A 103,810-nucleotide genomic window follows, 5' to 3' on the forward strand; every position below is an offset into this window, starting at 1 on the left:
TCCATCACATTCATTATGATCACAAAATCCTGGCCTGTTAATGGTTCCTAGAATATCAAAATCCACAAAAGGAAGTAGATCCTTTTCATATTTGGCTCCTAAGCTATGGAATAGTCTCCCTAACACTCTTTGAGATGCCGACACACTCCCTCAGTTTAAGTCTAGACTAAAGACTCATCTATTTAGCCAGGCATACACCTAATTTATCCTCCAACCCACAATTAGGCTGCTTTAGTTGGGTCTGCCGGAACCAGAAACCAGAAACATTGATCATGATTTATAACTCTGCAATAAATTGAATGGCATCTATGCTTATATTATTTTATTTGTTTCCCTGTCTCTACCTCGGGACTCCTATCCTGAGGTCACCAGAACAGGCTGGATCCAGCACCATTCCTGCTTCATGTTGGACTCCACTGCTACGTGTCGCTGAATGATGATGACTAAATGCAGCCGGTGCCAGCCAAACATCACTTTAGTCTATTATGATGGACTTCAGAGGATGAACTGATGCCAACTCCAACAATAAGACATGGGATACTTCATATGCCATTGTCTGAACCTTGGATTTAGAATGGACCACACCGAACCTCACCGAAATTACCGGCCAGGTTGAACTGCGTTTCACATCCCTGATCTCTGCCTGCATCACCTCAGTCTATTGATGGGCTACAATCTTGAAATGGAATGCATAGACTAACAATTGCCAACAAAAGCCTTCATTAGCCAATTAACAAGGACAATTGCATCTATGTGAACTTCTGCAGTTAATCCATGATGGACTTCAAAGACTGTGGTCATTAATCTTACAGTTCACACAAAAACGATGTTTAAACTCTGACCCTTAACACTTACTTAGTTTAATCATTTTAAACCATGACTTTAACAATACATAAGAAATATTTACATTATATTCATGTTAGCCAGAGGGGAACTGGCCCCCTCAGTGAGTCTGGTTTCTCCCAAAGTTATTTTGCCACAGTTGCCTTCAGCTTGCTCACTGGGGTTATTAATTCAATTATTATTTAATTACTTATTTTTAAACACAATTAACTATCATATTTTATCTAATTACACAATGATGATTCATCAACATTTGTCACCCGACACACACACACACACACAAGATGAGACAGTCACAATGTCGGAGGAAACTGCTTTTATTTAATAGCAGTGCAGGCAAAAGTACAAACAGGGGCAAATCCAGTGAAGAGGCGTCAAAGGGGAGCGTGATGTCGGAGCCGGGGAATCAAGAGGAAGGAAGGGGCAAATCCGGGAGAGAGTGGTCAACGAGAGCGGGAGGTCGAAGCCGGGAAAACAGTTAACAACTATAGCGTAGAACAAGACGGGACTAGCGGGATCAACGACAGGGGAACAAGGGGAGCTGGCAAGCTAAGGGGTAAACAAGAGGAGTATCAGAACTAGGCGAGACTAGCGGGGGGCAAGGACACGGGAAAATAAATACAATAACCAACCCTGGAGAAACGAATGCGTGTGGAATATATAGTGACGAGTGCAGGTGTAAACAATGAACAGGAGTGCAGATGACGCGAGTGCAGGTGTAAACAATGACGTGGTGATTGGGACTAGTGCAGGTGGTCATAATGTTCTGGATGAGAGCGGGGAAGCGAGCGAGTACGCTCGCGGAGTGCATGTGTGCCCGGGGGGGGGGGGATAGTCTACGAGCATGTGAGCTCGTAGGAGCAAAAACGAGCGTGCAAGCTCGAACGAGCAAAACGGGCGTGGAAGCCCGAGGGAGGAAAAAGAGTGTACAAGCTCAAGGGGGCGGAGCGAGGGAGCGAGGTTCGTGACAACATTATAGACGTTACAGTTTTATCGTCTGTTAATGCCTGATCTTCTGTATAGCTGCTTTGAAACGATGTGTGTTGTTAAAGGCATTATACAAATAAATGTATATTTCTCAAATTAGATACTCTGATGTACTTATCCTCTTGTTTGGTTGTACATCTGGCCTTCCACATCTCTTTCTGTCCTTGTTAGAGCCAGCTGTCTTTTGTCTTTGAAGACTGTAGTGTACAACTTTGTATGAAATCTTCAGTTTTTTGGCAATTTCAAGATATCCTTAATTCCTCAAAACAATATTTGACTAACAAGTTCTAGAGAAAGCAGTTTATTTTTTGAAATTGTTGCCCTAATATTGATCTTCAGACATGCCAGTCTGTTGCATACTGTGGCAACTCAAAACAAACACAAAGACAATGTTAAACTTCATTTAATGAATCAAATATCTTTCAACTGTGTTTGATATAGTGATTTTCTAGAACCAAATTAGCAATTTAGCATTATTACTCAAGGATAAGGTGTTGGAGTGATGGCTGCTGGAAATGGGGCCTGTCTAGATTTGATCAAAAATGACTTTCTTCAAATATTGATGGTGCTGTTTTTTACATCAGTAATGTATTGACTATACTTTGATCAGTTGAATGCCACTTTGGTGAATTTAAGTACTAATTTCCTTCTGAAATAACAAAATCTGTTCATTATTCCACATTTTGGCCACCAGTGTATATTTTTACCACTTTTTATGTCTTCTTGTCTTCTTGGTGGTGGAGATGCTGTTCCCGAGTCAGTCCGGATCGGGAACAGCATCTCCACCACCACCACACTGAGCACTGGGGCCCCCCAGGGCTGTGTGCTCAGTCCACTGCTGTTCACTCTGCTGACTCACGACTGTGCAGCAATGCACAGCTCGAATCACATCATCAAGTTCGCCGATGACACGACCGTGGTGGGTCTCATCAGCAAGAACGACGAGTCAGCATACAGAGAGGAGGTGCAGCGGCTGAAGAACTGGTGTAGAGCCAACAACCTGTCCCTGAATGTCGACAAAACAAAAGAGATGGTTGTTGACTTTAGGAGAGCACAAGGTGAACACACTCCGCTGAACATCGACGGCTCCTCTGTGGAGATCGTCAAAAGCACCAAATTCCTTGGTGTTCACTTGGCGGAGAACCTCACCTGGTCCCTCAACACCAGCTCTATCACCAAGAAAGCCCAGCAGCGTCTCTACTTTCTTCGAAGGCTGAGGAAAGCACATCTCCCAACCCCCATCCTCACTACATACTATAGAGGGACTATTGAGAGCATCCTGAGCAGCTGCATCACTGCCTGGTTTGGGACTTGCACCGTTTCGGACCGCAAAGCCCTGCAGAGGATAGTGAGGACAGCTGAGAAGATCATTGGGGTCTCTCTTCCCTCCATCAAAGACATTTACAAAAACACTGTATCCACAAAGCAACCAGCATTGTGGACGACCCCACACACCCCTCACACAAACTCTTTACCCTCCTCCCGTCTGGCAAGAGGTACCGAAGCATTCGGGCCCTCACGGCCAGACTGTGTAACAGCTTCTTCCCCAAGCCATCAGACTCCTCAATACTCAGAGACTGGTTTGACACACACGTGTCCTGAGTTGCACTTTAATTACTGTCGCTTTATAACTGTCTGCTACCTCAATAACTGCTATGTGTATAGAACACTATCTCATAGTATGTTATGTTTACATTTTTAGAAACTGTCATCTTTTTGCACTACTGAGTACTGGTCGGCGCTGCACTGTCTATTGTCCTGTTCATTGTCAGAAATTTGTTGTACTGTCCCGTACTTTTTGCACATGTTTGCACATGCACTTTATATAGGTATATATAGGTTTTTTATATAGGTATTTTATTTCGTTGTGTTGTCTCATGTGGTCCTGTGTTGGTCCTTTGTTGTTTTTATGTAGCACCATGGTCCTGGAGGAACGTTGTCTCCTTTTGCTGTGTACTGTACTAACTGTATATGGTTGAAACGACAATAAAAACCACTTGACTTGACTTGACTTGACTTCTTCTAAACATCCAAAAGGATTTATAATGTGGTCATAATAATTTGAAGTGGTCTTGTCTGCTTTAAAAAGTAATAAAAGCAAAAGTTGGTCTTCTTTTAAACAGCCATAAGATTATTATTAAGTGGTTATAAGATACATTTGCTTTGAACATTTATATTGTAATACTTAGAAAATAAAATATTTAATAAAATAAAATAACACATAACTTTGTTTCAGATGTATAATAGTTATCAGCTTAAGCTTGTTTACTGTCAGAAGGATGAGACCAGAGATCCAAGTGCGGAGGCAAAGAAACAGATTTTATTGATAATTTAACACAGCAGAGCTGGCAAAGCGTGAGGGAACCCAGCACCGACTACAGTGTGAAGATGGAGAGTGTGTTCTGTAGGCTTGTGTGCATTGTGGTAGTGTAGAGCGCAGATCTGTGAGGAATCCTCTGGAGATAGTGTGTTCATAGGTTTGTGTGCATCGTGATAGTGTGAAGAGCAGATCTAGTGCAGAGAGGTAACCGATGAGGAATACTCATCAAAATGTCAAGGCGAGTGAAGCAACCAACAGGATGGTAACCACAATCCACTGCAAAGAAAGGCAACCAATATAGAAAACATGCAACAGGACCGACTAGGGCAGAGAGAGAGTAGTGAGTAACACACAACAACAATCTAGCAAAGAACACAAAACAGAGTGGGGTAAATATAAGCAGAAAACAAATCACGATGTGATTGTTGTATTTTGAAATTAAAATTTCTTATGTGACATTTATAAGTCACATGTGACTTTTATATATTAGATATATTGCCATATATCAGATTTTTGCATTGGTATAAGGTTTGATACCTACTGTAATTGATTTAATATATCTTTGTGTGTGTGTGTGTGTGTGTGTGTGTGTGTGAGCGTGTATTTATCACTTTGTGGGGACCAAATGTCCCCATAAGGATAGTAAAACCCGAAATTTTTGACCTTGTGGGGACATTTTGTCGGTCCCCATGAGGAAAGCAGCTTATAAACCATGTGTTCTTAATTATGTTTTTTGAAAATGTAAAAATGCAGAAAGCTTTCTGTGAGGGTTAGGTTTAGGGGATAGAATATAAAGTTTGTACAGTATAAAAACCATTATGTCTATGGAAAGTCCCCATAAACATAAAAAACCAAACGCGTGTGTGTGTGTGTGTGGGCATGTTTATGTGATTTACGAAGACAATTTTTTAAGTTACAAACTGGTAATTACAAGGGTATTATGCTATAAATATGATTTATGAGGAAATTTCTAGTGTCCCCATAATTTAAATCGCTTAAAAATCATACTAAACAATGTTTTATTCAAAATGTAAAAAATGCAGAAAGTTTTCTGTGAGGGTTAGGATTAGGGGTTGTGTTAGGTTTAGAATATATAGTTTGTACAGTATAAAAATAATTATGTCTATGGAGAGTCCTCATAATGATAGGTAGACCAACATGTCTGGCAACTGTAATTATTGTGTAAAATATTGCTTCTTTAATACCAAGGAGTCTTTTTTTAAAAGTTAATGGATATTTACAGATCTCAAGAGCACACATATTTGAAAATAATCTGATGATTGTATTCTGTTTAATCTCAAATCAGCGGGGGCCTGGGTAGCTCAGTGTGTATTGATGCTGACTACCACCTATGAATCACAAGTTCGAATCCAGGGTGTGCTGAGTGACTCCAGCCAGGTCTCCTAAGCAACCAAATTGACCAGGTTGACCAGGTTGCTAGGGAGGGTAGAGTCACATGGGGTAAACTTCTCGTGGTCGCAATTAGTGGTTCTTGCTCTCAATGGGGAGTGTGGTAAGTTGTGAGAGTAGCATGAGCCTCCACATGCTGGGAGTCTCCGTGGAGTAATGCACAAAGAACCATGTGATAATATGCACGGATTGACTGTCTAAGAAGTGGAGGCAACTGAGACTTGTCCTCCACCACCCAGATTAAGGTGAGTAACCGCACCACCACATGGGCCTACTAAGTAGTGGGAATTGGGCATTCAATATTGGAGGAAAAGGGGATTTAAAAAAGAAAAATAGAACTCAAATCAGCTAATCTCAATGAGATGAAATAAAATGTTAGGACTTGAAAGTTTCAGCTAATGGAGCTCTGTGTAAAGATTCCCATTATGTTTTGACTATTTGACTACACTTCCCATGATGCACCTTGTTGATCACACACCTACTCCCAATCCTCTCTGATCTTTGTTGCCGGCTGTTCCTTGTTATGTCTTTAGTATCCATTTGTATATATAGCCCTTAGTCTTAGGTTTCCCTTAGTCTTGGTCGGTTCTTGTTAGTTTGCTTGTTTGTTAGCCTGTTAATGTATTATTTTAATGTATTTTAGCCAGCAATCTGCTGTTATGTTTGATTTCTCTTTTGCTCCAGTGTTTTAATTTCATCTTAATGAAAGCCAAATGAGCCAATGCCCACGCCTGCCATGGCCAACGAGCTAGTTCAGCAAACCTCGCTCGTCACAGAGCCAGCGTTGCAAGCCTCGCCCGTCCCAGAGGTCATCCAACATATCTTGTCCCACCACAGCTCAAGATCCTGCACACCGTCTGCTCGCCGAGGGCATCCCCCTATGGTGGTGAAATCCCAGGCAGCTCTGCCCCAGCCCGGGCCCAGCTCTCAGCCCCAGCGGAAGGCTCCCAAGTGCTCCTGAGACGGGCAACCCAGGGAGAGAGACGTCTGCCATGGAGCTGGTGTCCAGACCACTCCATCCCCCGGTGGAGGGCCGGGTGGAGAATCTTTTGTTTCTTTTCTTTTGGCCGCCCCCCAACGATTCCCGTTCAAGATGCTGACGCAGAAATGTATTCTGACATGCGTCCGGCATCAAGATTGGTTTGCAGTGGTAGACCTGAAGGACGCATACTTTTACGTTTCAATACTATCTGGTCACAGACCCTGTCTACGGTTCGCTTTCGACGGCCAGGCATATCAGTTCAAGGTCTTCCCCTTCTGTCTGTCCCTGTCCCCTCGCGTCTTCTTGAAAGTCGCAGAGGCAGCTCTTGCCCCGTTAAGGGAAGTGGGCATTCGCATACTCAATTACCTCGACGACTGGTTAATCTTAGCGCACTCTCTACAGTTGCTCTGTGCACACAAGGTCCTGGTGCTCACACACCTCAGCCGTTTAGGTCTTCGGGTCAACTGGGAAAAGAGCAAGCTCTCCCCGGTTCAGAGCATCTCTTTTCTCGCCTCACAAGCGAGCGCAACTAGTCGGTGCTGAACTGACTGAGTACATTCAGACCGGGCACAGCGGTTCCACCGAAAAAATTTCAGAGGCTCCTGGGGCATATGGCATCATCAGTGATGGTCGCGCTGCTCGGGTTGATGCATATGAGACTGCTTCAGCACTGGCTACAGACTCGAGTCCCGAGATGGTCATGGCGCCACGGCACATACCGTGTGACCCTCACCCCTTTCCTGCCATCACTTATTCAGCCCTCGGACAGACATCTGTTTTCTACGGGCAGGAGTCCCCCTACAGCAGGTGATCAGATGTGTCGTAGTTACTACGGATGCCTCCCAGTTGGGCTTGGGTGCCGTGTGCAATGGGCACACAGCCGCTGGCTCCTGGATGGGGCCCGGCAGGGTTGGCCCATCAACTGCCTAGAGATTCTGGCTGTATTTCTTGCCCTGTGCAGATTTCTGCCTTTGATCCACAGCAAGCACATGTTGATTCGCTCAGACAACACAGTGACAGAAGCATATATAAATAGCCAGGGTGGTGTTATCTCGTTGCGTGTTGCAAGTCGCCCGCCATCTCCTCCTTTGGAGTCAGCAGCGGTTGAGGTCACTGCACACCACTCATATCCCGGGCAACCTAAACACCACTGCGGACGCGCTGTCATGACAGGTAACGCTCAGCGGAGAGTGGAGACTCCACCCATATGTGGTCCAGCTGATTTGCGCTCGGTTCGGCACAGCACAGGTAGATATGTTTGCCTCCCTAGATTCCACCCACTGCCCACTCTGGTACTCTCTGAAGGAAGCCCCCCCCCCGGCACAGACGCGTTGGCACACAGCTGGCCCCGGGGGCTGTGCAAGTACGCATTTCCCCCAGTGAGCCTACTTGCACAAGTCATTTGCAAGGTCAGGGAGGACAAGGAACAAGTCATTCTCGTAGCCCCCTACGGGCCCTCTCAGTCTTGGTTCTCGGATCTCACGCTCATCACAACAGTTCCTCTCTGGCAAATTCCCCTGTTGAAGGACCTTCTTTCTCAGGTACGGGATACCCTCTTGGCATCCGTGCCTAGACCTCTGGAACCTCCACGTCTGGCCCTTGGAGGGAATGCGGAAGATCTAAATGGTCTACCACCAGCTGTCGTAGACACGATCACTCAAGCCAGAGCTTCCTCTACCAGGCAGCTTTATGCCCTAATGTGGCCCTTATTCGCAAATTGGTGTTCTTCCCGATCTGAAGACCCACAGAGGTGCGCAGTCGGGTTAGTGCTCTCTTTCCTGCCGGTTGAGGCCGGAGGTCGGCTGTTCCCTTCCACCTTGAATGTTTATGTAGCCGCCATAGTGGCTCACAACGATGCAGTGGACCGTAAGTTGTTTTGGAAAGCACAACCTGATTATTAAGTTCCTGAGAGGCGCTTGGGGCTGAACCCTCCTAGGCCATGCCTGTTTCCCTCATGGAATATCTCTGTTGTCCTCTCGGACCTTCAGGGAGCCCCATTTGAGCCGTTAGAATCAGTCGAACTAAAGGCCTTCTCCTTGAAGACGGCCCTCCTGATCACGCTCTCTTCCATCAAGAGGGTTGGGGACCAGTAAGCGTTTTCTGTCAGCAACACTTGCATGGAGATCAGTCCGGCAGACTCTCACGTCATCCTGAATAGGATTGGAAAAGGACGCCTTCCCTGATGCGTGTTATAGCATTAGATGGCCCCAGCCGCATCTCTCTATGGAGAGAAAACATAGAGAGAGAAAAGGCTGCGGCTGGCATGGCCTGATCCATGCTAGATACGTCACTTTCCTTCCTCAGGGATGTGGGGAAATATATGACGTCTTTTGGGGTGTTGGGGAAGCTTACGTGCATTCTGATACTGCTATTTTTGCATGCAGCAGCTTGCTTGCACCTGCATCAGCAGTCCACGTAACACGGTTCAGTGTTGTGCCGTTTTTAGATAGGGAACCCTGGTGTCACTACATCGACACTAAGTCGAGTGAGTGACTGAAGGGGAATGGCACGGTTACTGTCGTATCCTCCGTTCCGTGATGGGGGGAACGAGACGTGTCCTTCTTGCCACAACACTTTACTAAGCAGCTGAAATGGCTGGGACCTTACTCTTGGCTCCACAGCTCAAAACCTGTCTGAACAGATGCACGCTTCCCTCCTTATATACCCGTATGTCCGGGGGAGGGGCATCCAAATCTCATTGGCCTTTTCTCAAAGATAGAGGTAATCAAGGCTCTCAAGAGAGACCCCTAGTGTCACTACATCGACACAATGTCTTGTTCCCTGATGGAGGTTATGACAGTAACTGAGACGTTTCCCTTAGTCTTGGTCAGTTCTTGTTAGTTTGCTTGTTTGTTAGCCTGTTAGTGTATTATGTTATTTAGTTATTTTAGTTGTTATGTTTAATTTCCCTTTTGCTCCAGTGTTTTAGTATCATCTTAGTTCCCTCTTCTTCCTCTGAGTTCCTTAATAAAAATAGTTCTGTAATTGGATCCACACTCTCTCGTCTTTCCCAGTTCCGTAACACTCTGTGGAAGTGAGAGAAATTCAAAAGTGAGAAATTTACATTTCTCTTGTGATCATAACATATTAAGTCCTTAGGGAAGGTTTATTCAGCAAAAAAGAGCACTTGAGGAAGGATGCATTAGTATTAGAAGCTGTCAAGACCATATTTACAAGTAGTGACACACAAAGACCTGCTTTTAATTCAGTTTATTGAACAAAATATCGTACAATGTCTTGGATATACATATGTACAAATAATACATTATGATAAAACTTCACTCTGCATCCTCAGTCCCGACAACAAATGTTTTTTCAAACCACCCTACACACTTTCCTTGAGTACTCTACGGAAATATCAAGTACACATTACTGATTTCCAAAACACAGCATACAAATCTGAATATAGAAAGCACAAAACATTATTTCACCAGGAAAGATGTACTTACTATACCTCTCAGCACAAGAAAACTTCATTATAAAAAACTATAAAATTTTTGCAGTTTAAGCAGGTATGAAATATACCTGAATTGACCTCCCTCAAAAGGTAATATATTGTGCTGTTCTATGCATGAGCGGGAAACACCCTTTCAAACACAGAACAAATATATGAAGCAGTGGCTCTCAGCATGGTGACTTCCTGTCATCAGCAGTGCTCTCAGATAACATAGACATCTGTCTTCTCCCCTTGAAGCCAATATGTTCTCATTTTGCCTTTACCCTGAAAGAAAACAGTGCAGATCAATACCACACATCAATGAGCACTCAGCAAGCCTGCTGGAGGAACTAATCAACAATGGCCAATATGCGCTAAAAGACAATGACATAGAGGCAACATAGGCAGTAGCAATCTACTATACTACACTTCATTCAGAATTGACATTTTGAAATCCCATATTTAGAGATTTTTATTTAATTATATATATATTAATTATATTTAATATAACAGCCGGCTAGATGGTGGGAGATGGAGCTTGGATTATCGTCTACCAGAGGGAGGACATAAAGATATAGTTCACCCCAAAATGAAAATGTTCTCATCATTTTCTCACCAATTTTATGTTGCCTTTATATGCTTTCTTGAGCTTCAAAGTTTTGTTAACCATTCACTTGCATTGTATGGACCTACAGAGCTTAGATATTCTTGTAAAAATAATTTGTGTTCATCAGAAGTAAGAAAGTCATACACATCTGGGAAGGCATGAGGGTGAGTAATTGATGAGAGACTTTTCATTTTTGGGTGAAATATCCTATATTTAATTGTATTCTATATTATATATAACAATATAATTGACCGTTTTGACTACCTGCTGAGTTCATGGCTCTGAAAACAAGTCTGTCCCTGGGCCGGTCTCATGCGGTCTCATCACGGGACCAATTAGTTTCTTTTACTGAAGAACTAACAAGAGGTCAAGCTGATCTGAATGTTTTCATCAGCGATCGCACTCACAGCCGCATATCATCACAAACGGTGATTGTAATCCAAAGAGATTCTGTCACCAAGCATTTTTCCTGTGTTTTTCCTGTGCCAATGCCCAACTGCCCAACAAAATTCACAGATTCCACAGCATTTAATCGTTATTTTTACAAGAGCGTTCAGTTCCTCTGAAATTGATTGATGGGAACAGAACAAATTATATCTATATACAGTATAATTATTTAATATTCTGCTCCCTCGGGGAACGGAGGTTACATACGTAACCAAACGTTCCCCTTCTGTCGCTCTCTCCACGTTGTGTCGGAGAAGCGACACTAGGGGACCCATTCCAATCTTGCCATGCGCTGAACCGTGTACGTGAACCGCCGATACAGAGGCGGGCAGGGATTTCATCCAGTGCCATGCATCGTCTGTACCTGGCTGCACGTACCCTTCCCCAATGCCCCATAAGAACATCGGGATCCTACTAGTTACCCTGGGAGGGGAACGAGGCGATGTTTGCCAACATGGGAACGGGCAAGCCTGGCTGGGCCTCTTTTCTCTCTATGTTTCTCGCATAGAGCAATCACGGCCGGGCCCTTACACGCATATAGGGAAGGGGGTCTTACCCAGACCCTGCGGAGACCACACCTGCCCTTTTTCTTGGGGAGGAAAAGTGGTAGACTCGTCACACGTCCGTCTTAGGGCTCGTGTGGAAAGTATGGTGCGGTGGTAGATCCAGCCTCGAAAGGGGGGAGTTGCTACAGCACGGCGACCGGGGCAGCTGTAACTGCCTAAGGGAGACACGGGGGTCCGCTCGTAAGGGGACAGAACCGTGGAATTACACACAGGGGGAGTCCGAACAGGAGGCCTTCTTATTTTACCTGTGGAGCACCTATACCAGTACAGGGTAGCCATCAGGATACCCGCAGTGGCTTGGGTCGGCGGGTTCCTCCGCTGAACCGCGGACCCGGAGGGCTGGGGAGGAATCGACCAGGGTCCCGACTCGGGGTGGGACGCCCTGGGAAGAAGGCGCACTACTTTACCTTGACGTCAGGAAAAGGGCGCTGGGCGCAAGCGATCCATCTACGTGTTACCGAGTTCTACGGGCTCGGACCTGAGAAAACACGAGACGCAACCAACTCAACGCGGAGGTTGTAAAACCTCGCAAAGGTGTTGGGTGTTGCCCAACCCGCGGCTCTACAGATGTCTGCTAGGGAGGTGCCCTTGGCAGTGCCCACGAGGATGCAACACCCCTTGTTGAGTGAGCTCGGACCCGCAAGGGTTGGGGCACGGCCTGGGTGTGATAAGCCAGTGTGATGGCATCGACAACCCAGTTGGCGAGCCTCTGTTTGGAGACGGCATTCCCTTTCTGCCGTCCCCCAAAGCAGACAAAGAGCTGCTCAGAGCGTCTGGTGCTCTGTGTGCGGTCCAGGTAAATGCGCAGGGTGCGCACTGGACACAGCAACGAAAGGGCTGGGTCTGCCTCCTCCCGGGGCAGCGCTTGCAGGTTCACTACCTGATCTCGGAATGGTGTGGTAGGAACCTTGGGCACATAGCCCGGTCGCGGTCTTAGGATCACAGACGTATCCGCCGGACCGAACTCCAGGAAAGTGTCGCTGACAGAGAACGCTTGCAGGTCCCCGACCCTCTTGATAGAGGCGAGCGCGATCAGCAGGGCCGTCTTAAGAGAGAGGGCCCTGAGTCCAATTGATTCAAGCGGCTCGAAGGGAGGTCTCTGGAGTCCTGCCAAGACTACCGAGAGATCCCAGGAGGGAACTAGGCCTGGCCAGGAGGGATTCAACCTCCGGGTGCCTCTCAGGAACCTGAGGATCAGGTCGTGCTTACCCAAAGACTTGCCATCTACAGGATCGTGGTGGGCGGCAATGGCTGCAACATACACCTTGAGGGTGGACGGGGACAGCCTCCTGTCCAGCCTCTCCTGTAGGAACAGGAGCACTGACTTGATCGCGCATCTCTGCGGGTCTTCAGTTCGGGAAGAACACCAATCTGCGACAAGCGCCACTTTAGGGCGTAAAGGTGCCTGGTAGAGGGGGCTCTGGCTTGGTTGATTGTATTCACAACGGTCGCCAGTAAGCCGGCTAGCTCTTCCGCATCCCGTCCAGGGACCAGACGTGGAGGTTCCAGAGGTCTGGGTGCGGGTGCCAGAGCATGCCCCGTCCCTGAGAGAGGAGGTCCTTTCTCAGGGGAATTCGCCAGGGAGGAGTTGTCGCGAGAAGCCTGAGTTCCGAGAACCAAGTCCGATTGGGCCAGTAGGGGGCCACTAGCGTGACTTGCTCCTCATCCTCCCTGACCTTGCACAGCACCGGTGCAAGAAGGCTCACTGGGGGAAATGCGTACTTGCGCAGCCCCGAGGGCCAGCTGTGTGCCAGCGCGTCTGTCCCGAGGGGAGCCTCTGTTAGGGCGTACCAGAGCAGGCAGTGGGAGGTTTCCTGGGAGGCGAACCTGGGCCTTGCCAAGCCGTTCCCAAATCAGCTGGACCGACTGGGGGTGAAGCCTCCACTCCCCGCCGGGCAGGCGTTGTCGTGATAGCGCGTCCGCTACGACGTTGAGCTTGCCGGGGATGTGAGTGGTTGGCTCCATAGGAGGAGACAGCGGGCGAGTTGTGACATGTGGCGGGAGCGTACGCCGCCTTGCCGATTTATGTACGCCACCACCGTGGTGCTGTCCGATCTCATGAGGACGTGTTTGTCCCGAACTAACGGGAGGAACTTCCTGAGGGCGAGAAGGACGGTCAGCAACTCCAGGCAGTTGATGTGCCAACGCAGCGGGGCCCCTTTCCAACGGCCCGCTGCTGCGTGCCCGCTGCACACGGCACCCCACCCGGACCGGGAGGCGTCGGATGTGACCAGAACGCATCGGGACACCTGCTACAGGGGCACTCCTGCCCGTAAAAAGCAGAGGTCTGTCCAGGGTCGGAGTGTTTTGAGGCAGGCGGGGGTGATCCTTACCCGATGCCTGCCGTGGTGCCATGCTTGTCTCGGAACTCGAGTCTGGAGCCAGTGCTGGAGTGGTCTCATATGCATCAACCCCAGCAGCGCGACTGCCGCGGAGGACACCATATGCCCCAGGAGCCTCTGGATAAGTTTTAGAGGGACCACTGTGCCTGGCTTGAAGGAAGCGAGGCAGTCCAGCACCGACTGAGCACGCTCGCTCGTGAGAAGTGCTGTCATTGAGACTGAGTCTAACTCCAACCCGAGAAAAGAGATGCTCTGAACCGGAGTGAGCTTGCTCTTTTCCCAGTTGACCTGAAGCCCCAAGCGGCTGAGGTGCCGGAGCACCTGGTCTCTGTGTGTGCATAGTAAAAAGGGCCGCCTCTGCGACCTTCGTGAAGACGCGAGGGGACAGAGACAGGCCGAAGGGGAGGACTTTGTACTGAAATGCCTGGCCGTCGAACGCGAACCGTAAGAAGGGTCCGTGTCGCGGCAGAATTGAGACGTGGAAGTACGCGTCCTTCAGGTCTACCGCTGCGAACCAATCTAGATGCTGAACGCCAGCCAGAATATTTCTCTGCGTGAGCATTTTGAACGGGAGTTTTAACAAGGCCCGATTGAAAACTCGCAGGTCCAGGATTGGTCGTAAGCCGCCTTTCTTGGGTACAATGAAGTAAGGGCTGTAGAAACCCTTCCTCATTTCGGTTGGAGGGATGGGCTCTACCGCGCCCTTGGCTAAGAGGGTCACAATCTCCGTGCGCAGGGAACTGGCATGCTCGCCGTGTACTGAGGAAAAGCGGACGCCCCTGAAGGGGGGCGGGAGCCGGGCAAACTGAATTGCGTAACCGAGTCGAATGGTCCAGTGCAGCCAGCGTGACGCATTGGGACGCGAAAGCCACGCTTCCCAGCTCTGCGCTAGGGGCACCAAAGGGACAAGTATTTTGGATGTACCCGGCGGGGCCTCGCAGCGGGGCGGAACAGGTAATGCAGCGTCGGGCGGCTTCATTGCGGCCTGAGGCTGAGGTGCTGAGAATAGACTCAAAGCACTTACCTTGCTCCGCACGCCCGGCAGGTGGCAGGTGCGTGACTGAGGAGGAGGTCCGACGTCGGCGTCCTCTGGACTCATCTGAACCGGCCGGCCGGGGGACAGTCGTGGGCAGGCGGAAGGCGGGATCGCCGCGTCTGGTGTACTGGGACTGTCATAATCTGAAAGCACATTGCCATGAGAACGGCATTTGCGGGCCAGGTGACCCAGAGGCAAAGGAAATAGCTCTTTTATTGAGAATGTGGGTACCACAGCCCCCGTCAGGGGGTGTGGCAAATGAAAAAACAAAGGATTCTCCACCCGGCCCTCCACCGGGGGACGGAGCGGTCTTACCGCCTCCGGAGCTAACGTCTTCGGCTCTGGGTCAACTGTCTCAGGAACGCTTGGGAGCCTTCCGGGTCCTAGAGGGGGTCCATGAGACAGGGGGCGTGTGCCGCCTGCGGGGTGCTCGACGGTGGGGCTGAGAGCTGGGCCCGGGTTTAGGTGGAGCAGGAGCTGGTTTCCTCGCCGCAGGGGGACGCCCTCGGCGAGCAGACGGGGCAGGGCCCGTAGCGGCAGGTGTGCGGCAAGGCATGATGTGAGATATGGCCTCCGCCTGCTTCTTCACCGCGGAGAACTGTTGGGCGAAGTCCTCGACAGTGTCGCCGAAAAGGCCAATCTGGGAGACAGGTGCGTCTAGGAAGCGGTTCTTGTCGGCCTCATGCATCTCGACCAGGTTGAGCCAGAGATGGCGTTTCTGGACCACTAGGGTGGCCATCGCCTGTCCGAGTGCCTGCGCTGTGGCCTTCGTCGCTCTCAGAGCGAGGTCGGTCGCTGAGCGCAGTTCCTGCAGCACATCAGGAACAGGTCCACCCCCGTGCATGTTTCTGAGTGCTTTGGCCTGGTGGACTTGCAGGAGGGCCATCGCATCAACAGGGCCTTCGTGTTGAGCGAGGATGTTGTCCTACAGGGCTTGGATGGGAGTACGGGGCGGCCACGCCAGGAGGTAGGGCTACCGGGGCATAGATGTTACGCAACTGCCCTATCGACCTGGGGAATCGCCCCGTATCCGTGGCGCTCTCCGCCGTTGAGGGTGGTGAGAGTGGAGCGGGTGGCACCTAGACGAGCGGAGAGCGGGGCTCTCCACGTAGACGTCAGCTCGTCATGCACCTCCGGGAAAAACGGGACCGGGGGGATGCGTGGCCACGAATGGCGCGCTGTCCCCAGGAACCAGTCATCCAACCGTGAAGGCTGTGGGGAGGATGGAGTGTTCCAATCCAACCCCACGCTCACGGCGGCCCGGGAAAGCATGTCAGACATCTGAGCGTCGGGCGGCTTCATTGCGGCCTGAGGCTGAGGTGCTGAAAATAGACTCAAAGCACTTACCTTGCTCCGCACGCCCGGCAGGTGGCAGGTTCGTGACTGAGGAGGAGGTCCGACGTCAGCCTGGGCCTGCTGGCCCGAAGTCCAGGGGAGTCCTCGGCATCAGACATCACACTCTCCGATGCGGCGGCGAGCTCATCTGCTTCGGGCTCAGGAGGATAGACAGCCAGGCCGTGAGGCGAGCCGCTATCGCCGCGAGCGTGGACGGGGACCAGCGAGCGTGTCGGGGAACGGGAGGTTCGCGGGGGGCTACCCGGCGAAACTGCACCCGCTGCCGCCCCCAAATTGCCCCCAGCGCCAACCGCATCGTCCTCAATCCCGTGGGAAGAAGGAACAATGCGGGGTGCAGCTGGGGTAGCTTGCTTCCTGTTGAAAGCAAGCCGCGACCGCAACGTGGTCATGGTCATGTTCTCGCAGTGAGAACATGAACCATCCACAAACGCTGCCTCGGTGTGATCGTGGCCCAAACACACGAGACAGCGCCTGTGGCCGTCTGAAGCAGAGAGGCTTCTACCGCATCCAGGAACAACACAGGGGTGGAAGGGCATCTTGAAAAAGACGCGTCCTGAAAAGGACGTTCAACGCCGCTGTGTTTTGCTCTTTTAGAGAAATTCACTCTTTTAAGGGAAATAACTCTTTTAATACACAGTATGTGTGTGTGTGTGTCTGCGCTGTCGAAGCGCTCAGGGGCAACAATGCACGCCGTGCAAAGTAGGAGAAAGCCGCTGTTGTGCGCCGTCAAATCCAACAGCATGCAGATCGTCAGAGGAAACAGGAACGTAGTGGTGTGTAAACTCGCAGCAAACTGCAGACAGACCATCGGCTCCGAAGAAATTTTCTGAATGAACTCCCGTATTTGCGCCGCTTAAATACCCTTATGTCCAGGGGCGGGACATGCAAATACTGGCTGCCAACTCTCATTGGCCTTTTTTCATAGATCAGAGGTGGATATTGGCGCTCAAGAGAGACCCCTAGTGTCGCTTCTCCAACACAACGTGGAGAGAGCGACAGAAGGGGAAAGAAAAATTCCCCATTAGGATCCTTTAAAATTGGTTCTATGGAACTATTGATTATGACATATTCCTACAGGAATTTTTGAATAGGGGTGGAAGAATTACACCAGCTTACACATTATGTATTCAAAAAATAATTAAAATTTCATTATAAATATTGTTAATCATTTCTCAAACATGTGTAATTTGAACTCCATACCTTCATTTCCACGTCTCCTCGCAGCTGTAGTTCGAAGTAGCCAAACTCGTCCAGCACCTCTTTGGTAGCTGAAGACACATGTATCTTCAGAGCTGTGGAGAAAAAATATTGTTTAAAGGGATAGTTCACCAAAAACTAAAATTCTGTCATCATTTACCCACCCTCATACTGTTACAAATCCTTAAGACTTTCTTTCATCTGTGCAACACACAATTAAATATGTTGCAGGTTGTTCATGTGAATATGGATTGGTGCTGTAAAGCTCCAAAAAAGGGCAAAAAAGCACCATAAAACTGACCGAAATTGACATTTTATTCACAATATAGCTTCCCCTCTACTGTAGATCTCAAATGTCATGCACAATTGCACATGCATCGTGACAAGACAAAAAGATCGGTTACAAAACCTGGTGCAACACATCTTGACACAGCAAGTTTGAATATGTGTAAGCAGGAATGAAACTGGGAATATAGCGCACAAGTCACATGACCCACTTTTATGATACTACTAAGGTGTTTTTTTGTTGTTGTTTTTTTTCTATTTTGGAGTTTAACAGCCCCTGGTCACCATATACTGTACTTTCGTAGTGTGGAAAAGAGCAGCATGCACATTTCCACAAATAAGATGAAATGCAGCTGCAGCTGCATTTTTCAGTGAACTATTTCTTTAAGAGCCACAGCCAATCACTGTAAGTGCACAGTGACATAAGACACCATGCTTGATGAAAGATTTATGATTCACCGTACATAAGAATGACAGACACTACACATATGGAGCCCACGTAATGGGCAATCTGTCCCCTTTATAACAACAACATTATGCTGTCAAATCGAAGGAACTCAGTCTGTAAACAAGCTCCATAAGGTTTAGTCCCTGATCTTTACAGCTTAGTGTGCACTAGGATCCATTATTATCCAAATTATTGCATGCTATATATCACAAAGTATACTGTTTGAGTGTCACTGTCATAAATGATTGATTATTAATGAGTACATAAAGCAAAGCTCAGGAAGTGGAATTTAAGCCGATACATGGGGTAAGTCTGATAAACAGCTTTTACTTGTGGATGGGTCAAATGCATATAAATCTCAATACAAGTGAAAAGTAGCTTGAAATCTAATATGACCCTTTTTATTTTCTTAATACAGTACATGTTCCTGGTCTTTCCGTGAAGGGATCATTAGTGCATGTTATTCCAAAGTAAAAACAAAATCTTCTTTTGATGTTATCTTCCATCAAAATACAATAACTTCCTCCACCTCTAAAATGACTTTCCTTTTCAGACAGTAGATAAACACAATTTTCAGCCTGATCTCATGAAAATTACGTGACCGTGGCAACATTTTTGCAAAACGAACGTACATGTTTCATTAGACGTTTCGCTGCAGCTTCCCAGTGGAATGTCCAGCAGGGGTGTGCCAAAAACGAGTGAAATTGAACCTATACTTAACCAATCTAAAAATCACATGAGAGTTGAAAAAAGAGATACTAACAACTAACCAATGGCTAAACCAAACGATAGTGTCCTAAAAGCATTGCTCGGACTTGCGCTTACCCTATAGTGAGCTGCTTCGCTGTTTACTATGTACATACCTGTAGGTAGCTACCTTCTAATGTATACTTCGGTCAGAAGTGAATATTGAGCATCTGTGTTCAGGATGTGTGAAACAAATTTCGTCATCAGCAGAGTGCTCGAGCACTGAATGCAGCCAGATTTTTCAAACCTAGTGATCGCCAAGCGTGTAGAATGCGCAGGCGCCTGGAATTTTTTACACTAATTAGTGGGTCCACAAGGTGGCAACACCCAGAACTGAGCCGTTGCTGTCACGAAGAAGCATTAGAAGAATATGTAATCACAGCTAAACATCAGGAGACGAAGGTGGAAACAACAACAGTGGATGTGTACGTCAAGAGCACATGTGTGAATTGGTCAGGAGATCCCTGCATTTGTATTATTGAGTCTGAAGGAATATAAAGACATCTTTATGGGTCTTAACTCCTAAAGAGAAATAGTCAAGTATCTCATAGCAGCTGTAGAGCACATGCACCAACCACACAGTCAAATAAAGTATACTTTGAAAGGCATTTGACTGTGTACACATGCTAATCGTTTGCGCCAAAACCAAAGTATATCATAAGTACCTTAAAAGTCACCCACGTGTTTCTTGCTAATAGCCCTCAGCGCATGAAGCACACTAAAGACTTGAACTAACACACAAAGTTGATTCCAATAGAGTTTCGTGTTAGCCTGTTGCTAATCCCTCGATCCCTTAATAAACATAAAAATATGTAGCACACGTAATATTGGGTGAAATAATCTATTTTCATTAGATGGTACAATTTTTATCTATCCTGTTCAGTACTGAATAAAACATAAGTATAATTGGCATTCCGGTTGACTCCCTCAACCATCTATAATGATGAATTTTTCTCAATTATTTTGCATTCCATTCATTGACATTGACTTTCACTTCAATTCAACGCAATAGAACGCCACTTCCACCTTGGAAACGTCAGACTTCCAGCTCACAGACTTCCAAAATCAAATACTCTTGGATTTTGCAGAGATTCATGTCATGCTAACATAGCGTTACCCAAGGAGATGTACACAGCTAATGATAATGATTCACTTTTAATTAAAGATGAATTCATTATCAATGACTCAGTCACAATATTATATAAAAATTAAAACTGTTAAAGCTGAAGTGTGTCAATTCTGTTCACACTTCAGTTCTAAGCAAACTTTTCCATAAACAGCATGGTAAATGATCTTCCCTGTTCATAATCATACACCTGCAAAACGAATGCCATCATTGCATAGCATCATTTATTCTCCACAATTTGGTTGCTAGGAAACTTCTTGTTTGACAACGAAAACATGCAGAGCTATGCTTTTTTTTCCTTATACATCATCTTCTGAGCACCGGGCAATGGAAAGCCTTCATGCCTTTAAAGTCAGAAGTCACAGATATCAGGAATAAATATCCCACATTAGTCTGCACATCAAGGACACACAAAAGTGATGCTCTAAATTTCTGTCTAGGTAGGTAGATCACTAGGTTTTGGAACAGAATATGGCATTTATCACATTTAATGGAAACTGTATATGCTACATGAACTCAAGCTTTCAAAGCAAGATATCGGGATATTTATAACATGCCATAGCAATCAATGTATTACACAATCAGCATACCATAAAAAAACAGCAAGTTGAGCATACCATAAAAAAAACAATCAATGAAATCAATGAACCTAATTATCTACTAAAGACCCCTATATGTTATTAACCTTAAATATCACATGGAGATTTTGTCACCTTTGTCTCATGCTGCATTTGTGGGGGGAAAACATACTGGCATCTTAAAGAATGATCCAAAAAAAAAAATCTGTTACCCACCTTCCCCTGTAGACTCCATACGGGATGCTGTGTTGACAGTGTCACCAAATAAACAGTACCGAGGCATCTTAAGACCCACTACACCAGCACAGACAGGCCCTGCACACATGTGGCAGAGAAGGGTATTAATTCACTGCAGGACACCGCGTGTTCCTACTTATATACAGTCCTAATGCATCTTAACAGGTAGAAACATCAACAGAATCAGAACAACTGGCTGTGATCAGATCATATCTGGCTTAGCTCCTCATAATCCTCTCAATTGCACATCTATTTGTGTACACAGAGACTGAGAAAATGTATACAGATCCTGCGGTGGAAACCTGCTGGAGCAATATAACAACGTGAAAAGGATTAGTGTTTGACCGAGAGCAAGGGAGAAGTTTTCCAGAGACAGAAAATATGAATTCTATAAATCTCAGCCTTGAATGGAGAAATCTGCTTCACACAGTAGCTTGTATACCCCATTGAAAAGAAAATCACAACTGAGACCTCTTTAATAGCTTAATTAATTTTCCTAGATAGTAAATTATATGGAGAACAAATGGAGACTCCTGCTTCTCGGATTGTACTTTTGAGAAAAATGTACTCTTAAATGTTACATAAAAGGCTTGATATTAACAGCGGTCTACCTGTCAAATGTGGATAGACCATGGTTGTGGCGTTTACCCCTGCCACTCTTACTTGGCACTTTGGCATGTGCCGTTTCTTTAGGTAGCATTAGTTTCTGCGCAATGAACAGTGTGCGACAAGTTCTCGCTTTGATCCGCAATTTAAATTAAGAAGGTGTTTAATTAGTTTATTGTGCACCTGATGTTTGCTCATATAAAGTTGTAACCCGCACACACACACCCAAGATGAGACAGTCACAATGTCGGAGGAAACTGCTTTTATTAATAGCAGTGCAGGCAAAAGTACAAACAGGGTAAATCCAGAGAAGAGTTGTCGAGGGAAGCGTAGGGTCAAAAGCCGGGGAATCAAAGTGGAGTAAAGGGGCAAATCCGGGAGAGAGTGGTCAACGAGAGTGGGGGGGTCGAAGCCGGGAAACAGGATCAGAGTAACTAGACGGGACTAGTGGGGAGCAAAAGACAGGGGAACAAGGGGAGCTGGCAAGCTAAGAGGAGGACAAGAGGAGTTCAAAACTAGACGAGACTAGCGGGGGCAAAGACACGGAAACTAAATACAATAACCAACCGGTGTGAAACGAATGTGCTGTGATATAAATAGGGGAACTAACGAGCGGTGCAGGTGTAACGAATAAAGGGGTGATAAGACGAGTACAGGTGAAACTAATGATCTAGTGATTGGGACGAGTGCGGGTGAAACTAATACTGGTGATAGGAGAGCGGGCATGCGAGCCCGAGGAGGGAGACCTGCTAACGAGCATGAGAGCTCGTAGGAGCAAAACGAGCGTGGAAGCTCGAGGGAGCAAAACGAGCGTGCGAGCTCGAGGGAGCAAAACGAGCGTGCGAGCTCGAGGGGGCGGAACGAGCGTGCGAGCTCGAGGGGGCGGAACGAGCGTGGAAGCTCGAGGGGGCAGAGCGAGGGAGCGGGGTTCGTGACAGTACTCCCCCCTCTAAAACGGACGGCTCCTGACGGCCACGCTCTGTTGCGAGGAGCGCGACCTCTGGGAAGTGGTGCTGGACGATCCCAACAAACAAAAAACCCTGAACAGACAACCCACAAAACACACAAACAAAACTGAGGGCAGTCCAAGGGGCACAGAGGGAAATGAGACAGTCCATGGGGTCAATGGGCAGGTTCAAGGCAAGGTCAGGGGGAACATAGCGGACAGGCGGGTGGTCGGGAGATCTAGGGGGCATCCAAAGGGCAGAGACTGGGTCAGGGGGTCTGGAAGGCGACTGGAGGACAAGGACTGGGTCTGGGGGTCTGGAAGGTGACCACCGGACAGGAATAGGGTCCGGAGGCCAGGGAAGCGGCCACAGGACAGGAAGGGGGTCAGGAAGTTCGGGCTGAGCCGTGAAAGGCGGTGCCGTCAGAGGTGGCACTGTAGGCGGCTCTGGAGGTGGGGTTCTGGAAGGCTCTGGAGGTGGAGCCGAAGGAGGCTTTAGGGGCGAAGGCCTGGAAGGCTCTGGAGGTGGAGCCGAAGGAGGCTTTAGGAGCGAAGGCCTGGAAGGCTCTGGAGGTGGAGCCAAGGGAGGCTTTAGGGGGGTAGGTCTAGAAGGCTCTGGAGGTGGAGCCGAAGGAGGTTTTAGGGGCGAAGGCCTGGAAGGCTCAGGAGGTGGAGCCCATGACGGTGGCGCCATGGGAGGCTCTAGCGAGGTAGGCCTGGAAGGCTCTGGAGGTGGAGCCAAGGGAGGTGGCACCGTGGGAGGTCCCCGAGGCGACGACCTGGCAGGCTCTGTAGTCTCGGGGGGTAGAGCCATAGGAGGCCCGAGAGGCGGAGCCGTAGAAGGCTCAAGAGGCGGAGCCATAGAAAGCTCTGGAGTCTTTGGGAGCAGAGCCGTGAGAGGCTCAGGAGGTGGAGCCGTGGGAGGCTCTGGAGGGGGAGCCGTAGGAGGCCCGAGAGGCGGAGCCGTAGGAGGCTCTAGTGGCAGAGTCCTGGAAGGCTCGAGAGGCTTCGGGGCGGAGCCCTGAGAGGCTTGAGAGGAGGAGGAGCCCTGAGAGACTCGAGAGACGAAGCCGTGAGAGGCTTGAGGGGTGGAGCCATGAAAGACTCGAGGGGCGGAGCCCTGAGAGGCTCGAGGGGAGGAGGAGCCCTGAGAGGCTCGAGAGGGGAAGCCCTGAGAGGCTTGAGAGGGGGAGGAGCCCTGAGAGACTCGAGAGGCAAAGCCGTGAGAGGCTTGAGGGGTGGAGCCCTTAAAGACTCGAGAGGAGAAGCCCTGAGAGGCTTGGAAGGAGGGGGAGCCCTGAAAGACTCAAGAGGTGAAGCCCTGGGAGGCTTGAGAGGCGGAGCTCTGGGAGGCTCGAGGGGTAGAGCTCTGGGAGGCTCGAGAGACTTGAAAGGCAGAACCCTGGGGGGCTTGGGAGGTAGAGCTCTGGGAGGCCTGGGAGGAGGAGCCTTGAAACACTTGGGAGGAGAAGCCCTGAGAGGCTTGGAAGGAGGGGGAGCCCTGAAAGACTCGAGAGGAGAAGCCCTGGGAGGCTTGAGAGGCAGAGCTCTGGGAGGCTCGAGGGGTAGAGCTCTGGGAGGCTCGAGAGACTTGAAAGGCAGAACCCTGGGGGGCTTGGGAGGTAGAGCTCTGGGAGGCTTGAGAAACGGAGCCCTAGGAGGCTCGAGAGGAGGAGCCCTGGGAGGCTCGAGAGGAGGAGACTTGGGAGGCTCATGAGGCGGAGGCCGCGAGGGCTCTGAGGGGCGAGCAGAGGCTGGCAGAGCCGTGGAAGACTCTGAGGGCCGAGCAGAGGCTGGCAGAGTCGTGGAAGACTCTGAGGGCGGAGCAGAGCCCGGCAGAGCCGTGGAAGACTCTGAGGGCGGAGCAGAGCCCGGCAGAGCCGTGGAAGACTCTGAGGGCGGAGCAGAGCCTGGCAGAGCCATGGAAGATTCTGAGGGAACCTCTGCGGTCTTGAGTACAAGATGAGACTGGGGAGAAGGGGCCCTCTTCCTTCTCTGACGTCTTCGGCCAACAGGGGATGTGGCCATGGGGACGGTCAAGGCTACAGGGAGCAAAACGAGCGTGCGAGCTCGAGGGAGCAAAACGAGCGTGCGAGCTCGAGGGGGCGGAACGAGCGTGGAAGCTCGAGGGGGCGGAGCGAGGGAGCGGGGTTCGTGACAAAAGTTCTGAACCGTTGACAGTGTTGCGCTTAATATAATAATTATTTGACAGGTAGGGTGGTCATTTTTTAAGTCATGGAAGGAAGGATTCTTCTTATTTTTATATTATAATTTTGCCTGTGGTCTAAGCCCCAGATGACACTGAAGTCTAGTGACAACCCTGAAAAGCATATGAAATAATCAAATCAAGTCAATGTGATCATTCACCAATATGATCTAGACAAACAACTAATGTATTGCATCGATTGTCAGACTTATGGCGCCAACATGGGATAACTGGAATATTTTGTGAGGCTATAATGAAATGGCTAGACACAACCAAACGCCACAGTGGCCAGTGAGTCAAAAAGTTAATGTCAAGCCCTGTATATGACTCCTCTAGACTTTCAGAAAAATCTCAACAATGGGTGTGTTTACATGCACAATTGAACCTTTGCTAAGCCCCACCCACCTTAGTTACAGTTGCTCGCTCTGGCAAGCTCTGCAGAACCCCCAATTGGACTGAATGGGAGACTGCCATGAACGATGCATCATGGGCACTCTGACCGGTCTGCAGCTAGGCAGCCCCACACGCAGCAGGGTGCGATGCACTGTGTTTTGTGACACATTCCTCCTGTAACCATCATTAAAATTTTCTGTGACTTGTGCCACAGTAGACCTTCTGTCGATTCGGACCAGACAGTATAGCCTTCCTTGCCCTCGCGCATCGATGAGCCTTGGGTGCCCAACACCCTGTCGCCAGTTTGTGGTTTGTCCCTCCTCGGACCACTGTTGGTTTTACATTTTTGTGATTATTTTGATAAAATCCCACTTAAAAGTACTGTCATTGGAAAATAGAAAACGCGTGCCAGCGTAATGGCGGCAGGGCAACAGTTGCTAAGACAGTATTGGTCAGAGTCACTTTTAAGGCGGGGCTTTGCAAAGGGTTGATTCTAAACTGGTTATCCTTAATCTGATAACATAAAAGATCATGTAAATGCCTTGTAATGGCATCATAAAGATTATGTAAAGGCCCTAAATGTGATAACATTTGGTCATAAATCTAATTACGTTTAGGTAAAATGTAAATAGGATCTAATTGCAAGAATGTTTGGTCCTAAATACCATTAAAGGGTCTAAATGTAGTGACTTTTATAAACACCCTGCTGGTTTCACATGTAATAAAGGCTCAAACCACTTTTTGGTTCTAAATTTAAATAAGGGGTACTTTTGTTTCTAAATGTAAAAAATATTATATACTAAATGTAATAAACCCAAAACAAATATAACTTTTGTTCTTTATTACAATTAAGGGTCAAAAGGTTATTAATTCTTATTAATAATTATAATATAAGGTAATAATGAAGATATTGAATTATAATTATTGAAAAGGTTATTAGATTTAGGGTCTTTGTTACATTTAGAACCATTTATTTCATTTGTACTCATAACGAAAGGTTATAAACTGTTTAAGCAAAAAATGACCAGCACTCTTAGCATTACCCTGGTTTTGATCTACATATAAACACATTTACCATTTACACATTTAGTTTCATTGGCTTATCAGTGTGCATATCTTGTGTGCATGTCCATTTAGATTTTTAATCAAAAATATTTTAAAAAAACTCATTAGAAATCTCAAGTAAACACAATGTTCTTCCATTATCAGGTTTTTACAGTGGGATAATTTTTTATAGTTATCAGCATATTGTTGTGCATGCAAACAAAAGATTTTAAAATGAACTCAAACATTTCTAATCAAATCATAAGTAAAACTAAGCCTAAAATTAAAGAGTTACTAATAAGCACAGCATTAAATATTAGACAAAAAAGTTTTTAGACAAAAGTTGGCAGGCATAGACAGTACAGTACCTGTGTGGATTCCTATCCGCAGCCATAGTTGATCGTTGGGTCTGTGTCTGATTTTGAAGGTTTTAACTTGTTCCAGTAAAGCCAATGACATGCCAGCTATCTCTCGTGCATGTAGTTTCCCATTCCGCACAGGCAGACCTGAGACCACCATATATGCATCACCTATAGTCTCCACCTAAAACAGAAGATATGTCATCTGCAAAATCAAACAAGCACATTTAACTTTGAAAGAAAGCTGTCTGAAAGTTTCAGTGACAATTTCTATGAAGCCTGTGTATATCGTGAATCACAATGTACTTATAAGTAAGGCTTTCAACTTGTCATTATCACAAAATAAACCCTGCCAGGAAGATCTTATCTCTTATCATCCTAAAGGTGTTTATTATCTGACCGGTCATTAATGCAGTCAGTCAGTCATTATCACAGAATAAACCCCTACAGGGTGATACGTGACCTGTCTGTGTTAATTTTGGAATAATTACCAACTGACTGTACATTTTACCACTTATTATTTATCTACTAACCAAATAATACAAAAATGAACATGAACTATTGATTTGAGTTGTAATTATTTTATTAAGTGAGAAGATAGATACAAGAGACATAAAACTTGTACAATAAAGTAATATTTATAACTTGTGTAATAAAGCATTATTCTCTTGGGAATATCCATGAATATGTAAGAACTCTTAAGTATTGTATCAGTGGTTAGAATTGTTTATTACCTTATAGCTACTAAAGCACATTGCAGAGTCTACTCACCTTATAAACATCAAAATTATCAATGATGGCATCAAAACAGGTGTAGAGATCATTGAGCAATGTCACCACCTGTACATAGGCAAAAGAGACCAGTAAGAACACATTCTTCTGTAAACGAATAAAGCAATACAATGATCAAGCTGTATATTGCCTTTTAAAATGGGTCATCCAGTTAGAGCTGGAAATGGATGAAATTCCTCATCATTTACTCACACTATTGCCATCGCAGATGTGCATGACTTTCTTTTTTCTGCTGAACACAAAAGAAGATTTTTAAGAAGAATATCCAGTGATTAAATCCATGTATTCAGAAGGGATATGATAGGTGTCGGTGAGAAACAGATCAATATTTAAGTCCTTTTTTTTACTATAAATCTTTCTCTTTCACATTCTGAAAGTGAAAGGGAATGTGTTTGTGTTCAGCAGAAGAAAGAAAGTCATATGCATCTGGGATGGCATGAGGTGAGTAAATGATGAGAGAATTGTAATTTTTGGGTGATCTGTCCCTATAAACCTGCAAAAGGATTTAAAAAACAATCAAAATGAAAAACCTGCTGTCTGTAATTAAAATTTTAAGTACTTTGATTGAAAGTGTTGGCAGAGTGATGTATGTGTCATCCAATGGAGGATTTCTTTGCAATCAGCCGAGATACAAAACGTTTCTCTGTTTAGTTCATTCACTCAGGAATTTTCGACTTCTTCTGATTCCCCAGATGTGTGTGATGAAAACCTGTCTGAAATAGTTCTGCAACTGTGCCCCCAAAACTCAAAGCTCAAAAAGAATGTATAATAATACTCTATTTTGTCTGGAGCTTTGGCATTTCCCATAGAGCTTCAGTGAGAAATCATTGCTGTGATTTGTTTCTGCATGAACTCCTAATGAATCCCTCAAATTAAAATACTTTCTGTCCCCCCCATCCCATCCCTTTGGATGTACGCCCAGAAAAAGGCCTGATACAGAAATACTTTTGCATACATAGAGCAGAAAAGATGATTAATTAAACATGGAAGCCAACTTCACTAAGAAGTTGTCATACTAAAAACGTAATCACTGAAAAACTGCTGGAGTTTAGATTTATGTATTTGAACAGCAGTTGAACTGTGTGATCCAAACATCAGTGAACGCCACATGACAATTTACTTTTGTTGTCCACTTATGGTCTTATTTCAGAGTATTTTGCAAACTCAGCTGCTTTCAGTTCAAATGAGAACTTTCAGCAACACTGGCCTTTTGAATAATTTAAAGTTGTCAAAAACTTTTGCCTGGTCTCATGATTATTTTGTGACCATGGCAAGATTTTGGCAAAACGAAATTACGTGCCTTATTACACATTTGGCTGCAGTTTCCCTGTGAAATGTCCACCGGAGGGCGTCAAAAGCGAGTGAAATGGTGTTGTAATCAGACAAACGTTTTTAAGGTGAATATTAGAAGGAGGTTTTAATGAGTAAAACTTGCCTCCCTCACCATGAACTTTAACCTAAGCCTATCTAATAGTGATCTAAAATCAAATGAGAGGTAGACACAACATCCCTACCCTCAACCAAAGTCTAAACAGATAGTGTCCAAAAACAAAATGAAAAATGAAAAATGAAAAATATTTTCACACTCTCGTCTCACATGTCAGCTTGCGTGCTTGACTAGTCTCAAATTGTGGACTTCAGAAATATGTAGTTATAGGAACGTTCATTCTATGAGACTAGGTTAAAAGTTTTTCACCTGAAGAAATTAACAGTGCTGTTGAAAAAATAAGTTTCATATGATGGTAAACACTAGAAAATTAAAATGCATTGCTCATTGATTATCTGATTATGTGATTTCTCATTGATTATTTGATTATGTGTTATCTGATTACAAATCTGATTATGGAGTAATAGAAATCTAATATGACCCAATCTGTATCCCCCAACCCCAAGGTTAAGAACCTCTGACCTAAATGAAAATCTTGATTTTGTTCTCTACATAAGAACAGGAATGACAGCAAACTATTTGTGTTAGATGTACTGTAGTCCTGAAAGGGCATAAGAGAGATGCACAATTGTTCTGTTGGCTGAGCATTGAGTTTGCCCATCACCTTCAATGCTGTGTTTACCAAAGAACAGGATTAATTGCATGAGAATTTAAGGTTGTAGGTCTTTACACATACAAACAAAACTAAAACCATCTTTCCTTCATTAAACCTTGTGGAATTTTGTGTAGGGATTTTATAGTGCATGAGCATCAGTGTGAATACAAGACCATTTAAGAAGAAACGCACTCATCATGTCCAAATACACATATTTATCTTTTTCTGCAGCTCAGAACAAATACGAATTCTGTGTTCCCTGTATGTCGCTCACTTCGACGTTGTGTCGAAGAAGCGAAACTAGGGGTCTCTCTTGAGAGCTTTTTGCATCTCTGATCTATGAGAAAAGGCCAATGAGAAATTGGCAGACAGAATTTGCATGTTCTGTCCTCGGACATTCGGGTATAAAGGGAGGGAAATACGTCTGTTTCATTCCGAAATTTTCTTCGGAGCCGACTGGTTGTGTATGCAGCGAGCTGCAAGTCACACACTGTTCCTCCTGAGTACGATTGCTGTTGGATCTACAGCGCATATCAGCGGCTTTTTCCCTTCTCTGCACGGCAGTGCAGTTTTTCCCCTTCCCAGTTATTTTCTCTAAAAGAGCAATATACTGGCATTGAAACGTCCTTTTCAGGATGCATCTTTATAAAGATGCCCTTCCACCCCGTGTAGTTCCTGGATGCGGTAAAGTGCTCTCCGCTCCTGACGGCCACAGGTGCTGTCTCATGTGTCTGTTTGTGGATGGCTCATGTTCTCACTGGCAACGTTGCGGTTGCGGCTTTCCTTCCTCAGAAGAAACGCCACTCAAGCCCCCCCCCCCCCCCCATGTCGCTCCTTTCCACGGGATTGAGGACGACCCAGCTGGCGATGGAGGTGATTTGGGGATGGCAGCGGGCTTGGTTTCGCCGGGTACATCCCCGTGAACCACGGCCAGCCTGCCTATCCTCTTGAGCCCACCGAGCCGGATGAGCTCGCCGCTGCATCGGAGAGTGGTCCGGCATCTGACGCGGATGACTCGACTGGGCTGCCGCCTTCCCCTAGCCCTCTGGTCTGTGAATTCAGAGGAGGAATTCAATTTACTACTCAATTTACCCTGTACTGGAATAGGTGCTCCACAGGACGGGCTCCCACGTGGACTTTTCCCCCTGTGTGTATTTTCCGCGGTACAGTCCCCTTGTGAGCGGACCCGCATCTCCCTTGGGCAGTCCTCACGGTCCCCTGGTCGCTGTGTTTCTAGCAACTCCTCCCTCCCAATGAGGAGGCGCCATTCTCCACATGTGACCTAAAAGCCCATGTGATGTATTTCACAACTGTTTACCTCCCTCAGTCTGGGCAGGGCTCCGCAGGGTCTTTCCCCCCTGAAAGAATAGGAAAACTGGGAAAGATCGCCTTCCCCGATGCATACGATAGCATTAAGATGGCCCCAGCCGCTTTAACTCTATGCGAGAAATAGAGAGAGAGAAAAGGTGCGGCTGGCGTGGCCTCCTCCCATGCTTGGCACGTCACCCTTGTTCCCCCTGTCAGGGGTAAAGAACCAGAAGGCTTTGATGATTTTATGGGGCGTTGGGGAAGGGTACGTCCAGCCTGGCAAAACTGGTCACTTTGGCACGTAAAATACCTGCCTGCTCCTGTGTCAGTAAAAACATGTACACGGCTCAGTGCATGGCGTGATTTAAATTGGACCCCTAGTGTCGCTTCTTTGACACAACATCGAAGTGTGCGACAGACGGGGAGCGTCTAGGTTACGGATGTAACCTCCGTTCCCTGATGGAGGGAATAAGATGTTGTGTCCTCCCGGCCACGTCGCTGAACCGAGCCACTTTTGTGGCCGAACCTCATTGTCGACTCAGAAAAATCCTGAATGGACAGATGCATTTCCCTCCCTTTATACCCGTATGTCCGGGGGCGGAACATGCAAATTCTGTCTCAAATTCTCATAGATCAGAGATGCAAAAAGCTCTCAAGAGAGACCCCTAGTGTCGCTTCTTCGACACAATGTCTCGTTCCCTCCATCAGGGAACGGAGGTTACATCCGTAACCTAGACGGTCTATATCTTTCTCTGGCGTGATGAAATCTGGTCAAATATGATGCTTACAATAAAAATCATGCATAATGCTAGCATTACCTTCTGCAATTAGAGATGTAGGTTAGCTGCGTACTAAATATGATTATGTTCACTCCAACCACAGATAACAAAATCTGAATTTCAACATATGTTCAGCTGAATTCATCATTCACTGATTGTTCTTAATCAGTATCCTTGTCTTGTTTTCCAGTAAATATATTTAAACAACCTTGAGGCAAGCTAAATTCAACTGAATTTGCATTAGATATTGAGGGGTGAATTCATTAAACCATTGCACCACTTTTGCACACTAATACATTTGCGATTCAGGTCCAAAAACAATGCAGACAGCAGTACAAATGAACAATGCAATGGTTACACTTTACAATAAGGTTCTAAATATTATATTTTGAACTAACAATGAACAACAATTTTTGACTCCAATTATTAATCTTGGTTAATGATCATTTATAAATACACAATTATTCATTGTTAGTTTATATAATTTCAAAAAGCTAATAATAACATATACTTTAACTTTTTTTACTTTTAACCTTGTGCGTCCCCTTGTCCACATGTGTGGAAGTTGTATTTTGGCTTTACTTTACGCAACACATAATTTAAACAAATTAAAACCGACTGAATACTGCACAACAGCTTGACGTTAATTTACAGAAAGCATTGCTACTGGCGCAGCACCAACAAAAGTGCCTCTGGTAGAAAATCTCATTACGTTTTTTGATTGAAACCTGTTTGGTTGTAAAGATTTTGTTTGTTATGTTGCTTTAAAAAATGCATTAATTTTTTGCACATCAGCGTGCTGATAAACAGGATGTCCACATATATTGAAATTAGGATCGCGTTCCCTTAAAAGTTGAAAAACCATTGTTAGTCATTTAGAATATTTTTCATCATTAACACATCTGTGGGTCAATTCGCTTCATTTTAATGTACATTTTGATATTTTTTAATTTTGTCATCACTGTACACTATGGTTCTATTCATTAACATTAGTTAATGCCTTCCTATATTTTTATTATGCATTTTTACATTGAGAATAAATGTAGTCATACAAAAGCTAAAAAGATTTGCTTTCAGAGGCTATGGAATTAAGATAAAAAAAATAAGGTGCATTTCTAACTGTTTTGAGACCAGTGCAGACAGACAGCACACTGGAGGTTAAGTAATTCACTAAATAGGAATAAAGGGAGAAGGGTGCATCCTATAGCTTTCTATGCAGCTACTGTAAGTGCATTCACTCCTAAAATCTAACCATAAATTCAGTTTTAGGCTGCAGATGATGTTTGGACCACTCACCCTGTTTGGCAGACATGGAGCAATGATAATCAGTACATAGATTCAGAATGTTATCATGCAAAAGTTTATTTTAACATGGTTGGCAGTGATTTGATGTTTAATTATTAAGTCAGCTTTATAGAAAATCAGCTGTAGTGTTTATAATATCTCAAAAACATGAATATCCAACACTCCTGGACACATAATAAACTATTTGATGAAAAAAATAAAACTGACTTTCTATAGCATGGTATTACTTAAAATTGCACAATTAGTTCCGCTGTCCACATATGTGGACATACTGTACATTTTTAGGGAAGCTATTTGCTCTAGAATTATTATCATTTATTTTTTAAATTTTCTTTGTTTGTTTATAAGGTGCTACTAGTTTACAAATCAAAAAGGGAAATGAAAAATGCACACAGCAGAAACACGGGGGTCATCAGAGGGTTAATGTAAAAAATTTAGTTTGTGCACTAAAATAATATTATTTATGTAGAATACATTTTAAACATTAACTGTGTTCATATAGCTGTGTGTATGTGGATAAGTGTATTTTTCTTGTTCCACTGGTCGACTTTATTTCACTTGTATTAATCATAAACCTCCCCAAATGTATAATTTAATTCCTTATTTTCTGACAGCCATTTTCTGCAGTGTATATATTTAATCACATTACAAATATTCACACAGATCTTTGTTTTTTTAAATCATGTGCAAACCTGTAACGGTGTGCTCTCAGCAGACATTGATGTAAAGCCCACTATGTCACTGAAATAGATGGTGACGCTGTCAAAGGCTTCAGCCTGTACGGTCTCCCCTCGCTTGAGCTGCTCTGCCACTGAACTGCAGAGAGAATTAGGTTACAGTGAGCTGAACCGTGAAATGATTTTCCATGCACAAGTACAAACACAATAGCAGACGTGCAGTTGCAAACAATCAGTTAGTTTAACAATGCATGGATGATAAAAGAAAATAATTTAATTTAATAAATCCATATCTAAAAAAAAAGGTACAAACAGAGCGGAAATTTAAAGCATGTGGAAATATGGGAGCTCCCCTCTGCTAACACTCCCACACTTTTCGTTATTAAAATTGGTGATTAATTTAATTAAAGAACGAAAGAGCTAGTTTCAGTACTCGATAATTAGTCAGCTTGTCTGTTTCATCTTAAGCCGCATTTAAAAGTTCTTACCGGTTAAATATTTATCTAAAAACAAAAACAGGCGATGCTCAAAAACAATTGCAATGTTTGCAGGAACAAGGCGAGAGAATGAGGATTTATGGACAGGCAGGGGGCAGAGCCATGGGAGGTGGAGGATCCAGAGATGGAGCAATAGGAGGCAAGGGTTCAGGGGGAGGAGAACAGGAGGTTCAAGAGGCAAAGCAGCAGGAAGTACAAGCAAGGCAGTGGCCACTTAGAACAGGATAGTGACAGCTGTGGAGGGGCCATACTGGAAGTGGGAAGTCACTTGACACTGAACAGATTGTGTCAGCTGTCTGACATGTGCTGTTTAATGAACTGAGCAAAAGGCTGGTGGTTTGTGTCTGACAGGTGCTGCAACTGGACTGAGCAAAGGGCTGGTCGAGGGCCGCTATGGACTGGAAAGGATTACTGATGGTGACTGAACAGACTTGTTGACTGTCTCAGGGAACTGGACAGACTCATCGACAGCCTCTGGGAACTGTACAAGCTCGTTGACAGCCTCAGGGATCTGGACAGGCTCAGGGAACTGGACAGATTCAGGGAACTGGACAGACTCATCCACAGCCTCTGGGATCTGTACAAGCTCGTCGGCAGCCTCTGGGAACTGGACAGGCTCGTCGACAGCCTCAGGGAACTGGACAGGCTTGTCGACAGCCTTAGGGAACTGGACAGGCTCAGGGAACTGGACAGATTCAGGGAAGGACAGACTTGTCGGCAGCCTCAGGGAACTGGACAGGCTCTGGGAACTGGACAGATTTGTAGACAGCCTCAGAGAACTGGACAGGCTTGTCGACAGCCTCAGGGAACTGGACAGGCTCAGGGAACTGGACAGGTTCAGGGAACTCAACAGACTTGTCGACAGCCTCAGGGAACTGGACAGGCTCGTCAACTGTCTCAGGGAACTGGAAAGGCTCGGGAACTGGACAGATTCGTTGACAGCCTCAGGGAACTGGACAGGCTCGTCAACTGTCTCAGGGAACTGGACAGGCTTGGGGAACTGGACAGGCTCGTCAACTGTCTCAGGGAACTGGAAAGGCTCGGGAACTGGACAGATTCGTTGACAGCCTCAGGGAACTGGACAGGCTCGTCAACTGTCTCAGGGAACTGGACAGGCTCGGGGAACTGGACAGATTCGTTGACAGCCTCAGAGAACTGGACAGGCTCATCGACAGCCTCAGGGAACTGGACAGGCTTGTCGACAGTCACAGGGAACTAGACAGGTTCATTGACAGCCTCAGGGAACTGGACAGATTCAGGAAACTGGATGGGCTCTGGGAACTGGACATTTTCAGGGAATTTGACAGACTCGTCGACAACCTCAGGGAACTGGACAGGCTCGTCAACAGCCTCAGGGAACTGGACAGGCTCAGGGAACTGGACAGATTCTGGGAACTGGATGGGCTCGGGGAACTCGACAGACTCGTCGACAGCCTCAGGGAACTGGACAGACTCATCGACATCCTCAGAGAACTGGACAGGCTCAGGGAACTAGACAGATTCTGGGAACTGGATGGGCTCTGGGAAATGGACAGATTCAGGGAATTTAATAGACTCGTCGACAGCCTCAAGGAACTGGACAGGCTCGTCGAAAGCCTCAGGGAACTGGACAGGCTCTGGGAACTGGACAGATTCAGGGAATTCGATAGGCTTATCAACATCCTCAGGGAACTGTGGCCATGAACACTGGCAGTGACAGGAGAACGGCCTCCGTGGCTGTGAGCACTGGAAGTGACAGGGGAACGGCCTCCATGAGCACAGGCAGTGACAGGGAAATTACCTCCTAGGACGTGAGTGTTGGCAGCGGCAGGGGAATGGCCTCTGTGGCCTTGCACACTGGCAGAAACTTGGTAATGGCCTCCACGCTCGCAGTGGCAGGGGAATGGCCTCCGTGGCCATGATTGCTGTTAGCGACTGGTGAGCAGGGATCATTCTACTCCTCCTCTTCCTGATGGCCAAGTCTTCAGGCACTGACTCTGGTACAATCGAGACTTCAGGTGCTGTCTCTGGGATGGTCAAGGCTTAAAGTGTTATCTCTGGGATGGTTGAGGCTTCAGACACTAGCTCTGGGATGCGCAGGCTCGATGACCATGGCAGACGTGGGCGCTGGCTCGTTGATCGTGGCTGATGTGGACGCTGGCTTGTTGACCGTGGCAGGCGTGGGCACTGGCTCATTGACCTTGGCAGGTGTGGGCACTGGCTCATTGACCCTGGCAGGTGTGGGTGCTGGCAGCATCATGGGATTACTGCCATACCCCACAGTGTAAAGACAGAATGTGAGTTTCAAACCATAGTCAATGAAGTCCACTAAAAAAAGCTCACATCTGCATCCTGGCAGACAGGAATTCACAGGCTCATTATGTCCGAACCGATAGCCATCCTTGAGTTCAATATCTCCTTTGGGCGAGACTGCAGACCTGCTCAGTATATTGCTCGATTGTCCCCTCTACTTTTTTGAGCACAAACAGTTGAAAAGCCGCCAGATCCATAGTCTTGGTCCTTCTAGTGACCTCTAGTGGCTGCTAGGGCAAATGACCCAAGTGTTACAACAATAAGCAATTTTTAGATAAGAAGTTACATCATAATGAAGAAAAAGTTAGCAAGTTATAAGAGTACTGTTGAACCAGCTAAGTTATAAGAGAACTGTTGTCCTCAAACTCCAATTAAAAGTTTGGAAACTTCTTGCAGGGTGACAGAAAACATTATGCAACATGGTCCTTACTGTGGAAGGATTTGGTAAAGAAGATTTTCAGCTTTTCGCTTTTCCTCAAGGTATGCCTGAGTCCTATCCTCTACCAAGTTCTCCAGGTTATTAGCATACTGTTCCATTCTGGACAGCAGGTTATTGAGAATACTGGTGCTGCCTTCCCTGCAATACAAACCAAAAGACATTAGACACCTGCTTACATATCTGATGTTTAATTGGGTAGTTAACATATAACATGTCCATTAACTTTTTTAAATTCAATTTTAAGATTGTAGGTTCAAATTGAAATACAATAGGGTCCAAAAGTACTATTTGTATTTTTCTAATTTCATACCACTTTAATCATTGCAAATGAGATTATCAGCATAACGATTTGAGCGAAAAGTTCAATTGAAAAGTTTACATGCATTACAGAAATCCCCTGCACAAATCTGTTCAAAACCTGATAATTTGTGTTATTCAGCATGATTTGAGAGTATTCCAAAGATCATCTTGTGTGCATTAATGGAAGCAAGGCAATAAGATATTTTGTAGAAAGAGGTTAACATGGTCAATGCCTCAAATTTGCATTTTATTTAAAAAAAAAAAAATGTAATTTAAGTTTAACTTGCTTTCTGTTTATTTATCAGATTTGTGGACTTTTGAACCCCATTGTATGTACAGGATAAGGAAAAAATTATATACTACGTCATGTAACTGCTTCCATTTTTATTGACCTTTTTGCCTGAATTAGGTCATTTTAAATGGTCCTGCGGAGTAACAAATTATTTGGTTACACACTACAACAAGGTTCTATTTGTTAAATAATTTAGTAAGTAAGTAAGTAAGTTAGTTAGTTAGTTAGTTAGTTAGTTAGTTAGTTAGTTAAACAACTTAATTAAAAAAAAAATTACCAGTATATGTTGAAATTAATATTAACAAAGATTAATTTGTTGTAAAAGTATTGTTCATTGTTTGTTTGTTAACTAATTGTAACAAATGGAACCTTATTGTGAAGTGTTCCCAAGCATTTTATAAAGATACAAATATTCCATCAATTTAATAAAGGTAATAAAAACTTAAAGAAGAATAGGAAAAAAATGGTGTTAAATATCATAAAATGAATTACAGCATGTCACACAGCAGGACACTGCTTGAAATGTTATGTTAGCTACCCAGTGACACTTGACACACCCAATTGTGAAAAATTACAGTTATCTGAGACAACATTAATTGCCAATGTATTTTTAAACAAGCTGAACTGTCCGGAAAGATTGCAGTGTTATATTTGATATTTCTTTGATTGACAGATTGAGTGAGTTATAACCCCATGTAACAGATTATGGAGTAATGAGAATAGAAAACAGTACCTTTATTTGAATATATCAGTTTATCAGTCATGTGCTACAATGCAGTTTCCTTCGCAGAGAGTATGGAAGGGTCTCATCTTACGAGGTGGTGAAAATTTTCTGATGAAGTGTGGTAGATTCTGGTTGAAACGCACGCGTATGGCTGATGTGTGGTTTGCTGAATCATTTTGGTTTATAAAGATGTCAGATCTCACTCTTACATACAGTGCACCATGCATACTGGCAGCATTGCAGTTATCTAATGAGCCAGATGTATCACTGTAAATGTTTCAAGTTGGAATCATACAAAATGATTCGGATGATGACAACGGCTTTTGAAGTACTAATTTCTTACTGCAATGTAACGACTGGTAATGATGACAATGGGGGAAAACATAATTGCCAATAAGCAAAATAATAAGCAGACAGAAATAGATTTTTAAAGGTATAGTTCACTCAAAAATGAAAAGTATTATTTACTCACCCTCATGCCATCCCAGTTTGACATTCTTTCTTCTGCAGAACACAAACGAAGATTTTTAGAAGAATATTTCAGCTCCGTGGGTCCATAAAATGCAGGTGAATGGTGGCCAGAATGTTGAAGCTCCATAAAGCACATAAAGGCAGCATAAAAGTAATCCACACAACTCCAGTGGTTTAATCCAAGTCGTCCTGCCCAGTAGATGGCAATATGCACAAAGAACTCAAAATGGCAATATCAAAAGAAGAAGAATGTGGAAGTGAGTGATATTTGTGGTTTGTTATTTTATGTATGTTTATGCACATGTTTATGAATTTTATGAACATTTATAGTATGTTGCTTTTATGCTGCCTGTGCTGATTTATGTGCTTTTTGGAGCGTCAAAGTTTTGATCACCATTTACATTGTATGGACCTACAGAGCTGAAATATTCTCCTAAAAATCTTAATTTGTGTTCTGCTGAAGAAACAAAGTCATACACATCTGGGATGTCATGGGGGTGAGTAAATCATTCGAGCATTTTCATTTTGGGGTGAACTAATTCTTTAACCAATGAGTTTTCATGACTTTATACTCTTTTCCTCTTGATTACGGGAAAAAACAAAATTATGTTTTAAAGAGGTTGAATTCATAAATTAAATATTAAAGCTGATGAAATAAGTTAGCACTGAGCATAACTAGAGGCCTGAAAATCTTCATTTTAAATCCCAAACTCTGTTGCTCCATACTTGAGGTTATGGATAATGGAATAAAAGAATCAATGAACCAATCAATGAATCTATTTGAAACCCAGATCTATCTATACTTGGCCCAATCACATACAAGTGTACAAATGTCAACAAAATGCATTTATGTAATGAAGACTGGGCTTTAAGGTCCCCTTTGGATGAAACATCCCAGGCATTTTAGCTTGTCTTTGTCAACATACTGTATGTCAAATCTGACTTGAGTGCCCCTTAGGGGAATTAATCATTAAGCTTTCACCAACATCAATACGAGATGTTTATCAATGAGCTGTCAACTCCAGGACACATACAGCATTCTGTTGTTCGCAGATAAGACACTGCTTTAAAAGCTGCTTGTAGACCACAATCTGTGTGATTTATTTGATCAAAAATCATTTGCATTTACAAGAGTGTCATTGGCCGAATTTTGAAATGTCCAGATGGATCATCAACCATTAATTTGCTTGAATCATTCAGCTCATAATTTTGCGTGATGAGGAGAAATCCATATGAGGTTCACAGGTCTTCAAATACAGCGAACATGTCTTCAGCTTTCACTGATAAAGTGAATGAAAATTCATGCAGAAAAAATATCAATGAAACAAAAGTGAATGGCATTTGTTTGAGTGCTATTGTTGTAATGAAGTTTTATTTCGATATAAAAATGCAGTTATGTAAATTTAGAGAGCTGGAGATATTGTACAAGACAAACAATAGCAATTCTGATATAAGGTTAAAGTCAACATGAAGTCCAACGTGACCATCATTTATACTATTCTTCGAATTAAAAATTATAATAACTTGCTTTGTTATGTGCTGACTAGCCCTCTTATGTTTGAACCTTCTGTCATATAGAGAGAACACTTTTCACCATCCAATCAATTAATAAATAAAATCAAGTACCAACATTACATTTGTTTCTCATTATCCTGTTTCGCTCTGAAATGTAGCAGTACAGAACTATAATGGGTTGTAAGCATAATTTCATGTTGACTTTAAGTTCATTTGCATACATATACAAAAAGCATTGCAAAGACAACATATGTGAATTCTGCAAGTGAAAACATCAAAGCGTAATACTGAGTAACGGGGGGGTACTTACTTGTTAAGTTTAGCAATGAAGATCTTGATGTGGCTGAAGTCTGGCCGATCTGCTGGGTCTTCAGCCCAACAGCCTTCCATTAAGATGGTCAGCTCCTCGCAGTGCTGAGTGTTATCTGTGGTGGGTCTGAAGTATGGTTTCTGACCATTGCGCACCTTCTGGATTATCTCTGGAACACACATAAACCCATAGTATGTCACATTTTGCCATCTCCCTGACATTTCCCTTTTTGTTTTAAATTGTATAGCATCTACATAAGGAGAATTTTATAAGTTTGGCTCTGTACAATAAAATAAAAATAAAATAGAACAATGGACCTTAAAACCATATTTAATTCATTAAAAGGAGGGTGTGAAGGATGAAACTACAGAAGTACTGTTTATTAGCTTTTAATATCGTAAGGTCATAAGTCACCAATGTTTTGATGATATTTTCATCAATGTTTTCTTGGCTGAACGATTGACACTAAGGTACACAACAGTAACCCACACTGTAAAAAATGTTTCGTCAGGTAACCTTAAAAATGTGCAACCAAAATAAGTGGTTCCCCTTCTGTCGCTCTCTCCACGTTGTGTCAGAGAAGCGAAACTAGGGGTCTCTCTTGAGCGCTGATATTCACCTCTGAACTATGAAAAAAGGCCAATGAGAGTTGGCAACCAGTATTTGCATGTCCCGCCCCCGGACATACGGGTATTTAAGCGGCGCAAATACTTCGAAAATTTCTTCGGAGCCGATGGTCGTGTCTGCAACTGCTGCGTGTACACCGAGTTCCTGCTATCCCTCTGCTGCATGCTGTTGGATTCTACGGCGCACAACAGCGGCTTTCTCCTGTTGCACGGCTGTGCACTTCCTGCCCCTGGGCGCTTCGACAGCGCAGATTAAAGAACTCTCACGTTGAACGTCCTTTTAAGGACGCGTCTTTATAAAGATGCCTTTCCGCCCCTGTGTTGTTTCTGGATGCGGTAGAGTGCTCTCCGCTTCCGACGGCCACAGGCGTTGTCTCGTGTGTCTGGGTAGCAATCACACCGAGGCTGCGTTTGTGGATGGTTCATGTTCTCACTGTGAGAACATGACCATGACAACGTTGCGGTCGCGGCTTGCTTACAACCGTGAGCAAGCCACTCCAGCCACCCCCCGTGTTGCTCCTTCTTCCCACGGGATTGAGGACGATGCGGCTGGCGATGGAGGTGATTTGGGGATGGCAGCGGGTGCAGCTCCGCCGGGTACGCCCCCTCGTACCACCCGCACCCCAGCACGCTCGTTGATTCCCGTCCGTGCTCGAGGCAGCGGCGACTCGCCTCACAGCCAGTCTGCCGACCCTCTTGCGATGGAAGCAGATGAGCTCGCCGCGGCATCGGAGGGCGTGGTATCTGATGCTGAGGACTCCCCTGGGCTGCCGCTTTCAGGCCTGCACGCCCAGGCTGAGGCCGACACACAGATGACCAACATGCTTTCCCGGGCAGCCAACAGCGTGGGCTTGGATTGGAACCCTCCATCCTCCCCACAACCATCACGGCTGGATGACTGGTTCCTGGGGACTGGGCGCCGCTCACAGCCCCCCAGTTCCGTTTTTCCCGGAAGTGCATGACGAGCTGACGTCTTCGTGGAGAGCACCCCTCTCCACTCGTCACACCGCCACAGGCTCGTCCGCCCTCGCCACCCTCGACGGCGGAGCGCGCCACGGGTACGAGGCGATTCCCCAGGTGGATAGGGCGGTTGCGATCCATCTATACCCCCAGAACCCCTATCACCTGGCGAGGTTGCCCCGTACTCCCTTCCCGGACCTGTAGAGCAACCTCCTCGCTGACAGCGAAGGCCTACAGCGCCACCGGACGCGCCGCTTCTGCCCTGCATGCCATGGCTCTCCTGCAGGTCCACCAAGCCAAGGCACTACGCGACATGCACGGGGATGGCCCTGATCCCGACACGCTGCAGGAACTGCGCTCAGCGACCGACCTCGCCCTGAGAGCGACGAAGATCACAGCGCAAGCGCTCGGGCAGGCGATGGCAACGCTAGTGGTCCAGGAATGTCAACTGTGGCTGAACATGGTCGAGATGCATGAAGCCGACAAGACTCGCTTCCTCAATGCCCCTGTCTCCCAGTTCGGCCTCTTCTGCGACACCGTCGAGGACTTTGCCCAGCAGTTCTCCACGGTAAAGAAGCAGACGGAGGCCATCTCTCACATCATGCCTCGCCGCAAGCCTGCCGCCACGGCCCATGCCCCGTCTGCTCGCCGAGGGCGTCCACCCGTTGCCAGAAGACAAGCTCCTGCTCCGCCTCAACCCGGGCCCAGCTCTCAGCCCCAGCGTCGAGCAAACCGCGGGAAGCGCACGCCCCCTGTCTCACGGACCCCCTCGAGGACCCAGAAGGCTCCCAGGCGCTCCTGAGACAACGCACCCAGAGCCCAAGACGTTAGCTCCGGAGGTGGTAAGACCGCTCCGTCCCCCGGTGGAGGGCCGGGAGGAGAATCCTTTGTTTTTTCATTTGCCCGTACCCAAATTCTCAATAAAAGAGCTATTTCCTTTGTCTCTGGGGCACATGGCCCGCAAATGCTGTTCTCACGGCACTCTGCTTTCAGGCCTCAACAGTCCCGGCTCCATGGACCCCGCCTTCAGCCCCACGACTGTTCCCCGGCCGGCCGGTTCAGTCGAGTCCAGAGGACGCCAGCATCAGACCTCCTCCTCAGTCACGAACCCGCCCCCTGCCGGATGCGCGGAGCAAGGTAAGTGCTTTGAGTTTAATCTCAGCACCAGAGCCTCGGGACGCCACGTTGCCTCCCGACGTCGCGTTACCTGTTCCGCATCGCTGCGAAGCCCTGCCGGGTACGTCCAAAAAACTCGTCCCCTTGAGTTTAGAGGCGTGGCTTTCACTGCCCAACCCGTCACGCTGGCTGCACCGGACCATTCGACTCAGTTACACAATTCAGTTTGCCAGGTCTCCGCCCCCCTTCGTGGGCTTACATTTTTCCGCAGTACACGGCCAACATGCCCATTCCCTGTGCGAAGAAATCACCTCCCTTCTCTTAAAGGACGCGATAGAGCCTGTCCCTCCAACCGAAACGAAGAAGGGTTTCTACAGCCCTTACTTTGTTGTACCCAAGAAAGGACGCGGCTTACGACCGACCGATCTTGGACCTGCGAGTTTTCAATCGGACCTTGTCCAAACTCCCGTTCAAAATGCTCACCCAGAAACAAATTCTATCTGGCGTCGGGCATCTAGATTGGTTCGCAGCGGTAGACCTGAAGGACGCGTACTTCCACGTCTCAATTCGCCCTTGACATCGACCCTTCCTACGGTTCGCGTTCGACGGCCAGGCGTATCAGTACAAAGTCCTCCCCTTCGGCCTGTCTCTGTCCCCTCGCGTCTTCACGAAAGTCGCAGAGGCAGCTCTTGCCCCGCTCCGAGAAGCCGGCATATGCATACTCAATTACCTCGACGACTGGCTCATACTGGCCCACTCCCGAGAGTTACTATGCGCACACAGAGACCAGGTGCTCAGCCACCTCAGCCATTTGGGGCTTCAGGTCAACTGGGAAAAGAGCAAGCTCTCCCCGGTCCAGAGCATCTCTTTTCTCGGTCTGGAGTTAGACTCAGTCTCAATGACAGCACATCTCTCCAATGAGCGTGCTCAGTCAGTGCTGAAATGCCTCGCTTCCTTCAAGCCAGGTGCCGTGGTCCTGCTAAAACGTTTCCAACAGCTCCTGGGGCATATGGCATCCTCCACCGTGGCCGCGCCGCTGGGGTTGATGCATATGAGACCACTTCAGCACTGGCTTCGGACTCGAGTCCCGAGACGAGTATGCACTGGCACATCAACTGCCTAGAGCTGCTGGCTGTTTTTCTCGTCCTTTGGAGTCAGCAGCGACTCAAGTCACTGCGCGCCACTCACATCCCCGGCAACCTCAATGTGATAGCGGACGCGCTGTCAAGACAAAGCTTGCCTGGCAGAGATTGGAGGCTCCACCCCCAGTCGGTCCAGCTGATTTGGGACCGGTTCGGCAAGGCTCAGGTAGACCTGTTTGCCTCCCAAGAAACCTCCCACTGCCCGCTCTGGTATGCCCGGACAGAGGCTCCCCTCGGGGCAGATGCGTTGGCACACAGCTATCGCGGCCCACCACGACACGATAGACGGCAAGTCTCTTGGTAAGCACGACTTAATCATCAGGTTCCTAAAAGGTGCCCGGAGGATAACTCCCTCCCGGCCTAACCTGTTCCCCTCCTGGGATCTCTCGGTCGTCCTTACGGACTACAGAGACCCCCCTTCGAGCCGCTTGACTCAGTTGGACTCAGGGCCCTCTCTCTCAAGACCGCCCTGCTGATCGCGCTCGCCTCCATCAAGAGGGTCGGGGACCTGCATGCGTTCTCTGTTAGCGACGCTTGCCTGGAGTTCGGTCCGGCAGACACTTTCGTGATCCTAAGACCGCGACCGGGCTACATGCCCAAGGTTCCTACCATACCTTTCAGGGATCAGGTGGTGAACCTGCAAGCGCTGCCCCGGGAGGAGGCAGACCCAGCCCTTTCACTGCTGTGTCCAGTACGCGCTTTGCGTATTTATCTGGACCGCACACAGAGCACCAGACACTCTGAGCAGCTCTTCGTCTGCTTGGGGGACAGCAGAAAGGGAACGCTGTCTCCAAACAGAGACTCGCCCACTGGGTTGTCGACGCCATTTCCCTGGCTTATCACACCCAGGCCGTGCCCCTCCTTGCGGGTCCGAGCCCACTCAACCAGGAGTGTTGCGTCCTCATGGGCACTGGCTAGGGGCACTGCCCTAGCAGATATTTGTAGAGCAGCGGGCTGGGCAACACCTAACACTTTTGCGAAATTCTACAATCTCCGAGTTGAGTCAGTATCGTCCGGTGTTTTCTCATGTGCCGAGCCCGTAGAACTTGGTAGCACGCCCACGATCTGACCGGGTGAATCGCTTGCACCTAGCGCCCTTCCCCCTAACCAGGGGAAACAGTGCGCCTTCATTCCCAGGAGATCCCAGGTTTGGGACACTGGTTGATTCCTCCCTAGCCCTCGTGGGTCGCAGTTCAGCGGAGGAACTCGCCAACCCAAGCCACTGCGGGTACCGCAAGCTACCCTGTACTGGTATAGGTTCTCCACAGGTAAGGCCTCCTTCGGTTCCCCCCTCTATGAGGCTGGATCCACCACCGCACCAACTTTTCCACATAGGCCCTAAATCAGGCCTCTGATGGTTTTGCCACTTAAACTTGCCTCCCCTCTCGGGTAGGCGTGGCCTCCACAGGGTCTTCTCCGCCCTGAATAAGGGCTAAGACCCCCTTCCCTCAATGCGTGTAAGGGCCCCGGCCTTAGTTGCTCTATGCGAGAAACATAGAGAGAAAAGAGGCCCGGCCAGGCTTGGCCCATTCCCAGGTTGGCGGCCAGCACCTTGTTCCCCCTCCAGGGTAACGATAAGGAATCCTGATGGCTTAAATGGGGCATTGGGGAAGGGTACGTGCAGCCTGATACAGTTGGTCGTCCTGCACGTAAGAATACCTGCTCGCTCCTGCATCAGCAGTTCACGTACACGGCTCAGCGCATGGCACTTTTATAAGTGGACCCCTAGTGTCGCTTCTCTGTCACAACGTGGAGAGAGCGACAGAAGGGGAACGTCTAGGTTACGTATGTAACCTCCGTTCCCCGATGGAGGGAACGAGACGTTGTGTCTCCCCTGCCACGTCGCTGAGCCGAGCCACTGTTGTGGCTGGACCATTTCCGGCTCCTCAGAAAAATCCTGAATTAACTCCCGTATTTGCGCCGCTTAAATACTCGTATGTCCGGGGGTGGGACATGCAAATACTGGTTGCCAACTCTCATTGGCCTTTTTTCATTCAGAGGTGAATATCGGCGCTCAAGAGAGACCCCTAGTGTCGCTTCTCTGACACACGTCTCGTTCCCTCCATCGGGGAACGGAGGTTACATACGTAACCTAGATGTTTTATTTCAAGACCAAAATATTATTTCACATGATTTAATCCAAATGAAAACATCAGGGTACACCAACAAATGTTTTCATTTTTAAAGTAACATTTGCACGTTAACATTTTTAATAGTGCTTTGAACACTAAAACAAAAAACTAAACAAAAAAACAAAACAAAACAAAACAAAAAAGTAAATAACTAAACAAAAAACGAAACTAAAAAAACAAACGAAACTACAAAAAACTAAATAACTAAACAAAAAATGAAACTAAACAAAAAACGAAACTAAACAAAACTAAACAAAGCAAAAAATGAAATAACTAAACAAAAAACTAAACTAAACAAAACAAAAAAACTAAACAAAAAACTAATAAAATAAAAAAAAACTAAACTAAACAAAACAAAAAAAAAACAAAACAAAAAACTAAACAAAACAAAAAAAACTAAACAAAATAAAAAAACTAAACTAAACAAAACAAAAAAAAAACAAAACAAAAAACTAAACAAAACAAAAAAAACTAAACAAAACAAAACAAAAAACTAAATAACTAAACAAAAAGCAAACTCTTACCTTTAGGACTGAGGTCCATGCCTTCAACATAAAATGGGCCATTCCTGAGTGCTATCTCCTGTAGAATGATCCCAAAGCTGTAAACATCTCCATTCAGGGTTCCTTGGGGCGGATACCTGTCATATATCAGCAACTCTGGTGCTGTCCATACCTTTTCTAAAAAATACAAAAAAAGTATCGAAGACAGTCACAAGATCTTGATACCTTTTGGGGGACTTAATATGCACTTATAAAGAAGTCTATACAAAACAGTAAATGTATTTTTGATCAAATTCAATGCATCAAGACCATCTTAAAATGATAAATGGTACTGTGATCAGCATATTCTTACTTGCATACAGCGCATGTGAGTCTTCATTTTCACAAGACGAACGGAAGCTTGCCAGACCATAGTCAGTGATTTTCAAAACGAAGCGGCTATCCACCACACAATTAGAGGACTTCAGATTACCATGGGAGCCAATGTAACTGTTGTGCAGATAATTCATTCCCTGGCGGCACACGTATTAAACAGAACATTATGTCTTTGCCCACAGTTTATGGGGTAAATAGAGCAAAATACACACAAATCACTGGAAAACACTGTTCTGAAAAAAGAACTTGTAAAATGTAGCATATAATGAATACATTTGGTAGCTCTGTATAACAATGAATGTTAAATTTGTGTCTTTCATTATTAACTTGGTATTAAGTTGATAGACATTCTTAAAGGGATAGTTTGCCGACAATTTAAAATAATAATAATAATACATTATTCACCCTCACACTGTTCCAAACCCAAATGGCATTCTTTATTCCACAGTACACAAAAGTTTGTTAAGCTGTTAAGCTGTATGTAAGGGGCAACCTCTGTCTCCATTCACTTTCAATGCATCTTTTTTCCATACAACGAAAGGGAATGGTGACTGATACTAACATACTGCTTACTATAATGTAACATCTTTTGATATAACAACTACTTGATATTTTGTTTGGAGCATCAATTCAAGTCTCTCCATCATAAATTCAGGTGGCCTTCGCCTACTAAATTCTTTCAGACTGATAAGCAATTTTCAACAAACATTTGAAATCAAAAAATATGTTTTGTGCATTTAAAGGAGATTTCACTTTGTTGTCGTTGCAGGCCAATGTTCCCAGCAAAAGCCAAATGACTTTATGTGCCTGGACTCTCAAGTACTTTTGACAAAGAACAGAAGTTTGGTTTAAATTAATGGAAGGTGGATTTAGAGTGAAAGTATTTTCATGCATCTTTTCCAAAAATCAATGTTGTGCTATCTTTGAGGCAGGTTAATTTTCTTTTACTAATGGGGCTCCACAAAAAAAATAAAAATAATAATAATTTATTATTAAGTCCCATATTAAGTCCCCTAAACAAATTGTGAGTTTCATAAATAAAAAATAAAAATTGATCTCTAATTGAATCAACTTTACACACTTATATACACAGGAACAAAACTGCAGTGAAAAGTAACTCATGCTAACATTCTGCCTGAAATCTCCTTTTGTGCTCAACGGAAGAAAAAGTCACAAAATTGAATTGCATAAAATTATAATACATTGAGCCAAGTGGCATTTGCACATAAATGATGCTTGACCTTTCCTCAAGACTAACTTTACTTTTAAGAGCCATTTCTGCAATTACTTTTAACCGACTGATCCCAAGGTGATTTTAGTGCATTTATGCACTCAAGTTCACACAGGTGTCTTAGCAGAGTAAGTAACCACAGGTGTCGTTCATCACATTAACCATGGACATGTTCCACTGACGTTTGACAACCAGAAAGTGTCAGATACAATATTCCTTTTGAATAGTATTCTTTGTTTCAAAACCACACATTTATTGTGAAATATTTAGTCAAACTTTTTTTTCAGAAATGCACGCTACTTGGTTTGATATTTTATTATGTAATGCAATGACATTAGTTTATTTTTAAGTGTGGCTTAAGTGTCCACATACTTTCTTGAAGACACATTTATAAAAGTTATCCGTTTTCTCACAAACCTTCACAATGTCATTGATCAGAGAGTAACGGAACATCCAGTCCAGGTTGATGCTCTCATTTTCAAGGATGTCCTGAAAAAGAGCAAACTGGAATTTTACACTCTGAAACCTCTGAAATTGTTTACAGAATAAAAAAGTGACCCTGTTGTACTGTTGCAGAACACATTGCAAAAAAGACATTATCTCAAACAAGGTTAACTTGAACAAACAAGGTTATTAACACAGAAATTACAGAATTGCAATAGCAATGTAATCCAGACTCAGTTACTACAATTTCTACAGTTGCCAATTTCTTCCTAGAAATGATCAGAACAGCATGCATTGCAACATTAGCAATAACAATGTCATCCTTTCATAAATCATTTGCTAACCCACCTGTAGACTGCCCCTGGGGCAATACTCTGTCACAATGCAGATGTTTGGTGGGTCAATACAAGCACCAATAAACCTTGTCAGATGGTTGAATTGAACATCTCTCATCTATAAAGAACAAAAAACAACAAAATGATGAGTTCTAAAGTACAACCTGTATGATGGTGAAGATATTAGTTTGAGGTATTATATTTTATTTTATTTATTTATTATTATTTTCATTTTTTATAACCGCACATATCTTATCTATAATAACAGCATGATGAGTTTTGAATTATAACTTGTTTGATGGCGCAGATTAGTTTGATTTCTAATTATTAAAAAACTCTGTGACTATGGCAAATAATATAATATAATATAATATTCTTTGTGAAATAAAGAAAAAACAATTATGAACCAAAAACCCATTCCGAATTGTTACATCCACATTATAAAAATTAGCTGTGTTTAATGTCATTGTAAAATTACTAAACACACATTCTATAATAATGCACAATGTTGCTATTTTCTTGACAAGCACAGACTTGTGTAGTTATGATAACAGACAATAGTTTTTTATTATTAATAATACTATAATAACACTCAGTAACCACTTTATTAGGTACACATATACACCTACTTATTCAGCCAATCGTGTTGCATCAGTGCAATTCATAAAATCATACAAATGCGGGTCAGGAGCTTCAGTTAATGTTCACATCAACCATCAGAATGGGGAAAAACAGAAAGGTGAGGCTGCATTGGGACTACCATCTGTGTACCTCAGCAAAAATAGAGATTCATCAGACCAGGCTGTGTTTTTTCAGTCTTTAACTGTTCAGTTTTGTTGAGCCTGTGCTCACTGCAGCATCAGCTTTCTGATCTTTGCTGACAGAAGTGGTACCCAAAGTGGTCTTCTGCTGTTGTAGCCCATCCACCTCAAGGTTCCACGTGTTGTACATTATGAGATGCTATTCTGCTCGCATCAAATGTACAGAACAGTTTTCTGAGTTGCCGTAGCCTTTCTGCCAGCTCAAACCAGTCTGGCCATTCTCTGTTGACCTCTCTCATCAACAAGGCATTTCCTTCCACAGAACTGCCACTCACTGTGTGAAAATCCCAGGAGATCAGCAGTTACAGAAATAGTCAAACCAGCCCATCTGGCACCAACAATCATGCCATGCTCCAAATCACAGAGATCACATTTTTCCCCATTCTGATGGTTGATGTGAACTTTAACTGAAGCTTCTGTCCCGTATCTGAGTGATGTTATGCTTTGCACTGCTGCCACATGATGGGCTGATTAGATAATTGTATGAATATGTAGGTGTGCAGGTGTACCTAATAAAGTGGTCACTGAGTGTATATGTTTATTGAACATTGGTATTTATCATATTGATGGATGCCGCTATTTTATCAAATAAATAAGCCACTCAAGTCTGTGCGTTATAGTGATTTTACAAAGGGTAAAATACCCTCACACACAGTCTCACATACAGTAGCTTACTGATTTAATAAGCATAAAGCAAAATCAGTGACCTTTCTCTAAAGGTATCCCAACCCTATTTCTTCAGATCATGTCAATGGGAGTGTACCATCATCACTCACAGAGGTGTTGTGAGACCACCTAAACTTAGCACAACCTTTTACCTACATAACTGTGGGGGCAAAGTCATTGGGAAAGAAGAAGTTAAGTTTCCACAGGCATTCTAACCCCCATCTGTCTGGCCCTTTAATGTGTTCTGGCATGACAGCTAATCAGACCCCCTGAGGCCACTGTCTGCAGACCGGCCACTTCCGACTGCTGCTGTGCGGCCCCTCACGTTTCCTATCAAAGCTGGGCAAGTAAGCACTGGCCTTAAGTCTGCTGGTGTTATGTGCTTTCCCCCAGGATAAAGCCATCAAAACAAACTCGGGCTTCAGATAAGACTGCTGTGAGAAGCTTATGAAGTTCTTGAGGATGTAAGGGGTTTTCAGGATAACACTGAATCGCATTGGGCTCAGATGATAGACAGAAAAGAGCTCACTACAATACTACTCTTACTAGTTCTGCGGTATTGTGCATACATAGTACATTTTCTGTGTGCATGAAATACCCGGATGACCTACTGCACTTGCCAAAATGTGCAAAACTCATAATGTGCAAATATATTGCCAAAGTTTTCAAACAGAAAATATTTTGGACTTGTACCATGTTTATCTAAAACAAAAAACATAAAAATTGTGAATGGGGCCTGTCCATAAACATTAAAATACACAATGTTTAAAAAGTACAGTCATAAGTCTTAAACATCATACATGTTAACATGATTTAATGTGATAAAATCGCTTACAGAGTTTACTGGCATTGCGATTGTAATATTGGGTATAACAGATAAGGACTGGGTTTCCCGAAGCACTAAGTAGAAAATTAGTAGCACTTAAGTAGTACTTAATCTCTAAGGCGCACTTCACAAAAGTATTTTTATCGAAGTAGTTCATAAGATTTTCGTAAATTAACGAGAGGTTTGAACCTATCTTAAGTCCATTAAGTGCAACTTACAGTGAACGTATCTTTCTCGCATCTTTCACAGTTTATCAAAGACAATGGAAAAAGTTATAAATTGTATTATTTTGATCACTGGAAAGCCATTGTAAATGATTTCAGAAGATAAAAAAGTGTTGAAAAATGCTATAAAATCAATAGGCAGTCTGAGCATGCAACGTGATAGGTCGAAATTTACATGACACATAATACAGTGTATCGTTATATTAACCTTCTTTGATAAGCATAATTGTTATGGCAATAGAAAGACAATATGTTCTTATTAAACAGATTATTTAAGACATACACTCACCTAAAGGATTATTAGGAACACCTGTTCAATTTCTCATTAATGCAATTATCTAATCAACCAATCACATGGCAGTTGCTTCAATGCATTTAGGGGTGTGGTCCTGGTCAAGACAATCTCCTGAACTCCAAACTGAATGTCAGAATGGGAAAGAAATGTGATTTAAGCAATTTTGAGCGTGGCATGGTTGTTGGTGCCAGACGGGCCGGTTTGAGTATTTCACAATCTGCTCAGTTATTGGGATTTTCACGCACAACCATTTCTAGGGTTTACAAAGAATGGTGTGAAAAGGGAAAAACATCCAGTATGCGGCAGTCCTGTGGGCGAAAATGCCTTGTTGATGCTAGAGGTCAGAGGAGAATGGGCCGACTGATTCAAGCTGATAGAAGAGCAACTTTGCCTGAAATAACCACTCGTTACAACCGAGGTTGTGAAGCCACAACACGCACAACCTTGAGGCGGATGGGCTACAACAGCAGAAGACCCCACCGGGTACCACTCATCTCCACTACAAATAGGAAAAAGAGGCTACAATTTGCAAGAGCTCACCAAAATTGGACAGTTGAAGACTGGAAAAATGTAGCCTGGTCTGATGAGTCTCGATTTCTGTTGAGACATTCAGATGGTAGAGTCAGAATTTGGCATAAACAGAATGAGAACATGGATCCATCATGCCTTGTTACCACTGTGCAGGCTGGTGGTGGTGGTGGTGTAATGGTGTGGGGGATGTTTTCTTGGCATACTTTAGGCCCCTTAGTGCCAATTGGGCATCGTTTAAATGCCACGGCCTACCTGAGCATTGTTTCTGACCATGTCCATCCCTTTATGGCCACCATGTACCCATCCTCTGATGGCTACTTCCAGCAGGATAATGCACCATGTCACAAAGCTCGAATCATTTCAAATTGGTTACTTGAACATGACAATGAGTTCACTGTACTAAAATGGCCCCCAAAGTCACCAGATCTCAACCCAATAGAGCATCTTTGGGATGTGGTGGAACGGGAGCTTCGTGCCCTGGATGTGCATCCCACAAATCTCCATCAACTGCAAGATGCTATCCTATCAATATGGGCCAACATTTCTAAAGAATGCTTTCAGCACGTAGAATTAAGGCAGTTCTGAAGGCGAAAGGGGGTCAAACACAGTATTAGTATGGTGTTCCTAATAATCCTTTAGGTGAGTGTATATGAGTAATGTGACCGTGCAGTTTAAAACTTAAATAAATATGCCTAAATAAATCATTAAAATATGGTTAACAAAGAAGATTAGAGTAAGAGTGTGCAATGAGAGATTTCCTCTCTCTTTCTCTTCATCCTCCTCTTCTTCTTTCCACCCATGGCTGGTTCAAATCGGCTCGCCTATAGTCTTTTTACAAGGCAGTAACAAAGAGCATGTTGCATAATGGCAGTAAGGCTACAAGCCCATACAGTGCCTTGAACTCTTAACCAGACAATCTATTCATATTTAGATTAATATGATGGTCAATGCTGATGCCCATCATTTAAATCTTGTTCTGTGAGCATTTGTTCAGTTTCCAGCTGAAGTAACAAAACTTTAGGCTACATGAGAGCCCCTTACGACTCACATTGCATTTTTTGCATCACTTTCATGAAACTCTGATTTAGTATCAATACATCTGAAACGTCATCTTGCTATAGCTACCATCGTATCTTCAATTCAATTCTGCAATAGTTATTACATTTCGGCACCTCAGCAAAGTTACAAACAACTGTTGTGTTTGTTAGTATTTCCACATTATTTCCATGTTGAGAAGACAAACTCCCAGACATACTGGCCAAAGCGATCAGCACCTTTGGACCGTCAGCTCCCATAATGAAGCACTTAAGTTCTACTTTATAGTGAGCGATATACCTGCTGGTTTGGTGTTAGTCAGGTGTTACTCCATCAAAAATATATAACGAGGATAGTTACAGTAAGATGATCCTAAAGGCTTAAGTTGCAACGTTATTGTGAATCTCCCATAGTAGTGATAGTATCACTTTTAAATCATGTTAACACATTCTTCATAATGTGCATTTTTCACTTCCAATGTAAATGCTTTACTGTAACCATTTGTTTTACTTTTTACTTTAAGTAATGTTTTGTGGTAATCAACATTATTCCACAAAGGCTATCAATTGAGCTTAACTTGAATTGAACTTGGAACATTCCTTTAAGACATTTTATGCAAACATGGCTTTAAAATGCTAAATAGTTTTTAAATTTATTTCTGAGATGATTTCTGGACGCAACTCGCTGAAATAAACATGCAATGTCATGAGGCAGAGCCGTTTGTGAGCATATGGGGGCCCTAAACAAAATCCAACTTGGAGGCCCCCCAGTTAACACAAAAATGAACATTAAATTAACAGAGCATTAAAAATAAAACAACAATAAATAATTATACAAATGAACACTAAATGACTATAAATAACAATAAAAAACCATATACAACAGGACACAAATGCAAAAAGTTAGCTAACTAATTGTTCCAGTTTAATGCATTACAACAAACAAACACAATCTAACCAGGTAGCTGGCTAACGTTCATTTCTTACCAGTGGTCTGGCTGCATTTCTCCTCCTCTTCCCTTTTCTTTTTCGTTTCAGACTTGTAGGTGTGCGTGCCTGCACATCTAGCTACAACTCTCTCTATGCAGTTATATTTTCCCTTCCCTCTCAGGCCACAAGGGGGTCCCCTATAACCGTCTAATTAAGCCATAACAGCTGCCTGAGTCTTACTCTCAGCTTTTAGTATACTTAATAATAATAATAAAAAATACATTAAAAAATGACCTTGCTTTGCGGGGGCCACTTATACCTAGAAATGGCCAAGTCAAGAGGTAATGTGAAAACAATGTAGCATATCACAGTTTGAAATGCTTATCCTTGCATAAGGCATACTGTTAAAAGATTTATATACAGTGCAGAATGCAGTAAGAAATAGCTTTAAAATGGATCTATAACGTCAACATGAAAGTCAACATTCACAATCCAATGTTACCACCATAATGAGACATATTTGAGAAAGAAACATTACATTCAATGCATAAAATATTTAGGATTGGACTTATTCATCGGAAATGATTGGATCTTAAAAATAAAGTGGGCTACACATACCAAAATGGAGCAAGATGATTAGAGAAGAGAGGTTAAAGATAAAAGGGATTGGTGATGTCCGCCAAAAAGGGAAGTAGTTTCAGAATTACATTTTGATGAAAAATTACAAAGACACGTATCTTTTCTTATGAGTAATATACACACAATAAGACCAGAAACATGTATCAAAAAGGTAAGTAGGGTCAATTTTGATAACATGTTGACTTTGTGCATCTCTGAAATGCTTTTTCTGTTGCCACATCATAAATTCACAAGGTATCATTCTTGATTCCCCCTTCCACTCTATATCTTTAACATCCCTTCAAAAGATTACATGAAAATATCTCTTAAGTCAGAGCTCCCTTTTAGAAATACCTTGTAAAATTCAGTCACACTGCCCCCCTTTTTTCCAAAGCCTAATATTGACATCCCACCCCCACTTAAGAATGTTTGTATGTTTTATGTGTAAAAGTGTGCAAGAAGAGGGGGAGGTTGTGTTTTAACCACCTTAGGCAGTGAGGCTGTCCATTGGGGTCATAAACAATGGTCTAAACACACACATAACACACATACCTTGTCTTCTACTCCCAGACACATGCACACAAATGTAAAAACACCCCCCCCCCCACCCCCCGTCCTCTCTTACATGCTTTAGTTCAAACAGCACTTGTCTTGTCAGCTCGATCCGTTTCTTGTTCACATGTTTGATTGCCACCAGGTTGCCCTGTTGTGAATAAAAACATGTTAAAGTGAATCAGAACTGAAAAGAAATCTGAGACGTTGTTCAAACTAAAGCAAAACGTAACTCCAATAAGTCTCCTGAGCAGTAAAAAAAGTCGGAGCAATAACATTTCCCACTGTTCCAATGTGTGGATGTGAGGTAAACAAACTGTAATTCTCTCTTTGTGCTGATGGTCTAAAGTAACTGGCACTGAAAAAATGGCACTCAAAACATGAAAACTGATTTGTCCTTGTCTGCAACCACAATGACAGCAGAAACATTCAGCTGCCTCAGTGGACATTTGATGCCTTAGTGTTCTTTTCAGCTTACAATGAGGGACAATGAGGTGACACTGAATGTTTATCCACTGAACATACTCAACAGTTCCTCATGCTTAAAGTCCTCTTAGAGTTGATCCAACAAATACATATTTTTTGCTTAAGAAATATAGGCTGTGTTACAAACCAAGTGAGCTACCAAGCTAGACAGCATTTTTAGGCATCATAGACCGTTCCAAATAGTAATCAGCTAAATTACACTGCCTTATTTCACAGCTCTCTTGAATACTTGTTCCTGATTGGTCAATCCAGGTATTCTGCAGTGAAATGTTTTGTATAACGATTGCTAAACCAAGCTCTGTGACAAGCTGTTTAAACAGCGCCATATAATCACATAATATTAGAGCAAAAAAGTAACCTCAAAATTGTTTATGTGAACACAATTACTTCCTGGTTTCCATGGGAAGCAGCATTTCCTGTGTGATATACCAAACCCTTATCGAGGGTAAGTTTAGATCAGGGGTCTGCAACCTACGTTGAGGGGTAATCACTAGCATGCAAGCAACAGTGAGAGAGGAGTAGACTATTCTATTTATATGAAGTCCCTAACCGTAAACCTAACATAAACACATATTGTGGGGTTAAAAATCTGAGTCTGATTCAAAATATAAATTAAACCCGATCAAGAGGAAAGATTTCATCAAGATGTAGAAACCAGGAAGTAGTTGCGTTCAATTGTTCATAAACAATAGTGAGCATGACTTGGAGGTTGTATTTTAGTTTTAAAATTAAAAGTTTTCTTCACTCATGTTTAGGTTTAGGGTTTGTGTTAGGATGTAACATAATAAATGTATAACATAATTTACAACTAAACCTACAACTCGCTTTTTAGCCACCCTGTGGATGTTTCACCTAAAATCTGGTCAACGACATTTCCGGCTTCGGCCACTGGGGCAGTGGTTTGAATTTCCGTAAATAGAGACCGATATCAGCAGCAGAACTTTCGACCTCTTGTCACCGAATTGCCATAGTATGTCTAACAGTGGACAACGAAGCAGCTCATATGGTTTGAAACAGATCAACACATCAACAAAGGTGTCATAAAGCTAAATTAGACAAAAAAGTAGCAATAAATTCAACTGTTTAAAGAATACAAAACATGCACACGACAAAATCTCTTCAGCTTATACGTTTGGCACATTGAGATCTGTGATCCAATTATCGTAGCGTAGCACACATAGCAATGCCGACTGACTTGAGGAGCCACAGTGCTGATCTATAAGCAACACACTGGATTGGTAGTGCACCCACTCTCTCTGCGTTTCTCCAGTGAATAAACGTGTGTGGGTGTGCAGCGGCGGGAGGGATAATTTCACAAGAACTCACCTTAAAATAGCCTGTTTTTGCAAATAACTGATATTTTCCATGAGCTGTTATCAAGGAGCCATAGCTGGAACCTCTCTGGAAACAGAAGGCAGAGATACTAACAACCATTCAAGACAAAATAGCTTGTGTACATTTAAAAGGAACAGATTCATATACAGTGGCATTCTTTATGGGAAAATTCCACTAGCTAAACTTAACAAACTTGTGTCATCAGTGCCCAAATGCTTACGAAGTGTTATTACAAGAAATGGTGATGTTACACTGTGGTAAACACTCGACTGTTCCATCGATTTGGAGCGTGTTGCAATCATCTGATTTGAAATTAGTGTATTTAAAACAAAATTATAAAAAAAATACATTACAAGGTAAAACATCAAATAATGTGTTTTTGAAGTGCTTTCAATATAGCACAGGGTGAATAGAATTGATAAATCACTCCTTTTTGTTTTTATTAGCATTTTCCATGCTGTCAAAACTTTTTCGGAATTGGGGTTGTAGCATATAGATGACCTCAAAGCTAATAGACATGAACAAAATGCCCGGACATCATTTAAGAATGTTTTTGTATTTGGTGTGCCATTCTATTGCTTTGAAAACAGCATACACTTAAACTGGCATGTCTGTGCAAAATCAGTGTTTATTTAAAGGTTTAATCTGAGATTTTTAATGTGGTCTGACTTAAGGAACCCATTGCATTTTTAGATTACTAAATGATACCAAAAAGATTTGATATATGAAGTTGCATTTGAATCATTGAATAAATAGTTGTAAGAGGAGTAGAAAGCATTAAAAGCTTTGTTTCAATAACATGAGAGGAGTAGAATGAATCATACAATCAACATAGTGACGTGGAACACTTTGGAAAGCGATTTCAAAGTGTGCAATAATATATGCTGCAGCCTGGAAAATTCACTGGCCTTAAATATGTATGTTCCATGTATGAGGCCAAAAAAGTAATAACAACCACTGTTTATGTCTATGCATTTGTGTGTGTTTACAAGGAAAAGAATAAGTCTGCTAATCCAGAGCAGAACATGATACACAAGAGGTCGGCACGAGGTAGAAGGCCAGGCAGCCAGGCTTGAGGTTATTTGAACAATAGTTAGTCATCTAAAAATGCAGTGGGTTCCTTAAACAATCGGTTTGAAATATATATATATATATATATATATATATATATATATATATATATATATACCCAGACTGAGCCATCATTGTAATTCCCAAGGAATGCCTTTTTAATTGGACATGGCCATGGCCAAAAGTGCCAGGTATTACAGCCAAGTCAGAGAAGGCATTTTAATGAGATAAATCAAAACCATATGAACATGGTTTGACACAGGAAGAACCCTCATTTATTCTACGTTGTTTATACGCAAAGAGACACCCAGAGACAGTTTGTCTTTAAAATACATGATCCCTGCCATTTTTAAATTCAGATCAGGTTTCAATGTAGCCAACTGGAAAACACATCATTTTTATGCAGCTTGATCCCAGATATGAGAATACCAAAATTATTTTTACCTGTGAGAGAGTGAGACGGCTGCCTGCGCATTTGTGATATTTGTTGGGGCTTTCAAACTGCAGCTCCTCCCACCGTATCCTCCAAAGCATTCCAGCTAACTCCTTCTCCAACTTCAGTTTCCTAGAAAAGAGCATGTGATCCAATTAAAGCCACTGACAACAATGCAAAGAGAAAAATACTGTTTTAGCAACACTTTTTTTCTGAGAAAAAAAAAAATGTGTGTGTGGTACATGCACATGCAAAACTCTATGTTCTGAGTGGTTGCTATGTGGTTACTAGGGTGTTATGAGTACTTTCTAGGTGATTGCCCACTCTCAATGTAAGAGTAAGCGTACTTCTAGGGAGACTCGCAGCTGTACATCCTCACACCAATATTTAGTTAGCTCCTAGCCAATCATACATCAGCCATTGCTTTAAAAGTCTGCCTACAATATACCACTTGCATTTCAGTGTGTCAACACGGCAACCTCCACCTCCCCACCGCCACCAGTTGAGTCCTGTCCTACACGGCGTTTGTCTCCTCGTCCCCTGCCACTGGGGGACGAGGAGACAAACTGATGGTTTGAGTGGCAATCTCATCGGAATCTGATGGTTTGAGTGGCGAGGCGGGGCTGGCGCCAAAAGAGACATTATAATACTAATTCATAGAATTTTAATAATATAATCAAATAACGGTCATGTCAATTTTACTAAGTCTGTATGGAAATTTACTAAGAATAAATTCAGAGACTATTTAGCAGTGACGGGCCACTTCTATTAAAATGAATGGGAGTAACTGGAACACCCAACCAAGGATCTCTTCTACCCAACATTAAACGGATGTAGAAAGGAAGTCGCACCTTACAGGTAAAAGAGCCAATCACCTTTTAGATACAGACATCACCTGTCAATCAGCTCGAGAACACACATAAGCATTAGCTATACAAGCCGGGAAAATTGTGTTTTTAGTGTAATATGAGGTAAAGAAGTCCAATTTAGGATTCCAGTATTGCTTTAGATTTCGGTCTTCCCCCATTCAAGAAGATAGGAGCTGCAATGTTATGACTGGAAACAGCCTTCCGAGAGTATTCCAAAGATGGCGAAAGTGGACTGACTTGCAAGAAAGTCTGATTATTAGCACTTGTGCTGGTTTAGCACCCGGTTCACTAAATTAATTATGCAGATCAGGCAACAGCATAAACGTGCCCACAAAATTGCTGCTAAACACAATTTGTATGTGCAATTCTGATCTTGTGGGCAGATCATGAGCACTATATAGTGGAGGATACTGCAGACAACCACGACCTGATATGCCTGTCACAGTACAGCATCATCTTACTAATTTGATCGAGACACCTGAATCAACGCATCTGGATACAGTATATGCCAGTTTATAATGCTCTTCTCCATCATTGGATCATCATATTGCCCTGAGTGGTTGTTAATGCATTTCTATGTGTTTGCTAGGTTGTTCTGGGTGGTCGCTTACTGACCAAAGTCAAAAGGCCCACCACCAAGACTCTATTAGGTCCTTAGATATGGCTTTTTCTTCTCTTTCTTCATCCGCCAGGCAAAATGCGTACATCTGATCGCTTAGAAAAATAATAGCACACTTCTCCTCAACCAGTCGTATGATCGTGGGATGAATTAGCTCCAACGTTTAAAGGGTTAGAGGTCTTAATATGAGCAAAAGTAACAGTGCTGCTTGCCTTAGCAAACACCTCTAAAATGTTTTGGCAATGCTGTTTAATTTTGCACAGTTAGTTTAAATAACCCTTACACAATAAGTGCATCTACATGTAAGATTAAACTAAGGTGGAAACAATTTTTGCAGCAGACTGAGTTAAAGTCGGATGGGGCGATAAAATGTGAGCAATCTCAGGGTCACTGATGTTGTGCCCTTTCCAGCATATTATTTTTACACGTAAGTAAACCGAGCAGTGCAGCCAACCATGTGGATAAATACATGGGTAGCGTCCAAGTTAATCAACACATCTGGACGAGCTCTCTGAGGACCTGCTATTTCTCAACAGCTTCCATTTGCAGAAAACGATTGCTTATGTTTTGTACACATCAGAAACTCCACATGTTTCAGGGATGTTAAAGGAGAGTTGCAAAAGGAGTATATCAATGAAGAGATTCAAATATTTCAAAGGGATATTTCACTCAAAATTTTAATTCTGCCATCATTCTGTTGTTCCAAACTGAATTACTAGCTTTTATTCTGTGGAACACAAAAAGAGATGTTAGTCAGAATGGGAAAAAAATGCATTGCAAGTGAATGGGCATATAGGCTGACATACTGCCTTACATCTCCTTTTGTGCTCTATGGTGAATGAAGGAAAGTCCTACAGGTTTGGAATGACATATAGGTCAGCAAATTTTAAATTTTTACAGAATTTTTATTTTTGGATGAACAAACCTTTTAGTTTTCAATGCTGTTAAAAAGAATGCGAAACCCCCACACATTCCGCTACAATGTAAAAGGTGTAAAATACTTCCAGATGGCAGTGTTACTACTGCAGCATCTGCATTTCAACAGGGTTTTTCACTCGACTTTAGAGTCACTCTGGTAAGCCCCAAAACAAGCACCATTATTTGTTTTTGTAGACCAGATTTTGGACCCAGAGAGGTGGAAAAAACCTCAGCAGGGTCTTTATATTAAAGAGCCAGCATCAAAAATGTATGCTCAGCTGTTTGCCAAAGGGTGCCTCGGGGTTCAGTGCTTGGACCGCTCCTCTTCTCCATATGCATGTTATCACTCGGAACTGTCATCCAGGCGCATGGCTTTTTCTATCACTGCTATGCTGATAACACATAACTCTACCTCTCATTCCAGCCTGATGATCCGACGGTAGTCGCCCGGATCTCAGCCTGCCTAGTAGACATTTTGTGTTGGATGAAAGATTACCACCACTGTCCAGGACAGCCAGAAATCTTGGAGTTGTGTTTGACGATCAGGCTTCACAGACCACATCGCAAGGACTGCCCGATCATGCAGATTTGCCTTGTACAACATTAGGAAGATCACCACTCCTCGTCCAAGCTCTTGTTCTATCCAGGCTGGACTACTGCAATGTTCTTCTGGCAGGCCTTCCAGCATGCACTGTCAAACTTCTGCAATTGATCCAGAATGCGGCAGCGAGAATGGTCTTCAACAAGCCCAAGAGAGCGCACGTCATGCCTCTCCTCTTCAAATTGCACTGGCTGCCAATGTTTGCTCGTTTTAAGTTCAAGGTACTGATTCTTGCTTACAGAACAACCACTAGTTCCACACCCCACGCTAAACTTTTAGACTTGTTTGCCCTCCAGAAGCCTGCGTTCTGCAGAAGAATGCTGCCTCGTGGTGCCATCTCATAGAGGCACAAAATCACTGTCCTGGACCTTTATCTTAACTGTTCCCTGCTGGTGGAATGACTTGCCTAATTCCACACGAGCGGCTGTGTCTTTAGGTTCTTTCAAAAAACAGCTAATGATGTGAATTTCATGAACACCTAACCCATTCATACCAATGGATTTTCTGTAAAAACAAAAATTACATTTAAAAAAACTTTCCTTACTATGTGTACTGCTCTAAGCTATGTGAGACTTGTATTACAGCACTTATAATATTGTTGTCCCCTCTGTTGGATGAATCACTTCTATTGTTCTCCTCATTTGTAAGTCGCTTTGGATAAAAGAGGCTGCTAAATGAATAAATGGAAATGGAAATGGAAAATCCTTGTTCTAAAATGCTGAAATTCCATGACAAGTCGACTTAAGGGAATGTGGTTGATTAGAAAGTGGTTGGATGAGTTGTGAGGAAGCATTTAGTAAACTAAAGAACAATAGACTAAACTGCGTATTTCTCTTTTGAAAGCTTGCTGGCATTGCTCCTTATTTGATGTGGTCAGAGTGTGCAGTGTTAGCACTTATAAATATAAATATTTTCCATAGAACTTCTTGGGAGATGCTTTCTATCCAAAGTGGCTTACTACAAGTGCATATATTGTATTGTTAGCTTTTTTTAAAGGCCCTCAGTAAGGGATTAACCACAAGATCTATTTATATAGCCTTTGTGAGAAAGCCTCCTGAAGGTTTTATCTAACACATAAAAAGTATAGTATGTATATAAAGCACCCTGTGCTTCATAATCTAAGTGATACAAATACAGTTTTGTTTTCATTTAAACCTGGAACTTTAAAGATTAAAAAGTTCTGAACAAAAATGTTCTAAAATAAATATTTAAGATTTCTAGGTCATTAATAATATAGAAGGACTTTAGTGACATTCACTTCTTTGGACAAAAGATAATTTCCTTTCTTCCACTGAAACCCACAAGATTCTCTTTGGAAAATTGACAGATCTGGATAACATGGATCATTGGGTTGTGCTGCTTGGAGCTTGAGTGCATGCTATTATTAAAGCAAAGAATGGGCAAAGGGCCTACCAAATACTAAAACATTTTGAAATTCATGCCAATTTTGTATGTTTTTATTATAATTTGTAATGAAAATTTTTACCTATCTATGCCTATCCTAAAGGTCAAAATGCCCCCCTAAAGACTACATTGTAGTACCGGACTTGTCTCATGACACATCATAATTATAATAATATGAGATGGCAAAATCATATGAAATTGTACGTGTTTTCTGTGCAAATAAAAATCATATTTTTAATGTAAATAAACAATGTTTCATAAGTTTAACCCCTAAACTTAAATCTAAGCATAAGGTCTAACCCCTTTTCAAACCCTAAATGAAAGTAACTGTTCCTTCCAAACATTTTACATGAAAGTGAAAGTGAGAAAATTATAACAGAATTTTCAATTTTGGATAAACTTTCCCCATTGCTGATCAGCTTGAATTCTTGCTATTACTTTATTTTGTATCTACTGGGATATTAGGATTATTTAAATGATTCCTAAAGTGTTTTTTATTTTTTTTTTTATTTTTTTCAAAAATTTCATTTTAGGGACAAATTTATAAACCAATGAGAGAGAAATATAAGTGCAGCATAGATCTAGCGGGAAGACTAGCAGCTGTACATCATCAAGCCATAAGCTAGGTAACTCTTAGCCAATCACATGTAAGCCATCGCTTTATAAGTCTGCTCACAATCTATCACATTGCTGTTTCAGTGTGCTAACACGGCAACCTCCACCACCCCACCACCACCAGTAGAGTCCCATCCTGCACGAGGGTAGGCTCCTTGCCCCTGTCTCCTATCTTCGGCAGGATATGACAGTTCAGAGTACAACTTCTTTGGACCGCCAGACGGGGCTTACGCCAAAGAGAGACATTCATTTTCTGTTTTATATTCATCAAATAAATGTCACTCAACTCTTCCTGATAGAATGACAAGTCCAAGAATAAGTCAACCTACACTGCAACTGCAATATTTATTCTAGTAGGCACGAGGAGCTAACATAAATGTTTGTCTCAAAGTGTTGACTATACTGGTCATAAGTCCATTTATATAACCTGTGAGCCAGCTTCTACTATTCCTTTTTCCACGAGACTATTCAGTAGTATTTTCTCCGATTTTATATAAAAAAGATGAAAATTTTAAAAAATATATATAGACTGTGTTTTACCAGACTTGCAAGACTCGAGTTAATTATTTTTACACATATTTCGATTATTATCTTATTTATTATTCAGGGTTCAACAGTGAGGAAGGGCTGGTGGCCCCGGCCCAGTGTGAAAGAGTTTGGGGCTAGTTGATTGTCCTGTTAAAATCAGGCCCTGTCTTATGTTTGTCGATCATGTAGATGTGTTTTAATACTTTGCAAATGTAAATATTTATTTATTGGCAAAAAACAGAACTTTGTTGTTGCAATTGTGTTGATTTTTCATCATGGTAAATTTATTTAGCTAGCTAACATAGATAAGGTTTAATCAGAATTGTGAGAGTGACTTCTGACAAAATCTTAAAAGTATCTAAAAACTAAAAGAAAAGAAAATAACTAATGAATAACGTTTAAGGTAAAATACGATTTTTACACATACTGTATAAAAATATGTTGCCTAAAAGAATTAATTTATCATCCATCAACTATTTAATAATAAAAACATATTTGTGTCAGGGCTGCTGAAAATGTTGAAAAATGTTGAAAGAATTTTGGAGAAGTAGAAATCTGAAAAACAAAACCTGATGCACTGAACAAATAAATATAAAAATCCTTATTGTTTAGCCCAATTATTTATTTATTTTCTATCTTAGTTGTGTTTATATTTTATCATGACATAAAAATAAACATTTTTTGTACTTGCATTACACATATACAATTGTTTAATAATAATAGTTTGTATATTGCAATATAGAATTATTATATTAATAATAGGCATTAGTGTCTTATACATCACCATTTAATACTTTAGCATTCTGATAATAATACTACTATCTAGCTGATCAAGCGAAATGAACAGTGTGATATTTAGAAAATCCACACTTGCCTTGAAAACAGAAACATTTTCTTGATTTCACAGGAATGCCTGCTTAGTGGTTGCTCTGGCAACAATCATGTAAATTCTACTCTGATACCTATAGAAGCTTTTCTTGTAAGTCTTGAGGGGGAAAAAAAACCCAGAGCTGCAGGTTCCAGCAGGTCTTCTTATGATGAACTCTTGGGTATTCCACACATTTCCTTTTATATGAAAGACTAAATGTAATGTTTGTAATGTTTATAAGCTTACCTGTAGATCAGAAAACTGGATATTCCGAAAATAATGAGGGCCAGTCCAGATCCGACTGCTACTATTCCAAGCACAGGAAGGTGATCTGTAAAATTAAAGTAACATTTATACAAAACTGATTTGAATTACTGAACAGCTTTTGCACCCAAAGTCCACAGAAGAAAAGAACAACACTAGCTGCAAATTAATATTTAAATTTCATGGCTAAATTAAAGCCAGAAAGCCTTGGTATAGAATTATGTTCTAGGCTTGTTATTTGTTTACAATGGTTTTAGTGCCACTGCAGACACAGAAATGACCAGTAGCTGTCAGATATCTGTATTCACTGTCAAAGATGACAGTTTTGTTGAATATGGAGCTAATATGAAGTTGACTTTGATTCAAATAAATAAATACTACAATCAGAAATATAATAAATAATAAATGATCTACTATGACAAGAGAGGGCAGTGAGCTGTAAATCTAACCATGAGATGAGCCAATTATTTAAATGTATTTTGCAACGTGTTTATAGAGTTGTGATATTTTGTGCCGTTATTTACAGCTAATTCTTGTAATTTTTATGTGATTTTATTAGAAACAGACCTTATTATTCAGACTGATAATTGTCTAAAATTCATTAATTAAATTGAAGCATTTAAATATAAAGATAAAAATCACCCTGGAAATCCATTACTGACCCTTAATGGAAAAGTTAATTTCTTTCACTGGATGAAATGTCCATTTGACAAATGAAAACCAACAAATTGAATTTGTAAGGTTACACTAACAAGAAAGAAACGTCCCTACCTTCCTTGCATGGTGAGAATCCACATGGAGGGTAGTCCAGAGGTGGGAAACCCTTGGGCCAATGAATCTTCTCTGTTGGTGACCACAAGATTTCTTTACTTGTCCCATTGTAGTGACCAACAATCTGTAATGAGAAATTTTGATTTAAGGGGAAAAAAACAATGTGTTGCCGTTAGCTTGAGTGCATTAGCCAAACTCAATTCAACACTTTTATCTCAAATAATGTAAAAGAAATCATGTAAAGTATTAGAAAGCTTAGATAAGCAAGACAAATAAATGAATGAATAAATTGGTAGAAAGTCAATTAGATACAGATATACTGTACATTATACATAGGGACACACTGATGTATTAGTACTGACACATATACAAACATTGGAAATATTTAAAAACGATAACGGAGAGTAAAATGTGTCACTATATTGCACTTAGTGCCTTATTTAGCACATGACAAATGAGTGTTACAACAGTGCTCGGCATGAAGACAGTTGTAACAAATGTGCTCCTTGTCTTCACACAATTGTGGAAAATGGGAACAATGTATGCAGACAGACAGAAAAAGGCATCTCATGTGAAAAAAACTGCATGTTTATTTTGGTTAGTATTTGTGCTGTATAGAAAAAGGCAAAAAGTGTTACAACTGTACTTGGTCTTCCCTATTAATGCATGAAATCCTGAGAAGGTATTGGGTATTCATGAGGGGGATGAACTATACTTACTGCATATTGTCCAGTTTTCAGGTTAGTCATTCCCCAAAGCCTGAAGTCTGTGTATCTGGCATTGTTCCAGTCTGTGCTAACAAGGCCGGTCACCCCTGAGATGAACAAACATCAACAGGAATCAAATAAACTGTTTAATCTGAGGATTGCTTTCAAAGCTATAAAATAAAAAGCACAAAAAAAAAAAGTATGACCCAGGAGAAAACAGAATAGCTCAGGGCAGGGCTAGACTATGTTAGCACCCTAGGCAAGAAACATACTGACAACACTTTTCAGTTGAACTCGTATTATCTGCTAAGCTTTTTAATAAATGTGATGTGATAACATATTTGACAAACAACCTGTTCCATATTACCTTCTGATCATTTAAACGAAAATTACACCCAAGAATTAATCAAATACAAACAGGCAAAAAATAATTGCAATAAACTATAGGTACCTACTGGCAACCTAAAGCGCAACATTGTGATGTTAGTGCTATCCATGTTTTGGCAAATCTTTTGCGGTCAATTTTTGTGCCAAAAAATCAAGGATCTGTGGTTTAAAAAAGTTTAAAAGTTAAAAAGTTTATTCTGGGCACAAATGTAAGCTTTGGGGAGAGGGCAAGATCATAAAAGCCTATCCTATGGATTCAGAAGACATGAAATATAACGTCTCCGTTACTCTCATAACCTCCGTTCCCTGATGGAGCGAATGAGACGTATGTGTCGATGTAGTGACATTAGGAGTCGCTCTTGAGAGCCCCGAAACACTTCATTCTTTGAAAAAAGGTCAATGTGAATTGGCGAGTGGAATTTGCATGCCACTCCTCTGGACATACGGGTATAAAATGAGAAGGAATGCCCACTCTCATTCAGGTTTTGTGCTGAAGAGTCGAGACAAGGTCCCAGGCATTTCTGCGGCTAGTACAGCGTTGTGGCAAGAGGGACACAATGTCTCGTTTCCTCCATCAGAGAACGGAGGTTACGACAATAACCGAGACTTTCCCCTTCTGTCATTCACTCAATGTTGTGTCGATGTTGTGACACTAGGGGTCCCTATAGAAAAACGCCACAACAGCTGAACCGTGTTATGTGAACTGCTGATTCAGGTGCAAGCAAGCTGCTGAGTGCTTAATAGCAGGTGCATCAGACTGCACGTATCCTCCCCCAACGCCCCAAAAGACATCATGTAGTTCCCTACATCCCCCTTATTTTGTGCAATCTGGCAACCAATGACTCTTTTAGCATGTAAATGTGTAAAGTTTTAGAAAAAAAACAAGCAAACTCGCCCGCTTTGCGACAAACATTAAAAGTTCTATAAATTTCTCTTTTTTATTATTATTATTAAAACTGAATAATAAATTAACAGGGAAGTAGAGATGGCAAAATAAATGTATAATCTCTGCCTTTATTCAGTTTTTTAATGCCTGACAGAAACGTATCCATCTTTGTAGAGCAATATAATACTTTTGTTAATTGCAGAATAGTCCCATTAGTCACAGATACACTTCAGAAAATTGAGTACATAACTATTTCTGGGCTTAAAAGCTACAGAAACCAAATCAATGCAGAACATTGTATCGCAAAAGCAATACAATGTGCACCACCTCCCATGCACTACTTACAGCCCGATGTGGCCCCTTTACCGAAATAGTTTAAAGTATTCATAATTACTAGAGCCGGGACTATAACGCGTTAATTAAGATTAATTAATTACAGACTTTAACGCGTTAATTAAGATTAATTAATTACACAAAAAATAACACGTTAAACATTTTTTACGCATTTTAATCACACTTATTTTTGCACCGCGGAACGTTTCTCACTGAGTTTCGGTGGACCGATTATACTGGAGCACCAACTACCGTTCATGACTTCAGACAACAACAAACCACAGTGAACATGAACGAAGAAGCTGACGAGACCGCTTTGGTTGGCCCCATGGATGGGAAATTTTGTTACAAAAACGAACGGATGGAAGCGTCGATAAGAGCATGGTTGTGTGCAAGCTATGCAACAAGGAATTCGCATATCACCCCAGCACATCGAGCCTCAAGTATCACCTCAACGCAAAACATATAGCAGCTAGCGTGGACGTTAGCCCAACTCCTATGAACTATATATTATGTTGTTGGTGCAACTGGCACTTTATGTTGAACTCTTTATTGTTTTGGCCAAGGTTATTGAGAGTTGGACTTAGTCTGTTATGGCCTCTGAAGTAACAGAGAGATGTTTTCTAATAGTCAGGGTTTCCAATGTTCTGAATGTACTTGAAAGTATTGTGTTTTACTTAAAAAAAACATAGTTTACAGAAGGTCTACCTACCTATAGGCTACCTGAATTTCTGAAATGTACTATATTTCTAAATATGCTATTGCTACACTTAATGGCAAAAATTGCACTGGTCTGCTGGACTTGGTTGAACAAAAATAAACAATATTTTGTTGCTTAAGCTTATGTATTCAGTCATTATTCAATGGTATACTAAAAATCCATGTGAAAAAAATTACTTCTCACTGTTCTCAGGTCAAATATTTCTGCAATTAAAATGCGATTCATTTCGATTAATTAATTACAAAGCCTCTAATTAATTAGATAAATTTTTGTAATCGAGTCCCGGCCCTAATAATTACACACATCACCTTTACAAATTTGTTTCAGGATTTTACACGAGTAAAAGAAACTGTTATATTTTGACAAAGGTATAGCCTCAGTGGAGGGGAAAGGCGCTAGATGCAAGCGGTACACCTGGTCAGTTGTTACCACGTTGCAGAGTTCTACCGGCTCGGACCTGAGAGAACACAGGATGAAACCGACTCGACCCGGTATTGGGTGTTTCCCAACCCGCTGCTCTGCATATGTCTGATAGGGAGGTGCCTTTGGCACGTGCCCACGAGGATGACACACTTCTTGTCAAGTGTGCTCGGACCCGCAAGGGGGCGGGCACAGCCTGGGTGTGATAGGCCAATGCTATGGCATTAACTACCCAGTGAGAAAGCCTCTGTTTGGAGACAGCGTTCCCTTTCCGCTGTCCACCAAAGCAGACAAAGAGCTGCTCAGAACGTCTAAAGCTCTGCGTGCGGTCCACATAAGTACGCAGGGCACGCACTGGACACAGCAACGAAGGGGATGGGTCTGCCTCCTCCCGGGGCAGCGCTTGCAGGTTCACTACCTGGTCTCTGAAGGGAGTCGTAGGAACCTTGGGCACGTAGCCCGGTCACGGTCTTAAGAGGACGCGAGTGTCTGCCGGACCGAAATCCAGGCAAGTGTCGCTGACAGAGAACGCTTGCAGGCCCCCGACCCTCTTGATGGAAGCGAGCGCAATCAGGAGGGCAGTCTTCAGGGAGAGGGCCTTGAGCTCAACTGATTCTAACAGCTCGAAGGTTGATCTCTGAGAGATCCCATGAGGGGAACAGGCTTGGCCGGGAAAGGTTCAACCTCCGGGGCATCTAAGGAACATGATAATCAAGTCGTGCTCATTCTAAGACTTGCCATCTACTGCGTTGTGATGGGCTGTGATAGCGGCGACATACACCTTCAAGGTGGAGGGGGACAGCCTCCCCTCCAGCCTCTCCTGCAGGAATGAGCGCACTGCGCATCTCTGTAGGTCTTCAGACCGGGAAGAACACCAATTCCCGAACAAGCGCCACTTTAGGGTGTAAAGTTGCCTGTTAGAGGGAGCTCTGGCTTGGATGATTGTGTCTACGACAGCAGGTGGTTAGATCACTTAGATCTTCCACATCCCATCCAGGGGCCAGACGTGGAGGTTCCAGAGGTCTGGGCGCGGATGCCAGAGGGTGCCCCGTCCCTGAGAAAGACGGTCCTTCCTCAGGGGAATTCGCCAGGGAGGGGCTGTCATGAGGAGCACAAGATCCGAGAACCAAGTCTGAGTCGGCCAATTGGGGGCCACCAGAATGACTTGTTCCTCATCCTCCCTGACCTTGCACAGCACCCGTGCAAGAAGGCTAACTGGGGGAAATGCGTACCTGCGCAGCCCGACTGGGGGTGAAGCCTCCACTCTCTGGGCATGAGATGTGAGTGGCGTACAGCAACTTGAGTCACTGGGACCAGAGTCTTGAGTCACTGCTGGCTCCAAAGGAGGAGATGGCGGGAATCTAAGAAGGACAAGAAATACAGCAAGCAACTCTAGGCAGTTGATGTGCCAATGCAGCGGGGGCCCTTTCCAGCGGCTGCATGCCCGTTGCACACGGTGCTCCAACTCCATCTGTGGTGAACATATGCGTTGGGACACCTGCTGTAAAGGGACTCCTGTCCGTAGAAAACCTGTCTGTTCAGGGTTTGAAAGTCTTGTGGCAGGCGGGGGTGATGAACACACGGTGGCAGGCGGGGGAGCATGCCCATCTCAGGACTTGAGACTGGAGCCAGTGCTGAAGCGGTCTCATATGCATCAACCCCAGCGGCATGACCGTCGTGGAGGACGCCATATGCCACAGGAGCCTCTGGAAATGTTTTAGAGGAACTGGCTTGAACAAGATGAAGCATTTCAACACTGACTGCGCATGCTCATTGGTGAGATGGTGAAGCCCTAGGCGGCTGTGGTGCCTGAGCTCCCTGTCCCTAGGGATGCATAGTAACTCTCGGGAGTGGGCCAGGATGAGCCAGTCATTGAGGTAGTTGAGTATGGGCTGCCTCTGCGACCTTCGTATAGATGCGAGGGGACAGGGACATGCCGAAGGGGAGGACCTTGTACCGATACGCCTGGCCATCGAACGCGATCCGTAGAAAGAGTTGCTGTCGAGGCAAGATCGAGACGTGGAAGTACGCATCCTTCAGGTCTACCGGTGAGAACCAATCTTGATGCTGGACGCAAGTTAAGATGTGACTTTGCGTGAGCATTTTGAACGGGAGTTTGTGCAAGGCCCGGTTGAAAATATTGGTCGTAAGCCACCACCTTTCTTGGGTACGATGACGTAAGGGCTGTAGAAACCCTTCTTCATCTCGGCTGGAGGGACAAACTCTATCGTGTCTGAGTAAAAGGGTCACGATCTCCACACGCAAAGTGTTGGCATCTTCGCCGTGCAACGCGGTAAAGCAGATGCCGTCAGGCCTGGCGAACTGGATCGCATAACCGAGTTGTATGGTTCTGGCCAGCCAGCGTGACGGGTTGTGAAGTGAAAGCCACGCATCCAAGCTCCATGCTAGGGGCACTAAGGGGGTGATCGTTTTTGACGTGACCGGCGGGGCTTCACAGCAGGGCGGAACAGGCAATACGGCATCAGGAGGTAAAAGCGCGTCCCGAGGCTCGGGTGCTGAGGGAAGACTCGAAGCACTAACCTTGCTCCGAACACCCGGAAGTGGGGGGTTAGTGACTGAGGAGGAGGTCCTATGAAGGCATCCTCTGGACTCATCAGAACCGGCTGGCCCAGTGAAAGAGGAAATTGCTCTGGTATTGAGTATGTGGGTACCGCAGCCCGAAGGGGGTGCAGCAAAGAAAACAACCTGAACTGAAGATTCTCCTCCCGGTCCTCCTCCGGGGGACGGAGTGGACTGCTTACCAGCTCCAGAGCAAACATCTCGATCTCTGGGTCGTCCGTCTCAGGAATGTTTGGGAGGCTTCGGGGTCCTGTAGGATGTTCGTGAGACACGGGGGGCGTGCGCTTCCTGCGGGGCGCTCGACGCTGGGGCTAAGAGCTGGGCCCGGGTTGAGGCGGAGCTGCACATTATCTGGAAGCCGCAGGAGGATGCCTTCGGCAGGCAGACGGAGCATGGCCCGTGCTGGTGGTGTGACGGGGGTATGATGTGAGAAATGGCCTCCGTCTGCTTCTTCACCACTGAGAACTGCTGGGCGAAGTCCTCGACGGTGTCACTGAAGAGACTGAACTGGGAGATGGGCTTTGTCCATGTCCCACGTTTCGACCAGGTTCAGCCACAGATGTCGTTCCTGAAACACGAGGGTGGCCATCGCCTGCCCGAATATCTGCGCTGTAACCATCATGGCCCTGAGGGTGAGGTCGGTCGCTGAGCTCAGTTCCTGCAGTTCCTGGGGTCAGAACTATCCAAGTTCAGATCTTTAAGTGCCTTGGCCTGGTGAACTTGCAGGAGGGCCACGGCGGGCAAGGCTGAAGCGGCCTGTCCGGCGGCGCTTTAGGCTTTGGAGGTCAGTGAGGCCTTATCCTAAAGGCATTAGAGGGAAGCACTGGGCGTTCCCGCCAGGTGGAGGCGTTCTCGGGACACAGGTGGATCGCAACCGCTCTGTCCACCTGGGGGACCTCGGAGTACCCGTAGACCGCTCCACCGTTGAGGGTACTGAGAGCGAATGAGCGAGGGGGTCAGTTACGGGCAGTAAAAGGTGCCCTCCACGACCTCGTCAGCTCATCATGCACTTCCGGGAAGAAAGGAACTGGGGGGGGGACTGTGAGCGGCGCCCCAGACCCGAGGAACCAATCATCCAGCCGTGAAGGCTGTGGGGAGGACGGAGGGTTCCAGTCCAGCCCCACACTGGTGGCAGCCTGGGCATGCATGTCGGCCATCTGGGCGTCAGCCTCTGACTGGGCGTGCTGACCTGAGGGTGGCAGCCCAATGAAGTCTACTGCGTCAGATGCCGGAACACTCTCTGATGCAGCAGCGAGCTCATCATCCAGCTCAGGGGGCTCAAGAGTATAGGCAGACTGGCTGTGAGGCAAGCAACTGTCACCCCGAGCCTGGGCGGAAGTCAACGAGTGTGTCGGGGGGCGGGTGGTTCATGGGGATGTACGCGGCGAAACCGAGCCCACTGCCATCCCCAAATCTCCTCCATCGCCAGTCGGGTCGTCCTCAATCCCGTGGGAAGAAGGAGCGACGCGGGGGGCGGCTGGAGTGGGTTGCTTTTTAGGAAGGAAAGCCTTGTCCGCAACGTTGCCATGGTAAGGTTCTTGCAGTGAGAACACGAACCATCCACAAATGCTGCCTCGGTGTGATCGTGGCCCAGACACACGAGGCAGCGCCTGTGACCATCAGGAGCGGAGAGAATTCGACCACATCCAGGAACTACGCAGGGATGGAAGGACATCTTTATAAAGACGTGTCCTGAAAAGGACGTTCAACACCGCTGTGTAAAAAGCGATGTCGAAGCACCCGGGGGCAAAGCTGCACTGCCGTGCAGAGAAGGGGAAAGCTGCTGATATGGGCCGTAGATCCAACAGTATATGCTCTTTCAAGAGATGAAGTGAACAGTCTTGTGAATGCAGCTCGCTGATCACACAACCGGTCGGCTCCGAAGAACATTTCTGAATGGACAGACGCATTTCCCTCCCTTTATACGCGTATGTCCGGGGCGGGACAAGCAAATTCTGTCTGCCAATTTCTCATTGGCCTTTGCTCAAGTTCAGAGATGCACAAGGCTCTCAAGAGAGACCCCTAGTGTCACTTCTTCGACACAACGTCAAAGTGAGCAACAGACGGAGAACTACTGTTTTAAAATCCAGTGAGGTGCTGAATATTAACAGGAAATACAGCTAACTGCTTATCTCACCACCACTATTCTGTCTGGTTCCTGTATGCGTTTGGCACAGATTATACTGGTCTCCTCCAGGGAGAGGTCTCAGCAGATGGGCTGTGTATTAGAAACAGATTTTCCATCCACAAGCTAGCTGGGACATGCTCTCAATGAAGTGCTGTGACCCCTACACTCCCTGAGAGAGGGTTCATCAACATCAGCTTCAGAAGAGCTCTTACGAGTCTTCAGTTCACTTTTAAAAGAATCTAAGTGGAGATGTGAAACTCTCAAGTTTGACATGGCTGCTAAATACAGTATGTGTCATCACTAGCTCAAATTGTGAATTCTTTCAATGTTGCTCTGCAACAAACTAGGACTGTCAATCAATAAAAAATGTTTTATATGAATTAACTACATGATGTGCCAATTAATCACAATCACATTAATCACAATTATTTACATACAGTATGTAAATGAGATGAGAAAGGCCCTAAAAAAAATGATTAAATAACAATATTTAAATGAATCTAAAATAATATATATTATAAATACATAATTCAGATAATATAAATACATTACATTATTGTGGCAGACAAGTAAAGCATTGATAACACAATATAAAAAGTGGGTTTAGAAGGCAACATATTGTTTATTTCTGACATTAAACCTGTGATTGGATTGCAACCCATTTTGCAATTTAATTCCTCAATCTATTAGAGAGGGATTTATTATAAAGGCTTTTCAAAGAATGCATCAATGTACACATGTCAGACGGACACTTTGTCTCACTTTGGTTGTGTTGTGTCATAAACACAGCGTAGTTTGAAAAAATTCATTAAATTAAACCCTACAAAAACTTTTTTCTAAAAATATCTAAACATCCATAAAACAAGATTACTGCAGAAGCAATACAGTGTTACATTAGAAGAATTGTTTTCAGAGAATATATCTTGACAGACAGACAGAGATAGAGAGAGAGAGAGAGAGAGAGAGAGAGAGAGAGAGAGAGAGTTAGATAGACTGACAGACAGATAAACAGAGAGACTGACAGACAGATAAACAGAGAGATGGACGGACGGGCAGACAGACAGACAGACAGATAGACGGGCAGACAGATAGATAGAGCTAAACTTTTATTAAATTACAAAAGATTGCAAAATAGAAGCATTTTCACAAGTAATCTTACAGTTTTAGACCCCACTACATATCTTTGCATTTATAAACCATGCAGGACAGTACAGCAACTGTACTGAACGCACCCCAGATCCTGCGGTTCTGCATTCTCACAGTGATGTTGATTCCATCGTTCTGAGACACGCCGTCTGCTAACGCTTCACTCAGGGCATTTGCATACAGCAGAAAACCGTCATGGAAACAGCCAGCAATAAAATCCATCTGAGGAAACACAAAATAGTTACAATGAAAGATCAAGTATTCTAACATCTATATATCATTCTTTACAGACATAGGGGAGACTGCCAATGTTACCTTAAGATGTCCACAAGGCCATGACAAATTATAAGAAACTACCTAAAACCTAGTGCCTTAAAAATATTATGTCTTCAAATAAAATGGTTCAGTGGTTTAACTTGCCCCACATTAGGGGTAAGTAGAACAATTTAGATTTTCCAAATAAAATGAACATCATTATGAATACTTTATAATACATTTATTCACTTATCAAATCACCAGCATGAATGACATTTATATTCTTTGGTCTTCCCTACTGAAGACACACTATACACTGCGTAAAAGAGGGGATGTGCATGTCACTCTAATGAGTGCAATTACAGATATCTGATTTATTGTTTAATCATAACAATAATGTATCTAAGTCTTTAATCTGAGGATTCATTTTGTGAACACTGGTATTTTGCACGAACATGTGGATCACATGTGGATCACAACACAGCTGATTCAGGAAAATGTGACTGACATGAGGAAGCCAAACTTATGACTCAAACGCTTTAAAGAATCACATCTGATCGAGTAGCCAGAGCACACACGGTTTAGCTCCCTGAAACCCTATATAGGAGTGCAGTACTGTCAATTGTTTGACCATGAGACAAGTCCAAAAGACAACTACTGAAGCTACACTCTGGACATATTTTCAATTAAATATGATGTGACAGATGGCCTAAATTATATGCCAACAACCGTGATTTTCTTAATGAGCAACTTACCATTGAGGGTTCCAATTTCACATTAAAGTCCAGCATTGCTCTCTTGTGGAGTTCTTTTCGAAAAGCTGTATATTCAGAGTTATCTGGCTCATGGTACGTTACAATGAACACAGACTGGGGAGACAAAAAAAACAACTCTCAGTTAAGCAAGATTTATAAAAGAACATTAAATGATCTGAGATGTTTCTGAACATTTTGCCAAATCATTTAGCACTGAAGCCAGACACTAAAAGTACAACACCAAGTGATGTTTAAGACTTTCCATAATACAACAACTTACAAAGTCAAAAAAGATCTCTAAATTCCTATTTCTCAGAGGCAAGAACAATTATCATTCACTACATTATGGTATTGGCTCCTTGAAATAAATTATGCACATGCTTGGTCAAAACTCTAATGTCAGTATCTTGCGATACTAGTTTTGTGGAGTTTTGTGGCTTTTAGCCCATGTCTATTGGCTTTGAAACACTCTAGAGTCTAGACGGTAGTGTACACCATAAAGTTGACAAAAGTAACTTGTAGCAGATACACAAATATAGATGTTTTTGTCTTTCGTCTAGGAAAACTGACCAACTGACCATGTCAATCACCATATCGCATCAGATATTTATGCATTTAACCTTTCCCTGCGGCGCTATTGATGACACTTTGCATTAGCATTTCTGAGACATGGGTTCTAGACCCATGGAAACCAGGAAGCAAGTTGTAAGTTGCTTTTGAATGGAGAGCCTGATTCATAGGTTTCATTTTTGCTCTAAAATTGCATTTTTACTCCACTTACCCAAGAGCCCCCATGTCAATAAGACTGCCAGCCCTTACAACCCAAATTTGGAGTGGTACAATGGTTAGAGAGGTTTGCTTACTTTCTTTCCCATTGAAAGTTCAATGACCCACACACCACAGTAAATAGGTCAAAGTTATATTTAATTAAAATGTAATCATTTTTATTGGAGTAAAGTTCTTTTTAAGTTTTATATTCATAGAATATTCGCCAATTATTAAAAAAGAGCATTTCTACATTATTAAAGTTGCAGTGTTTAACCTACACGTCAACTGAATGAACATCAAAAGCAGAATAATTCTGGACGCTGTCTTGTTTCTTGAGTCCAGCTGCATTAATCAACCTTAAGTGAATGACTGCAAAATCACTCATTTCAGTAAATGGAAGCCTAATGGATCATTCACAATCAAAGCAACCAGGCCTTTTCAGCTAAGTGAATATTAGTGAAATTATTAAAAACTGTCACAGCAGCCTTGATGGAACCCTCAAATTTAATTCTGCATGCAGAGGTACAATAACATTTAAATTATTATTATTATTATTATTATTATTATTATTATTATTAATAAACTCATCATAAAAATCATACAAAACCTTGAACCACAATATAAGGTAGCAGACAGCTGAAGTGTTTAAGAATACTGCTGTTGCTGTAACTGCTGGAATGATCCATTATGAACAAAAGGACATAAAAGCTATTGATAAACCTTGGCTAATGATTAATAATAAAGTAGAAAATGTTTTTGACTCAAGCTCAGTAGTTACTATGGGTGTTGTTAATACTGATACCTGAAATAGCTTGATGGGGTCACTGAACTGAAAATCTGAGCTTTGCCAGGGCACTGAAGCATTACCACTTAGACTCTCAGCAAACACATCCAGGTAGAAGATGGCATAGTCCTCCCGGTTCTTCACCTCATCCTCAAACAGCTTCATTATATGGAAGAATGTCTCCAGAGGGCCGCAGATGTAAACAACTATGGAGGAACATGATAAGACAGGTCAATAGAACAGATAAGAAGATAAAAATACATTAAACAAGCACTTCAGTTGCCAGGATTTCAGATTAGAAACTATATATTTTTATTTTCTGAAGAAAATGTTAGTAGTGCCCACTTGCCCGTGCAAAGGTCAGGGACAAGATGCTAAGGTGTTGTGGGTGGTTCCCAAAGTCTTAGTTATTTTATTTGGTCTATTTTGAACAAATCCTTTCGGTGAACGAATCACTCTCATTCACTTGAACAAGGTCCTGAATGATTCAATGGCTTACTCTTAAAGCCCCGTACACACATGCAAAATGTTGACACCCATTCACTTGTATTGTATGGACCTACAGAGCTGAAATATTCTTCTACAAATCGTCATTTGTGTTTTGCAGAAGAAAAAAGTCATACACATCTAGGATGGCATGAGAGTGAGAAAATGGGTGCAAATTTTGGGGTGAACTATCTGTTTAAGTTTAATTTCTTATTAGTTTGCTTTTTAAGGTAAAATTAGTTACAAACTGAAGTAATTTTTATTTAATTACCGTTGAAGAAAATCAAACTGAAACTCTCACTCTATGGAATGGTGGTGGTGTAGTGGTCTAAGCACATAACTGGTAATCTGGTAATCAAAAAGACACTGGTTCGAGCCCCACAGCCACCACCATTGTGTCCTTGAGCAAGGCACTTAACTCCAGGTTGCTCCAGGGGGATTGTCCCTGTAATAATTGCACTGTAAGTCGCTTTGGATAAAAGCGTCTGCCAAATGCATAAATGTAAATGTAAATGAAACACTGAGAACTCATAAAATCAAGTAGCAATGACAGAAATTATTGTGACAGGTAACATCGATGGAAACAAATATTTGTTGTACATAGATATGGTGAAAACTTAGATTTTCAATGTCAACCTATAGGTATTTCCCCTTGATTTATATCATCTGACTTCATCTGATCAAAGCGCAGAGAGCTGGACCTTCCTCTCTGAATGGCAACATATTGATGCATAAAAGCTTCTAGACATGGCACGAGTGTATGTATGTGTGTGAGTGCATTTTCCCTAGCGTCTACTCGATGGGCATTATTTCCATTAGGAGTGTGTTTCAGCATTACTACTGCCAGCTCAGAGGCCAGGCTCCCAGTAAGCAGACGTTTCCTCAAGTGCTAGACCAAAGTCTGTCTCTCGGCCCCCAAATCTTCAGCTCTTCCAGCCTAACGTAGACAAACTCATGCCAAGTAGTCCTGCTGTCTCCTGGATGCGCTCCAAGACAAATGTACAAAAAGGCAAGGAAAATGTTCAGCTGTGTTATAGAATTTATAAGGATCTGCTTGAGCCTGTCTGATACAAAGCCTTTGAAAACTGTATGAGAACATTTTGTTTCACAAGAGCTGGGAGCAGACAGTCCACAGTCCATGCCGAGGGTCCATAACACACATTTTGTTATGGGTTTGTGCTAAATCATTCTGCTGGTGCCAAAGTCAATTGTTTGTTTTGTGAACTACATAAAAAGTGTTTCAGCAGTGTTTAGTTAATTTGAAATTGTTATAAATGGTGATCAATAACCCCAGAGACAGTATAAAGAGGTGATGGACATCCGAAGACAGCGAATGGGAGAAATCGCAACGCTCAATATGGCGACTGTAGGAAAGGAAGTGCTATGGAGTGGTGGTGGCGTAGTGGCTAAAGCACAGGGCTGGTAATCAGAAGGTCACAGGTTCTAACCCCATGGCCACCACCATTGTGTCCTTGAGCAAGGCACTTAACTCCAGGTTGCTCTGGGGGGATTGTCCCTGTAAGTCGCTTTGGATAAAAGCACTGTAAGTCGATTTGGATAAAAGCGTCTGCCAAATGCATAAATGTAAATGTAAATGTACCCTTTCATTCAATAGTCAATAAACAGCCAGTACCCATTCTGGGGTTGTTTACTCTAGAATGTGCATGCACGTTTAAAGGTGAACTCAGCGATTCCCGAGAAACACTGTTGATATTCTGGCAAAACAAACACTCCCCTCCCTTCAGTGCTCCTTTGGAAGCTCTGCCCTCGACTTATCATAATCCTTCTTTTTTTAGTTTATATTCATCTTAACTTGTTTCTCAGCCATTTGTCCTCCTTAGACTTTAGGAAATTTGCATCAGCCAGATTTACCATCGCTCTTCTAATGAATTTCCCTCTCACTCTGCCCCCAACCCTCATCCTGTGCATGCACAAGAACCACCCCTGTTGCTGATTGGCTGGAGTAGTGTTGTGTGGATTGCTCTGATCCACTTTGTTTTTGTCCCATTTACAAAAAAAAGTTGATTGATATTTAGAAATGTCGGCCCTCTGAAAAGTATAATCATGCATATGTACTCAGTACTTGGTTTGGGCCCCTTTTGCATTAATTACTGCCTCAATGCGGCGTGGCATGGATGCTATCAGCCTGTGGCACTGCTGAGGTGTTATGGAAGACCAAGATGCTTCAATAGCAGCCTTCAGCTCTTCTGCATTGTTTGGTCTCATGTCTCTCATCTTTCTCTTGGCAATGCCCCATAGATTCTCTATGGGGTTCAGGTCAGGCGAGTTTGCTGGCCAATCAAGCACAGTAATACCATGGTCATTGAACCAGGTTTTGGTACTTTTGGCAGTGTGGGCAGGTGCCAAGTCCTGCTGGAAAATGAAGTCAGCATCTCCATAAAGCTTGTCTGCTGAAGGAAGCATGAAGTGCTCTAAAATGTCCCGGTAGGCGGCTGCGTTGACTCTGGACTTAATAAAGCACAGTGGACCAACACCAGCCGATGACATGGCTCCCCAAACCAACACAGAGTGTGGAAACTTCACACTGGACTTCAAGCATCTTGGATTGTGTGCCTCTCCATTCTTCCTCCAGACTCTGGGACCTTGGTTTCCAAATGAGATGCAAAATTTGCTCTCATCAGAAAAGAGGACTTTGGACCACTGAGCAACAGACCAGTTCTTTTTTCTTTAGCCCAGGTAAGACGTTTGACATTTGAAGCCCATGTCCAGGACCCGTCTGTGTGTGGTGGCTCTTGATGCAGTAACTCCAGCCTCAGTCCACTCCTTGTGAAGCTCCCACACACATTTGAATGGCCTTTTCCTGACAATCCTCTCCAGGCTACGGTCATCCCTGCTGCTTGTGCACCTTTTTCTTCCACACTTTTCCCTTCCACTTAACTTTCTATTAATGTGCTTTGATACAGCACTTTGAGAACATCCAACTTCTTTTGCAATTACCTTTTGAGGCTTTCCGTCCTTGTGGAGGGTGTCAATGATGGTTTTCTGCACAACTGTCAGGTCAGCAGTCTTCCCCATGATTGTGAATTCAACTGAACCAGACCGAGAGACCATTTAAAGGCTCAGGAACCCTTTGCAGATGTTTAGCTGATTAGAGTGTGACACTTTGAGCCTACAATACTGAACCTTTTCACAATATTCTAATTTTCTGAGATTCTGAATTTGGGGTTTTCATAAGCTGTAAGCCATAATCATCAAAATTATATCAAATAAAGGCTTGAAATATCTTACTTTGCATGTAATGAGTCTATATAATATATTAGTTTCACCTTTTAAGTTGAATTACTGAAATTAATGAACTTTTGCACGATATTCAAATTTTTCAAGTTTCACCTGTATATATTTATAGCAGAGTCTCATATATGATATGTACAATGTTAAATTATTTTACTTCAGATGGATGGGATACAAAAGTGGCTGAAATAGCTCTGCAGCACGCCAGCAGAACGTGGTATCCATTTAATGTCTGCCTAACCCAACACCGCAACAGACGCTTCCAGTTAAGACAGCTTCATTGATGATAATAGGATAATTTGCTTTTGATGCGATTCCCCATGCTGCTCGCATCCCACAGCGAGGGTGTAACAGTACAGAGACCAAAACAAAGTTTCTTAACATAATTCTGCGCAAATGAAGTAAAGCTTGTTACTAGCCTGACTGTCATTCAGCACACTGGTTTTAACTTTAGGTGGAAAAACATTCAGAATTAAAGGTATTTTCAAGGCTCAATCGACAGCATTTCTGGCATAATGTTAATTATCACAAAAAATTATTTCGACACGTTCCTCATTTTCTTTTAAAAAAGCAAAAATGGAGGTTACAGTGAGGCACTTATAATGGAAGTGAATGGGGGCCAATTTTTGGAGGGTTTAAAGGCAGAAATGTGAAGCTTATAATTTTATAAAAGCATTTACACCAATTCTTATGCTAAAACTTGTCTATTATTTCAGCTGTAAAGTTGTCTTAATTGTCATTTTTTTACAGTCGATTTAGGATTTTAAGGTTTGTTGAAATTACATTGTCATGGCAACAAAGTTGTAAAATTGGCAATAACTTAACACATAAAAGGTTAGTAAGTGGTTTTATCACACTTAAATCATGTTAACACACATACTGTTTATGTCTTGTAGCTATACTTAAAAACAGTTATTTTAAGTTTTATCAAGTAATATAGATTATACTTATCAAATATTTTAATGTTTACAGATTGGCCCGTTCACTTCCATTGTAAATGCCTCGCTGGAACCCAGATTTGTAAAAGAGGTGCAAGTCAAAATTTAATTTTATAGACTCAACAGTTTATTGAACTTGTATTGAACCCGGAATATTCCTTTAACACAACAACTTACAATGTGATCATGTTGCTTAAAACCTGTTGGGGGATTAAAATTCATGGAGTCATGGATTTCCTCAGGAATTTTAGAATTAGCGGTTTCTGATTTTTTTGTAAAATAAGGTCTGTGGTCAACATAACATGAAGAGATTCCAACATTAATTAAACACTGCCTCCATCAAACACAAAACATGTTTTAACCATAAGTTGCTGAGTACTAAAACTACCATAGAGATTTGAAGTGAGTTTACAAATCGGACAACCATTGTAGTCCTTACACATTCACTTGTTTGGAACTTAGACACCCGCTGAGTAAACTTGTATTATTTGGATAGCTATTGAAGTGATGGCGAATGACACTCATGTCAATGTTCTCCACTCATTTTAGCATCCTGTTTTTGAAAATATGTACATAGAGCAACTGAATAAAAATGATATGTCACTGATTCACTCTATAGCTCTCCTTTCACAAAGATATGTCAGAATGTGATATGCCATAAGTCTTTCTTCAAAGGCAACTGGTACTTCCCAAATTGCAGTCATTTTAGAAGTGAAACAAACTCTATTCTTTTACATGTGTGAGGTGTGTTTGGAGCTTGCGTAGTACCAACATCTGCTATAGATCATTCAAGTACTCGAGTGTGCTCGCTCTTTCATACACACACAAACAAAAAAACACAGTTTGGCACCCTCTTCTATTCAGCCATTTGACATTTGGTTCTAATTTGCTTCCATTCATCCGAGAGGCAAAAAGTTGCATGCTTGAACAATGTTACCTTTAGAAACTTTGAAATGAAATAACATTTTTGAAAAGCTTTCAATCACCACTAACATTTTATAACTTATTTTGTACACCTTATTGAGGAGAGGTGTGCTACTACTTTTCTACGTGATCAGACTTGTCTTTTTCATTTGGCGGATGAAAATCAGGCCAAAAAGTCACTGTTTCCCACATTTAAACCAAAGGAAAAGGTGTTTGAGCCATGGCCCATTAACGCGAGTTCGAATACAGTTCACAAAATTTCCTTATCCCATTCCTCCACTATTGCCCGTCCGCTTCTGACTGTGTGTTTAACCAATAAAGAGGTTAAAAGGCCACAAAAACATAAAACAAGGTTATGATGACACATTACAGCCACGGGGCTGATCATTATTTCATCAGTTAATGGAATGTGATTCCACAAACTGAACAAGCCCCAACAACAACAAGCAAAAACATTAATTATTCTGACCCCAGGGTCATTGGAACATACAGTAACTCAGTGAGGAAGTAGAGAGAGACACCCTGACGTCTCTGGATGATGTAAACAATAATAATATTAAGAGACACCATTGTAACTAATTTTACTAGATGCTTTAAGACAAAACACACCATAAAGGTTTAGACGTGCTTTCTAAATTAAAGGCAACATCTCCATATTGAAGGTTATACAGAGCTACTGTAAAAGTGCTTTGGCATCTAGAAACTTCATATAGATTGTATTTAAGACCAATGTATTATATAGACCAAATATATTAAAGTGTGCATTATATTAAAGTGTGCATTACAGTATTTTACATACGGGTAAGTAAGGGGTGCCTGAACACCTTAAATGTGGTAAAATCACTACAACATACAGCCAAGAGTGGATTATTTCTTTAAAAAAAGGGCAACAGCAACATGATAAAAAAACACTGAAGTTCATCAAATATTTACATTTATTAATCATAAACAGAATAAACAATTCGTCCACCAAGTTGTATGGGCCTAGTTAATTAGCCTAACAAGGAGCAGTTACAATTTTTGAAGACTAAATATTTCTGAATGTAATATTAATGGAGATGAAGTCATCTGTTCAAGCTAACAGTTGTAAACTGTTATTCTGTCACATGGCATTGAGCAGGGGTGGAAAGAGTACTGAAAAATAATACTTAAGAAAAAGTACTGTTACTTTTTAAAAATGTAGTTTGAGTAGAGTAAAAGTACCTGTCCTAAAAACTACTCAAGTAAGAGTAAAAGTGTTGCTCATTTAAAAGTACTCATGAGTAGTGAGTACTGAGTCGCAAAACCTATGCCCATTATAATGAACACTGTATGCCAGCTTTTAAAAAACATCACTTATCTATGATAAACACTACATCAATCTGATTCCAAAAAAGTATTGATTTGCGAAAGCTTTGCCCCTTTCTAATAAAAACTCGATGCTGCAATTTAAGAATGTAGCACACGTTTGCCAGAAATAATTAAAATATAGGTATTTTAAAGGTGTTTGTGACTGACAAATTAAAAAATATATATTACTTATCTTTGATACTGTAAACACAACATGAATCTGCTTTAAAAAAATAAAAAATAATAAAAGGGTGACATGATTACTGAAATGAAAAGATGAAACGTTATTTTCAATATCATAATGTATGAAACAATTACATTAAAATCAGTTTATGTTTAATGTCTACATTTCCCTTAATGTCCATAAAGTGAGTTATTGTTGTGCATAAAACATGTACAAAACAGTGCAAGGAATGCAAAACAAACCCACTAAAAAGCAGGGTCATGTCCCCCACAATAGAGGGGGTAGAGTAGTTGTTTGGTACAGGGCCACATCGGACTTCAAATAAATAATTCACACAAAAATGAAAATTCTCTCATAATTTCTCATCGTCACCCTTATGCCATCCCGGATGTGTATGACTATCTTTCATCAGCAGAACAGATTAAAGATTTTTAGAATAATATCTCAGCTCTGTAGGTCAGTACAATGCAAGAGAATGGGTGCCAAAATTTGTAAGCTCCAAAAATCACATAAATCAGCATAATCCATGTGACTCCAGTGGATACATCCATGTCTTCAGAAGAGATATGATAGGTTGAGTGAGAAACAGGTACATTTTTACTATAAATTGAGTGGTGGTGGTGTAGTGGTCTAAACCACATAACTGGTAAACTGGTAATTAGAAGATCGCTGGTTCGATCCCCACGGCCGCCACCATTGTGTCCTTGAGCAAGGCACTTAACTCCAGGTTGTTCCGGGGGGTTTGTCCCTGTAATAAGTGCACTGTAAGTCACTCTGGATAAAAGCGTCTGCTAAATGCATAAATGTAAATGTAAATTCTCCTCCTTGCTCAGTTAATCTCCACTTTCACTTTCTTCTTCTTTTGATTTGGTGATTCACATTCTTCATGCATATCACCATCTACTGGGCAGGGAGAAGAATGTCTAGCAAAAATGTACTTACTGTATATATTGATCTTTTTCTCACCCACATCTATCATATCACTTCTGAAGTCATGCATTTAAGTGGACTCTTAAAACCACTAGTCTGGAAGCACAGATTTTAATTTTCTAATTTATAGTTTTTGCTTTTAAAGGTGCACTCAGTAATTTTTCCAAAATAAAAAGGTTTTACTTACTAAAAAATATATATATAGTAATATTGAAACATGTATAATCTCATGAACACTCGCATGAGATGAGGACTCTAGTCATATCAGTAACCTTATAAAGGCCATTTTATTCTACATGGAGAGGGTCTTCTCGTGGGGGCAGCCATGTTAGAATCAAATGACCAGCCGAATACTATCAAAGTTCTTTCAAGGTAAGTCAGTCCTCTCTGTGGCCATATTTGGAATGCTCCTGGGCAGCTGTTTTTATGTAAACAAGCAGCATTAAAGTACAGCTCCTATCTACATGAATGAGGAAAGACTGCGATCTCCAAAGCGGTTGGTCAAAATTACAATCAAAGTACGTATTTAAAATCAGCAGTAAAATCTGACAACAATGGTATCACAATTTGTGCTTCTTTAGCTTAGATCGCAGTTAAAAAGCTATTTTTCATGCTGGACTAGCTAATGCACAAGCACGTTCTCGAGTTGACTGACGGGTGATGTCTGTATGTAAAAGGTGATTGGCTCTTTTACCTGTAAGGCGGGACTTATTTTTCTACATCTGTTGGCCGTTGGATGTTCCTATTTCTCCCATTCATTTCAGTAGCAGTGGTCCGTCTCTGATAAACTGTCACTGACACTCAGTAAATGCCCTATTATTGGACACTTTCACTTAGGGATTAAATGAATCATGGCTGACTGTGAATAGTGAATTTCTACAATGGCATCTGCAACTGAAGACTATATTGTGATTGAATGATGCTGCATCCACACCACAGGTGTCTGTGTGAGTTCAAGACTGAGTGCACCTTTAAATTATAGAAAAGTTAAGGGAGACAAGAAAGTAGCAAGGAGACAGACTCGATTTGAAGCTGAGAGAGTATGATGACCCTTACTGTATGTGTCAAGAGCACACGCACTCCCCATTGCACCACAACCACAACAAAGCTGACATCAAATAAAACATTTTAATGCAATTTGAGATCCAATCCATTACTGAAGGAAAATACAGCTGAAACGCTTGTATGCGCTAATTACTTACATATGTTTATAAATGAGTCTTACGAGTGCATCTATGACATGGCTAATCAAGAACTGTGAGCAGACAATCAAGCTAACAGTAAAACGGCAACTGCAAGCAATTAGCCATAAAAGTGCTCTAAATGTTCGCACAATAGGGTATTTAAATGTCAGACCAATTTAGAACATTTTAACTGCTCTCAAAAACTATAAAATAATATCAGAAAAATGTCATGTGGTGATGCTATAAATTATTTCTTTAATGTGCTTATTGAGTAAACATGGGGCAGTCTGGCACTGGCAGAACCATGCGTAACTCGGTGAGGTTATGATAAGGGCAGAAATCTGGTGGCAATCAAGTACCAGTATAAAATTGTGCTGGGTAGTTGTAAAGCCCAACTTTAAGTCTCTATGATATTCTGGTCCCTAGATATGGCTCTGGTCCCTCTAAATCTACAGGGATTTGTTTCATGGCAGAGGCTATTTGCACTAAACGTGAATAGCAACTAAAAGAATCTTCTTTGCACTAAATGCAAATAGTGTTAGATGCTATTTGTACTCCTAATTAAATACTAATATACAGTATAGGGGCAACACTGCAGTATATTTATAGTATTTATTTAGAGTCCCACAGACAGCCCACACCAACTCCTACCCCTAAACCTAACACTAACCTACCCTTACAAAAAAGTAACCATGGTAACTACAGTATATTAACACCATATTACTGTTGTAACACCATGGTTAATTACATTAAAGCTTCTGCCAAAAAAGACATGGTTGCAACAATATTATCATGGTAAAAACATGATTAATTTTACCTGGATCATTCCTTGAGCAAGGCACTTAACTCCAGGTTGCTCCGGGGGGATTGTCCCTGTAATAAGTGCACTGTAAGTCGCTTTGGATAAAAGCGTCTGCCAAATGCATAAATGTAAATGTAAATGTAAATTCTCCTCCTTGCTCAGTTAATCAGTGTACATGATTTAAACATATTTTTCAAAAGTACTATTCATTTCTGTATGGGTAAAACTTTCTTATTGTGGAAAAAATTACATAGTGCACATTTGATCCATGTAAAATCTTTAAATGTATGAGCAATAGAAATAGTGATGAACTAGAATAGATAAATAGATAAACAAGTAGACCTGTCAGGTCAGGACCATCGTGACTCATCCCATGTTATATTGATTAAAATTTTTGAACTCATTTCTCAAACTACAAAGTATTCTATATATTTTAAAACAACTATGCCTCACGTCCATGAGTACTCTGAGGTTTTTTTTTAGTCAATCTGACTCTGATAAATCTGATAAATGCACTTTCTACACCTGATCTTTCATGACAATGTCTTAAACCTGTCAAAAATAACAGGATCAGCACATCAGAGGAAATATACAAAATGTGGAACACCAATGAACGCTAACCATTTTCAATGAACTGCATCTTGTCTGTTAACTGCAGCTGTGTTCAGCTTCTAACAAGACAAAATCTCCTATTGATTTTTTCTGTCTCAGAGCTGTGCAGTAGCATTGCTTCCTGCAGATAATAAACGTAACAAAAATGTTGAGCATTTCAGTAATCGTGTTCCCAATTCAACAATGAGGCTAATTTGTTTTACAAACAAAAAATTGTTTTGCAATAAACATTTCTTTCATCTGATTTTCTCAATACTGTGCCTCAGTTCACAATTATGATTGTCTTGATGCTGGGAAAATTGTAAATCTACTAGGTAACAAGTGGAATGCCAAAAAAAACTGAATGAAAATGAATGAAAGATTATTAAAGGAATATTTCAGGTTCAATACAAGTTATGCACAATCAAAAGTATTTGTGGCATTATGTTGATAATAATTTTGTTTAATTTATTTATTAATAATTTAGTTTTGCTAAAATCTGGGTTACAGTGAAGCATTTACAATGGAAGTCAAAGGGGCCGATCTGTAAACGTAAAAATGCGTACTTTAAAATCGCTCTTTAACCTTTATTTTTTTTGCGTAAATTTACAGTATATCCGTCATGCCATGACGACATAACGCCGTAAACCCTAAAACAATTTAAACAACTTTATATCTCAAATAATGCACAAGAGTTTTTTGTTCTCCCCAATTTGGAATGCCCAATTCCCAATGCACTTTCCTGTCCTCATGGTGGAGTAGTGACTCAGTTGCCTCGACCGTCAATCCGCGCATCATATTACGTGGCTTGTTGAGCGTGTAGTATAGTATATTTTTCAATATTCTAGTATGTTTCTTATATATCAAAATACTTATATGAGTTTCCTTGCCTTTGTGTGACCCAGGAGAGAGCATATGAGGTTACTAAAAGTGTTGATGCTGCAGAGGCCACAAAGAGCACCCAGCTGTAACAAAATAATGAGACTAAGGACCTTGAAGATAGACTAAAGCCAAGTTTCTACCAGTAAAAAGATATCAAAAGGCTCTGTGAGATAATGGTGGCAAATAGTATCCATTGGTTACAAAAATAACAAAGGGGCACAGAAATGAGGTAATGCCAGATAACAAACTGTATAGAAGAGGAGGTTTTGGACTAAGACAGTCAGAACGGACAGCTGGCCGGTCTCATGTTTGTTGGTGTTCAATAAACTACAACTTTGGCATCTGGAACTCAAGACTCCGAGAGTTTTCTTACAACTTAGAGAGATTCATCGCGATATTCCACGACAGTAGCGCATGTGGAGGCTTCACGCTATTCTCCGCGGCATCCACGCACAACTCACCACGTGCCCCACCGAGAACGAGAACCAAATTATAGCAACCACGAGGAGTTTACCCCATGTGACTCTACCCTGCCTAACAACCGGCCAATTTGGTTGCTTAGGAGACCTGGCTGGAGTCAATGCACAAGTTAACCAAAGAATTAATATAAGTGCATGTCTGCCTTTAAACCCTTAAAAAAAATCCCATTTACTTCCATTGTAAGTGCCTCAATGTAACCTCAATTTGTTTTCCTTTTTTTTTTTTTTTTTAAAGAAAAGGACGGATGAGTCGAAATTATTATTTGTGCCTGGAATGTTCCTTTAATTATTCAACATATTAGGCCATGCAGCTTTTGTTTGTGTGTGTGTGTGTGTGTGTGTGTGTGTGTGTGTGTGTGTGTGTGTGTGTGTGTGTGTGTGTGTGTGTGTGTGTGTGTGTGTGTGTGTGTGTGTGTGGAAAGAGAGAAAAAGACAGCAAGAGATCACCCCAAATGTGAAAATCAGTTAATTTATCCATGCCAAAGCACCCTCATTTCAAATAAATGTTGGAGACTGTTGTGTAACGAAAACATTGCTGATAGCAGAAACATTATTCTCTGAGTTAAGTTCTGATATCAGACTATTTAGTGCATTAGAATTAGGCATTTCTTATCATCTAGATATAAAATATCAAATCTACTGCATATAGTGCATCCGTGAGTGGAACATTATGCAATCAGTGTTGATGTAGAAACTCGGTGACCAGCTGCATTCTTATTTGCTTAAAATTAAAGGAAATATTTCTCAGCTAAACTAAAAGGAACTAATGAATTGTCTTTATCAAGCCCTTCGGGGGAATTTAGATAAAAAATAATGATAATACTTGTAAATCCACATTTTGCCTCCCTGAGAGCAGACACAAAAGACCTCAGTGACATACATTATGGGTTCTCATCATTCCATGTATTAATTCAGTCCTGCTACTATAATAGCTTTTGACAGCTCAAGAGGTTATGAGAATGTCAAGAGGAGGGATTAGGCTGCATTCTTTAAAATGAAACACGTTTTGATGGTTATTTGCAGTACCATCATCTCAACAAAGAACCCTATTCTAATCAAGAACATTATTATTTTTTTTTTTTTTTTTACTGTTCTAAATAAGTTCTTGATGTTGCATTATTTCTTCCAAAACAGCAGTCTATAAAACTCTTGTCGGCTCTAATTTGATACTTTAATTGTTGGAGTGTATCAGTTGATTTTAACACTTGTATTTCTTGAACTTTGCATGCACCGTTCCTTAACCAATTAGAACATTATACTTGAAAATAACTATATGTGTTACAGGCCAAAGAGTTCACGGTTTTCTGAGCACAAGGTGTCCATACATTACTTTATTAACAGTGGATAGGGCTGGCCGCATGCCCTCCTGTGGAACCCGGATTGGTGGTGCTGTAAATAACTTGCAGAGGGCACCACAGGGCCAAAAATACAGCCCGGGGACACACAGGTTGTCAGCTCTAAACCAAAGGTTTATCCCTCAGAACTACTGTATAGAAGGACATCAATGCCTCATAGTAGTATTGAGAATTGTATCAGAATTAGTTCAGACTTTGGACTGAGAAGATCAGTAAAGCTGTTGTTGCCATGTATGAGGGATGCTTTATGCAATAACATGAGCAATGTTTATTGACAAGGGTGTAGATTTGGCTTGAAAATTTCAGGGGGTTACAGTGTGAAGAATTTATTATGGGGAGGGTTGTACTTGCTTGAGGGTTAACCCCATCCCCCTTGGGATCAACACCCCTGTTTATTGATAAGCGGGTAAATGTGTGTGTGGTGCACCATGAATAGGCCTACTGTGGTAATGGCATGAACAATGGTAACATGCCTCAAAAAACACAGGTATACTTTGAAGTATATTCTATTTTGGAGTGATATGTTAACACTGTGGAACGTGTTTACTCTAAAAGGGTCTTTTTTTTTTTTTTAATGTAACCAATTTTTAAAATGTATGCATTTAAATTGAATAACAAATTTGTAATTTTATTCCAAGCAATTTTAACAGTTCTGGAAATGTTTACAGAGACTAGCGGTGTCACAGAGACAGTTGTGATCATTGCATTATTTCATTGATATCTTACAGGGAATTGGGACTTTTAATTGAAAAATCAGTTGTTGTTGTTGTTGTTTTGAAAGACTCAATTTAATTTAGTGCAATTTAAATGCGTAGCTCTTAATGATTCAGTACCTACGTGTTTTTTCGTTCATGTCAACCACATAGTTTTCCTTTTGTACGAAAAAAAAAAAAAAAACTAAATTTGAGTTGTTCTGAATCTAAACTTACTTCTCCCGCTGTCCCTTATAAATGTGACGATTTCTTGATAATTGAAAGTTTGCGGTTCTTCGTAAGGAAAAGCCTCCACGGTGATGTTTTCCTTGCCCAGAATGATGTAAATGCCTTCGGAGAGGAAATAATGCGGTCGATCGTCTTGTTTCAGGTCGTGGAAAATCATCAGCGCGCGCATGGTCCAGTTAAAATGCGCGTGCAGATAACTGGCAAAGTCCCCGAGTTTCGTGGTGGTCGGACCCGTCCTGACAATAGTTTTGAACTCATCCCTCTTGTCAAAACCATACGCGAGTCCTCCCGCAGTTATCAGTGGGAGTTTCCAGTGGGATGCGAACCGTCCGACCGACGCGACTGAATACGCGCACCCGGGTCCGATGAACGCGTCGGGTTTATTATAGAGTTTTGTATCCACCGCGATTATTTGTGCCTCATTTTCGGAGCAAGAGCCAAAAGAATCCTCTGTGCTAAAGTTGAGAAGGTTTATCTTGTGTCCCCTTAAAAGTCCACTCTTCTCTATGTTCTCTTGCGCCATTCGGATAGCCGGGAGCACGCGCGGCGTTGCCCACGGATACTTTAAATTATAGGGCAACATCACCGCTACGGTAATGTTTCCTTTTTCTGTTCTGCATCCAGGTACGAATACGTAGATACACAACACAATGAAGTGATATCCCATCCTTAGCCCAGATCCCATCTTAAGTTATAAGAAGAGCGCGCGAGGTAAGAGGTTATTATTCTCTTCAGTGAGAAAAATCCTCTTTAAAGTGGATTGAACAATCCATATGACGCCTTTTCCCTCTGTAGCCTCAAGAATTTGTTCTTAGATTCTCCTTGTTCTCTGTTAAATGGGCTTTCTTGAATGAGGGACTCCAGTCTATGTGATAACTTCCATCCAGATGAGTCGAACATAACCGAGCGCAGCCCTCAGAACGTCCCCCTGACACACGTCATGACAGCTGCCACGCGATAGATTAGTTAACGGCTCCCTCTGTCTGTCAGGTATTGTAGTTGTTACATTGTGCGATGTATTTTATTTTTTTAATTATTTTTTCAGTTGTTTTTTGTTATTATTATTATTATTATTACTGCGGAGAACATTCAACAACAAAAAAATAATAATAAACGTACAGCACATAATATCAACAACAACAATAACATGTATAAAAAAACAACAATAAAAAAATAATAAAATTGTACAAAAATATATATAATAAATAAGAGGGCAATTATATGACATAAAAAAGATCACATGAAGAGCTCAAAAGCAGAGCAAATACTAACAGTCCTTATAGCTTTCATATTAACAGATACTGAGATCACATGTCTTTTAAGATGACAGATAAGACAGGTTTACAGTTTGAAATTTTGCATTTGTGAATGTAAAATTAGCTTATTTTTTTTTTTTATTAAGATCAAACAGATATTTTCTTTTGTGGGGTCCGAGTCAAAATACCCAAATATATTGTTTCTCATATGTATTGAGAAGCCTGGCAAAAATCTTACATTTGACAAAAACACAAATCTTTCCAAAGCTTCTGAGTGTAGTGACATGACCAAAATAAGTGTACCACTGTTTCATCAGAGTTCATTCAAAAAGAGCATGTTAAATTAATTTCAGCTCTAAACGTTTGTATAAATTTTTATCAGCTTCTTGACTCAGAAAAACACATTTGACCAATAGGAGTATCACAAGGTTTAGAGAAGGATACGTTATATACTGAGGAGTGACTAAGGTTTTTAAAAAGCATACACAAACCAGATGGAATATCTCCCATAACTGTAGCAAATTATTTTGGGGTATTTGGTATTTAGAGAGAAATTCTGAGTACCTGAACAAAAGACCTTGATTATTAAACAACTGCTTCATCAAAACAAACCATTACTAAACCAATCATCATACAACAGAGATTTATTCTTGAATAAAATGTTCTTATTGTTCCAAATAAAACACCTTTGTGGTGAAAAGTTATGTTTCTATATAAGAGCCCATGCTAAGAGAACCTGTCGATGAAAGTTGGAAAGTTTCATAGGGAGTATGGATATATCATAATTACACACTAAGAGAAAATTAATGCCACCAAGTTGTGAGAAAACAAGTTGAGGAAAGACATTCCAAATTGAAGCTGGTTTGGCAAGATTCAGCCAATTAATCAAAATCAATAGAATTCGTGCAATGTATTTTATTACCAGCTTCATTTCCTCCATACTCTGAACAAATGTTTGGTTAAAGGTGCAGTCAGTAATTCTTTCCTCAGTTAAAAAGTTTTACTCTCAAATTAAAAGTAGTAGTCGAAACAAATGTAAAAAAATAAATAAATAAAAAATAAAAAATAAAAACAAACAAACAAAAAAAAAAACTTAAAAATAGTCCAGATGGGTCTCCTTTGGTGTTTAGGAATAGTTAGTCACACTAGGCCTGTCTATCTTTCCGTTTACCAACTGAACGCCAGTGGGCGGGGCCAAGGGTGCAATGATACATGTTGTGGGTGTTTAAATACAACTGAGCAATGTATTGTAACATTACAAACACACAGTTTTGAAAATGAGATGTTTCAATAGAGTGGGAACTAGAAATGCTCTTTTTAGACTAGGGAGGATTTTTGAGTTCTGAAATATACATTATGTTTTTATAATACAGTACCTATTATATGTCTAAATATCTAGGAACATTGGATTTTCCATTTCACGACACCTTTAAAATGTTCTAATATTTCCAGATTTTCCCAGACTCTCTCCAAGTTTCATCATATAACACCATACAAATCCAAAAAATTAAAATAAAGACTATATTGTTCCCCAAACTATAGAAGAGCACAACAAAAATATATCCTGAAAAATCCTTTTGTATTGCATAGTTGTTTGTTCAACTGTTTCTTTTTTGTTTATTTTGTGGCCTTTTTATTGACAGCTGAGAGACTGTAGAGAGAGGGCGAACATGCGCAAACCAGATTATAACTTGTGCCTCCCGCACAAGCGCTACAGCTCAATATTTCTCCCCAAAAGACAAGTCACTCATCTTAATCCGGACTTTACGATTACAAGAAACATCTGTGGAACATCCCATGTTAAACCCTTTCATATGCCATCTATTTTCTGTTCTTTAATTTTAGGTCACAAGTTTTAATTTACTAAACCAATGGGCCTAAATAAACTAAACAAGGAAGAGTCGAGAGAACCCAAACTAAAAAAACATAATAGATCTGCAGCTCTACGCAACTTTGATGACACATCCCTCCAGAGCATTGCAAAACACCAGATCAAACAGGAGTTTAACCTCCACGCTTTTGTCCTGGAAGTGCAGAATAATGGCAGCATGGATGGGAGACACAGTTCGGTTAGAGATGGTTCTGTCTTCCAGCTCCACATCCAGCATCACAGAGCCCAGATGAGTCCTCATGGCCTACATAAAACAAAGGGAATATTTCCGATAAACTGGCTGATTACTGTTGTCACCAGTGTTGCGCACTTGGATGGCCGCGCACTAATGTTGCTCCTGCACAGACGGGAAATAAATCAGCGCAGGCAGAGAGAAGAATCAGTGTGATGCGCACAAACTCACTCTGTAATATTTGTGGCTTCATGGACATAATGCCCGTCCTGCAAGAGGTGAATGTAAACACAGGCAGTTACAATATGTCTTACATGAACACATTCAGGTACAACAAAAAGGACAGGTATGTCTCAAAACATCAAATCTATGTAGACTTTGGAATGTAAATAAAGTCTAATATACCTGCTGCTGTCTATTATATTGTTAACATTAATCAAAAAAAATATTTAACAGAAAAAATAAAATAACTGAATGCTTTTAATTCTTAGGGGGTTCAATTAATGTTCTTACTTTATTATTATTATCTTTAATTGAGAAACATATGCCGTTGTTTCAGTGTAATGTTAATATTAATAGCAATATGCATTTTGTGGAATTGAAATGGGTTGATTTCACTGAAACAACTGAATTATGTAAAAAATACACACAAAGATATACACTAGAGGCCAAAGGATTGGAATAATGTATAGATTGTGCTGTTTTGGTAGGAAATTGTTACTTTAATTCACTAAAGTGGCATTCAGCTGATCACAAAGTATAGTCAGGACATCTCTGATGTTAAAAACAGCACCATCACTATTTGAAAAATGTAATTTCTGATCAAATCTTGACAGGCCTCATTTTCAGCCACCATCACTCCAACACCTTATCCTTGAATAATCATGATTGTGGCAGCGGGGGCGTGGTCAAGCGCCCGTCCGGGAGAGAAAAGCGGTAAGGGCGCTTACACCTGAGCTAAATTATGTCTAACACCTGTCTCTAATTTCAGTGAGCATGGGGAGAGCGGCATAAAAAGGCAGCGAGAGGGCCTCCAGGGAGAGAGAGATGACAAACGAGCTCAGTGCGCGGATAGTGTATTGCATTGTATTGTGTGTGTGATAGTGGTGTTGTAAGAAAACAACGGAAATGAAAAAGCTTACCTTGTGGTGAAGACCTGTTTTCTGTCCTCCTTCGAGTGAGAAGTACTACACTGGTGCCAAAACCCGGGTCCCTCGCGACGCTGCATCAAGGCCACCAGCAATCCCTGCTTGAGCTCCGGCAGGACCAAGATCGCCGGTTTTTCGAAATCATGCGGGCTCAGGCAGAGGACCGGCTCGCCATCTGGAGCCTCCTCAGCCAGGAGGCCGCGTCGGCCACAACCGCGACCCCGGACACCCACGCTACGCTGCCCCCCCCCATGCTACAGAAGATAGGGACAGCAGATGATCCTGAGGCCTTCCTCGATTTGTTCGAGCGCTCAGCAGAAATTTGGGGCTGGCCCCGCGAACAGTGGGCAGCCCGCCTGATTCCCCTCCTGTCCGGGGAAGCTCAACTTGCGGCACAGCAGCTGCCGGCGACGAACCTTCTGGCCAACACCGATCTGAAGAGGTCCATTCTGCAGTGGGTCGGTCGGAGCCCGGAAGAGAATCGCCAGCTCTTCCGGGGCATGAAACTAGAAATGTCCGATCGTCCGTTCGCGTTCGCTCAACGGCACCGGGACGCCTGTCGGAGGTGGCTGCTCGCGGGGGATCGCGACATCGAGGGAGTAATCGACCAGGTGGTACTGGAACAGTTCGTTCAACGGCTGCCTCTGAAGACGTCGGGGTGGGTCCAGTGCCATCGCCCGGCGTCGTTGGAGGAAGCTGTTCGGCTGGCGGAGGACCACTTGGCGGCGATCCCGAGGGCGGACGAGCCCTCTTCTTCTCTCTCTCTTTCCCCTTCCCTTGTGTCTGCCCCTGCCCTCGCCCCCTCCCCTATGTTCTCTCCTTCTGTTCTCTCCCCAGGGCCCGTTCCTGCCCCGCGCAGGCGTGGAGGGTTCCAGAGACCAGCTTCCCGGCCTTGGGAGAATTACCCTCCCATTCTCCGTCATTCAGCCGCTCTCCTCCTCAGGTGGGGGCGCCCGCCAGCACAAGTGCGGCTGCAACGCCTTGGCCGGCCTGTTGGAGGTGCGGAGACCCGGACCACTTCCAGGATCAATGTCCGCTGATGGAGGTGGGGACGGTGGTGCGGGTCTCCGACGTCCCGCAGGCTGCCCCCAATCGGGCTGGAGCATACCGGATTCCAGTGAGGATCGGGGGGGTATTTACCAAGCTTTGCTGGATACCGGCTGCAATCAGACCACCATCCACCAACGCTTGGTTCAACCCGGGGCTTTGGGTTTAGCTAAACTGGTAAGGGTGAGGTGTGTGCATGGGGATGTTCACAAGAGTTTTAAAGATATTTTAGAGGGTATTTGCGCGGATGGGTCCTGCATAAAGAGGTGTGCGGTGTGCGATGCTCTGGTGGGGGAAAATGATTTTCCAGGCGGCTCACTATAATCCTATGGCCGGTCACCTAGGGGAACGAAAAACACTTCTCCGTCTAATAGCCTGTTTCTATTGGCTGGGCATTGGCAGTGACGTCCGCAGGTGGTGTGCGGCGTGCCGTGAATGTCAGCTGGTAAACCCACCGGCCACCCCAAAAGCGCCATTGCGCCCTCTACCATTGATGGAGGTCCCCTTCGAAAGAATTGGGATGGACCTCGTCAGGCCATTAGAACGGACAGCACGCGGGCATCGCTTCGTGTTAGTCCTAGTGGATTACGCGACGCGATATCCGGAAGCAGTGCCTCTGAGCAACATCTCCGCACGTAGTGTTGCAGGGGCACTCTTCAAGATAATCTCCCGGGTGGGGATTCCGAAAGAAATCCTCACCGATCAAGGCACGACTTTTATGTCACGAACACTCCGCGAACTTTACGAGCTCTTGGGCATTAAGTCGATTCGCACTAGCATTTACCATCTGCAGACTGATGGCCTAGTGGAACAATTTAATAAAACGCTCAAGAACATGATTCGTAAATTCGTACACGATGACGCTAGAAATTGGGATAAGTGGCTGGACCCCCTGTTGTTTGCAGTACGAGAGGTCCCGCAAGCCTCCACAGGGTTCTCCCCGTTTGAGCTGCTGTACGGGCGACGTCCACGCGGTGTCCTCGACGTCATCCGCGAAGTTTGGGAGGAGGGACCTTCTAATAGCAAAAATGAAATTCAGTACGTTCTTGATCTTAGAGCAAAACTCCACACACTGGGGCGACTAACACAGGAGAATTTGTTCCAGGCTCAAGAACGCCAACGCCGGCTGTATGACAGGGGTACTCGGCTACGGGAATTTGCACCGGGAGACAAGGTACTTGTATTGCTCCCAACGTCGAGCTCTAAATTACTCGCCAAGTGGCAAGGACCCTTTGAGGTCACACGACGAGTTGGGGATCTCGATTATGAGGTTAAACGTACCGATAGAGGGGGTGCGCGGCAAATATATCACCTCAACCTCCTGAAATTGTGGAGGGAAGAGGCGGCCTCTGTGGTGTTGGCCACGGTAGTTCCGGAGAGGGCGGAGCTCGGACCAGAGGTAAACAAAGCCCACAGTCGCAACACTCCGGTTACTTGTGGAGACCACCTCTCACCGCGTCAACTCACAGAGGTTTCAGATTTACAAAAGGAATTTGCAGATGTGTTTTCCCCTCTACCGGGCCGTACAAACATCATACAGCACCACATCGAGACCGAACCAGGCGTGGTGGTACGGTGCCGCCCCTATCGCTTACCCGAACATAAAAAGAAAATAGTTCGGGAGGAATTAGATGCGATGCTCGATATGGATATAATAGAGGAATCCCACAGCGATTGGTCCAGCCCGGTTGTTCTTGTTCCTAAGAGCGATGGGTCTGTTCGATTCTGTGTGGATTACAGAAACGTTAACGCGGTGTCTAAATTTGACGCGTACCCAATGCCCCGTGTTGATGAACTGCTCGATCGGTTAGGTACTGCTCGTTTTTATTCGACCTTGGATTTAAGGAAGGGTTATTGGCAGATCCCCTTGACACCAATGTCCCGTGAGAAAACCGCCTTCACTACGCCGTTTGGATTACACCAATTCGTGACGCTTTCGGTTTGTTTGGGGCACCAGCCACGTTTCAGCGTCTTATGGATAGGATCCTCAGACCTCACACCTTTCGCCGCTGCCTATCTAGATGATATCATCATTTATAGCAATGACTGGCAGCGGCACATGCAACATCTGAGGGCCGTCCTGAGATCGCTGCGGCGGGCGGGGCTCACAGCAAATCCTAAGAAGTGCACGATTGGGCGTGTGGAGGTACGGTATCCGGGGTTCCACTTGGGTCATGGCCAGGTGCGTCCCCAAATTGACAAAACCGCGGTGATTGCGACTTGCCCTAGACCCAAGACCAAAAAGGGGGTGAGGCAGTTCCTGGGGCTGGCTGGCTATTATAGGAGGTTTGTGCCTAATTATTTGGATGTCACCAGCCCGCTGACTGACCTCACTAAAAAGGGGGCTCCAGATCCGGTCCAGTGGTCGAAGCAGTGCCAAAAGGCGTTTATGCAGATTAAAGCCGCACTTTGTGGGGGGCCGCTTCTTCATGCACCTGACTTCTCTCTCCCTTTTGTATTACAGACGGACGCTTCAGACAGAGGGCTGGGGGCCGTACTCTCGCAGGTGGTGGAGGGGGAGGAGCGCCCGGTGCTGTACATTAGCCGTAAGCTCTCCTTAAGGGAGACTAAATACAGCACCGTGGAGAAGGAGTGTTTGGCCATCAAGTGGGCAGTCCTCACCCTCCGTTACTACCTGCTGGGGCGGGCCTTCACCCTCTGCTCGGATCACGCCCCACTGCAGTGGCTCCATCGCATGAAAGATACTAACGCCCGGATCACCCGTTGGTATCTAGCTCTCCAGCCCTTTAAATTCAAGGCGGTCCACAGACCGGGGGTGCAGATGGCTGTCGCCGACTTCCTCTCCAGAAATGGGGGGGAGTGGTAGGCAGGTCGGATGACGCCCCGGCCTGAGTCGGGCGGTGGGGGTATGTGGCAGCGGGGGCATGGTCAAGCGCCCGTCCGGGAGAGAAAAGCGGTAAGGGCGCTTACACCTGAGCTAAATTATGTCTAACACCTGTCTCTAATTTCAGTGAGCACGGGGAGAGCGGCATAAAAAGGCAGCGAGAGGGCCTCCAGGGAGAGAGAGATGACAAACGAGCTCAGTGCGTGGATAGTGTATTGCATTGTATTGTGTGTGTGATAGTGGTGTTGTAAGAAAACAATGGAAATGAAAAAGCTTACCTTGTGGTGAAGACCTGTTTTCTGTCCTCCTTCGAGTGAGAAGTACTACAATGATAAATTTGGTTCTAGAAAATCACTTGCCATTATATCAAACACAGATGAAAGCTATTTAGTTCATTAAATTAACATTGTCTTTGTATTTGTTTTTGAGTTGCCACAGTATGCAATAGACTTGCATGTCTTAAGGTCAATATTAGGTCAAAAATGGCAAAAAAATAATCAGCTTTCACAAGAAACTCATCAGTCAATCATTGTTTTGAGGAATGGAGGCTATACAATGCTTGAAATTGCCCAAAGAAAAATGTAAGATTTCATACACAGGTGTACACTTTAAAGGATTACCTGGCTCTAATGAGGACATAAAGAGATGTGGAAGTCCAGATGTACAAGTAAACAAGAGGATAACAAGAGTCTCTAGTTTGAGAAATAGACACCTCACATGTCCTCAGCTGACAGCTTCATTGAATTCTACCCGCTCAACACCTTATGGGAAGAATTGCAAAGAAAAAGCCACTTTTGAAAGAGAAAATCAAAAAGAAAAGTTTAGAGTGGGCAAAGAAACAACAGATAATAGAAAGAGTGTTATGGATCTTAACCACATTGAGCTTTTGTGGGATCAGATAGACTGAATCAGAAGTACCCGACAAGACAGTCACATCTATGGCAAGTGCTACAGGAAGTGTGGGGTGAAATGTCACCTGAGTATCTGGATAAACTGACAGATGGAATATCAAGGATCTGCAAAGCTGTCACTGCTGCACGTGGAGGATTTTTGGATGAGAAATCTTTGAAGTAGTTTAAGAAGTTCTGACATTTTTTTTTCAAATTGTAATAGACATTTTTTACATTATTAATGTCCTGACTATACATTGTGATAAGTTGAATGCCACTTTTGTGAATAAAAAGTGTCAATTTCTTTCCATAAGAGCAAAATCTGTACATTATTCCAAACTTTTTGCCACCTGTGCGTGTATATATATATATATATATATATATATATATATATATATATATATATATATACACACACACACACGTCTATATGGCTGTCAATTTATTTGATATGTGCAAAGCGTTAATTTCATGCAATTAATGAAAACAAAATACATTTTGTGTTAATTTTTACACAATTAACCATGCCCCTGACTTACTAAATTCCGCAATAAGGAATGTTCCTTCTATTGGAGCAATTTATCCTTGATGTACCACCTTGATGCATTATGGGGCAGGCAGCGCTCGAGCTGCACAGGCAACATGCCTCAAACAAAACCAACAGACGTGTTTTTGCACTCAAACACTTTTCAAACTGTTTAACTAGGCACATTGTCCAGCATTTAGAGATGCTCCAAAAGCGTCTGTCTGTCGAATGAGTACATAAACCAACAATTAAATGGATAGTTCACCCAGAAATTTATATTCTCTCATTAATTACTCATAAACTAACGTTTATGCTGTCTGTGATTTTTGGAGCTTCAAAGAGAAATCTCCATTCACATGCATTTTAAGGACCTACTGAGCCAAGACATTTTTCTATTTTTCTTCAAATGTGATCTACAGAAGAAAGAAAGTCATTCATGCCTGGGATATCATGAGGGTGAGTAAATAAGATAATTTCCATTTTGGGTGAACTATCCCTTTAAAAATAGAGAAGAGGGATGTTGGCCAATAGTACAGTTATGTTCAATGATATAAAAATAAAACAGGCAATGTATTGACCTTTAAAGGCACTTTTTGTATCGTCCAATGCTTTACTTGTCTGTTACCACAGCCTCAGCTTTCTGTTCTTAGGTGACAAAAGTGGAGCCTGACATGGTCTTCTGCTGTTGTAGCCCATCCGCCTAAGGTTCCACGTGTTGTGTTTTCTGAGATGTTATTCTTCTCACCACAATTGTACAGAGCAGTTATCCGAGTTACCGCAGCCTTCCTGTCAGCTCTAACCAGTCTGGCCTCTCTCATCAACAAGGCATTTCTATCCGCAGTACTGTCGCTCACTGGATGTTTTTTGTTTTTGGCACCATTCTGAGTAAACTCTAGAGACTGTTGTGTGTGAAAATCCCAGGAGACCAGCAGTTACAGAAATACTCAAACCAGTCCATCTGGCACCAACAATCATGCCACAGTCCAAATCACTGAGATCAAATTTTTCCCCATTCTGATGGTTGATCATTAACTGAAGCTCCTGACCATATCAGCGTGATTTTAAGCATTGCGCCTGTACCACACGATTGACTGATTAGATAAACACACATTTTGATATGTGATTAAAATAATAAAAAATTGTGTAATTAATCATGTATAAACTATATAAAATACAACATTTCAATTGAGAGTCCTAATATATACATATATATCTGATCAGGTGGCAGAACAGTCTGACCAGAACAAATAGGTTTTGCTCAGGAAGAAAAACAATTAGAGGGAACATTGTCAAAATACCAACATCTGCCAGTGTGGGTATAGCTGCAGGCCGGAAATCTCCAAATGGGAGTGGATTCTCCAAAAGAGGACAGGGTAACCCCAAAAGGGCAGGGTTACCCCAGAAGGGGGTTGTGCCAGCTCCAAAAGGGTGCGACACTTCCACACATGGTTAGGGAAAGGGTTAGTTAAGGGGCTCTGTATATCTTTGGTGGCAGTTT

General features: G+C 42.9%; 1 protein-coding gene across 1 annotated transcript; it reads right to left on the reverse strand.

The window, feature by feature from the left end:
* Positions 1-9,746: 9,746 nt before the first annotated feature.
* Positions 9,747-93,430, reverse strand: LOC127634225 (atrial natriuretic peptide receptor 2-like). Its single transcript, XM_052113685.1, has 22 exons — positions 92,526-93,430; positions 78,279-78,466; positions 76,709-76,822; positions 75,785-75,920; positions 67,110-67,204; positions 66,391-66,514; positions 65,602-65,686; positions 58,945-59,065; positions 57,421-57,495; positions 55,682-55,759; positions 49,125-49,229; positions 48,750-48,821; positions 47,079-47,238; positions 46,748-46,903; positions 40,248-40,416; positions 36,627-36,773; positions 33,423-33,546; positions 27,276-27,344; positions 26,514-26,688; positions 20,930-21,028; positions 17,533-17,624; positions 9,747-10,263 (listed from the first exon to the last, which is right to left on the reverse strand). Exons 1-22 carry the CDS (start codon positions 93,220-93,222, stop codon positions 10,201-10,203), a joined length of 3,144 nt encoding a protein of 1,047 aa, XP_051969645.1. The 5' UTR covers positions 93,223-93,430; the 3' UTR covers positions 9,747-10,200.
* Between the last annotated feature and the right edge of the window lie 10,380 nt (positions 93,431-103,810).

Source organism: Xyrauchen texanus, chromosome 4, assembly GCF_025860055.1.
Source record: "Xyrauchen texanus isolate HMW12.3.18 chromosome 4, RBS_HiC_50CHRs, whole genome shotgun sequence".
Classification (NCBI taxonomy): Eukaryota; Metazoa; Chordata; class Actinopteri; order Cypriniformes; family Catostomidae; genus Xyrauchen; species Xyrauchen texanus.

Bases quoted from the DNA above. Each gene is read 5' to 3' on its own strand.
- LOC127634225 (XM_052113685.1), bottom strand. From the start codon at position 93,222: ATGGGATCTGGGCTAAGGATGGGATATCACTTCATTGTGTTGTGTATC. The intron at 57,496-58,944 runs GTAAAAATAATT...TTCTGTTTCCAG, and splicing joins GCCGTCTCACTCTCTCACAG to AGAGGTTCCAGCTATGGCTC. The intron at 33,547-36,626 runs GTAAGGACCATG...TTCTCTCTGCAG, and splicing joins CTTTACCAAATCCTTCCACA to TTCAGTGGCAGAGCAGCTCA.